The sequence below is a fragment of the Staurois parvus genome, unplaced genomic scaffold, assembly GCF_062004578.1.
Source record: "Staurois parvus isolate SC_StPar_1 unplaced genomic scaffold, SC_StPar_1.0 ptg000003l, whole genome shotgun sequence".
Taxonomy (NCBI): Eukaryota; Metazoa; Chordata; class Amphibia; order Anura; family Ranidae; genus Staurois; species Staurois parvus.
In genome coordinates this window covers 1458889-1590389 of record NW_028317799.1, presented here as the reverse complement: position 1 = coordinate 1590389, position 131501 = coordinate 1458889, and the positions used below count along the sequence as shown (strand labels likewise).

General features: G+C 42.7%; 1 protein-coding gene across 2 annotated transcripts; it reads left to right on the top strand.

Moving 5' to 3' along the window:
• Positions 1 to 10433: 10433 nt before the first annotated feature.
• MBTD1 (mbt domain containing 1) lies at positions 10434 to 115812 on the top strand. 2 transcript variants are annotated; one of them, XM_089672457.1, is made up of 16 exons: positions 10434 to 10576; positions 45865 to 46066; positions 47611 to 47744; positions 51590 to 51704; positions 51783 to 51865; positions 55691 to 55808; positions 58157 to 58291; positions 61899 to 61987; positions 64937 to 65171; positions 65479 to 65534; positions 69004 to 69108; positions 69908 to 70055; positions 72601 to 72683; positions 75979 to 76213; positions 79189 to 79263; positions 115286 to 115812. In XM_089672457.1, exons 1-16 carry the CDS (start codon positions 10556 to 10558, stop codon positions 115402 to 115404), a joined length of 1953 nt encoding a protein of 650 aa, XP_089528583.1. In that variant the 5' UTR covers positions 10434 to 10555; the 3' UTR covers positions 115405 to 115812. The 2 variants fall into 2 exon arrangements, with proteins under 2 accessions (XP_089528583.1, XP_089528656.1); XM_089672530.1 differs by lacking the exon at positions 115286 to 115812 and adding an exon at positions 97277 to 97448.
• The last annotated feature ends 15689 nt before the right edge of the window (positions 115813 to 131501 follow it).

Here is a 131501-nt window from a genome sequence, read left to right as displayed (position 1 = left end):
AAAGGTTAAGTGAACGTCTCTCCTTTTTATCTGCTTTCAGGTGTGATTTCTATATTGCCCACACCTGTTACTTGCCCCAGGTGAGTTTACAGGAGCATCACATGCTTGTAACATTCTTATTTATCCGCAGTTGTGAAAGGGTGCCAATACTTTTGTCCAGCCCATTTTTGGAGGTTTGTGTGACATTATGTCGAATTTGCTTTCTTTCCTCCCTTTTTTTGTTTTGTCCCAATACACACAAAGGGAATAAACATGTGTATAGCAAAACATGTGTTAATGCAATACGTTTCGTGAGAAATACATGATTTCCTGGAGAAATATCAAGGGTGCCAACAATTTCGGCCATGACTGTATATGAAGATATTACCATGGTCATTAAGTTCAATTTATGTCATCACATTGGACATGATTGTCTCTATTTTAGAATTACCACTCCTACTGACGAACAGTGCCTATTCCTATTACTATTCTGTGTATTAGAATTGCAGGAATACTGCCTATATATCTCTCTCTGTCAATTTTCCTGAACTGTTGTTTAGGTTCAGCACTGGGTTCCTGAATCCATCCTATATTGGTACCTATATATTTGAAATTATAGCATTGCATTTTTCATGTTAAGCCATATGGTATACTTTTTTGAACACATCCCCTACATGGTCGTGTAACCTTTGTGTCGGTGCTTCATATGTACTAGACCATGTGTCATTACATTTACAGCACTTCTATATATGACCAGTCATGACGTCTGTTTTTAAATGGTCTTGGGTCATACTTTGTTGTACTGTCTGAAGAGTTTGTTCACCAGAGTGGAGATCACTGGTTTTTCACGGCATCACTTGAAATATATGAAGATCACGACTATATTTCTGTGTTTTTTGGACATTATAATATATAATTTTTTTGTGTGTATATGAGAATTTATACACTTTTAAGGAGGGTTTTTTGTGTCACGTAACACTGTTATTATTTGTCCCTAACAAGGGATTCACTTGATACACTATTTGTGTAGTCCCATTATTGGGACAGGAGGGGGTTTTCCATTATAATTTATAGTGCCTATTGTTTTGAAGTCACATGTTATGTAATATAAAAGGATTTCCTGTTTTTCACTATTTTACACGATTGGATACAGATTGTATCTGAGCACTGTGTGTGGGTTATATATATTGTTTATAGCGTGTATGGTATGTAATTTATTTTAGAGCGCTTCACCATTTTTATTTTTTAACTGAGGTATTTACCTAAAATTTCTATACATGCAATTTTTTAATAAAGCATAATTTTTTGAGTAACGCTTTGTGTTTATTATGTAATCGCTTTTTCTGTGTGAATCTCTTTTCTCATCCACCCCTTTTTTGATGTTTTGGTTACTTGGCAGATAGATTTAACGTAACGCTGAATGTACACTATGGAGCCTCTTGTCCCTTCTTTTTACTAGGGTTCTCCAACGGAGCCTGTTCTCTGCCTACCTCTAAAGCACAGGCGTCAAACTGGCGGCCCTCCAGCTGTTGCCAAACTACAAGTCCCATGAGGCATTGCAAGATTGACAGTTACAAGCATGACTCCCAAAGGCAGAGGCATGATGGGACTTGTAGTTTCGCAACAGCTGGAGGGCCGCCAGTCTGACTTCTCTGCCCTAAGGGTTCACTTCCAGCTAGTGTCTCCCTCCCAACATTTTAGTGCATTCCAGACCTTTGTCCTTGAATACACAGGTTCCTAAAACCAAGTTCCACTTGGTACAGTGTTCAGCCTAATCCAGCTGCATCCTGCTATAGAGTTTGATAGGCTGTAGTGGGGGGGCTGGACACAGCACCTGTCCCTCCTAGGTCCACTAAAACACCAGGAGGGATGCACTGGGGACTAAGGCTGGCCATACATGGGACAATTTTCAAACGATTTTTCATTCAAAAATCGGCTCTAAGAATAATCGCCCAATTTTTGTTCTGTTCTGTTAGTGGGGCAATGGCACCGGACGATTTTCATGGTTCCTCCCCATTTTATCTATCGGGCATGCGGGAAACTTCATGAAAAACAGATTTTCTAAATCATTGGTGGCACCATCGGATTACAGAACGAACAATGTTTTTAATCGAAAAATTGTTCAGAATTTGACCCGTGTATGGCCTGCTTAAATCAATATTAGAGACAAAGTAAATAAATCTTAGTAGTAGTTGGAGGGGGCAAGTAAAAAAACTTTTTTTATGTGATACTACATAAAATTACAACTGCATAGGCAAGAATCCAAACAGAAAATGTTGGAAAGATAAAGCTTAAACTTAGAAAGTGTAAAAATACAGAGGTTGATGTAAAAAGGCTTTAGTATGCCTTCACGTGCTCTTCAGTTATTAACCACTTGCCCTCCTGAGGATTTACCCCACTTCCTGACCAGGCCATTTTTTGTGTTATGGCGCTGCGTTATTTTAACTGACAATTGCACGGTCATGCAACGCTGCACTCAAATTAAATGTGTCCTTTTTTTTTCCCCAAGAATAGAGCTTTCTTTCGGTGGAATTTGATCTGTGCATTTTTTTTTATTTTTTGCGCTATAAAAAAATTAAAAAAGAGCAACAATTATGAGATTAAAAAACAATATTTTTGACTTTTTGCTAATAAACATGTCCAGTAAAAAAAATTTAGAAAAATCTAATTTCATCATAAATTTAGGCCAGAGTGTATTCTGCTCCATGTCTTTGCTAAAAAAAAAAAAATCCCAATACGTATAAATTAACTGGTTTATGTAAAAGTTATAGCGTTTACAAATGGCGGTATATATACTGGGATTTTTACTAGTAATGGTGGCAATCAGCGACATAGCAGGACTGCGGCGGGCATACTGACACTGGGGGGAACTGACTTGGTGGCACTGACAGGGGCGGACTGACCATTTGGAAACTCGGGCACTGCCCGAGGTCAGTAGGGGGCCCCATGAGATGTGCCTGGTACCTTTTTCATAGGCTTTTTTGAGTTTGGGCAAGGACACAGGGGCCCCATAATCCCCTATTGCCCGGGGGCCCTATGAGTTGTCAGTCCGCCCCTGGGCACTGACATCCTCAGTGACACCAATACAGTGATCAGTGCTAATAAAAAGCACTGGCACTGTACTAATGGCACTGGTCAGGAAGGGGTTAACAGGGGCGAGCAAAGGGTTAACTGTGTGCTGGGTGTGTTTTACTAGGGGGCCGCGTCAATATGCTTCACTGTAAGCGCACTGCTTTGGATGGCTGTGCTGTGCTGTGCACAGCCATCCAAAAGCAGTGTGCCCGAGCTGACGGAGGAGAACTGTTAATAAATAAAGCAGTCCCCCCCCCCCCCCCGTCGGAAATCACCGGGCATCGGTGAGTAATCACCGTGCGGGACCCGGTGATTGACAGCCGCGGCCGCAAATGGAAATGCAAAATCACATATATGTACGTGATTTTGTGCACCCATGCCACCCTGTAGCAGTATTTCTGCTATAGGGCGGCATGGAAGCAGTTGAAATAAAAAACAATAACGACATTGTAACTGGTATTTGCTGTCATCAGCAATTTGCAGTCTTCAGTAGACCTATTTTAGGCTCCATGCACACTAGCACTTTATTTTTCCTGCTCCTAGAAGCTAAATAATGTTACCCTATGCGTCCATGCACACTATTTTAGGCTATTCGCATTTTTTGAGCTTCAGCTTCTAGGTCAGGGGTCTTCAAACTATGGCCCTCCAGGTGTTGAGGAACTGCAAGTCCCATGAGGCCTTGCAAGACTCTGACAGCCATAAGAGACTCCCAGAAGCAGAGGCATGATGGGACTTGTAGTACTTCAACAGCTGGAGGGACATAGTTTGGAGACCCCTGTTCTAGGTGCAGAAAAAAGTTCTTAGAGTTTTTTGGGGGGTTTTCCAGCAGAAAAAAAACGCTACTAAAAACCTTTTTGCTAGCAATTTATTTTTCTACATGTACTGTAAACACGCTAATTACAAAAAAAAACACTATTACCAGCGTTTTTTGAGCTTAAAAAAAAAAAAACCGCTAATGTGCATGGAGCCTTTCAATGCTGAATGAGCAGGACTGCATCAACATCTAAAACCGTTGTCACAAAGAAACAGCAGTTTCACCGCAGAAACTTGGTTCTTTTTCTAGGCCTGTAAAAACCATAACGTGACTGATACAACAGCTAACCTGTAATATATGTAGGCAGGTCCCGGCTAGGGTGTATCCAAAGTGAGATCAATCACACACAGTCCAGGAAGTTGTATAGTTTCTTGTGTATATTAATATAATTAACCCCTTCACGGTGGCGCCCCCTGGCCCTTTAAGAGTTTCAGCAAGGGCGGACTGACTACTCATGGGGCCCCCGGGCAATAGGGGATCATGGGGCCCCTGTGTCCTTGCCCAAACTCAAAAAAGCCTATAAAAAGGTACCAGGGGCATCTCATGGGGCCCCCCCCTGCTGACCCCGGGCCCTTGGGCAGCGCCCGAGTTTCCAAATGCTTGTTTAGTATCACTTTGTCTTTGGGAGTTCAATAAAGTGTATAGTGGCAATGCATGATTGGTTTGTGTTGTCTTGTGTGTGTTTTTTAAGGTTTATATTAAGATAATTGCTTTTGACAATCAAAAAGTAAATTTTCCATACTCCCCAAATCCTTTAGAGCTTGTTTGTCACAGTATTGCTAGTATTTCCCTCTTTAATAAACACAGTATGTTTGTCATTTTCATAAAGTTTGGGTCCCCTCTGTTCCAAGAACCTTTCGGACCTCCTTGTCTTGGGCTTTTTTTGTATTTCCATGGTTTTTATTAATTTTAAACAGTATAAAACAGAGGCAACAAAACACACCCACGCAGGGGCTATCAATTGCACCAATAAAAAAGGCATAATAGAGCAGACAACGCTCTAATTCCAATAAGGCAAAACGTATGCCCACGCAGGGGCTATCAATGGCACATAGGTTACAATAACATCAGTAAGACTCTGACTATCGCAACTAAAGACAGTTGTCCACTGTCACATCAAAACAAATAGAAAAGGAGAGAAGAAGAGCAGAGAAGAAAGGGAAAAAAAACAAAAAACAAAAAAAACCAAAGAGCAGGGGTCCACGAGCGCCAATACCAAACTCCATTACCTCCCCACACTGGCCGGGGGGAGCGTGGGAAAGGCGTATTGCAACCACGGCTCCCATACTTTCAAAGTCTTGGGCTTTTTTTAAACAGAAAGAGCAGTATCAGCAAAATATTCTTTCACCTTAAACCTGTTCAACATTCAACTTTTTCAATGGAAAAGTAATTTTTAAATTTTTCACATACAAGTTAAAATACAAATTTTTGGCCCTCAAAATTACTGAAAAACCTGAAAACAGTACAGTTATTGGAAAGCAGATAAGATAAAAAGATGATAGTTTTGAATTTACATGTTCAACGCCTTGTAAATCATACAAGCATATTAGCGCTCAAAATGTTGATGGACTATATACAGCCTTAGAATAAATAAATAAATATATATATACACATGCACACACCCAAATAAACAATAATATACTATAAAGATACCAGTATAAATGTCTTATGGTATAGAAAAACAATATCAGCGCTCACAGCAACAATGCATGGTATAAATACGTGCTCAGTCCATGTGGAGTACAACACCAGATGGATGGATGGACAGCTGAGAGGTTATGTTATTATTATTATACAGGATTTAAATAGCACCAACAGTTTGCTCAGCGCTTTACAATATAAAGGGAGACAATACAGCAACAATACAGTTCAATACAAGAGTGTTAGGAGGGTCCTGATCCTTGAAGCTTACAATCTGAGGAAGAGGCTAGTGGTACAAAAGGTAACAACTGTGGGGGGCGAACTGACAGGCGAAAGAGAAGATTTAGTTATTTGCTGAAGGCAGGATAGGCTTCCCTGAAGAGAGAGGTTTTCAGAGATCGCCAAAAAGTGGGAAGAGTAGACAGTAGTCAGATTGGGGTATAGAGTTCCAGAAGATGGGGGATGCTCTGGAGAAGAGGATGGGAGGAGGAGACAAGGGAGCTAGAGAGCAGGATGTCATGGGAGGAGCGTAGAGGACGGTTTGGGTGATATTTGGAGACAAGATTAGTGATGTAATTTGGGGCAGAGTTATAAATGGCTTTATATGTTATTTTTAATGTTTTGAATTGTATTTGTTGGGCAATGGGAAGCCAGTGGAGGGATTGGCAGAGAGGGATGGCAGATATGGGACGATTAATAAGGTGGATGAGTCTGGCAGCAGCATTCATGATAGACTGAAGAGGGGATAGCCTGCGATGAGGTCGGCCAATGAGGAGGGAGTTACAATAGTCAAGGCGAGAGACAACAAGGGAGTGAATAAGTTGCTTAGTGGTTTCTGAGGTGAGGAACGGGCGTATCTTGGAGATGTTGCGGAGGTGAAGTCTACAAGATTTGGACAGTGATTGGATTTGGGGCTGAAAGGACGGATGGGAGTCTAGGATTACACCGAGTACCCTGGCATGAGGGGAGGGACTGATGGTTGTATTATTGATCTCGATGGAGAAGTCGGGGGAGGGGGCACGGGCTGGAGAGAATAATATGAGCTCAGTTTTAGAAAGATTTAGTTTGAGGAAGTGGAGTGACATCCATGCCAATATGTCACTTAGTAGGTTAGTAATGTGAGAGGAGACTGAAGGGGTGAGGTGAGGGGTAGATAGATTTGTGTGTCATCAGCATGGAGATGGTACTTGACACCATGGGACTATATCAAGTGACCAAGGGAGGAGGTGTAGATGGAGAAGGGGTCCTAGGACAGAACCTTGAGGGACCCCTACAGAAAGAGGAAGTGGAGAGGAGGAGACCGAGTTATAGGTAACGCTGAACGAGTGCTGCAATAGGAAGGAGGAGTACCAGGAGAGAGCAGTCTCGGAGGACAAGAGAGTGGAGTTTTTGAGGAGGAGGGGATGCTCAACAGTATCAAAAGCTGCACAGAGGTCAAGTAGTAAGAGTACGGAGTAGTGGCCATTGGTTGGGATGAGTACGGAGTAGTGGCCATTGGTTGGGATGAGTACGGAGTAGTGGCCATTATTTTTAGCACTTAGTAAATCATTAGTGAGTTTTAGTAGGGCAGTTTCAGTGGAGTGTAGTGAGTGAAAGCCAGACTGTAAAGGGTCAAGAAGGTTGTTGTCAATGAGGTACCAGAACTAAGTAAGTATGCAGCAGACAATTGTGAGGTTGGGGCCAAAAAGGATAGGGAAAGAGTCAGAAAACAATGCTCAAAAGTTTACTAACCTTAAAGCAGAAATAAACCCTCCTATCCATTTCAGCCAAAGAAGCTGCCATATTGGCTTCTGTTTGATCTGCAACTGCCATGATACTGAGATCAGTTAGGACACTGGCCATTTTATGGTTTGACAGTTAGTTGTCAGCACAAGCAAATGTGAGTTACATTCCCAGCACAGTCAGGGAAAGTAACAGTTTTTGAAACTGGTAAATCAATGGGTTAAAGCCTAGTACACACGATCAGAAAATTGTACATAAAACACTGCTTTCAAAGCAATCGTTTGATAATCTGATTGTCAATACACATTTTTCGTCTGAAATTATTTCAAGGGACAAGGTCAGTAGCAGGAGATCAGGCAGAGAGTAGTCAGAGTGATCACTGTGATAATCAGAGGCTATCACAGCGATCATGTGACCTGGAATTGCTGGTCCTGATCATTAGAATGGGATCCAGGGCTCTCAGTGACACCCCGGCGTTTGTGCTGGGAGCGCGCTATGCAGCGCGCTCCCAGCAGAAAGACAGGTATGCAAATTTGTGGCCCCACTGAAAAAAGCCCAGTTCTGTGAGGCCGCATATTTGTGTTACGTTGGTGTGAAGGGGTTAACAAGTTTTCTACTGCTTTAAAGTATAGCTAAAGGCAACATTTTTTTTTCAGTTTTGGATAGAATAGAGATGGATTAGAACGCTTGTCAGTTTTTATTAACCTCCCTGGCGGTATTCCCGAGTGCAGCTTGAGGTAGAGTTTCAGTACCAAAAGTGGTAACCCCGAGCTACACTCGGGCTTACCATGCGGCGTTGCACAGGGATTCCCTGCAGCGCTTACCTTGTCCTTCACTCCCGTGATGCGTCCCCTGCAGCATCTCCGGCCGATGCCGGCATCCGGCTTCCGTGTTCCGGTCCCGGCGGCAAATTTAAAAATTTTAAAAAATGACTTTTATTAAAAAACGATTATTACATAGTAAAACATTGCTGTTTCAAACCATTTCACATACATTTTGTCCCGAGTGCTTTGTCCTGTGCCCTGCCTGCATTTTGACTGTTCTTTCTGCCTGGAAACTGAGAAACGTCCATGGCATCCAAAAAGCATCTCTTTAGGTCAAAAGCGGTTTTAGACCGGCTAGAGAACAGCGATAGTAAATCAGAACCACTTGCAGAATTGAGTGATAATGATTCGTAGGGGAAATTCGTCATCAGACACTGAATACGATTCTGTGACTTTGCTCAGCGATGTGCGAACTTGGCGCTATATTTCAAATTTCAGTGTTTTTGGTTTGATTTTTATTATTGAATTAAATGTATTATTATTATGTTATTATTTTTTATGATTATTAAATTATAATTTATGATTTCGTGTTTCAAGTTTTATCATACTCGAGATGTTTACTAGACTCTTGTTCGGACAGATTTCAGTGAATTATTCCTAAATTACAGACCTACAATAAAAAAACTACATATTTCCATGCAAAAAAATGGTACCGCTTTCAGCACCAAAAATCTGAAATAATCAGACCGCCAGGGAGGTTAAGGTCTGTGCCCCAATTTGGGAGATCCATATGCTCAGCTCCCAACAGCTAGTGCATGCATTTATCCATCAGGTGCTAAAGGGGTGTAACCACATATAGTTGGCCAGCTTAAGCATGTATTGCAATATGTGTGGACTAAATATCCCTATTTATTGCATAGTCTGCTTGAAAGGGTATATACCAGTGTGCAGAGGGTCCTCAGAATTTCTAGTGTTAATATGTGGTTACACCCCTTTAGCACCTGATGGATAAATGCATGCACTAGCTGTTGGGATTTGAGCACAGGGATCTCTTGTTTGTTGTATTGTTGGGTCAGTAGCCAGACCTGAACCTTGTAGCTCTCCCCATTGTGTCTTTTCCCCTATGTTAGCATTGTGTCCACAGTAGCATTTACGTAGGCAGAGCAGAGTAGGGACTGGCCAGAGAGGGATTACTTTGACGCAGTTGTCCAGTTTAAGCATGTATTGTAATATGTGTGAACAAAATATCCCTATTTATTGCATAGTCTGCTTGAAAGGGTATTTACCAGTGAGGGTCCTTCAGAATTTCCTATTTGGGAGATTCACCCTATTTGTCCTGTTTACCATTAACATAAAAAGTAAAAGTAAAAGAAAATCCCAAATTTTGGGTTGTCCCCAGAAAGGTAATAGAGGGGAAATCTTTCAATGGGGACACTAGTTCTAGGGGTCCCCAAGAAATTCCCTTAATTTGCAGAGATTTCCTCCCACTTCCTGTTTGGCTATGGGACAGAAAGTAAAGGGAAATCTCCACAATGGAACAAAAAAAAAGTTTTGCCTAGAGTTCTACTTTAATGTAACAAACAACCAATGGCTGCAGACAATGGAGGTCACGTTTCCTGTTGAAAGTAGAGCTCCAATCTGCAGCCAGACCCCCTCTCCTTTAACATAACAACCAATGGCTGCAGACAGGGGAGGTCACGTTTCCTGTTGCACATGGAGCTCCAGACTACAGCCAGACCCCTCTCCTTCAATGTAACAAACAACCAATGGCTGTAGATAGTCGAGGTCACATGTTTCCTATTGAAAGTGGAGCTCCAGTCTGCAGCCAGACCCCCTCTCTTTTAACATAACAGACAATGGCTGCAGCCAATGGAGGTCACATGTTTCCTGTTGAAAGTAGAGCTCCAATCTGCAGCCAGACCCCCTCTCCTTTAACATAACAGCCAATGGCTGCATTCAGGGGAGGTCACATGTTTCATGTTGAACGCGGAGCTCCAGCCAGACCCCTCTCCTTTAATGTAACAACCAATCAATGGCTGTAGATAGTCGAGGTCACATGTTTCCTAGTGAAAGTGGAGCTCCAGTCTGCGGCCAGACCCCCTCTCCTTTATTATAATAGCCAATAGATGCAGACAGCGGAGGTCACATGCTTCCTGTTGAACGTAGAGCTCCAGACTACAGCCAGACCCCTCTCCTTTTATGTAACAAACAACCAATGGCTGCGATAGTGGAAGTCACGTGTTTCCTGTTGAAAGTGGAGCTCCAGTCTGCAGCCCGACGTTTAATTTTTTTAAAGCCAATGTCTGATCAACTTCCGCCCCACTGCGCCTTCTTCCCGCCCTTTTACTTCAAGCCCTGCCAGCCTTCCGCCGGAAGTGGGTGGAGCGCGACTGACAGGCGCCAATGACCAGCCTCGGGGCGCGCAGGCGCAGAGGCGGGAAGCTGCTGGTTTTGTTGATGTTGTGCTGGAGTTCATTGTTTTCAGGCTGAGCTGGGATCACGTTGCCGTGTGCGGGAGGCTGAGGGGCCGGGAGAGCGTACAGAGGAGCCCAATGAGGGTCTGATGGAAAAGGCCAAGGAGCTGGTGAGTGCTGCAGGCCTGAGGTGAGGTAGGGTGGGGGAGGGGGCTTTGTTGTCAGTGTTGAGCTGCAGTGAGGCCTGGCTGGGGTCCTGCTCCATGTCACCCCCCTAGGCTGTGTCTGACTGGAGGAGCCAGGCTTCACCAACTGTGGGGGGACTATAAGGCTCAGCCTGTGAGGGAAGCTAGCAGGGCATGCTGGGAGTTGTAGTCCCACCACAGCTTAAGAGCTCAGGCTGCATCTCCTCAGCATGTTCCCAGTCTTCCCTGCCAGCCTGAGACGGCCAGGACATCCTGGGACTTGTAGTTCCTATGATCTGGAGAAGGGGTGATTACCCCCAATCGTTGTGTGATTTGGATCTTCTCTGACTACAGATACAATATAAAGTAGAACTCTAGGCAAAACTGCCTTTTCTTATTGGATAGAGTAATGGAGGGTCATAACCCACGACAGTTCCCCTCCAATTTGTGTCCCATTGGGGAGATTTCCCTTCATTTCCTGTTCTTTAACCAAAACAGGAAGTGAGGGGCAATCCCTCCAAAGTGAGTTGTCACCAGAACTGATGTCCCCATTGAAAGATCTCCCTTCACTTTCCGCTCTATAACCAAAACAGGAAGTAAGGGGCAATTCCTCCAAAGTGAGTTTTCATCAGAACTGTTGTCCCCATTGGAAGATCTCCCTTTACTTTCCGCTCTATAACCAAAACAGGAAGTAAGGGGCAATCCCGCCAAAGTGAGTTGTCACCAGAACTGATGTCCCCATTGGAAGATCTCCCTTCACTTTCCGCTCTATAACCAAAACAGGAAGTAAGGGGCAATCCCTCCAAAGTGAGTTGTCACCAGAATTGATGTCCCCATTGGAAGATCTCCCATCACTTCCTGTTCTATAACCAAAACAGGAAGCGAGGGGCAATCCCTCCAAAGTGAGTTGTCACCAGAACTAATGTCCCCATTTGAAGATCTCCCTTCACTTCCTATTCTATAACCAAAATAGGAAGTAAGGAGCAATCCCTCCAAAGTGAGTTGTCACCAGAACTGTTGTTCCCATTGAAAGATCTCCCTTCACTTCCTGTTCTATAGCCAAAACAGGAAGCGAGGGGCAATCCCTCCAAAGTGAGTTGTCACCAGAACTGATGTCCCCATTGAAAGATCTCCCTTCACTTTCTGCTCTATAACCAAAACAGGAAGTGAGGGGCAATCCCTCCAAAGTGAGTTGTCACCAGAACTAATGTCCCCATTTGAAGATCTCCCTTCACTTCCAATTCTATAACCAAAACAGGAAGCGAGGGGCAATCCTTCCAAAGTGAGTTCTCACCAGAACGGATGTCCCCATTGGAAGATCTCCCCTCTATTCCAGTTCTGGTGACAACCTAAAATTTGGGATTTACTTTCATTCTTGGTGGTAAGGGTAAACAGGACAAACAAAGAGGGGTAATGTCCCTAATGGAGAGAGCAGACAGCCATAGAAACCCGCTAGCGGTTCAAATCCTTCTGCACTCTATCCACAGCTAAAAAAATAAGTGTGGGGGTTGTCACCAGAACAGAAATAGAGGGGACAACTTCCACTGGGAACACTAGGTCTGATGACAACTCGCTTTGGAAAGATGTCTTCTCACTTCCTGTTTTGGTTAAAGGACAGGAAGTGAAGGGAAAACTCCCCAATGGCACACAGATGGCAAACCAACCTGACGGGTTATAACCCTCCCTAGACTCTATCCAGAATGGAGGGGGGGGGGGGGGGGTTGCCTATAGTTGTTTAGGTTAACCAGTCAAGGACACTGGATGTGCTACACATGCCCACAAACCTCATCAAAGCTCACAGGGGGTTGATTATTGTGCTGAATATTGTGCAGCTCTGCATGGTACGGCTACTTTCACCCCCCGGTTCACATCTGTGCTGGTGGTGCCGCTGCGGATCCACACAAAAATCCATGCAGCCGCACCACCCACACAGAGAAATGCGGACCCGCGGGTGCTATTAGTTCTAATGGCACGTCGCCCGCACTGGAAAACGCAACCGTACTGGGAACCGAGGTTCCCATGCGGGCTGCGGTTTCAGAAGTGCAGGGACTTCTTCTCTGGGTGTCACGGGCACAGGAGTCCATTCAAATGAATGGGCTCTCGTGCCCACGCAAAACGCAGCCCACACGGCTGCATGGATGTGAACCGGGGTCACACTGCTCAGTTGCAAAAACACAGTTCTATGCATTTTTGGTGCATTTTGCACCTGTGATAAAAATGACGCGACTCGAAAAAGCACCAAAATGCAGCCACAGGTGCGTTTTTAATGCTTTTTTTGCTGCATTTTCCATTCATTTCAATGCAAAGGTGCGTTTTTGCCACTTTTTTTTTTTACCGCATATAAAAATGCAGCTTGCAGGGCTTTGAAAAACACATCAGACTCGCAACTGAGCAGTGTGAAGACTTCCATAGGATTTAATGGTCATATGTTTTTCTTCCACATTTTTAACGCCTAACCAGGGGCGGACTGACAACTCATGGGGCCCCCGGGCAATAGGGGATCATGGGGCCCCTGTGTCCTTGCCCACACTCAAAAAAGCCTATGAAAAAGGTACCAGGGGCATCTCATGGGGTCCCTACTGACCCCCAGCCCTCGGGCAGTGCCCGAGTTTCCAAATGATCAGTCCACCCCTGTGCCTAACCAATCGGCTTTCTTTTTTTTTTTGTCAAAGTTTAATTGAACAAGCTGAAGTTAGGAGCTGATTGGCTCCCATGCACAGCTGCACCAGTTTTAGTAAATCAACCCCAAGCTGTGGGTAATGTGTCCTCTTTTCTGCTGCATCCCCCCTCCCCCTTCCGATACCGATTCATTTTTGGCTGTGAAAATGAAGCCAGGGCTTGCTGTGTACATTCATACAGATCCAGCCTCTGCTGCTGTCAACAGAACCCCATGTGACTCCTCTGTGTTTACCAACAATGTGTAGACAGGAAGTAGAGAGATACAAAGTATCAATGTTTACAAACATTCTTCAATTATGAGATGGATATAAAGTTACATTGTTACTTTTGTATCTATTCTCTTCCCTTCATCTGCAGAGCTGAGGGATAAGCTTCCGCCTGTATATGTCAGCTAAAGTAGAACTCCAGGCAAAACTTTTTTTTTTTTCTTCATTTTGGATAGAGCAAGGAAAGGTTATAACTCCTGCCAGATTTTTTGTTTTTTTTTTGCATCTGTGTCCCATTGCAGAGATTTCCCTTCACTTCCCATCCCATAGTCCAACAGGAAGAGAAATCTCTATAAATTAAGGGAATTCCTTAGGGACCCCCCCCCCCAAGTCATCAGAGTTAGTGTCCCCATTGAAAGATTTCCCCTCCATTACTTTTCTGGGGACAACCCAAAATGTGGGATTTTCTTTTACTTTCAATGAGGATGGTAAACAGGACAAGTAGAGAGGGTGAATCTTCCCTAACCCCCCCAGTTCACATTTATGCGGCCGTGCGGGTCGCGTTTTGCACGAGAGCCCATTCATTTGAATGGACTCCCGTGCACTGTGACACACAGGAAAGAAGTCCCTGCACTTCTTTGGAAACTGCAGTCCGCACGGGAACCTTGGTTCCCAGTACGGTTGCACTTTCCAGTGCGGGCGGCATGCCATTAGAACTAATGGCACCCACCCGTGGGTCCGTATTTCTCTGTGCGGGTGGTGCGGCTGCACGGATCGTGGTGATCCGCAGCGGCACCACCCGCACAGATGTGAACCTAGGGGCACAGATAGCAATAAAAACTGACAGGGGTTCTAATCCATCTCTACTCTATCCAAAAAAAAAAAAGTTTTGCCTTTTAGTTATACTTTAAGGACCAGTTCACACTATAGAAATGCAGTCCAGATGCGTTCCGGACACGTTTCCGCATTCATGGTTTTTAATGCGTTTTTGGCACATTCTGGTACGTTTGTGATGCATTCCAGTTCATGTTTTCCCCTCTCTTTTTCTTCAGTTTAAATAGGGTCATTTTGATGCATTTTACCGCATTTCAGTACAGTTCTGTACAGGAAAAATGCAGCATGTTCTACTTTTTTTTTTTTGTCACTGCATCCGGAACACACTGGAACTGCAAGCACTGCTGTGCACACTGAAACGTATGTAGTGTGAACTGGCCCTTAAAGAACTAGTTTACACCAGATGCAGTCCAGTGAGCTTTTTTTTTTTTCTGCATAAAAAATGCATGCACAGTGTTTTCCATGTATTCCAGTAGCCCTAGTTCACACCAGTGCAGTCAGTTCCTGTGAGTTTCCGGTGCAGAAAAAAAAAGTAGAACATGCTGCATTTTTTGTCTGCACAAGACTGTACTGGAACATGGCAAACTGCATCAAAACTGCACCGGAACAGAGTGTGGTGTGAACTGTAAACAAAAACATATCTGGATTGCATCTAGAGTGCGTTTTTTGAGGTCCTTGGGGCCAGTTCACACTACATGCATTTAACTGTACTTTTTTTTTTTTGCATCCAAAATGCACAGAAAGTAGGTTATATGGTTGTCAATGTCATAGTTCACATCAGTGCTTGCAGTTCCAGTGCGTTCCGGCTGCAGAAAAAAAGTAGAACAGACTGCATTTTTCCTGTACAGAACTAGTGGAATGCAGTAAAACGCACTGTAAGGCACATGTCCCTATTTACATTGAAGAAAAAGAGAGGGGGAAAAAACACACTGGAACGTGCATACAGAAATCTGCATCTGCACTGTTTCTATGGCCTGAACCGACCCTAAAGCAGTCTGACTAAAAACATTTTTTAAAAATAAAATTTGTCTGTTTAACCCTTTATAAACCCTTAGTTTACCCTAGCCCCCCCCCCCCCCAATTAACAAATTTACTGGAACTTATTTCAGTTTTAAATTTTATATTCACTATTAATATATAAACTTTTTTTTTTCTTTTGGTTTTTTTCTTTTTTTTTTTTTTTTAAGGGATAAGTTTACCTTTTAAAAAAAAAAAAAAAGGCTGCTTTGACACTTTTTCGTTGTAAAAACACGTTCTAACATCTTCGCAGTGCGTATTGCACCTGTGAAAAAAGTGGCTCAAAAATGGCTCCAAAAACGCAGCCAACTTTTTTGATGTGGCTTAATTTCAATGGGGAGGTGAGTTTTTTATTTTACCACACCAAACATGCAGGAAAAATGACGCAAGCAGGGTTTTACAAAATGCAACAGACTTGCAACTGGTCATTGTGGAGCGTTCCATAGGATTTCATGGTCGTGTGTTTTTTGTTTTTTTTTTCTTCTGCTTTTTTTAACACAAGAGCAGAAGGAAAACAGATAAGTGTGAAAACAGCCTGAATGCACCGTTTTGCAGGTAAATAAAAAAATACATTTATTTATGTTTCTTAGGTGCCTGTAAAGCTTTACACCCGTGATTAGCAGATCGCTGTGCGATGTCAGGGTCCCCTGATCAGCAGATCGCTGTGCGATGTCAGGGTCCCCTAATCAGCAGATCGCTGTGCGATGTCAGGGTCCCCTGATCAGCAGATCGCTGTGCGATGTCAGGGTCCCCTGATCAGCAGGTCGCTGTGCGATGTCAGGGTCCCCTGATCAGCAGGTCGCTGTGCGATGTCAGGGTCCCCTGATCAGCAGGTCGCTGTGCGATGTCAGGGTCCCCGTGATCAGCAGGTCGCTGTGCGATGTCAGGGTCCCCGTGATCAGCAGATCGCTGTGCGATGTCAGGATCCCGTGATCAGCAGATCGCTGTGCGATGTCAGGGTCCCGTGATCAGCAGATCGCTGTGCGATGTCAGGGTCCCCTGATCAGCAGATCGCTGTGCGATGTCAGGGTCCCCTGATCAGCAGATCGCTGTGCGATGTCAGGGTCCCCTGATCAGCAGATCGCTGTGCGATGTCAGGATCCCCTGATCAGCAGATCTTCCAATGGGGACACTAGTTCTGGTGATGGGGGACACTAGTTCTGGTGATGGGGGACACTAGTTCTGGTGATGGGGGACACTAGTTCTGGTGATGGGGGGACACCAGAGATTTCCTCACTTTAGAGGGATTTCCTCTCACTCCCTGTTTTGACTATAGGACAGGAAGTGAAGAGAAATCTCTCCAATGGGACCCAGGTGGCAGAGAAAAACCTGACAGGGATTATAACCCTCCCTAAGGCTGCCCATACACTATACAATTTTCTGTACAATTTCCTTTAGATTTACCTTCAATTATGTAGTGCAAGGGCCTTCCTAATTGGATACAACTGAAAGTGTTGTTAGTTTTGACCTCCTATTATATGGTTTTTGGTAAATATAAACCAAAAATCTCAGGAAAATTGTATAATGTATGTCCAGCCTTGGGATAGGTCCACACCTAAGTGGCTCTGCGTGCTATGTTTGCATGGGCACAACAGACTATTGGTTTGAATGGGCTGCTGTGCCTGTGGACCATGCGGGAAAAAAAAAAAAAGGTCCTTGCACCTTTTTAGCCACTTGCGGACCAGCAACGTACCCGTACTTCGCTGGACTTCTGGTGGTTGTATTGGAGTGATGCCTGCAGCTGCATGCGTCACCCCCAGTTCAGTTTTTTAAAGCCAACGGTCGGCTCTCTTGTACAAGCGACCAGAACAGCTACTAGCCACTCAATTGCTTGTACAAGCAGCAGAAGGGGACATCCCGCCGCTCTCTCAGGATCTACCGTCCCATCGGGAGTCCCGAACAACCAGCCAGCATGTCCGCCGGCAGGCCAGACAGCCGAACAAAGCCAGAACCGGCTTTTGCTGTCACAGGATGTTTACTATATTTGTGACAGCAATAAAAGCGATCAAAAAAATAAAGTGACAGTGTAAAAAAAAAATAATAATAAAAAAAAAAAAATGAAAGTGCCCTCACCCCCCCCCCCCCCCATGCTCCTGCGCAAAGGCGAATGCACACGTCTGTCCAGCACACATGCAAACAGTGATCGGCCCATACCATACATGTGAGGTATCGCTACAATCACCAGATCATGGGCAGTAATTCTAGCACTAGACCTCCTCTATAAATCTAAATTGGTAACCTGTAAAGGCTTTTAAAGCTTTGCCTATGAATAGTAAACATTACGCCATCTTTTACTGTTGCACGGGCGTGCACAATTTGAAAGCGTGACATGTTTGGTATCTATTTACTCGGCATAACATAATCTTTTATATTTACAAAAAATATTGGTATGTATTGGGGTTTTTTTTTGTTTTGTTTTTTTTGCAATAGAATTCTAAAAAGTGCATTTTCCCCAAAAGTTGCATTTGAAAAACTGCTTTGCAAATACAGTGTGACATTACAAAACTAAAAAAAAAAAAATTATTCTCTAGGGCCTCTGCTTTCAAAAATATATACACCGTGTTCCAAATTATTATGCAAATATTTTTCTCATTTAAATTGATGTAAATAACAGTCAGCATAATTCTCATGTTATCAACTATTAAGAGTACAAGTCACATTTTATTGCACAAACCTCCTAATGATAACAGGATTTTTGTTCCAAATTATTACACACCGTAAGTTTCAAAACACTTTATAGGTTGTAAAGAACTGAAAATTGTCATTTGTTGTGTTCGCAGCATATTTACTGAAATCAAAAGCTATTTCAATCAAACTTTTAACAACATTTTAACTTTTTAAACATTTGAAGCGGTCACGTTACATTGTAACATAGGACCTGTTATTTGATAGCAGCTTCACAAGTCTTGCATCTATTGAACTTGGGAGTTTTTGGACAGTTTCTGCTTGAATTTGTTTGCAAGATGTCAGAATAGCCCCCCAGAGCTGCTGTTTGGATGTAAACTGCCTCCCACCCTCATAGATCTTTTGCTTGAGGATGCTCCAAAGGTTCTCAATAGGATTGAGGTCAGGGGAGGATGGAGGCCACACCATGACTTTCTCTCCTTTTATCCCCATAGCAGCCATTGATGCAGAGGTATTATTTGCAGCATGAGATGGTGCATTGTCATGCATGAAGATGATTTTATTACAGAAAGCATAGTTCTTCCTTCTGTACCAGGGAAGTTATAAATTCCTCATTATATATTGTGATGAAGCCCTCAACTTATATAGTGTATAAAATACCTTCTTACTTCAAAATTATTGTGAAATTCCCAAATTAAATAATTAATTCCTTCTTAAATTCTACCAACCTATACAAATAACTAGTGCAAGATTCCCACACACAAATTATAAGCCCCCTAGTGGTAAACCGTGATAATTAACTAATGACACTTTATCTGTGCAAAGTGATAAATATATTCAATTGTATAAAATAAAACAGTTCAAAAACCAATTCAAAAAAACTTGTGATGCCACACTGTGCAAAATATTAATAAGTGTTCAATACACAGTGATTAAACTTCACTCCATGCTGCAATTGTGCTCTTCGGGATACTCTGATGTGACTCCCCTGGATTTAGCCAAAATGCCCCCTCACCTTCCACATTCGACCCTTGCGGGTCACAAAGCTTTAAATATATAATATCTCAGCCAGGTTTTCACACTCCACTGACTCCACCGACTCAATTAAGATCCTCCTCCAAGCAATGATTTCCTCTCAAATCACTTCCTCATAATATGGACTTAGACACAGGGCGTATCTCGAGTGCCCCCAGTGCTATGTATGGCTTGTATAAGAAGTGCCATACATACAGGGCGTGGTCTGTGACTTCTTATACAAGCCATACATAGCACTGGGGGCACTCGAGATACGCCCTGTGTCTAAGTCCATATTATGAGGAAGTGATTTGAGAGGAAATCATTGCTTGGAGGAGGATCTTAATTGAGTCGGTGGAGTCAGTGGAGTGTGAAAACCTGGCTGAGATATTATATATTTAAAGCTTTGTGACCCGCAAGGGTCGAATGTGGAAGGTGAGGGGGCATTTTGGCTAAATCCAGGGGAGTCACATCAGAGTATCACGAAGAGCACAATTGCAGCATGGAGTGAAGTTTAATCACTGTGTATTGAACACTTATTAATATTTTGCACAGTGTGGCATCACAAGTTTTTTTGAATTGGTTTTTGAACTGTTTTATTTTATACAATTGAATATATTTATCACTTTGCACAGATAAAGTGTTATTAGTTAATTATCACGGTTTACCACTAGGGGGCTTATAATTTGTGTGTGGGAATCTTGCACTAGTTATTTGTATAGGTTGGTAGAATTTAAGAAGGAATTAATTATTTATTTTGGGAATTTCACAATAATTTTGAAGTAAGAAGGTATTTTATACACTATATAAGTTGAGCGCTTCATCACAATATATAATTTGTTTGCACATATCTTGAGGTATAAAGAATAGGTGATAGCAGCTAACTTTGGGTTAAAGATTCTGTGGAGCGCAGGGGGATCCTTTCTATATTTATAAACTCCTCATACTTTGCAGAGGCCATCTTTACACCTTAGGGGACCCTAAACGGCCCAACCAGCTCTGTTCCCATGAATCCGGCCCAAAACATGACTCCACCACCGCCTTGCTGACGTCGCAGCCTTGTTGGAACAGGGTGGCTGTCCACCAACCATCCACTACTCTATCCATCTGGACCATCCAGGGTTGCACGGCACTCATCAGTGAACAGGGCTGTTTGAAAATTAGTCTTCATGTATTTTTCTGCCCAATGCAGCCGTTTCTGCTTCTGAGCATTGGTTAGTGGTGGCCGAATAGAAGATTTATGCACAGTTGCAAGACTCTGGAGGACTCTACAACTTGATGTCCGTGGGACTCCAGAGGCACCAGCAGCTTCAAATATCTGCTTGCTGCTATGTAATGGTATTTTAGCAGCTGCTCTCTTGATCCGATGCATGGATCTGGCAGAAATCTTCCTCAATGTGCCTTTATCTGCACCAACCCATCTGTGCTCTGAATCAGCCGCAAATCTCTTCATAGTGCGATGATCACGCTTAGGTTTTCGTGAAATATCTAATGTTTTCATACCTCGTCCAAGGCATTGAACTATTTCACTCTTTTCGGCAGCATATTTATTTCAGGTACTTATATAGCGCCGTCCATTTATTTAACACTTTACATATATATTGTACATTCACATCAGTCCCTAACCCTCAAGGGGTGTACAATCTAAGGTCCATATTGCTTGAAAATGGTGCTCTGCTTAATAATGTGGAACACCCTCCTTTAGTAGTTTTTCCTTTTAATTGGGCTCACCGGCCAATCTAATTATCACAGGTGTCTGAGATTGTTTTCAGTAATCAAAAGAGCCCTGACACACAATGCCATCCATGAGTTAAACTGAAAAACAAAATATTTAATCTTTGCGACACTTGTATAGAATTTGCATAATAATTTGGAACGCGGTGTAATGTTTGGGGTTCTAAAACTTCTTTTTTTTTTTTTTCTAGTACAAAATACAGATTTTAAAATGTAAGCAAAAAATGCCAGAAATAACTTGGGGCTGAAGTGGTTAAAATCACAGCCAAGGAAGGAAAGGAAATTGCATGGTGCTTTCCAGCAACCGAAAATGCACTGTGTATTCAGATGCAAGGGAGTGCCATTAAGAATGAATGGCAGCCTTGTATGTCTGCAAAAGAGCAATGTGGTTTGGCTGTAGGTGCGATTTACATTCTTTCCCCCACCCGCAGAAGTGTGACCCTAGCCTTAGGCTGGGCATACACTATACAATTTTCTTACAATTTTTTTCTCCAATTTCTGCCCAGTTTCTTTTAGATTTACCTTCAACTGTGTAGTGCAAGGGCCTGCCTAATTGGTTACAATTGAAAGTGTTGTTTAGGTTTGACCTCCTATTATATGTTTTTTGGCAAATCTAAAGCAACATTCTCAGGAAAATTGTATAATGTATGGCCAGCTTTAAACCGGCCATACATGGGTCAAATTCCAAAAGAATTTTCATTCGAATTTCTCGCCATTAGTGGACCACAGCAATGACCGATTTTCAAGTGACCATCGAGTTTGGGTGATCGGCATGTTGGAAATTGTTTTTAAATTAACAGAGTTTCTAATCAATAATGGGAGAATCGTGTGAGAAATGTAATAGAAAAAGAAATGAGCTGTGACCTGGAAAGAAAAGAAAATTCTTTTCTGTAGCATCGTGTTGTGAAATTAAAAGCTTGGTTGGTCGAATTTTGAAATCAATGGTGGCGCCATCGAATTACAAAATGCACAACATTTCTGATTTTCTAAAGAAAGTCTGTTCTGAATCCATGTATGGCCTACATTAGTTCTACTTTAAAAAAATAAATACATAAAAATTGTCTGTTTTCCATAGTCAGTCCTAATTAACCTCTTGCCCTCCAGAGGATTTACCCTCCTTCTTGACCAGACCATTTTTTGCGATATGGTGCTGCTTTACTTTGACAATTGCGCAGTTATGCAACACTGTACTAAATTTGTCATTTTTTCCCCACAAATTTATTTTTTTAAAAATTTATTTCAGGTACTTATATAGCGCCGTCAATTTACGCAGCACTTTACATATATATTGTACATTAACCACTTGCCCTCCTGAGGATTTACCCCCCTTAATGACCAGGCCTCTTTTTGCTACTCGGCGCTGCACTAATTCAACTGACAATTACGCGGTCATGCAATGCTGCACCCAAACGAAATTTTTGTCTTTTTTTTTTCACACAAATAGAGCTTTCTTTCGGTGTAATTTGATCACCTGTGCGCTTTTTATTTTTCACGCTATAAACAAAAAAAGACCAAAAATATTGAAGAAAAACGATATTTTTTACTTTCAGCTATAAAAAATATATAGTAAACTCAAAGTTGGTTATAAATTTAGGCCAAAATGTATTCTGCTCCATGTTTTTGGTAAAAAAAAATCAAATAAGTGTATATTGATTGCTTTGTGTGGAAGTTATAGCGTCTACAAACTATGGTATAGATACTGCAATTTACGCCATTTTTCTACTATACAGCGCTGCGCTAGTTTAACGGACAATTGCGCGGTCATGCAATACGGTACATAAATTAAATTGACGTCCTTTTTCTCCCACAAATTGAGCTTTCTTTCGGTGGTATTTGATCACCTGTGCGTTTTAATTTTTTGCGCTATAAAAAAAAGGCTGACAATTTTGAGAAAAAAGCAATATTTTGGACTTTTTGCTATAAAACGTCCAGTAAAAAAAATTTAAAAATCAAATTTCATCATAAATTTCGGCCAAAATGCATTCTGTGACATGTTTTTGGTAAAAAAAAAAAACCCAATACGTGTAAATGAATTGGTTTACGTGAAAGTTATAGCATTTACAAATGGCGGGAAAGATACTTGGATTTTTTTTTTTTAATACTATTAATGGCGGCGATCAGTGACTTATGCCGGCGATCAGCGACTTATGGCGGGACTGCGGCGGACATTCTGACACTGGGGGGGAACTGATTTGGGGTCACTAACTTTCCCAGTGACACCAATACAGTGATCAATGCAAAAAAAAAACCACTGACACTGTACTAATGACATGGGGCAGGAAGGAATTAACATGTGGGGTGATCAAAGGGTTAACTGTATGCTGTGTATGTTATACATTGTGTGTTCTACTAGGGAGACATGCTGTGCAGAGAGATACAAAGCAGCATGTCCATGCTGACAGGAGAGAGACCTGTGTTGTTTACACACAGATCTTTCCCGTCAGCTTAGCTACCGATCACCAAGTCCAGGTGGGAACCGGTGGTTGACATCCCAAGCAGCCAATAGCGGCGCAGGTAGGTTATACATGATTTTTCACAGCTGTGCTGCCCTGTAGCAGTACATCTGCTATAGGATGGCGGGCAAGCAGTTAACGCAGTCTGCCCTTTCTCCCTTCAACTATTTTTTTCCTACTTTTTACATTTTTGTTCTATTAACCATTAATATTTAACTTTTTTTCACTTTTTTAATTTGTTTTGTGTGTTCATTTTTTGGTGTTGCACACAAAAAAGTATAAAGTTGGGGAAAAAAACCCTTCGTTTAAATGTAATGTCAATATCTTTGCAATGCTTACTACTAGAATTATGATTTTACAGTCATTTATACAGGACAAGTTATGGAATAAAATGTCATGTTTTACAGTAAGGGCTCATGTCCACGGGGCGTTTGGAGAACTCATCTGAATGATGGAAACTGACTGCTGGAAAACGTAGGTTAAAAAAAGTCAGTTTAGCCGCGTTTATGAGCGTTTGCGTTTAGAAGCGGTTTTAAAAGATAACCTCAGAAGACCTTCCCAAATGCCCAGAATGCACTGAAAAACAGTAAAAAATTATTTATTTCAGACATTTTGAGAGAAATAGAGCAGAAGCAGAGAGAGCCGTATGTGTTGAGATTTCCTGTCTTTTCTGGTTGTATTCACTATGGATCCCATCATGAGCATAATGCGGCGCGTTCTACCATTTTTTAGGGATATGGCCGTTGTGACCGGACGAGACTCTGTCACTGTGAAATTTGTCAGTTAAAGGACACAGGGTGTGCACATTGGCTGAGTGCAGGACTACGGAGTATAGCTGTTGAGTGGAGAAAACTGCTTTTGCAGGTTTTTCCAGGTTTTGGTATTCCTGGAAGGGGCTCCGTAGTTTGGAGATTCCATAGTGTCTTGGGTGGGATGGAATCTCCAACCCAATGTCCGGTTTTGTGGAGGAACAGCAGGGTGTGTGCCCCGCTGCACACAGGCCTTATAATGGAGGCTTAGGAATACCTCAGGGCTCCAACCAGGAGAGACAGGAGGTCTCCTACAGGAGTCAGAGAGGCTGCAGGTGGCCCCCGAAGTATGAAGGTCTGTAAGAGACCGTTAATGGCCTGAGGACTTGGCCAAAGGAGTCTTGTGTGGCTCTAAGCTGTGTACCTGAAAGAGCTGGTGGTCAGAAGGACCAGTAACTACAGTAGCAGTGCTGCTGAAGAGTAGCCATGTGGGCTAGTATTTTCATTTGGACTTTGTGTATTTTACTGGAGAAGAATCCCTGTGTTGGACTTTTGTTTTTCCTTTCCTATTAATAAAAGTGGGCTACCGAACCCTGAAAATAGTTCCTGACTGGCGTGAACTCCCTTGAAAACGCATCTACCACTAAGCTAGACATCCCCAAATGTTAATGGCGTCCTCTGGAAGCTCCGGTCAGCCATCTTCCCACAGATATATATTGTGACAGTGTGGCAATCTGTCACCCAGGATTCTCAACAAGGCAGGTTGAGGGGCTACAGGGTAAGTGTTTGATACGGAGGAAAGTGGCTTTTCACTTTCCTCCTTTGTTTGTAAGGTCCATTTTGGGATCTGGAACCTGGAGATTTCAAAGAGATCTGGGAGGAATGAAATATCCAATCCTGGGACCAGGTTTTGGGAATGGCCAGGAGACTGATTGCACAGGTGTTTGCAGGCCTTTTCATAGAGTCAGGACCAGGGTTCTGGGCTCCACCCCGGCAGATAGGAGTCAGGAGGGCTCCACCCCGGCAGATAGGAGTCAGGAGGGCTCCACCCCGGCAGATAGGAGTCAGGAGGGCTCCACCCCGGCAGATAGGAGTCAGGAGGGCTCCACCCCGGCAGATAGGAGTCAGGAGGGCTCCACCCCGGCAGATAGGAGTCAGGAGGGCTCCACCCCGGCAGATAGGAGGGCTCCACCCCGGCAGATAGGAGGGCTCCACCCCGGCAGATAGGAGGGCTCCACCCCGGCAGATAGGAGGGCTCCACCCCGGCAGATAGGAGGGCTCCACCCCGGCAGATAGGAGGGCTCCACCCCGGCAGATAGGAGGGCTCCACCCCGGCAGATAGGAGGGCTCCACCCCGGCAGATAGGAATCAGGAGGGCTCCACCAAGGAGAGGTGGAAGCCAAAAGCGGCAAGGAGCTGCTTGGGAGTAGCTGTGTGCTAGTGACCAGCTGTGTGCGAGAGCCACATTTTTGAAAGAGTCTGCAGGAGGCAGACGTAAGCCTGAATAGGAAGTCCAGTGGAAGATTGTGTATATCTGAGAGAGCCAGGAGGCTGAATTTTGTTTATGTGGATGATAGATACCCCTGTGTGGGAAACTTCTGATGTTTTGAACTCTCATTTAAATAAAAGTGGGCTAAAAAGGCCTTAAAAAAAGAAAGCGAGTTGCTGTGTGCGTTTACCCAAGCTCTACCATTTGAAGCGAGTTCCCACAATATATATATATACATATACACTGTAGTGTGCCCTGGCTATTGATTGGTTAGAGAAAATTGGTCTCTGACAAGATGAATTCTATACTGTTTCTGGTTCCCATAAAAACTGCATAATGCCGTGTGGACTAGTGCTGACGTTTACACATCCAATATCATATATAAATATAGAAAAAATTGATAAAACATAAATACAAATCTTTAAGTATAACCTATTAACCTGTGCGCAGGCAGAGTCCATATCAGTCTTTCTCAACTTTTCCAACACAGAGGAACCCTTGAAACAACTTTCAGGTTTCAGGGAACCTCTTCTAAAAATGACTATATCTACAACTCATGATACATTAGTGTGATGGTCAGTGGAAAGAATGCCCCTTACACTTGTGGTCATTGGGAAGAATTCCCCCCTTACAGATAAAAAATTATTAATGGTGTCAGTGGGAACTTCTCTGAAAGTCAGAAATTGCTCAAGGAACCCCTAACAAACTCTGGAGGAACCCTAGAGTTGCATGGAATTCTGGTTGAGAAACCCTGGTCCTTATGGTTAGGTCATGCTCTGAGCAACCATGCCTCATTGATTCATCCACCAATCCACACATGCCATCTAGTGTTCAATTTAGAGATGACCACCTAAATGCACTAATCATTTGTAATCTACATATATAATCCCTCCTCCTACACTATATTCCTTTAGTCCAGGGGCGGACTGACCATTTGGAAACTCGGGCACTGCTCGAGGGCCCGGGGTCAGTAGGGGGCCCCATGAGATGCCCCTGGTACCTTTTTCATAGGCTTTTTTGAGTTTTGGGCAAGGACACAGGGGCCCCATGATCCCCTATTGCCCGGGGGCCCCATGAGTTGTCAGTCCACCCCTGCTGTAGTCTTACCAAAATACTAAAAATAAAACCTAAAAATAGAATAGTATGAAAACCTACTTAAAATCCCCCAAGGAGCCCCCTATTGAACCCCTTATTATAATCTATTGGGGTTATACATATTTCCCTTTACTGAATTAATAGGTTTTGGATTCTAGGTCTCCTCATTGGCATTTTTTCTTCGCTTCAGTGCCCTACAGGAAGCTCTCTCCCCTATTTCTGCATGTGGACTCAATAGTGTTCTCAGCCCCAGAAAACCTAGTATTGGCTATTCCTTTTCAAAAATCAGTAAGGAAGCAATTCAAATCTATATCTATATTTAATCTTTGCAGTGCCATAGAATCCAACTCATATACCCATCTCATTTCATTTCTTGAAATTGTTTCACAAGATCGCTTCCCCTCCCACTGCCTGGTTACCTTATCTTTACCTATAAAGGAGAGATAAGGATCCTGATTGTGTGCCACCCTAAAGTGGTTGGACAGGCTATGTTTTCTATACCCATTTTGGATGTTAGTAATGTGTTCTCCAGTGCATTTGGATAATTTTCTGGTTGTGCGTCCAATATAATCTAATCCGCATGGACACATTAAGTATGTGACATGCTTATTATCACACGTGATTAATTTTTTTATATCATATCTTTTACCTGATGTCTTCCAGGACAGCCCCTTGAGACGTAGAGCTCCTCCTTCCAGGACAGGAAACATGTAAGCCCAGAACCTTAAAAGGCGGACCTCCAGGCCTCCCTCTTCAGTATTCGTGTTTCCTTCAGAAGCATAGGTTACAAGTTTTAGGAATCTGTTAGGATCCCTAAGCTCAAGGGTGGTGCTGGTGCTCAAGGGTGGTGCTGGTGGATCCTGTTTAGGTAAGTACCTCCTCCTTGCCTGGCGTGATCCCTCCATTTCAGTAGAGGAGTGGGGCTGTGCTCCTGTTTGCCTTGCAGTCCTTAGAGGAGGAGGACTGCCAAGGGTGTCCAGCGCTACAGCATCCTGACGGGTGGGCGGACACAATTTCCGGGAGGCAGAGCAATTGCGCTCCAAGCTGGTTAAACTGGAAGTTCTGGTCGTGGTGACGTCATCGGCAGGTGCCGATAGACTCGTCATTTCGGCCTTCTTGGTGGCGCAGGCAACAGTGCTCGGGTGGCTGGTGTAGCATGAAGAGACCCAGTAGAGGCTGTGGCTACCACACGACAATTAATATAATGGAGGGCCCTGCCTCCCCCCCACCAGCAGCAGACGAACTCTGGGTCCTCAGGCATCGGCTCCTCTCAGGTAGGCTTGGGGACTTTTGGCTCCCTCTTGCTGATTCCTAGGATTGGTCTTTTTTCCCAATCTCTGAGTCTCAGGTGACACTGGGGCACACTTCCGTTTTCTCCCCCAGCTCAGTGGTGTTTGGAATGAGGAGCCTGGGCTGATTATCTTATGTGTTGTTTTTATTCTTGTTGTAGGTTAAAACTCAGGACAAGACACAGAATCAGGCCCCCAAAAGGAAGTGTGCAGTTTGTACGGCAAAATTGGGTTCAGCTTAGGAAAAGTCCTTATGCCGCAATTGTGTGCATAGCCTAATTAAGGACGAGTCATTTCCAGCCTGCCATGGGGTTCTCACCTCCATTAAGGATGACATTATTATTATTATTATTATTATACAGTTTTTATATAGCGGCAATGATTTGCTCAGCGCTGTACATTATAATGGAAGACAGTACACGAGACAGTACAGTAACAATACAATTCAATACACAAGGGGTTCGAGGGCCCTGCTCCTTGGAGCTTACAATCTAGGAGGGAGGGGATAGTGGTACAGGAGGAAATAGCTGTGGGGATGGAGTGGTAGGAAGAGTGGAGGAGATCGGCAATTAGCTGAGGGCGAGGTAGGCTTCCCTGAAGAGATGGGTCTTCAGGGTGCGTCTAAAGGAGAGGAGGGTAGGTGATAGTCTGATGGATTGGGGTAGGGAGTTCCAGAGGATGGAAGAAGCCCTGGAGAAGTCTTGGAGATGGGCATGGGAGGAGGTGACCAGGGAACTAGAGAGAAGGAGGCCTTGTGAGGACCAGAGAGTACGTTTAGGGTGGTATTTGGATATCAGGTCGGTGATGTAGTTTGGGGCAGTGTTATGAACAGCTTTGTACGTCAAAGTTAGCATTTTGAATTTTATCCGTTGGGCAATCGGATGACTACATTTCAGTGGTTTAGATACCTGTTGAATAGAATGCAGATGCAGCTGGGGCCTTGGACCTAGTATGTGGGTACTGCAGTATCCGAGGCATTGAGAAGGGGGGAGGACCCAGAAGAGGATCTTAGGTCCCTTGCTTCCGCACAAGCAGGGTCAGGCTCAGAGGAGGACGATGACGGAGAAGGTTGCTCCTCCAGGGGTTCCAGGTACAAATTGGCCCTTGAATGATGTAGATGACCTCCTGAAGGCTATCTGAAACCTTAAAGATTGAGGAGGAGGATGTATGTTTGTCCAAGCATGACCACATGTATCATGGTCTACATGCTAAAAAGAATAGGGTCTTTCCAGTCCATAGTCCCCTGGTTGATACGGTGTGCAGCGTCAGACCCCTGCCCTTCTCACCGACTCGTGACCGAAGGACCAGCCGATTGTCACTTGTGTAACAATGCCACTCTCAGCTGCACCCTACACAAAGATTTTCCAGCTCGCGGAACCCCAATCTATGTGCCAACAGCCTGAGAGCGCTTGTTACTGGGTCAGGTTAATTACGCAATTAACCCTTCACACTGCCACAACCACCTTTTTACAGAGAAGGAGGAAACTCACAAATCTTAGCAGTAACACTATGATATTAATATAAGCGTCTGTAATACACACTGTCACCACAGACAGATGTATTCAGAGGATTATTACATACAGTAGCACTCTTCAGAGACAGGGATTCTTTAGTTTGCATTAAAAGCTTTAGCGACATTTCAACACTTTTCAGAAAATAGGATTTATTACTAACAAGGTCAAAATGGTGCAATTTAAAATATTTACAGAAAAAGATGTAACAAAGAGAGAGCAATAAAACAAAAGAGAAATAAGAGAGAAGTTCAGAAGGCAGAATACTTGCAAAAGTCCTTGGTGTGAGTAGAGTCCAATTGTCCGAACAAAAGGCTGGTTTGGCTCTCAAGTCTCATAGATGGTTCCTGATCGATGTTAAAGGAGAGCTCTTTTTTTTTTTTCCAGGCTGTCAGTCTTTTGCTGTCATTTCAAAGGGGTGTCTCCTGAGAACAAATGACCAATCATCCAGTTTGGGGTGGGTGTTAGGCGGTAACCAAGGTTATGACCAAATCCCTTACAGTTTCATACTACGGTCAATAACCTTCAATAGGTACAGGTAGTATCCTAGCAACTGGCAGATTAATATTTAGAATTATATTCCAAACGCAAAGATACCAAACATCGCATATCCTGCCACTCAGGATAAAAGAAATTGCTTTCTACTCTCTTGTAGGTGCTAACATAGGGATGTAAGGTCTCATGTGACTCATTAAAATGACCTATCTGAATATATACTTCATATTAATGTGCCCAGTTCCTGCTGAAGTTTATGAATTTGTATGAAAAATGTCTCATGTGGAATGTACATTTTATGGCACGCTCTAGCTCTAATGGCCTAACAGGTCATGACTGACTGAGTTATTGTTTTATGATTGGACAGAGGAAAGTGGTTTTCAAGCAGACCCCCTGGAACCTGACTAATTAGTGATTTGCAGCCATGGAGCTCATCTAGCTGTGTTTTATTTAGGATAAGAGGGCCTTTTGACCTCTGTTCACTTACAGACTCACATTCCATTCAAAAGGGAGGAGGGAGGACAGGAGAAACAACATGGCTGCAACCTAACAAGATGGCTGTTCATGTACAGCTTCCATGCTTCTATGGCACATAATCGTCACAGATACCATTAACCTGGAGTGGGAAAACCCTGACAGAAAGCCCTTTTTTTTCTGGTAATTTTAAAAGGAGATTTCCTTTTGAGGAAGACGGATCCCAGCCATGGAAAAACGTTGGGTGCCCTCTTATCTAAAGTCTCTAATAAGACAGACCTAGCATTTGAAGATATGGGGGCTCTAAAGGATCTAATGGATAAGAGAGGAGAAATCTTGCTCCGGAGGGCCTGGGATTCTACCTCTATCGGCTTTAAGCCGGCTTTATCAGCCACCTGTGTCGCCAGAAATCTGGAATGCTGGCTTACCCCGTTACAGACTCCTCTCTCAGCAGAAATTTCCAGGCAGCAAATACAAAAGTCCTTTCCTTTGCTGTTTAGAGCGGTAGGTTTCCTCGCGGATGCCTCGGCCGAATCAATTAAACTAACCACGAAAACATCTGCCTTGGTGAATTCAGCTAGAAGGGTGTTTATGGTTGAAGACCTAGGCAGGGGACTCAGCGTCCAAGCTACGCCTTTGTGCCTTACCCTTTACAGGCGATAACCTTTTTCGGTCCAGGTCTCTAGGAGGCCTTGGAGCATACAGCCGATAAAAAGAGGGCGTTTCCAGAGAGTAAAAAGAGTTCTTACTCCAGGAGGGTTTTTCGTCAGAAAACGCGGGTCCAGCAAAGTACGTGTAAATCAATTCTTTTACGTGAAAGTTATAGCGTCTCTTTAGTACTAGTAATGGCGGCGATCAGCGACTTATAGCGGGACTGAGGTGGGCATACTGACACTGGGTGGGAACTAACTGTCACTGACATTCCCAGTGACACCAATACAGTGATCAGTGCTAATAAAAAGCACTGACACTGTACTAATGACACTGGGCAGGAAGGGATTAACATCTGGGGTTATCAAAGGGTTAACTGTGTGCTGTTTTACATTATGTGCTGTGTGTGTGTTTTACTAGGGAGACATGCTGTGCAGAGAAATACAAAGCAGCATGTCCTTGCTGGCAGGAGAGAGACCTGTGTTGTTTACACACAGGCCTCTCCCCTGTCAGCCTTACACGGCGGGGAATCTCCGGCCGGGACCTGGTGATTGGCATTCCTAGCCACCAATGGTGGCGCGTGCCCCCTACCTGGAAATGCAAATCACGTGTGTATATATGTGATTTTGCGCAGCCCAGCTGCCCTGTAGCAGTGGTTCTTCTGTAGGGTGGCAGGAAAGCGATTAATCAGAAATCCGACCGTCGGCTGAAAAAAAGATTCCACTTGCTAACGTATATATACGTTTTGCGGTCAGCAAGTGTTTTGATATATAGTCTTTACTAGGGAAACATGCTGCTTTGTATCTCTCGGCTTCTGTGTTCCAGTTCCCGTGACGTCGGGACGTACGGGCGCCTCCGGCGGCGGGAAATTTAAAAAATTTAAAAAATGTCGTTTTTTGTTTTTTTTATTTTAAATAGTAAAGCATTGCTGTTTCATCCCATTTCACATACATATTGTCCCTAGTGCTTTGTCCCGCGCCCTGCCTGCATTTTTACTGTTCTTTCTGCCTGGAAACTGAGAAACGTCCATGGCGTCCAAAAAGCGTCCCTTTAGGTCAAAAGCGGTTTTAGACCGACTAGAGAACAGCGATAGTAAATCAGAACCACTTGCAGAATTGAGTGATAATGATTTGTGGGGAAATGTTCCTAAAAATTACAGCCTACAATAAAAAACTATTTCCATGCGAAAAAATGGTACCGCTTTCAGCACAAAAAATCGGAAAGAATCATACCGCTAGGGAGGTTAAGGCTGCCTACCCCTGCTTTTAACCATTGGCTAAGACATACAAAATAAAAGCAAACAAGGGCTCACTCTCATCGTGCATTACCGTGGTACACCACATATTTATTGTGTAAACAAAAGGATGTATACTCACAAACCAAAGGTAAAATAAAAAGCAGAATATGTAATTCGCAATGGCAGTCCATACAATGCTCTGCCCTAATTAGGGATAAGCTGACGCGTTTCGGGAGACGATCCCCTCTTCTTCAGACTTGGGTAAGACATGTTCATTCTGTGACAGTTGTCAGTAAATGCATGTTTTTACACAGGAAGAATTGACCATGTTGGGGGTGTTGAGTAACTAGCTTGAAAACCAATCCTTTTTATTTCCTGCTTCTAATGGATAAATCACTTTTAATTGCAGCATTTATTCCCTTGGCACCCAGTCTTAAACTCGATGCCTCTTCCTTGGGAAGTTTCAGTGGTAACATTGAAATGGTTACAGGTAAGTTGCATTAAGCAACCTTCCTGATTTGTTGTCTACTGTAGATGAATTTGTTTTGTCTGGGTGGCTTAAGGTAAATCTGTTGGTTCAACACACGAAGAAAAAAAAAATACAAATTAAAGGTCTAAGCAAGAGAAGAAGGTATTATACTCACCTCTCTGGTGGCCCTTGTCTTCTACTTCCTCTTTGCTCCAGTGCTGCAGCCTCCACCCTAGTCTTTGGCATTCAACACTTCTGGGAATGTCAGATGCCTGTATCCCCCACCATGTGATGTGACTCCATCCTCCCACCCCCTATATCAGTGGTTTCCAAACTGTGGCCCTTTGCTTGCCTTTATCTAGCCCTTGGTGCACTATTCTTCCCACTAACACCATCATGGGGCACTATTGCTTTCAGTGATACCAACAATGGGCCACTAAAACCAACGATGGGACATTGTTTAATGCCACTGATGGCAGGCAATTTTCTACGGTTAGTGGCCACAGTCCAACCCCCCCCCCCCCAAAAAAAAAAATAAAAAAGCCTGAAGTGCAGTATATTGGACCCTTGTTTAGAAGGGCCCCTTGCACTACATTGGTGCTATGTCCTGGAGCATAGTGGAGGGCATATGACACTCCCAGAGGTGTTGCATGCAGAAGACACTAAGGGCTCGTTCACACCTGACTTTATTTCTAACTCTTGCCAAATGCCCCTTTAGCGTTTCACAGGCGTTAGACAGGCATTTGGGAAGCGTTTTTAACACTCCCCAAATGCCCTATGCACGGTTTTGAGGCGGTTGAAACCGCACCACAAATGCCTATAATGAAGTTAAATGTTATTAACGCTCCGCAACTGCCTCGCAACCGCACCGCAAACTCCTGCCAGGCGTTTGCGGAGCGGCACCATAGACTTGAATGGGAGGCTTCAACTCCTCCTGACTCCACACAAGGCGTCAGTTTTGCCGCGATGCTAACGCTTCAGTGTGAACAGAACTGTGTGCTGCCATGTGCAGAATTTTCATAGGCGTTTGAGAAGCGTTAAAAACACTTCCCAAACGCCTGTCTGACGCCTGCTGACAAAGCTAGTGTGAACTGAGCCTAAGGCTGCCCATATACTTATAGATTTCTGCATCCTTGCTAAAAACTGTGGTTAGAGGAATGTCCATTGCCAGCTATTGAATTAAAAAAACCAGAACCTGTGGCTGTCTGAATACTCGAACAGTGACTGCCTCTGATTAGACATTTCAACCATATTTGCAGAAAAGTATTTGCTGAAATTCTACCAGTATACCACAAGTGTAAGGCTGAGTTCACACGGTTAAGGGGTGATAAAAACCAGTCCTCCACCCAGGACCACCTGGAGCGCTGACACCAGCGTGCTAGAGGACTGCATTTGAGAGGTAATTCTACCATAATGTACTAACATGGAGCCCATTTAAAAAAAAAAAAAAGTTAGCGGCGTTTAATTCCACTTTAAAACAATACATGGCGATCTTGCCATGAAGGTCTTTGTAGAGGCACATCCTGTTATATGGTGGCAACACTCTTCAACTTTTTAATTCTGTCCCATGGGCTTTTGGTGTAACCCACATACAGTGGATATAAAAAGTCTACACACCCCTATTAAAATGTCAGGTTTCTGTGATGTAAAAAAATTAGACCAAGATAAATCATTTCAGAACTTTTTCCTCCTTTTTAATGTGACCTATAAACTACAGCTCAATTGAAAAAATATTTTAGGGGGAGGGAGTAAACGTGAAAAACTAAAATAATGTGGTTGCATAAATGTGCACACACTCTTCTAACTGGGGATGTAGCAGTGTTCAGAATTAAACTATCTCATTAAAAATCATGCTAAATAGGAGTCAGTACACACCAGCCATCATTTAAAGTGCCTCTGATTAACCCCAAATAAAGTTCAGCTGTTCTAGTAGGTCTTTCCTGACATTTTCTTCAGTCGCATCCTACAGCAAAAGCCATGGTCCGCAGAGAGCTTCCAAAGCATCAGAGGGATCTCTGTGTTAAAAGAGATCAGTCAGGGTGCAAAAGAATTTCCAAGGCATTAGATATACCATGGAACACAGTGAAGATAGTCATCAGTGGAGAAAATATGGCGCAACAGTGACATTACCAAGAACTGGACGTCCCTCCAAAATTGATGAAGACAAGAAGAGAACTGGTCTGGGAGGCTGCCAAGAGGCCTACAGCAACATTAAAGGAGCTGCAAGAATATCTGGCAAGTACTGACTGTGTATTACTTGTGACAACAATCTCCCACATTCTTCATAAAGTGAAGGAAGTAAGTATTTGATCCCCTGCTGATGTTGAATGCCCACTCACAAAGAAATGATCAGTCTAAAAATCAAATGGTAGGTGTATTGTAACACTGAGAGACAGAATAGCAACACAAAATTGAAAAGAATTGCATGTCTAACAAATTATGCACTGATTTACGTGTTCATGAGGGAAATAAGTATTTGATCCCCTTCACAAAAGATGACTTAGTACTTGGTGGCAAATCCCTTGTTGGCAATCACAGAGGTCAGATTTTTCCTGTAGTTGGCCACTAGGTTTGCACACATTTCAGGAGGGATTTTTGCCCACTCCTCTTGGCAGATCCTCTCTAAGTCATTAAGGTTTGGTGGCTGACGTTTGTCAACTCGAACTTTCAGCTCCCTCCACAGATTTTCAATCGGATTAAGGTCTGGAGACTGGCTAGGCCATTCCAGGATCTTAATGTGCTTCTCTTTGAGCCACTCCTTTGTTGCCTTGGCTGTGTGTTTTGGGTCATTGTCATGCTGGAACACCCATCCATGAACCATTTTCAATGCCCTGGCTGAGGGAAGAAGATTCTCACCCAAGATTTGACAGTACATTGCCCCGCCCATTGTTCATTTGATGCAGATCAGTTGTCCTGTCCCCTTAGCAGAAAAACACCCGCAAAGCAGAATGTTTCTACCACCATGTTTGACAGTTGGGATGGTGTTCTTGGGGTCATAGGAAGCATTCCTCCTCCTTCAAACACGGCAAGTTGAGTTGATGCCAAAGAGCTGGATTTTGGTCTCATCTGATGACAATACTTTCAATCAGTCCTCCTCTGTATCATTCAGATGTTCAGTAGCAAACTTCAGATGGGCCTGGATGTGCTTTCTTGAGCAGAGGGACCTTGCGGGCACTGCAGAATTTCAATCCTTGTTGGCTTAGTGTGTTACCAATTGTTTTCTTGGTTACTGAGGTCCCCGCTGCCTGGAGATCATTGACAAGATCCTCATGTGTAGTTCTGGGATGATTCCTCACTGTTCTCATGATCATTGACTCTCCAGGAGGTGAGATCTTGCATGGTGCACCAGACCTAGGGAGACTGTCAGCTGTTTGTGTTTCTTCCATTTGCGAATGATTGCACCAACTGTTGTCACCTTCTCACCAAGCTGCTTGGCGATAGTTTGATAGCCCAGTCCAGCCTTGTGTAGGTTTACAATCTTGTCCCTGACATCCTTGGACAGCTCTTTGGTCTTTGCCATGGTTGAGAGTTTGGAGTCTGATTGTTTGATTGCTCCTGTGGACAGGTGTCTTTTATACAGGTAACAAAATGAGATTAGCAGCACTCCCTTTAAGAGACTGCTTCTAATCTCAGCTTGTTACCTGTATGAAAGACACCTGGTAGCCAGAAATCCTGCTGAATGATATGGGATCAAATACTTATTTCCCTCATCAACATGCAAATCAGTCATCATTTGTTAGACATGAATTTCTTTTGAATTTTTGTTGCTATTCTGTCTCTGTGTTACAATACACCTACCATTAGATTTTTAGACTGATAATTTCTTTGTGAGTGGGCAAACATTCAAAACCAGCAGGGGATCAAATACTTATTTCCTTAACTGTATACCTACACAAGGCTGGACTGGGCTACCAAACTATCACCAAGAAGCTTGGTGAGAAGGTGACAACAGTTGGTGCAATCATTCGCAAATGGAAGAAACACAAAACAACTGTCAGTCTCCCTAGGTCTGGTGCACCATGTAAGATCTCACCTCGTGGAGTGTCAGTGATCATGAGAACAGTGAGGAATCATCCCAGAACTACACATGAGGATGTTGTCAATGATCTCCATGCAGCTGGGACCACAGTCACCAAGAAAACAATTGGTAACACCCTACGCTGACAAGGATTGAAATCCTGCAGTGCCCGCAAGGTCCCTCTGCTCAAGAAAGCACATGTCCATGCCAGTCTGAAGATTGCCACTAAACACCTGAATGATGCAGAGGAGGACTGGTTGAAAGTGTTGTGGTCAGATGAGACCAAAATCGAGCTCTTTGGCATCAGCTCAACTCTCCCTGTTTGGAAGAGCAGGAATGCTTTCTATGACCCCAAGAACACCATCCCAACTGTAAAACGTGGTGGAAACATTCTGCTTTGGGGGTGTTTTTCTGCTAAGGGGACAGGACAACTGATCCGCATCAAATGGACAATGGGCGGGGCAATGTACTGTCAAATCTTCTGTGAGAACCTTCTTCCCTCAGCCAGGACATTGAAAATGGGTCGTGGATGGGTGTTCCAGCATGACAATGACCCAAAACACACGGCCAAGGCAACAAAGGAGTGGCTCAAGAAGAAGCACATTAAGGTCTTGGAGTGGCCTAGCCAGTCTCCAGACCTTAATCCGATTGAAAATCTGTGGAGGGAGCTGAACGTTCATGTTGCCAAACGTCAGCCACCAAACCTTAATGACTTGGAGAGGATCTGCCAAGAGGAGTGGGCCAAAATCCCTCCTGAGATGTGTGCAAACCTGGTGGCCAACTACAGGAAACGTCTGACCTCTGTGATTGCCAACAAGGGATTTGCCACCAAGTACTAAGTCATGTTTTGTGAATGACAAAATGTATGAAAGACACCTGGTAGCCAGAAATTCTGCTGAATGATAGGTGATCAAATGCATATTTCCCTCATGAACATGTAAATCAGTCATCATTTGTTAGACATGCATTTCTTTTGAATTTTTTTGTTGCTATTCTGTCTGTGTTACAATACACCTACCTTTTGATTTTTAGACTGATCATTTCTTTGTGAGTGGGCAAACAATCAAAATCAGCCGGGGATCAAATACTTATTTCCTTCGCTGTATGTGTGGGCTATGGGGTAGAGTGGCAAGACGGAAGCCTTTTCTCAAGAAGAAAAACATCCAAGCCTGGCTAAATTTTGCAAAACCACATTTGAAGTCTCCCAAAAGCATGTGGGAAAATGTGTTATGGTCTGATGAAACCAAGGTTGAACTTTTTGGCCATAATTCCAAAAGATATGTTTGGTGTTGTTTTTGCATCATGCTTTGGGGCTGTTTTTCTTCAGCTGGAACTGGGGCCTTAGTAAAGGTACAGTGAATTATAAACAGTTCCAAATACCAGTCAATATTGCTACAAAACCTTCATGCATCTGTTAGAAAGCTGAACATGAAGAGGAACTTCATCTCAGCATGACACGACCCAAAGCATACATCCAAATCAACAAAGGAATGGCTTCACCAGAAGAAGATGAACGTTTTGGAATGGCCGAACCAGAGCCCAGACCTGAATCCGATCGAAAATCTGGGGTAATCTGAAGAGGTCTGTGCACAGGAGATGCCCTCAGTCTGACAGATTTTGAGTGTTTTTCCAAGGAAGAGTGAGCAAATATTGCTAAGTCAAGATGTGCCATACTGATAGACTCCTCCCCAAAAAGACTGAGTGCTGTAATAAAATCAAAATGTGCTTCAGCAAAGTATTAGTTTAAGGGTGTGCACACTTATGCAACCATATTATTTTAGTTTTTATTTTTACTTCCCTCCACCTAAAAGATTTGTTTGTTCAACTGAGTTGTACAGTTTGTAGGTTACATTAAAGGTGGAAAAAGTTCTGAAATGATTTATCTTTGTCTCATTTTTTTACATCACAGAAACCTGACATTTTAACAGGGGTGTGTAGACTTTTTATATCCACTGTATGGCCTTTTCAGTGCATATTCTGCAGGCATGGTCCACTGTTGTCACGCTCTGAGAAATCCCATGCAGCCATTGCTGGAGTTCATACAGACAAGAAGAGGCTGCCATGAGACAGCAAGAAGATCAGCAGTACTGAGATGTAACAAAGGATGAAAAAAGGTGAAAGCAAAAAATGTTAAATTGCTTAACCTCCTTAGCGGTATTCCCGAGTGTAGCTCGGGGTAAAATTTCAATACCAAGAGCGGTAACCCCGAGCTACACTCGGGCTTACCATGCGGCGTTGTTCAGGGGGTCCCTGCAGCACTTATCTTGTCCTTCGCTCCCACGATGTGTCCCCTGCATCGTCCCCGGCCATCTCCTCCAGCTGATGCCGGCATCCGGCTTCCGTGTTCCAGTCCCTGTGACGTCGGGACGGACGGGTGCCGGCGGGAAATTTGAAATTTTTAAAAAATATCATTTTTGCTGTCATTGCTGTTTCAATGCATTTCACATATATTTTGTCCCTACTGCTTTGTCCTGCGCCCTGCCTGCATTTTGACTGTTCTTTCTGCCTGGAAACTTAGAAAAGTCCATGGCATCCAAAAAGCATCCCTTTACATCACCACTTGCAGAATTGAGTGATGATTCGTGGGGGAAATTCGTCATCAGACACTGAAAACGATTTTGCAACTTTGCTCAGCGATGTGCAAATTTGCCTCTGTATTTCAAATTTCAGTGTTTTTGGTTTGATTATATTATTGAATTAAATTTATTATTATTATATTATTTTTTATGCTTATTTATTAAATTATAATTTATGATTTTGTGTTGCAAGTTTTATCATATTCGGGATGTTTACTAGACTCTTGTTCGGACAGATTTCAGTGAGTTATTCCTAAAAATTACAGCCTACAATAAAAAAACTACATATTTCCATGCAAAAAATGGTACCGCTTTTAGCACAAAAAATCGGAAAGAATCATACCGCCGAGGAGGTTAAAACACAGTGTCTTGGCACACTAATGCCATTTAGTTAAAATGTACGTTTACTATTAAGCATCTGAAGGTTTACAAAGAAGTGCAAAAGACAGCAAATATATACAGAAGCATAAATATGTGCAACTTAGGGCTGAACAGTAGAGTGCTCAGATGGTTATAAAATACAAAGCTAGGACAGTAAAACCAAAGCTTTTTTTTCCCCTCTTTCTGTTTTGAGGCATTTGGAAAACAGGGCACAAGGTAGGTGGTTTCCTTTTAGAAGGCTGGGCATCCAGAGGTAGAAGGCTTAGCCCCACCTCTAGGGCACATGTACAGGAAGTCAGCCTTAGTTCAGTGTTGGGGTCTAAGGAGAGAAGACTTCTTTCTCAGCTCTCCTGTTTCAAGGCTGGAGATTGAAACTAGAAGATTGCTGTCCAGATGCTTTTGCTTTACAAGCACCCCAAGAAGAGATCTTGTCTATTTCATCCAACTGCTTACTTGGTGTCTCACCAAGCACTAAAACATGGATTTTCACCACAGGCTGTGCTTGTTCCTCACCATTTGCATATCTCTCAATGTTTGGTGGCCTACCAGGACCCTAGACTTGGAGAAGCAAAGCAACCTTTCCCTTCTCCTTGCAGCCATGTGGGTGCATCTGCAAGCTCAGCATCTCACCAGGTGCCTAGCCATGGGGATTCACTGCAGACTGTGCTTCCTCCAATTGGTCCTGCAAATCTATTTGGATGCACAGTGAACCTCCAGGCCTCCAGATTTGGGAAATCCCCGCACACTCTGATCTCTCCTCACACACATGCAAATGCAGTTGCAAGCCCAGTGTCCCACCAGGTGCCCAGACGTGGAGATGTACTGCGGTCTTTACTTCCTCCACGTGACCATGCAAATGTATCTGCTTGCCCAGTGAACCACCAGGCCCCCAGATTTGGAGAATCGCAGCATCCTCTGATCTTTCCTCACACCCATGCAAATACATCTGCAAGCCCCCTATCTTTCCAAGAGCCCAGTCACGAAAGTATATTGCAGCCTCTGCTTCGTCCACCCTACCATGCAAGTGTATCTACTAGTTCAGTGTATCACCAGGCCACCAGACCTAAAGATTCAACGCAGCCTCGGTTTGCTCATCACTACCGTTTGACTGCATCTGGATGCTCAGTGTCCCACCAGCCCCCCAGATTTGAAGAAACAATTCCTCAGGTTTCTGCTCGTAGCTATGTGATAAAATCTGCCTGGTCAGTGCCATCCCAGGCCCCCAAACCTGCACATTCAGGGCAGCATTTGATGTCTCCTCCCAGCCATGCAAGTTCCCCTGCATGCTCAATGTTCAACCAGATCCCTAGACTTGAAGAATTAGCGCAACCTTTGATCTCTCCTCACAAAGATGTAAGTTCACCATGCTCCGTATCTGAACAGGATTCCGGATTTGAAGAATCACTGCAGCCTTCAGATCCACCTAGCAAAATGGTGAGTAGTCCAGTTCCTGGGGGGGTTCTGCTGTGTCCCTTGGTGGGGCTGAGTTGTGTCCATTTAGAGAGTGAATCTATATGGAAATATTATAATTATCGATCAGCTGCTGCACTTGCAGGGCTCTAATGAGGAAAGTAGCAGGGTCTGCATCCCTTTAGACGTGATTTCCCTTTAAAGAGTAATTCCAGCCTTTGTTGAGGGAAAAAAAAAAACATTCCCCTCTGGGCGATCTATGTAAATTTCAAGGATTTTAACAAACTTTGTTGTAGATTCCTACCTTTTGTTATTCTGAAGAAGTACCTTATTTTTCGCTCCATAAGACGCACCTAGATTTTAGAGTAAGAAACCAAGAAAAAATTATTCTGAACCAGTGGAATGCGGACGTAGTACAGGAGATGACCGGAGACTGCGGACGGAGTGCAGGAGATGACCGGAGACTGCGGACGCAGTAGAGGAGATGACCGGAGACTGCGGACGCAGTGCAGGAGATGACCGGAGACTGCGGACGCAGTGCAGGAGATGACCGGAGACTGCGGACGTAGTACAGGAGATGACCGGAGACTGCGGACGCAGTGCAGGAGATGACCGGAGACTGCGGACGCAGTACAGGAGATGACCGGAGACTGCGGACGCAGTACAGGAGATGACCGGAGATTGCTGACCATTGTGAAGCTGGGGGGGCACCCGAATTTGACAGGTACCTGCTCTCATTTCCGCGGAGTTGTCCTCCCCGTAGTCTTGTGGAACACGTGACAGGTCCCAGAAGACTACAGGTGGCCATTCACAAAGCGCAGCGCTCCTCACACATGCGCAGTGGGCACCCGGCTGTGAAGCTGCAAGCTGTCACAGTCAGGTGCCCACACTGAAGATGCTGGCGCCAGGGAGAGAAGACGGCCGGTGAAGGCAGGACACAGCTGGATCGGGGAGCGGGTTCTTCTGCACAGTAGAGCCGAGCGGCTGGCCTGGTATTCTATCACAGCGGCGGGAATACCGGTCCAGCTGCTCCATATTCGCTCCATAAGACGCACAGACATTTCCCCCCGTTTTTTTTGAGGGAAAAAAGTGCGTCTTATGAAGCGAAAAATATGGTAGATGTTTGTTTCCCTGTGTCCGTGTGCAGAGTGAATCTGTATGGGAGTGACTGATTATCAATTAGCTGTTGCTCCTGCAGGGCACTAATGTGGAAAATTGCAGGGTCTGCATCCCGTTAGACATGATTTCACATAGGGAATATTTTGCCAAAAATGACATTTTTGCTGCAGACGATGCCAAAAATATGACTTGTATCTTAGTGCAGACTTTTGGGGAAATCAATGAGTCAATCACAAAAGCAGGAAATGACATATTCTGGGGCCATTCCAGAGAACACTTCCAGGTAGCCATATTGCATCTTACAGGAATTTACAGCACTGCAGATTGAAAAGTAATGGTAATGTTTGAAAAAATTCAGTTACAATATGACTTGTGATGCAATTGTGTGCGCTATATTATTTCATTTGCTAATTTCCCCCCCCCCCCCCACAAAAGTAGAGTTGCGCTTTGAGTATCTTGCCAAAAATGAAATTTTTGTTGCAAAATCCGACTTGTAGCTTAGTGCAGACTTCTGGGAAAATCAGTGAGCTAATCACATAATCAGGAAATGACATTTCATGAGTGCGGTCCATACATCATCTGTGTACAGAGTCCTCCAGGTTGTCATATTGCATTGCATTTTACAGAATAATACAGAGCTGTAGGTTAAATAGGAAAGTGGTTTCTAATAACATTGAGCCCGGGTTCACACTGATACGGTGCGGAATTCGCAGCTGTTTCTGTGCGAATTCCACACACTGCATCAGAATCGCACCGTGTTCTGCGGTTTTTACTTTTTGTGCTACAAAAACAAAAAAGACCGACAATTTTGAAAAAAAAGAACAGTATTCTTTATTTTCTGCTGTAAAACCTATCCAATAAAAAAAATTAAAAAAATCTAATTTCTTCTTAAATTTAGACCGAAATGCATTCTGTTACATATTTGTGATTTTAAAAAAAAAAACAAAAAAAAACCCCAATAAGTGTATATTGATTAGTTTTGTGCAAAAATTATAGTGTCTACCAACTTTGGTACATATACTGGAATTTTTTTTTTATACTAGTAATGGTGGCCATCTTCAACTTATAGCGAGACTGTGATATTGCAGCGGACGTTTTTACACTAAATTACTAAATTTGTTGGAACCAGTGATACTGATACAGTGATCAGTGCTACAAATGTGCACTGTCACTGGACTAATGACACTGGCTGGGAAGGGGTTAACATCTAGGGTGATCAAAGGGTTAAGTGTGTGCTTAGCTTTGTGCTTGGTGTACACTAGGTGATGCTTTTACTATGGGAAGTGATGAATCATGTTCTCGGCTCTACAGAGAGAAACGATTCAGGACTTTCCACTGTCACAACAGTGCTCTGTAAACATAGCCATATCTCCTTCCTGACTGACTATCTGCAGGTGCTGACACTTGCTCACCAGGGCTTGCAGATCGTTTTGTGCTGTGACAGTTCACTTCTGAAGATCTCCTCCGGCAGTGTGCGTGTGCCCCCGTGTGGCGAAAGTGCAAAATTACATTTATGTGATTTTATTTATTTTTTTTTTTTTGCACTGGAATGCTGCCCTGTAGCAGTAAAACTGCTATAGGACTGGGGGAGGGGGGGCAAATGGTTAAACCCTGGAACTCTGCAGTAGTGCACCAGAGCCATATGTATTGCACTCAGTTGTGGGGTGCCACCTTTCCGCAAAATGGATTGTGTTCACTGGGCCTGTTGAACGTAATGGCGGGGTTAATGTTTGTAGAAATATAAAGTGTCGTGCCGGTGACATGTACACCCCTGAGTGTTGTGCCAGTGACATGTACACCCCTGAGTGTTGTGCCAGTGACATGTACACCCCTGAGTGTTGTGCCAGTGACATGTACACCCCTGAGTGTCGGTTGTGCCGGTGACATGTACACCCCTGAGTGTAGTGCAGGTGGCATGTACACCCCTGAGTGTCAGTCGTGCCCGTGTCATGTACACCCCTGAGTGTAGTGCCGGTGACATGTAGGACACCCAACATTAGAGGTGATTTATTCTTCCAAAGAAAATACACTTTTGCACCCTGGTACTGACTAGTATTCCAATGTTTCTCTTCTCCCTCAGTTTTTTTCCATCACTGAGCTAATGTGACCCCAGCACTGATGGAGAGGGGCGGGGGAGGGTCAAACTAGGATGCTGTGCAGGCAGCTGACATCCTCCTTATCAACTGATGATGTCATTGGTTGTCAGGATGGCAGCGGCTAGAAGGTCATAATGGTGCACAATGAAAACCTGTGGCTTTGTGTAACTAAAAGGTAGGCTTGCTCCACCCTCTGGCTTGTATACAAGTTTTGGCCAATTTTTAGACATTTTGCCAAGGCACCCCAGAAGACACCTCAAGGCACCCCAGGGTGCCTGGGCACCCTGGTTGAGAAAGACTGCTTTAGAGCATAAGGGGGAGTGATTAGAGAGCAGTTAAACCACAGATTAACCCCAGATCACTCCATAAAGAGGACCTGTCACTGCTCCAGCTATCACAAGGGATGTTGTTCATCCTTTGCGACAGCAATAAAAGAAATTAAAAAAAAAAAAAGCCAATGTAAAAATAAATGTTTTAATTTATTATAAACATTTTTTAAAGCACCCCTGTCGTCCTCCTGTGCTCATGCGGCAAAGGTGAACACATACATAGGTTGCTCACATATATATGAATGGTGTTTGCACCACGCATGTGAGTTATCGCCATGAACATTCTAGGGAGAACAATAATTCTAGCACCAGACCTCCCGTGTAACTCTCAACTGGTAGCCTGTAATAGCTTTTAAAGCGTTGCTATGAAAATTTTTTAGCTACCATAGTTTGTCACCCTTCCACATGCACAATTTTAAAGCTTGACATGTTTGGTATCTATTTACTCGGTGTAACATCATCTTTTATATTTTAACAATCAATTGGGTATTATACTGTGGTTGTGTGTATTTGTGCAGCGGTTTTTCAAAAGCCAATTTTTGAGAAGAAATACACAAATACCATGTGGCATACAAAATTGCCACACCCACCATTTTATTGTCTAGGTCTGCTGCTTAAGAAAAATATATAATGTTTTGGGGGTTCTAAGTAATTTTCTAGCAAAAAAAAAAAAATGCAGATTTTTACATGTATGCGAGAAGTATTAGAATCGGCCTGGGAGTCAAGTGGTTAAATAAAACATGTTACAGAATAGCTACAAACCTTGAGGTTCATTATAATCTGGTGAGTGCGTTGATTCATGGGTGGGCATAGTATCGCAGGTGGGCATGAGATTACATTAGTTACTCATAGTATTACCACTTTATAAAGGAAGAACAAAAAATAAAAGACCGCTATTATTAAATATTCCTTTTATTAGCACCTGGACATTTAATCACATGGATTTTTTACATTTTACTGACCTATATTCCGGAAATTATATGGCATATATTTGAACGAATTAATTTATTGTAATATATTTGTGATATACTTTTATATGGATGCATTTGATAACACAGGTTAATAGTTTGCTATAACGCTTTTGAGGGTTTGTTAGCACTGTCTTTTTATCAAAGTGCCTATGGACAAAAGTGGCAGCAAAGAAGCCATAAGAGATCAACAGTGTTGATATACAGCAAAAGATGAGAAAAAAAAAGTTTTAAATTAAATTTAAAATATAAAAAATTTAAATCCAAAAATCCATTGCTTATGATTTAATGTCATTCAGTTATTGTCTTCCATGTACATAAAATTTGAGCTCCTGACTTTTTTGTCTTGCAACAGGCTGACCATTCTTCAAGTACTGTGCGGAAAAGACGGGATTCGTTCGGAATGTTTGACGGGTATGATAGCTGCAGTGAGGACACCAGCAGTAGCTCCAGCTCTGATGAGAGTGAAGAGGAGGTGGCACCACTACAGTCCAGCCTGCCCATTATAAAAAACAATGGGCAGGTGTACACTTATCCCGATGGGAAATCTGGAATGGGTAAGCACCCAGGTCCCCATTTACTAAAAGTATATTGCTTTTTTTCTGCAAGTTTTAAAGGATAAGTTCACCTTTAAAAAAATAAATACATGCACTTCTTTTTGCAGATGATTTATTATTATATTTTTATTATTAGGAGCATGTAAAACCTTGCACCCTCAATCAGCAGATCGCATGTGCAATGCAAGGCTCTTCAAACTGTCAGTGTAGCCGTCTGCCCATAGCTCATACCGACAGGCAGTTACTGAATGATGGAAGAATAAATGGACTCCCAGAGCACTCACCAGTGTACTAGTAGTTCATTGAGAAGTACAAGCCATCAGCCGCAATGGTAACGGTAGCTGACAGTAGTTGTAGTTCTTCCATTCACGGAACTCTATGAATGAATGATGTGGCCGCGCTTTTTTTTTTTTTTTCATTTCTGACAGCTACGGGGAGAAGATCACATGTCATAGCGGGGGCTCGGGGTTGAGCAGGGGCGCTACATCAGTAATATGTTACATGTTACACCCTGAATACGGATGTAACATGTTACCAATGGTGGCCTTATCCTTTTAAAAATTGAATGGAGAAACCCAACTGGCTGCAGGAGGAGGTTCAAGGTTTACACTGGTTAATTTCCAGACACGCCCATCCCTCTTCTTCCTACCACCCCCCCCGCCCCCATTCCTTTAAGCAGTTTTTTTTTTTTTAATGGGTCCCTTTTTAGATGCTTTTTTTTAATTTCTTCCTGCCTAAGTCCACCAACCCTTGTCAGCACCGCTTCTAGGAGTCTCAGCTGGTGGATCTAGCGCTTCAGTAGACTAGTCACTTTTTCGTGGCATCATCTTTGCTGCAGTCTTCTGAGGATCCTGCTGCTGGTCCATGTTATGTAGGCAGTGATGTGGGCGCCTAAAGAAGGATCCTCCTCCTCTGCAAAAAATGAGACACATGACTTGGGACCTGAAGTGTCATGTGACTGTGGATTTACTGTAGGTAAGTATTTTGGTTATTTAGGACCTTGTATTTTTTTTTTTTTTAATGTATCCATTTTTGTCGACGTGGAGAGCTAGTGGAGGAGGAGTGCCTGGAACCAGGGGTGAACTGACAACTCATGGGGCCCCCGGCAATAGGGGATCATGGGGCCCCTGTGTCCTTGCCCAAACTCAAAAAAACCTATGAAAAAGGTACCAGGGGCATCTCATGGGGCCCCCTACTGACCTCCCGGGCAATAGGGGATCATGGGGCCCCCGTGTCCTTGCCCAAATTCAAAAAAGCCTATGAAAAAGGTACCAGGGGTATCTCATGGGGCCACCTACTGACCCCAGGCCCTCGGGCAGTCCCTGAGTTTCCAAATGGTCAGTCCGCCCCTGCCTGGAACCCAGACCTTACAGCATCTTCTAATTCCAGCTTTCAGCAAAGCATTCTCCCTTCTTCAGCCTCTCCCACAGCTCAGTGCAAGGCTTTCAAATAAAGAGTACACAATGATAATATTAGCGATGGAACCTCTTTAAGAGGTTATCTAGGGCCTTAATGCATTTTCTTTTTCTTTTTCCTCTTTACAGCAACCTGTGAAATGTGCGGAATGGTCGGGGTTAGGGATGCATTTTACTCAAAGACAAAGAGGTTCTGTAGCGTCTCCTGCTCCCGAAGCTATTCCTCAAACTCTAAGAAGGCAAGCATCCTGGCGAGGCTACAGGTAGCAGGCTGAGAAACACCCTTGCTTATCACGTCTACTTGGTTTAGGGTTTGTATAGATGAACAGGGCTTCGTTGCCCGTTATGATGAACCACCGTCATTTCACCGCTATGTGACCGCATGTCTGTGCCCAGGTATACGCCTAAAAAAAAAAAGCACGCACACAATCACGGATTCCACTTGTTTCATGAACTCCCTAGTTGCACTTGAAATTCTGTATACCAGCGCTTGCTGATCCCATACAGGTGGGTTGACCGTGGTTCACTGGCTGGTTAATGCGGGCCAACACAGGTACATGGTAAACACACCCTCTTCTATACAAACCCTTGAAGGGGTTTTCCACTATGGTCCTAAAGTGGAAGTTGGCACCTAAGGAGAGGTCATCTCCTTCATTTCCACTTTAAGCAGTGCCACAGCCTGCTGATTACATTGTTGCAAAGGTTTCTTTTTTTGGGGGGAAAATCTATTTATTCAATGCAAAGGTTTCTTTTAATCTAAAAGTGGAAATCCCCTTTAAATACCAAAGCACTGTGTATTGAGTGTAGCACTATAGCTGGTAGCACTGCTATGGAGCATGTCTTTGTTGGCAGAGGCTGATTTGTTTGCCACAGTACACTTACTGATGGGTTTCACGTGTGAATATAAAAGTGAGCAGAGATTGTTGGTGAATGTCTGACAAGTTTAAATTGCACCTGTAGTGTTTTATAAAAAATATGCTGTAAATGAGGGCAGTACTGGAGGTAGCCTTTGCTTTTTATTCTAGATGTGTGTTGTCACTTGTATTCTCTCCCCATCAAAGCAGAATGATGTAAAGCCGGCCGTAGATGGGTCAAATCTCGATTGCTTCAGCAGGGACCAGTTGAGATTCAGTCCATCTATGGGCAGGCTGCTTGAACTGAAGTTAATCCGTCAACTTCAGTATGACCAGCCTGTCAGATTATTTTGTATGCAATTACTGCTGGTAGCTATATCCTCCAACAGTGATCATTGTAAGATGTCTACAGGGAAGGCTCCTCGCCAGCACAATGGCAAAATGGAAGTATTCCCTCATCAACACTGCCGGTTGATGGGGGGAATCAGGGGAATAAACTATGGCTTGTTTAGTTACGGTACATATAAAGGTGCAGCGCTAAAATAACATAAATAAGAACAGCATATTATCGCATAAAATAAAGTGCAGAGTATCGGATCACACTGAGGTGAACTTGAGTGAATAAAAAGTCCCAAGATAAATGAGGGCCCAACGTGGGGATCCAGTAGATCCTAATGAGTGTGTGGGGCAGGATTCCAGTGTACCACACGGTGAATCTAGGGTAAAAAAGTGCGCACTCACCAGAAGTGCGTCAAAAATACGCATGTGAAATTATCCTGTTACATCAGGTAGCGGTCATCTACTATAGTGATCTGACTGACACAGCTGTAGTAACTTGTCCCACTAGAGAGGTTATTGTAGTTTCCACTGTTTGGATCCGTGTCTGTAGCCTGTCAATCAGCCCCTGGCCACGCCCAGTCCTGCCCACTAATTCTGGATTGACAGCACTGCCTCTGGTGCTGAAACTCTTCTGCTGTGAGCTGTAGTGTCAATATAACATTAATGTACTTTTGACGCACTTCTGGTGAGTGCGCACTTTTTTTACCCTAGATTCACCGTGTGGTACACTGGAATCCTGCCCCACGCACTCATTAGGATCTACTGGATCCCCACGTTGGGCCCTCATTTATCTTGGGACTTTTTATTCACTCAAGTTCACCTCAGTGTGATCCGATACTCTGCACTTTATTTTATGCTATAATATGCTGTTCTTATTTGTTATTTTAGCGCTGCACCTTTTATATGTATTCTGTTGGAAGGTTCATTCTCGGTTACCTTTTTGGTGTTCTAGCAGCTATCTTTTATATAGTTTTGGATAGCGCTCGCATATTACCTCTTTACTATGTTTAGTTACGGTGTCTGGCTGTCCCCCAAGGAGAATGACCTACCTCCTGTCTGAACTCAGGGTTCACTGCTGCTCTAGGAGGATACAAATGTTAAATTTAAAGTCTTTAATTTTCATTCCTGAAATTTTACAGCACATTTGTTTTATGTTTTGGCCCGATGAGCTCAGGAAAAGCTAGTATAGGCTTACAGGCTTCTGTTCCGAGAGGGAGAGAATATAAGTATCTAGCACAAAAAACGTTCCCTTAGAAGTAAACTGGCGATATAACAGTTCAATAGCAGACATTTTGATTATTACAGATGCTGATTGGCTGACTGGTTTCAGCATTTCTATAATACACTAAAGCATTCATACCTGAAAACACAAGTATGTCCTGTACTCCTACCATCACAGCATTGTGTTGACACATACAGGTGCTCTTTAAAGAGACACTGGCCCTTTACATATTCAGGACAAAGGGACACTGTGTGAAAAGGATCTTTCTTCCCTGACCCACTGATGCTCACCTTTTCTGCAATCCCCTGCCACTTCTTTCTCTATATCAGCTGGAATAAATACGCGGTGTTTCTGGGTATGGGTGACCATATGACCTCCTCCCATGTGACATTGTTACAGTGCTTGGGCCTATGGGAACAGGCACAGTGACACAATTGAGGGGGTGACATTGTTTCATTAAAGCATAAATGTAACTCAAAATAAAAATATAAAAATCAGCACATAACTTACAGTCTGTAGGATGTGTCCCTTGTACCAATTCTTTTTTTAGTTGAAATCCTCCTTTGTACCTGTCACCTTCCCCCCACTGCTGTCATAACTCCCGGAGCGGTGGGAATTAATACAAGAGGCGGTCACAGGCTCTCATCAAGAGTCCGGCTATGCCTGCTATTTCCACTTAGCTGCACCATTCATAGTAGCTGTACGGCAGCTTCTATAAATGGAATAGGATCTAAGATTGATGTATGGGCAGGTGATTGATTGCTCCATCCCCTCCATTCATGGATCCTGTTAAATTCGGTGAAGCTGTAGTACAGCTTCTACAAACAGAGCAGCTAGGCAGAAAAATGGCATATTCGGGCTCTCTTGATGTGAGCCTGTGACAGCCTTTTAGTTGTATGAACCCTCACCCGAGATTACAGCAGCGGTTGTGGTGGACTGGTACGGAGAAGGAGTCGGCACAAGGGACACATCTCACCGACTCCCTTGTGCTGATTTTATCTGGTTTTAATTTTGGCTACACTTAGGCTTGACAGGAAACTTATCAGATGCATTATAGTATGTAAAGTAACATAAAAGCTTAATACAGAGATTCTGCAAGTACTTTTTCTGATCCCATCTTAGACACTCTGACCACAGCAAAGGCATTGACTTGTCTGATTTGGACCTCATCTCTAACATTTGACAAACATTTATTAGAACCTTACTGGCCACTAAAAGCTCTGGTAATGGATTGCAAATCGTGCCCAGAATAGAGGCAGACAAGGTATTTGCAAGTATATCTTGATGCCTGCTGCTAAATGAAATCCTTTCATGTACTAATCTATATCTGTGCAAAGATCACTCCTAGACACCTTATACTCCTCTATCCTGCACTCCCTCTCAATGCCCCTTCCTACTGCCACTGAAAAAACTGGAATCAGAACTTTAACATATGACAGTGCTAGGTCAGACCAAACATTTGTGAGAGGAGGTGACGCGCTGCCTCATACCTAGTACCACCAAGTAATTTGCAGTAGAGTATTGGCGAGCCCCCGTATAAAGGTGGTCAATTTTACACAGACCCTGTCATTTTGCCCTGAATGTGCGAGTGACAGGGTCTCTAAGTCCAGGGGCAGCTTAGTTCATTTCAGCCTACCAGTAATCATTGCTGCCTTGTAGCATGTTCTATTCTGATGTACTTCTCCCTTTTTAGGGTAAACCTCCCACTAAAAGAGCAAAGGTTCTCCAAAAACAGCCACTTGTGGCTAAGCTTGCAGCTTATGCGCAGTATCAGGCTACACTGAAGAATCAATCGTTAAGTAAAACTGGTAAGTCCTCTCTCTGCGTGCATTCTCCCTGCAAATGTAGTACTCAGAGTTGGTAATTTTGTCATCCTTATTTTGCAGCAATCACTGCAGAGGGATTTAACTGGGGCACCTACATCACTAGCAATAACCTGGTGGCAGCTCCAGTCTCTTGCTTCAAACATGTAAGTTCAGCTGTCATGGATTATGTGAATGGTAACTGTACTCTATCACTCGCTGGGGACACATGTACTGGGAAGGTTACTTTCCCTTACTTAGTAGGTGACGGATGCTAAGAAACTTGACTCTACCCTTCTGGGCTGCTCCCAGTGTTAGCCACTCAGTCAGTTTTTCTTTTGATCTGTCAGATTGGCTAATTACCAACAACTGTGTGTAATGATTTGCTATCTGATTGGATATCATTTGAATGGATTATTCCATAAACTTCCAAACTACTTCTACAAATATATGTTGCGCTCCTAAATACTTCTCAATAAATAATAATTAAATTACTACCATTAAATTAATTCAAATTATGATACAAATAACTAATAAAAGTGTATAAATACCAAAAAATATTTAAATAGATAATTTCAACTAATCAATCTCCTCCAAATAAATATCAAAATAATTCCACATAAAATACTCCTCTAAAAAAATTTTACTAAGTGCTCATATATCATCTATTAGTGACATGATGTACTTACTAATACCCTCAATTTCATTTATATTCATAATACCCTCATTTAATATAATAAAAATAATAAACCAACTGATAACTCTCAACTAAAAGGCATTTAAATGATCTCCCATAAATAAAAATAACCAAATGCTCATAAATAATTAGTAGTGATTAGTATGAATCCAAACATCATCAAAATAATAGTCCCATTGAATAAACAATTGTTTATATATAGTGACTTGGTGCTTGTTGTTCTTCAATTTGTGACTTTTGTGAATCCTTCAAATAGTGAAGATGTGCGCTCACCTCCTTTGATGCCTGCATTTAGGCTATACACGCTTTCGGTTCACTTTCCCTGGAACCTGCTAGACATATACTTTTGCTGGTAAAATTGGGAGATCCTTCCTTTAGGAGTAATGGATGTATCCTCCGGTGGCTGATTATCCCCTCAGGGATTACACACTCCTTTTGTTATCTCAGACCTCCTAATTATCCTCTCCTTGTGTTACTCCCCATGCAGGAAGAAATAGAGGACATAGTGCTTTACCTTTTAAAACTTTTTATTCCCACCATCCAAGTATTAAACTCACATTAGACAGATTTAAATAACGCAATATCCCATTGGAAATTTTCTTCCCCGGTCCCCCTCTAGCTCCAATACCGCTCCTCCACCTGCTGGCATAAAAGCCAGTCTTTTACTGTCCAGTGTCTGACTTGAAAAATGGGTGGATCCCTGAAACGTGCTGTGCCCAGGGGCGGACTGACCATTTGGAAACTCGGGCACTGCCCGAGGGCCCAGGGTCAGTAGGGGGCCCCATGAGATGCCCCTGGTACCTTTTTTTTATAGGCTTTTTTAAGTTTGAACAAGGACACGGGCCCCATGATCCCCTATTGCCCAGGGGCCCCATGAGTTGTCAGTCCGCCCCTGGTTGTGCCCACCCACATCCTGGCATCGGTGGTAGCAGTTGGGATTAGAGGGAGGCTGTGTATGGTGTTGGTTGTGTTTGTTTTTTTCTTTCCCCCCGGTGGGTCCGGCTCTCCACCACCTGGCTCATTGATCTGTTGGTCAGAGTTGCTGTGGATTTAAAGTTCATCCCCTACCCCAGAGCTACTCTTCACTTGCTTTCATGTAAGTTTAGATCTGTTTTTGTAAATAAGCTTGGTTACTTTGTACTTTTCCAGCACCTTGGTTACACTGACTATTGCCATGACATTCTACTATAACTAGTGTATGAATATAGTTGGGGCTAGCATCTTCTGGGAAGTTCTTCTGCTGGTAGCTTGAGCCTTGTCTCAACAGTGATTTACAGTTAGGTCCATATGTATTTGGACACAGGCACAATTCCATTTGCACAGTCTTATCCCATACCTCACCCTGCCACCCCCCCCCCTCCATTTTCCCTAGTCCATACCACAATCCTAGTTTCTATCCTGTCTTATTATCTATCTATAGATAATACCTACCTGATCATCTATACCTGATTATCTATCTATATCTGTATCCCTTCCCTCCTATCTCCTTCTCTCTGTCGGGTACTCCATTAGAACTCCTAACACTCTTCCACCTATATTCCAACCAATTCCAGATATCTTTTGATGTTTTAAAAACCAACCAGCTACTCCACATTTTCTCGTCCATCCTCCTCAATATGACACAACTCCTCCCATCCTGTCGATATTTTCCACTCTGTTAACCCAGTCATTTATACTTGGTGGATCTGCGGCAGGCCAAAATTTGGGAATCAAGCTCTTGGCCGCACTGACTAGATTATATAATACCCTGTTCTTGTGTAGTTTTACTAAAGGTTCAAAATTATAAAATAAACATGTCCACTGGTCTCTCTGTACAGTAATCCCGCTTATTTCCTGAATATATTGTATTAGTCCCTGCCAGTAATCCTGTATTTTCGGGCAATCCCATCATATGTGTACCATTGTTCCTTTTTTCCCCACATACTCTCCCACATAAAGGTGAAACATCTACTTGTTGTTTATGTGCCTTACTCAGTGTCATATACAATCTAACCATACATTTGTAATTCATTTCAACTGTGCTCATATTCGTCACCTCATGTTTTAATTTGAATATATTATTCTTTTGTTGCTCATTCAATTTTGATCCAAGCTCCTGTTCCCATTTTTCCAAGAACTGGGGAGGATCAGTACCCTCCATATCCATAGGAATCTTATTAATCCTAGAAGTACCCTGTTCGGGGTCTATAGCTACGTTCAGTAGTTTCTCAAATGGATACTGATCCTCCAATGTCCTCATTGGTTGTGGAAGCGTTGAGACAAAATTACCTAATTGGCCGTACTGCAACTCTTTTAATGTGGAAAATCTTCTTTTTTTTTTTTCTCTTTAAATCAAAAAAAGTGTGCAATTTCCCCTTTATTTATATTTTATTTATATATATTTATATATCTTTCAAACATGCATTCTGATCTTTGATCCATTTCCCAGAGATATCATCATTCCCTGGGGGAAAATACTCCCTTCCCACCAAGGGAATCATAACTGAATTATATTTCCATCCCTTTTGCTTATCCATTCTATCCCAAACCCTTAAAACTTTCTTTGCAGTGGGCTAATATTCACATCCAATGTGCGGAATTTATGTGGTACCCAAACCATCTTCCCTAACGGTGCCTTACTCAGAATCTCTCCCATGTTCACCCAACCTTTCCCTTGTGAATTAAATATCCAATCTATTATTCGTGATAATATCACCGCTTGATAATATTTCTTAACATTTGGCATACCCAAGCCCCCATTCCCTTTTGCCCTACACAATACCTGGTACCTAATTCTCGGTTTCTTATTTGCCCAAATAAATTTAAGTATCTTCTTTATTATCCCGAAAAAAGATCCTTGTAGGTGTACTGGGGGCATGTGAAACTTATACAGATTTTTGGTACTATCACCATCTTACCAGGTTTATCTGACCTCTCCAGGAAGATGTTAGTTTTATTCCCAAGTAGCCTATTTCCACTTCCCTCCATGGAAATGGGGATAGGAAACAATGATGGAAGTTGTGCTGCTAGATAGTATTCTTATTATTTAGATAGAATTTTATATATATATATATATAAGATTTAGGAACACTTTAATATCCCACAATATTTCCATCGTATGTGCTAAGCATAGGTCTAGGGAGAAAACAATGCAAGCCAATGCACTGATAAATAAAAATGTGGGTATAAACTGTTATATTAAATATTCAATAATGATCACAAACAAAAATGTCACAACACCGGAATGTCTTTAGATCATGCTGCAAAATGGCACTCGCCTATGGACAGCACCTCTGACATTATCTTCTCATCACAGGCACCAATGGGCAACTGCTGGGGGGACATAGCTGAAGGTGTACGAGTCGAAGTCCTCAACACAGATCAGAATTTGACTTCAAAAGTGTTTTGGATTGCTGTAATTGTGAAACTGGCAGGTAGGTTTTTTATGGGGGTTTTTTTGTTTTTTAATCTTCACTGGCTTCTGATTAATATAATAGCTTTTGTACATAACAATACTGTAAAATGCTGGCTTTTGTTTTCAATTGCAGAGCCACTCAAGCACATGCCTTCAATGCTAAATCACAGCCAAGTGCTGCATTTGGCTTACTTTACCTTAAATCACACATCCTAGTAGGACTTACTTTATGAACCTGTAGGTTCTGAATACTTTTCACTGATTTCCTATCTATGCTAAAGTAACTTCAGGCTTTACACTCCATCACACTATTAGTAAATCTAAACTCCAAAACTAACCTAAGGTATAGTCCAACCTTTCTTTAAAATAATAAATTAATGAACGCACACTTTTATAAAAATGTGCTCTTGTTAATGTTTTGCATTAAGTGTAAAGGACTGCATCTGTGATCAGTGCATCTTGGATCCAATGCACAGGTTCCTACAGGGTTTTTCCCCAGCCCCGGATGGGTACTGTCCTAGCATTTATGGGGCTGGAGGAATTAATCCATGGACTACAAATATGGTGATGTAAATCCTAATAGAGTACGAGTGTGGCAACGCGCCCCACTGCCACAGTGGCAGATGGGCCTTGTAGTCTAAAATGCTCAAATTTCTGTGAATGGATTACTCGGCTGCACGGGCGAAGCAGCGCACAGGCTTGCCGAATTCAAAACTACACAGAAGCCTATTGGGAGAGGAATCTCGCAATTCTGGTAATTGAAAATATGGGTGTAACATGAAGCCTGGCATGAAAGGCGGGATATGCTCTTTTTTGGCCACATGTGTGCGTGCATGCCAGTGATGACCGCATGACATTTCTAGGGTAAGTTTACAAAAGCCACTGTGTTGCTGATTTCCTGGTGCTGCAGATATCCAACATTGTGTCATATACCTACTCCGCCTGCCATGGCTTTACCCAGACTCCTACATCCTGTGATAACATAGGAGCTTATGAGGAGCTGGTATATATAATCTTCTGATATGCAATAACTGTAGACCATCAGATTAGGTGCATTTGTAAATTCAAGACAGTGTGTCATGTTAACTGGTCATGGTACCAGCTAAAGCAGGAACATAGGCAAGGATTAAAAGATAAGGAAGCAGTATACTTGGTAAGTGATTAACTAGAAAAACTGTATGTTTAATATCACTTTAAAAGTTGTCCGACCATTTTTTTCTTAAGATAGCCTTACAGTAATCATTTTTTTTTTTTTTTTTCCTTTAGTAGGTTGAATGGAAAAAAAATTACCCATTTCCCCCATCCACAGATTCGAGGTGGATGGGGCAATAGCTCCTCCTGAGTTACTGTATGCTGACAGCAGGTAGACTTCCCCACAGTCAGAATACACTGATCAGTGCTGCCGGCTGTAGCCGGTGGCACAAATCGCTCAGGAAAAACCCAAAACATTGGTTGTACAGAAGTTGATCATTAGATCGACTTCTATACAACCACTCTGCCCATACATGGATCAAAATTGGTCTGGTCCTTGCTGAAGCAGCTGGATTGCGATCCATATATGGCTGCCCATAGTTTTGCGTAGAATGGGGAGCCCTTGTCAGGGTTTTACTGCTGTCTGGAATGCCTTTACTCTTTAATTCCTGTCTGCGCTGAGGTTTTTACCAGAAAGGGAAGGGAACTCCAACAGCAACAAAGACAGAAATAAAAATGGTTTTCTTTAGTAGAGTAGGAGAAGGCTAGCAGGCCTGTCAAATATTTACTTCTGTCTTTGTGCTTGTGCACATTTTCCTTCACTGCCTGTCTGATTAAACTTATCAGGAGGACAGTCATTTAGGGTAAATTTCTCTAAGGCTAAGCTCACATCTGTGAGGGTGGTTCACGCTGCAGGTCCACCCCTGTTCCTGCGGCCACAACCACCCAAGCAGAAAAACACACTGGATGCATGCTGGATGCATTAATCCTAAAGGCGTGCCACACACTAGAAATCACTTCCACACTGGGAACCACAGAGCACTTGCGGTTCCCTTGGGGGCTGCAATTTCTAAAATGCTGCAGGGACCTTTCCCTGCGTTCCAGGAGATGCAGCAAGCCCATTCAAATGAAGAGCCACATGTGTGAACCTAGCCTAATGGAGTTACAGATGGCACTAAAGTCCTGGTGGGAGTTCTGACTCTTCCCTACACTGTCCAAATCCAGTAAGAAAAAGGTTTCTTTTTAGTGGTTAAAAGCCAGCTATATAAACATGTGCCCCCAATGTCCACAATGTGTTATTTTGTGTTTAATATTGGACTTTTGTCTTTTTTCAACCAGACTAACTATGTAACTATGTAATTATGTAATATTCCTTATACTGTCTTGCATTTCCAGGATACAACGCCTTACTGCGATATGAAGGCTTTGAGAATGATACCAGTCTGGATTTCTGGTGTAATATTTGTAATAATGACGTTCACCCAGTTGGTTGGTGTGCAAGCAGCGGAAAGCCACTAGTACCACCCCAAAGTATGTTCATTTTTTTTTTCTCACTCCACAGGATTCTGTTGCTTCCAACTTTATTCAGTTGTCAAAGCGTTAAATGCTGAGGTGATGTCTTTTGTTACTAGTTAGTATATGTGAGTGATTTTTATTTTGGCTCAGAACACACTTAACCTCCCTAGCGGTATTCCCGAGTGTAGCTCGGGGTAAAATGTCAGTACCAAAAGCGGTAACCCCGAGCTACACTCGGGCTTACCATGCGGCGCTGCATAGGGAGTCCCTGCAGAGCTTACCTTGTCCTTCGCTCCCACGATGTGTCCCCTGCAGCGTCCCCGGCCATCTCCTCCGGCCGATGCCGGCATCCGGCTTCTGTGTTCCGGTCCCTGTGACGTCGGGACGTACGGGCGCCGCCGGCGGCGGGAAATTTGAAAATTTTAAAAAATGTAATTTTTTTTTCCAAACAAATTTTACATAGTAAAACATTGCTGTTCCAAACCATTTCACATACATTTTGTCCCGAGTGCTTTGTCTGGCGCCCTGCCTGCATTTTGTCTGTTCTTTCTGCCTGGAAACTGAGAAAAGTCCATGGCGTCCAAAAAGTGTCCCTTTAGGTCAAAAGCGGTTTTAGACCGGCTAGAGAACAGCGATAGTAAATCAGAACCACTTGCAGAATTGAGTGATAATGATTCGTGGAGAAATTCGTCATCAGACACTGAAAACGATTTTGCGACTTTGCTCAGTGATGTGCGAACTTGGCGCTATATTTCAAATTTCAGTGTTTTTGGTTTGATTATATTATTGAATTAAATTTAATATTATTATTTTTTTATGATTATTTATTAAATTATAATTTATGATTTCGTGTTTCAAATTTTATCATATCCGGGATGTTTAATAGACTCTTGTTCGGACAGATTTCAGTGAGTTATTCCTAAAAATTACAGCCTACAATAAAAAAACGACATATTTCCATGCAAAATAATGGTACCACTTTCAGCACCAAAAATCTGAAATAATCAGACCGCTAGGGAGGTTAAAGGACAATTTCAGGTTTATTAGAAAACCTCTCAGCGCCTCTCCCAACCCCTCCAAATATACACGGTTGAGCCACCCACTTATCTGCGGCATCGGATCTGTGATCAATAATACATCATTAAATGCATTTTTTTATATTTTTTTTGTAATGCAAACAGTCTTAGTACTTGAAACTGACTTAGTATCAGCTGCGTTCAGTCCTTATACCAAGCTGGAGTGAAAGAGTAAGCAGCCACTGGAGGGTGGGAGGAAGGAGCCAATCAGTCCATGTGCTGACAAGGAATATGCTGATAGGAAGGAAAAGGGTGACAGTGAGATGAGCTCATTACTGTGCTGTTTCTCCTTTCACTATCCATTCACAAGCTAGGGTGGGTCCAGGATGACCTGGGCTCAGAGGAGGTGGGTTGAATGACGCTGACCAGAAGACTAAGGACATTTAGTGCTAAAAAAATACTGAGGGGAAAATCTTTGGAATTAAAGTGAATATTGCAGATAAAACTGTTTTTGTTGTTATATCTTTTAATGGGCAGTTCATTTTTATCTTCATTTCAGCTGCTGTAATGTAAATCTGTATAAAAAAAAAAACTCCGGGACTGGTATCACTGAGCTGCTTCTGAAAATGCTAATTATCTTTCTGTCTGCGACAAGGTGCTGACCTTGAACAAGCATGCAGATCAGGAAAATCGGTACTTTCCGAACTCCTGGTCTGTATGCTTGTTCCAACTTTGTGATTGAGTCAGCCAGGGAACAAGCATGTTCGGAAGACAAGGGCAGCCACAGCAGTTTCCTTACTTGCTGTAAACCTCCCACCTTTTAAATAGATCCAGCAAGGTTTGGACTGACACATTAATTTCTGCAATTCAGTGATTAATTCTATAATTGTGCAGGCCTACTTATAAAACGTATACGTATTTTGCCCATATATGTTGTGCTACTTTTGAAGACAACTCTGATGCTGAGAGGCCCCCAATGACATTTGCTACTCTATAAACTGTCTGACCTCATGTTGATAATGCACACAGCCCCCCCAGCTCCTGACTATGCAAAATGTTATCCAGTAACAGAGCCTTTGGGTTGAGAAGCACAGACAGGGCTGTCTTTAACCGCTTCAATACCGGGCACTTTTACCCCCTTCCTGCCCAGGCCAGTTTTCAGGTTTCAGCGCTCTCACACTTTGAATGACTATTGCGCGGTCATACAATATTGTACCCAAACTAAAATGTTATTTTCTTCACACAGCTAGAGCGTTCTTTTGGTGGTATTTAATCACCGCTGGGGTTTTTATTTTTTGCTAAATTAACAAAAAAAAGACCAAAATTTTTGAAACAAAAAACACATTTTTCTTTGTTTCTGTTATAAAAATTTGCAAATAAATAATTGTTCTTCATAAATTTAGGCCGAGATGTATTCTGCTACATGACTGGTGAAAATAACACAAATTAGGATGTATTTTTTAGTATGTAGGAAAGTTATAGAGTTCACAAACTATGGTATAGATCTGAAAATTGATCAATCCTGAAGTATTGACGGCCAATCTAATTTCTTGAGGTCCAAGAATGCCAGAACAGTACAGATATCCCCCAAATGACCCCTTTTTGCAAAGTAGATAGTCCGACGTACTTCATAAGAGGCATGGCAAGTTTTTTGAAGTTGTATTTTTTTTTTTGTCGTAAATTTTCGGAAAATAAAAAAATTTTAAAAAATATTTTCGCTATTTTTTTTGTACATGCTGTCACCTGTGCAGTACAGCGCCATCATATAACTGGCATGGCGGTGATCAGGGACACTGACTGGTGACAGTATGAAAAATAAATTTTTTTTTTATTTTTAATTTTTTGTTAAATTTTTTTTTCTTTTTCTTTTTTATATTTCACTGTGACCAAAGTAGTACAATGTTACCATAGTAACATTGTACCACTTTGGGGAAGTGATCAGTATTTATTTTATTTATTTTTTTTTACACAATTTGTGTATAGCAAAGAATTACTTTGCTATAAGCAAGCATTTACCTGAATGACATCGATTCATTCAGGGTTTTTTTTTTTTTTTGTTTTTTTTTTGTGCTTAGCTGTGATTTGGCCACAGCTAATCACATGACATGGCTGGGCTGTGATTGGCCCAGCTTGTGCATGCGATCGTTCTGACCATTCACAGCTAGACACATTAGTATACAATGGATGGCATAAATGAAGCCATCCATTGTATACAACTGTCATGTGACCTGCTGTGATTGGTCACAGCAGGTCACATGGTACCGGCAACGGGGTCGGTACTCAGATCTGTCATCGGCCGTGTCCAAGGTACACGGCCGGGGACAGATCGCGTGGCTCTGCAGGCGTGCAAACTGCGCATGCCTGAAAGGAGGCCATATGGTGTCCACCCGGAAAGGTGAGTGTTTTTGCCGGCTGCCATTCGGCCATAGGCCGGGCGGGAACCGGTTAATAATAGTTGCACAAATTAGTTGTGTACGTTCAGTGTAAGGATGCGTAAACTGGCTTTTAGGAATCCATGTATGCTTTATTTCTCTGTTGTGTTTTTTTTTTTTTTTTTTAGTTGTATTTTCTATGAAATAATTGGGTTTTTTTTGTCTATTTTACAGCCATTCAACACAAATATTCAAATTGGAAAGCTTTCTTAGTCAAGCGACTAACTGGTGCCAAGACACTACCTGCAGATTTTGCTCAAAAGGTAACAAATATTTTTCGATACTGTAAGTCTAAATTTCTGTGTTGCAAAGACAAGCACAACTGCCCTCTCGGTTTGATGGCTGAATGCAAAACTTTAATGAGAACCTATCTGTAAAAGCTGTACCAAAAAGAGGCAGGCAGATGCCAAGGGACTAGTCACCAATATTGCCTGTGGGCCTCCTGCAGCTAGTCCTTTTTTTTTTCTCTTACTGATTTACCATACCTTGTTCTGGCCTGTGTTTTTGTGCATAGGCGGCCATCTTGGAGCAGGGATTTTGCTTTTTGTTAGAACTGGAGGGAAAATATTCAAGAAGCAACAGAAGATGTGCACAAGAAACAGAGGGGATGAAGCAAAAGCAGAGGGAGATCATTATATTAAAGCTTTCTTTCTAGCAAGGAGAGTCGTAAGCAGCACTGTAGCAACATCACCAGATCTCACTCCAAATGTGGCTAAATTAGCAATTTACAGACAGCAGTGCCTTTTATTACAGATAATATACACCTATGAGGGTGTAGGTACACTTAAATGCCAGGAAGTGCAATGCTCTTTTTCAGGAGGAAATCCAGACAAAAGGTAAATCTTTCAGGGTAGTGCTTAGACACGACGACAATTTCTTGATCTTCCCTAGAAGATTGCAAAACGTAAAGCAGACCTTCCAGGAGGCACAGGTGATGTAAAGTACGAGTTTGAAATCCCATGAGAATGCACTCCTCTTCCATTTTTTTTTTTTTTTTCTAGCTCTAGTAGAAGGCACAGTGAGCTCACTTGTGTATCCCAAAAGCATCAGGGGCTGGGGTCTAGATAATTTTGGATACAAATGACCTTTTTAAAGTTATATTAAAGGCAGATTATTTTTTTTTTTGTTTAAAAATAAATAACGTCATACTTGCCTACTCTGTGTAATGGTTTTGCACAGAGCAGCCCTGATCCTCCCCTCCTCTGGCCCCCTACTAGTGCTTCTGCCCTTCCATTATTATTATTATTATTATACAGTATTTATAAAGCGCCGATAGTTCACTCAGCGCTGTACATTACAGAGGGGGACAGAACATGTGACAGAACAACAACAATACAATGCAAAACATGAGGGGATCGAGGGCCCTGCTCTTTCGAGCTTACAATCTAGGAGGGAGGGGATGGTGGCACAGGAGGAGATAGCTGTGGGGGATGGGGTGGTAGGAAGAGTGGAGGAGGTTGGCAAGTTAGCAGGGGATGGGGTAGGCTTCCACCCTTCCTAGTGCCCCCAAAGCAAGAAGCTTTCTTTGGGGGCACCTGAGCAGGCTTTCTCCCGAATCCAAAGAACAAAGGTATACCGCTCAAGCAAACAATCCAGATCAATCCACAACAGGTTCAGGCTTTGGCTCACCACCACACACAATGCAATAGGAAGAAGGGTCATCCGCACACCAGAGGATAGATGAATATAGTGTGTAGTTATTGATCCATAGGACACACAAAACACCAGGACAAGAATACAGGACCTGTTAATGCGTTTCACACGATCTCGTGCTTAATCATAACCAATTATTTTGCTTATGATTAAGCACAAGATCGTGTGAAATGCGTTAACAGGTCCTGTATTCATGTCCTGGTGTTTTGTGTGTCCTATGGATCAATAACTACACACTATATTCGGCTATCCTCCAGTGTGTGGCTGACACTTCTTCCTGTAGGCTTGCTCCTGAGCCACTGTTCTGTGTCCATTCACACATGGAGCAGTGGCTTGGCCCCGCCCTCGCTTTCTCCTCATTGGCTCACTGGCTGTGATCGACAGTAGCAGGAGCTGTTGGCTATTGCTTCTGTCTCAGCCAATGAGGATGGAGAGACCCAGGAAAATCTAAGGCTGTTGTGCACATTGCTGAATTGAGATCGAGTTCGGGTACGTTTTAGGAGGAGCTGGGGGGGCTGCTGCAGAAAGGTTTTTCACTGTCATGCAAAGAATACATGATGGTAAATAACCTTGAGCCTTTACAACCACTTTAACGCCATTCTTGTTGGCGGATAGGGTCGAGGCACAGGGGGCTTGCAATATTATTATTATTATTATTATTACATCGAGTTTATATAGCGCCAAAGGGTTTGCTCAGCGCTGTACAATAGGGGGGACAATACATGGCACAGTACAACAAAAACAGACAGTGTACGAGGGGTAAGAGGGCCCTACTCTTTCAAGCTTACAATCTAGGAGGGAGGGGGTAGTGGAACAATAGGAAGTGGCTGAGGGGAATGAAGTGGCTGAGGGGGATGAAGTGGTGGGAGGAATGAGGGAGGATGGCTGTTAGGTGAGGGTGTATTATAAAAGCAGACCTCACTTTTGACATGGAAGGTCCACCTTAACTTTTATACTTTCAGGTCCATTTAATGTCCTCATATGGCTTGACCTATTGCATCATAACAAGTTTAGTATTCACTACCTGAGGGTAATTATTCAGGCCAAACCCTATAGTGTCAGTCATGTGACCAGCTGTAGACCATTCATCCTGAGATCTCTATTGAAGGGGAGACTTGTGGTTAATGCTGCTGATAATCCAGCTCTGCCTGAATGCCTGTATCCCAAGCCCTTTTGAGTGAACCCACAAGACCAGTGTTCTGGCTTTAAGTCCTATGTCTGGCACTTGGTCACTTGTCCCCTTTGCATGGTTTCCCATTGGTCTAGAATATGCACTCTTTCTGTGGCTTTTGGTGTGTCAGCAGTCATTGAACAGTGACAGTGTTGTACTATGACTTGCCAATAGCTGCTTTCAAGTGACTATAGACCTGCATTTGAAATATTAAGATGTTAAACATTAAGAAGTGTGATGTCAATTTGGTTTTACTTATGTGTTGTATTTATAAATTAAGGTGAATTCTTGAAAAATACTAAATAGATAAAAAAAATAACAGTTTTATGTATACCACACAAAAATAGAATTAAATTACACTCTGCTCTTTTTTTTCTTTTGTTAAAAGGTGTCTGATAGTATGCAGTATCCCTTCAAGCCTTCAATGAGAGTGGAAGTAGTCGACAAAACACATCTATGCCGGACGCGGGTGGCAGTCGTAGACAGTGTAATCGGTGGTCGGTTACGACTGGTGTACGAAGAGAGCGAGGACAAGACGGACGATTTCTGGTGTCACATGTACAGCCCCCTCATTCATCCTATTGGATGGTCTCGAAGCATAGGCCATCGGTTTAAGAGATCAGGTACATGCAGAGTAGGGTCTTGTTTACAGTTGGCCTTTATCATTCTCGTACAGTAAATCAAAGCTGCAATCAATGAAATACATCTACTGAGCTGTTTTTCCAATAAATGAAATTATTTAAAAAAAATTCTGTTTTGTATCTCACACACACCTGCCACACTGTATAGCCAAGTAGTGGCTGCATAGTCAAAGGTGGGTGACACTGATATACAGAACATGTAGCTCTGTGACTTCCTGTGAATTGCCCCTTAGAGTTCTAAAACTGGAAAAAGGGTAGAATTAAACTGTTGTTTTTTTATTCTTTTCAGACATCTTAAAGAAAAATGAATCTCACTTTAATGCGCCTTCACACTTATTTTCAAAGGTAAATTTTATTTATTTCAGGTACTTGTATAGCACCGTCAATTTACACAGCGCTTTACATACATATTGTACATTCACATCAGTCTCTATTCCTCAAGGGGCGTACCAAGGTATTCATATTAGACATCTTTTCTGGCCCTGTTTACTAAACTTCTGTTTGTGTAGTTAGCATCCTTTATTAGGTATTGTTTGTGCAGGAAAATTATCAGATTCAAACATCAACGTGTCACTTGTGGTTTGGCAGTGAAAGATATCGTACCTGACAACCACCAATCAGACCTCCCATGGATCTGATTTCAAAAGACAGATCTAAAACAATTCTCTGACTAAATGATAAATATGCCCAGTGAAGTAACTAGCTTCACATAATACACAGAGATGAAACAAATCCTCCTATATAAGTTGTAACAGTTTATCTGCAGTCTTCTCTCCTCTACATCTGTTCAAAATCATGAATTACACAGCATTTTTCAGCTCTAGAAGGCAGGGGGCGGGGATATGATGTCACACTGCACAGCATGAGTAGGAAGCTGAGTTTAATATGAGACCTGAGTGGAGTGAAAGGACACACCCCCTCCTATGCAATCCCATAGGGAAACATGCACTTCTGAGGCTGTCAATCACCTGCTATGAGCTGGAGTGGAGAGTGGAACTGGGACGTTTTCTCCAGGATTATGCGGTGTCCACATAGACTGTCAGAAGTGACACATGCCGATAGTAAGAGAAATGCGAGTAGCTACAGAAATCACGATTGTTTCTTTGGATAAACCTAGTACACACCGTAGAAGGATATGCTTTGTTTATCTTTCATTTCGGAGGTTTAAAACCACGTTAAAGGGTACATCAAGCCAAGTCGCTTTTTTTTTTTTTGGACTAAATGAACTCTTGCTTGGTTTTTACTGCCATCCCCAACTGCATTAGTGATACCTTCTCACTTCCAGTCCTCTGGACAACTGTTTCACCGTACACGATGTGAGGGAAAATCTATAACAGAAACACTGGCCAGGTTTCAAGGTTTGCCCTATTTCTCCTAGCCTTATTGTTTGTGTTTATGATGAAGACTTTCTCTAACCTATTGTCTAATAAATCGCTGTCAGCAGGACAGTAAGTGTGGGTAGTTTTTCTCTAAAGAAGCCTGGGATAGCAGTAAAGACCTGGCCGCTTCTAACCCATGACCAATGCCAAGGCATTGGTCATGTGATCTCTGTTGATGTAGAGGGTATTTATTCAGGCAAAACTGATGAGACCCCAACTTTCTTTTTTTTTTTTTTTTTTTATCTGTGAAGATAATCTCCTTCTTGCATTCATTTTTTTTTTTTTTATAAATACTGTTGCTGTAACTGCCTAAAAAGTGACTAGTTGGGCTTTAAAGTGGCTTTAAAGCCAAACATTTTCTGTCTTAATGCATTAAGGTAAAAAATGTTTTGCAGTGTTCTGTCCTCCCCCCCCCCCCATCTCCATAAATACTCAATCGATGCATGTCTGCATCTCTTCTTTGCCCTTTCTTCCTCTTCACACAAGGACTTAGGCTCCTCTTCACACAGGGGCTTAGGCTGCTGTCAATCAAACGTTGTGAGGAGGAAGCAGGGGGTGGGACCAAGCCGCGCTGTGTGTCTATCCATGGAGTGCTGCTCCATAGACATACACCGCTCGGGCGCAAGCACACACTGTGCCCCCATAGCAAGTAGCTTGCTATGGGAGCACATGGAGAAGAGAAGCCAAGATCACCTGCAGAGAACCCCAGAAGACAAGGTTCAGGGCCGCTCTGTACAAAACCATTACACAGAGCAGCCGGTAAGCATGACATGTTTATTTTAATTTTAAAAAATGCCTTTATTAACACCAATTTGCCTGTTAAACTACAGTGCATTCAGAGCAAAAGTCATGAGGTCCAAAGAACTGCCTGCAGAGCTCAGAGACAGGATTATTGCAAGGTACAGATCTGGGGAAGGCTACATAAAAAAAAAATCAGCTGTAATGCAAAATAGCTTTTGCAAGCTCCAAGCAGGCTTTCCTGTATTTTGCACTGATGAGAGGCTTCCGTCTAGCCACTCTACCATAAAGACCTGAGCGGTGGAGGTCTGCAGTGTCTTCCTTCTGGAACTCTGTCCCATCTCCACACAGGATCACTGGAACTTAGTCAGAGTGACCGTCGGGTTCTTGGTCTCTTACTAAGGCCCTTCTCCTCTGATTGCTCATTTTGGCAAGGGAACCAGCTCTTGGAAGAGTCCTGGTTGTCCCAAACATCTTCCATTTGAGAATTATAAAGGCCACTGTGTTCTTGGCAATCCTCAGTGCAGCAGATCTGTGCCCTGCAGTAATCCTGTCCCTGAGCTCTGTAGGCAGTTCCTTTTTGACCTGATAAAGTATGCATTCTCAGCTGTGGGGCCTTTTATAGAGAGGATTGTGCCTTTCCAAAACATGTCCAATCCATTTATTTACCACAGGAGGACTCCAATCAAGGTGTGAGGCACCTGAGCTAAATTTCAAGGGTTGTTGCAAAGGGTTTGAATACTTATGCCAATGTTATATTTCAGTTGTTCCTTTTTAATAATTCACAGAAATTTCTAAAGTTCTGTTTTCACTTTGTCTTTATGGGGTACTGAGTGTAGATGAATGAGAAAATTAATTTAAAAGAGAAGTACAGCCAAAGCTCTTTTGCCTTTACTTCTCCTGTGAATCCCAGAAGTGCAGTTCGTTCTCCACTCCTGTGACCCAGTTTCAGCTGATGATAGACTGAAGTCTGCTGTCGGCTGACGTCATTCAGCCGGTCAAGGCTGGGGAAAGATCCCGACTTCAGGGTCTGGAGCGGCACCTGGCTCAGCCTCTCAGCGAAGCACTGAGAGCCTGAGCCAGCCGGTCCCTTCCCCTCCAGTGCCCAGCGCTCCAGTGAGCGCCGGGGGGGGGGGGGGGGGGGGCAGACAGTGGTGACTGACAGCTCAGCTCAGAGTGGCTGTGAAAACTTGGCGATCAGCGGTCATGTGAACGTTGACTGATTCTGCATCCACCTAGGTAAGTATAAATGGGCCTTGCTTCTCTTTTAAACAACTGTGGTGTCGGGCTGCAACGTTACAAAATTTAAAAAAATTAAGTGATCTGAGTTCTTTAGGAATGCACTATACATGTCCATCTAAAACTACTCTGTCCACAGGGTGACCGCTATGCAGTGATTTTACAGCGGAATAAAAAGTGTTGTCACCCTGTTAAAAGGTAGCTGTAAAAAATACCCAAACTGGGAGGTAATAGTTCCACTTTAAGTACTATTCAATTTAAGCACCCTCTCTGCCCCATACCATGTGACAGTACTGGATGTCTGAGTGGCCAATCTGCATGCACCGATGCTCCTGTGGGCAGAAGGGGAGCAAGTTGCATGAACCCCATACCCAGAAGTATGGGGTTTTTCACTTTGTTGCTTATATTTAATGCATAGTTCCGCTTTAAATGAACTTGTGTTTTTTTTTTTTCATTAGGTCAAAGATGTTGACCAAAACGCTGAGTGGTTCAAGGAAGGGATGAAACTGGAAGCTATCGATCCACTAAACCTCTCTGCAATATGCGTAGCCACCATTAGAAAGGTGAGTGTTTTTCATGCTAAAGCAGTCGCATAGTCATTGGCTTGGAGTTAGTACACTATAATGTAGGTTGCTCATTAAAGTGTTACACACACACACACATATGTGTATATGGATAGATAGATGTGTGGATGTGTGTGTATGTATGCATATATGTGTGTATGTATATATATGTGTGTGTGTGTACACACACACACACACACACACACACACACACACACACACACACACACACACACACACACACACACACACACACACACACACACACACACACACACACACACACACACTAGAGCTTGCTGTGTAAAAAGGCAGTTTGATCCTGCCTTCTTTGGTCCTCCCCTTCTTCCACAGTCCTCAATTCACCTGCTGATAGTACAGAGCTCTAGGAGTCCTTCTGCACATGCTCAGTTTAGTGCGTATTTCTAGAGACTTTTCTTTCCTTGGGCAAATGCATGTGATGAGCACAGGGCCAATCAGTGCTATGCCAGACAGAGGGTCAGGGGTCATGCAGCCCCATAGGACAGTCAGAGGAGAATGAAAACTCCTCCTGCAAGCTTTAACCTGTGCTCTGCTGGACACTGATAAAAGTCACATGACTATATACTGCTGATGAAAAAAGGTATTTGGCAGTTTTTATTTACTAAAATAATTGCACTTCCATGTTGTATGCACTGTGGGAGACCAGATATAGTAAATGCTGGGTCCTAGGTTTAGTAACACTTTAACATCTAGATTAAACCAAGCAACTCTTCTGATTCCAATAAACATAACACGTTTGTTTTATGTGCACCTTAAGGTGTTAGCCGAGGGCTACCTGATGATTGGAATTGACGGGTCAGAAGCAGCAGATGGTTCAGACTGGTTTTGTTATCATGCTTTATCACCCTCGATATTCCCTGTTGGCTTCTGTGAAATTAACAAGATTGAACTAACTCCGCCACGAGGTAAGGTTATGTATTGGTTTACAAATCTTTAATTCAGGGTGAATTCATGACACACAGGTTTTGGTTCCTGTAAGGGATTACAAACTTCCAAATTTCTGCTCAGCGCAAGTCTTTGTACCATTACCTAGAAGGCAGTTGGGATTCTGAGAACAGGTACATAGTTTGAGGGTGCCCAGTACTGGATTGTATCTTTTCCAATAGTTTTTATAAAATTTGCAAGTATACAGTGAGGAACAGAAGTATTTGAACACCCTACGATTTTGCACGTTTTCCCACTTAGAAATCATGGAGGGGTCTGAAATTCACATTGTAGGTGCATTCCCACTCTGAGAGACAGAATTTAAAAAAAAAAATTCAGGGAATCACATTGTATGATATTTATAGAATGTATTTGTCTTGCACTGCTGAACATAAGTATTTGAACACCTGAGAAAATCAGTGTTAATATTTGGTACAGAAGCCTTTGTTTGCAATTACAGAGGTCAAACGTTTCCTGTAGTTCTTGACCAGGTTTGCACTGCAACAGGGATTTTGGCCCACTCCTCCACACAGATCTCCTCTAGATCTGTCAGGTTTCGGGGCTGTCGCTGAGCAACACGGAGTTTCAGCTCCCTCCAAAGATGTTCTATTGGATTTAGTTCTGGAGACTGGCTAGGCCACTCCAGAACCTTGATATGCTTCTTACGGAGCCACTCCTTGGTTATCCTGGCTGTGTGCTTCGGGTTGTTGTCATGTTGGAAGACCCAGCCACGACCCATCTTTAATGCTCTGACTGAGAGAAGGAGGTTGTTGCTCAAAATCTCACAATAAATGGCCCCATTCATCCTCTCCTTAATACAGTAAAGTCATCCTGTCCCCTTTGCAGAAAAGCACCCCCAAAGCATGATGTTACCACCCCCATGCTTCACAGTAGGGATGGTGTTCTTGGGATGCAACTCATCCTTCTTTTTCCTCCAAACATGATGAGTGAAGTTTAGACTAAAAAGTTCTACTTTGGTCTCATCTGACCACATGACTTTCTCCCATGCCTCCTCTGGATCATTCAGATGGTCATTGGCAAACTTCAGACGGGTCTGGACATGTGATGACTTGAGCAGGGGAACCTTCCGTGCAATGCATGATTTGAAACCATGACGGCGTAGTGTTCTACCGACAGTGACCTTTGAAACTGTGGTCCCAGCTCTCTTCATGTCATTGTCCAGCTCCTCCCTTGTAGTTCTGGGCTGATTCCTCACCTTTCTTATCATCCGTGATACCCCACGAGGTGAGATCTTGCATGGAGCCCCAGTCCAAGGGAGACTGACAGTCGTCTTTTAGCCTCTTCCATTTTCTAACAATTGCTCCAACAGTTGATCTATTTTCACCAAGCTGCTTGGCAATTGCCCCGTAGCCCTTTCCAGCCTTGTGGAGGTCCACAATTTTGTCTCTGGTGTCTTTTGACAGCTCTTTGGTCTTGCCCATGGTAGTAGTTGGCGTCTGACTGACTGTGGGGTGGACAAGTGTCTTTAAAGAATTCAGACAGGTGCTACTAAGTTAGATTAATGAGTGGAGTAGAGGTGGACTTTTTAAAGGCACAGTAACAGGTCTTTGAGAGCCAGAATTCTTGATGTTTCTTAGATGTTCAAATACTTCTGTTCAGCAGTGCAAGACAAATAAATTCATTAAAAATCATACAATGTGATTTCCTGAATTTTTGTTTTAAATTCTGTGTCTCAGAGTGGGAATGCACCTACAATGTGAATTTCAGACCCCTCCATGATTTCTAAGTGGGAGAACTTGCAAAATCGCAGGGTGTTCAAATACTTCTGTTCCTCACTGTAAATACAGGGATTATCAAACAATAGGGATAAACTCCCTCTAGCCCCTCCACCCATATATCGTGTTTAATCCACAGGGAAACCGGTGCTTGGTCAGGCTCCTGTCAGTCTCTGAAACATCCAAATAAAAGGGAGAAATGGCACCTGGCCTTTGTTCTTCTATGTCTTTATTTCCTCTCTGGCTTACCTACAAGGCATAGCAGTGGTGAATAAAGATATACAGCAGAACAGAGACAGGGTGCCACTCTTTCCTTTCATTTGGATAAGTATGAAGATACTTTTGAAGTACATTGATTACATTTTCTGATGGCCTCTTGACATATAAGGCAAATGGTACAATTATTATTTCAAGATATCCATTCTCTGTTTGCTGTTCCTATAATAAAACTGGTATTCTAGAATGATGGCTAAGGACTCTCCAGTAAGGAAATCCTACTCCTTGGCTATGGAAATTCAGAAACACAACAGATTATTTTGTTGTATTGTTTCTACAAAATACAGATATTCAATATAATCTGCTATGGAATTTAGTTATAAAACTAACCCAGAAATGGATAAAAAAAGGTCTGGATTGCTTCTTAGCTGCTTTCCAATTGCAGTGGTCTCTGTGCCACTGACCAGAACAATATCAACTGGATAAAGGAGTTGAGAATGTTTTTATATATTGCATGTTTTCCGCAACCTCTGTAGTCTCAAAACCAGAGGATTGATTTGTATCTGTTTTATAGGATATACAAAACTACCTTTCAAATGGTTTGACTACCTCAGGGAAACTGGATCCATAGCTGCTCCTGTGAAGCTTTTCAACAAGGTAAGTAAAGCTAGCATTGATTGTACTTTGAGTGTGAATTCTTTAATGCACAGTTAATCCCAAAAACAAAAATGTAGAATTTTGCTCTTTACATCTCGTAATGCTGCAAATAACACTCACTGTCCCTTCATATCTGCACATACTATTCCATGGTATCTATGGGAGGAGAAATGGTTGTTACACAACCATTTGGACTTCAAACATTTGCCTTTGTTCACCTCTGTTGCCTGGTTGATTGATGGTACTAGTTTGGAAAAGAGCAATAAAATTGTTTTGCTGTGTTTCTTTCTTAACCATTGAGTATTGCAGGAAGTCTTGAAAAGTCAGGTTAAACTGCCACTTGCAGGAGGATTGGATACTGGCAAATGTAAAGATTTGCAAGCCATCCCAGGATAATCTCTCATTTCCATCCCTTCCTAGTATGATGGACATGTTTATTTGGCTACCATTTTTTTTTTCCAATCAAGCAAGCCTACTGATGGTGCCAATGTCTGAAGACTAATCATGTTATCCTCTGTTTAGTCTCTTCCTTCCCTAGAGTCCCTAGCTCTGTTGATTGTGGTTGAGTCCTCTGCCCTTCTGGTTTTGGAGGCCTTTCTCCCGGTCATGCAAGACATTTACTTGCTGACTTGGATTGCAAAGTCCCAAGCATGCTTCCTTGCCCTGTCCAGCAGATTCTATATCTGGTTTTACTTTAACAATTTTTGAGCCATCTGCCATTGAGACTCTGAATATGAGTCGCTCAAGTTCCATGTGTTTACTCCCAGGGGGTTGTAGTCTTCTGCTTTCACTTCTTATCTAATAATTTTGTCTCCTTATGATGCAGTGCGTACTGCTCTGAAACTAGAAGGTCAACTTGTTGCTACCAGTACTGTTTTTAGTCTTGAGTCGTTAGTGTCATAAGCTTGGAAAGACGTTTTCTTTGCCCCTGATTTTTCAACTCTCTACTGAGATCAGAAGCATCCTGATAAGTTGTTTGCTCCACCAAAGCATTTTTTCAATTTTTTGAGGATTTTGTTCAGAAACAGTAGGTTCTCACTGTGGATCTGGATGTATCTTTCCTTAACAAAGCTCTTACTGTACCAGAGGAGAATACACTCTTTTTAGGACACAACCGGGCTGGAAGCCCTTTCCAAAGCTTTATTTTCTCTGCAGTGTTCTGCTGTAAACATAGTTCTGACTGTGTCAAACCATGTCTGACTGTCTAAATCCCTTAAAAGGGAGCTAGCTACTGCGGAAGTTGATCCCTTGCTTACTGAATGTGTGGAACAGATGCATTTTTAGCTGTGGTTTGTTGAAAGCTTCTACTATGTCTAGAATGGCCTTCATATAACCGCACCAGAAGCATTTGATGTGCATGGCCTTTAATGGACAACATCTCTTCAACCAGCTCTTGATAACATAATCAATGATACTACCAGTTACAAAATCACCGATCTTCCCCAAAGAAAGAAGCCCAAGGAGCAGAACGGTAATCTCCCTCTCTGACAGACTGGTAATGATTTGTTTCTCTATTCCCTCAGCTTCACAGTCCAGATCCCCTCAAGCTTGGTTCAAATCTTCATACAAGCCTTCCTCTGCATAAAGGTGTGCCCCCACTTTCTAGAATAGGGAGAAGTCTGTACTTTGTGGATGTTTGGACCGTGTGGGTGCAGAACGTGGTGTCCCAGAGTTACAAACTTGAACTGCCACCTTCCTGTGATTCTGCACAAACAAGCAAATTTTCATCAAGCCCTTTCTGGTCTTTTAGATCAAGGTGTCAGTTCCCCTAGTCACTGAGGCCGAACAGTTTCAGACTTGGTTGTATGAAGAATCTTGCCTCCTGATAAGCTTTGGACAATTTGGCTGTCCCTTCAACGTAGGGCCACCCATTGTGACACTCTTAGATGACCTCATGTTGAGGGAACAATTGTTTAGGACTTTGTTAGATGTATCTCTGACTGTCCAGACTTTACAATGATTGGGTCAGTGGAACAATCGCTTGGAGTGTCTGATCTAGCCCTGAAGATAGGACTCACCGGTTGGAGTGTCTGGTCTAGTCCTGGGCACATCTTTGGCCAGAGTCTAGCTTTCCCAGATGAAACTTTTAGATCTCTCTCAAATTCAAACTCTTAAATCGAGAAGAGTTGTGACTCTGCTTTGCATGAGATTCTTGGGGCTGATGGTAGTCTTGGAGGCAGTCCACTTTGCCCAATCTTACTGCAATGCAACCTTCTGTTGGTCCGGAAGGCCCAATATGGTTGGTGCCAAAGACAAAGCTATCCCTGGCTCTGCGAGTCAGGAATCCAGTTCTTTCCATCTGTTGGAAGATTCTCCTTATGGACAGAAGCCTATCGGGCTGGTCACCTTGTTGTCTGAGAAGTATTGCTTTCTAATAAACCTCCTGTAACTTTGAGCAATTTGGCTGTCTTTTCAGCCTTAAACCACCCTGTTGGTGAATCATCTGATCTAGGTTCAGTTGGACAACACCAAGGCAGTGGCATACTATCAGGGAGGAACCAGACGTCTCTAGCAAAAGAGTGTATTCTCTCCTAGACAGGCATTCACATTCCTACAATGTCACCAAAGTCACCATGTGCCTTTTAGGCATTTACAGTTGCTAGGCAGATTTTCTGGATGGGCTGGGAAGAGTGATCACTGCACCTGACTCTGAAATTCCTGGTCTCCAGGTTCATCAGCTCACTGTATACCCTGCTCAATACACCCTGAAACGTCTTCCTCCATCTGCTCTGTAGAATTGAGATTGAGTGCATTCCAATGATCCTCGTTGCACCAGACTGGCCCAGGCAAATGTGAGAAGCCAAACTGGCAAAACTGCTGGCAGACCCTCTTTAGGCATTGCCAAGTTATCAGGCTCTTCTGTCCCAGGGGCTCATCCTCCTCAATTGCTGGCTTTAATGTCATTGCTGTTGAAGCCCACATTCTAAGAGACAGGAGAATCTGAGTTTTTGCATTCTAAAATTCCTTTAAGCCAGGACGTTTACTACTTCTTACCACAGATGAGTTTGGACCAGCATTTGACTTTCAGTAATATCAAGGATCAGGTATCTGCCCTTTCCATTCTGTTAAAGAGACCTTTTGTACAGGGGGTCTCCCATAGGGCTCAATTGTTTCCCAGTGACTCCGAATCAATTAACATTGACGTCATAGACAGCCAGGCAGCTTGCATTGACTATGGCAGTCTGTATATTTGTCACTGTACAGCTTTCCTTTTTTTGCTGTTAGCAGTACATTAATTAAAATATTCCTTTTTGATGGCTTTTTTTAATAAATGCAGTGCTGTTTGTCCCTCCAGGAAGTCCCCAATCATGGCTTCCGTGCCGGGATGAAGCTTGAAGCTGTGGACCTCATGGAGCCTCGCCTGGTGTGTGTAGCTACAGTAACACGCATCATACACCGGCTTCTAAGGATTCATTTTGATGGCTGGGAAGACGAGTACGATCAGTGGGTTGACTGTGAATCTGCAGACCTCTATCCTGTTGGATGGTGTCAGTTAACGGGATACCAACTACAACCTCCAGCTCCACAATGTAAGTAAAAATGTCTCATTTTTTTGTTTTTCTAAATGGCCAATGGTACAGTTTCTTTTAGACCTACTAAACAATGTATTTTAATTACCTGCCTGCCTGGATATACATTAAAATTGTTGGTTGTAAAGGCTGAAGGTTTTTCACCTTCATGCATTCTATGCATGAAGTTAAAAAAAAAAAACTTCAGTGTTCAGCTGCCCCTAATACTTACCTGAGCCCGAACAGCTTTCCTGGGTCTCTACCTCCTCAATGAGTGAGACTCTGCAACAGGAGCCACTGGCACCCACTGCTGCCAATCACTGCCAATATGGGGGGCAGGGCTGAGCCACGCTCTGTGTCCTATGGACACGTAGAGGCGGCTCAGGAGCGAGCACACGAGTACCCAAGGGCAAACAGCTTGCTCTGTGGGCAATCAGCGGAGGGGGTGAAGCCAGGGGCACTGGCGGGGGAACTAAGAAGAAGAGGATCAGGGCTGCTCTGTGCAAAACCATTGCACAGAGCAAGTAAGCATACCATGTTTGTTACTTATTTATATTTTTAAAAAAGCTGAAGTATCATTACTAATTAATTTTTTAAGGAGACACTGTTGCTTTGCCCATTCAGTAATTATGTAAACCCCCAGTTTCCGAGGTTGAGAAGCAGTGAATCTCATTTTAATATGGTTCTTTTAGTGCGTGGGTAGGAATTTGGGATGTTTATTCCTCACCACTCTCAAAGGTTCACTTGGCAGAAGTCAGGGGCTTCTGTAGATGTACCAAATTAGGATGGGGGGGGGGGGGTGCTTACCCAACAGCTGTGGTTGGTTTGGGGGTAAGAGAGATTAGTAGATATTACTGGATATTGCATATGGTCCTTTTTTGCAACAGAATTTAGAAAAAGCTTTGCTGTTGAAGCCTTGATACTGCAGCACAGACTTTTTGAGGTTTGGATATTCATTTAAAACCAGCAGTAACGTGAAATACAGAGACAAATTAAGAGGAATAATAACTCTGCAGTGGTCTGCTTTAGATCTTCTGAGGATGGACTAAATGCAATTTCCCCTGCGCTCTGGGACCCAGGCCGGTGGTGGGTAGATCAAATCCCAACAAAGCAACCACCGGGGCATACAAGGTCGTGCAGCTCCAAACCAAGGCTGGGGAAGCCCGAACAGAACTGTGAAGTAAAACAACAAGAAGCGCACCAACCTTGCGCATTACCTCAGTAACCAAAATTTATTTAGTAAAAGAATGGTACTCACAAACAGCGAATAAAAACAGGCATGTAAGTCCTCCCAGGGACTTCAAAGGCAAGAGGCCAGCGCGAATTCCATCATGGGGGTAGCCACTCAGTACAGCTGACGCGTTTCGAAGGTCATGCCTTCTTCGGTTCCAGTGCGACGGACAAGCTCCGACGCCGAGCAAGGACTTCTATCAGCTGCAGGTCACTCGCAGCGAGGCAACGTCCGGGGGTATAAATGGGAACCTACACTCTCAGTCCAGTCAGCTCTGAGGAAGAAGGCATGACCTTCGAAACGCGTCAGCTGTACTGAGTGGCTACACCCATGATGGGATTCGCTCTGGCCGCTTGCCTTTGAAGTCCCTGGGAGGACTTACATGCCTGTTTTTATTCGCTGTTTGTGAGTACCATTCTTTTACTAAATAAATTTTGGTTACTGAGGTAATGCGCAAGGTTGTTGCGCTTCTTCTTGTTTTACTTCTTAGATCTTCTGAGGGCCAGGTCTACCAGGGCCAAAAATCACAACGCGAGTATGTTAATCAACATATTAGCTACAATGTTCACTGCAATATTTTGCTTATGGAAATTTGTGTGTATTTATGTAAGGAAGATTAGGATTTGTGATCTGTAGATCCATTGCCTGAAAAACCAGATGGCAACGGCACTTCTTAGTTTCTCACATGTGCATGAATGGTGTAGCCGTGCCTGCAGCCTGCTGGGATGTGTGACAGCTTTGAGACCATCTACTATACATTGCACATGCGTAGCAGTGCGTCATTCGGGAGCCAGGTTCAAAAACCCAGAGGAGACCGCCTGCTCCTGATAACGTACACAGAGAAGGTGTCAGTGCTGCAGTTTACAACAGACAACTCCTGGATTTACAGGGACTCTAAGTTTTGAAGACAACCCAGTGGACAAGGGATAAAGTTCCTCTATGAAGATATGGACCACCTGATATTTCCACTTTGGGAACATTCCTGCAGATTGAACCGCTGCCTTTCTCCCTCTTGCTACCATAAAGAGTCAGTCTTGACTTGACTGACAGAATTTTATTTAAAGTGTCTTTTTCCTAAAACTAATATTTCAGCCTTTGGCTGATGAATACTTTGCTGGATGTTTAAATCCTCCAGACTGGTATTGTATTCTATCAGGATTTTGTTGGATAGATTTCTAAATTGAGTTACTGGACTTGTTTACCTGCTGTGACCATTGTGCTGTTTTAATTAATAAATAAAACATAACAAACATGTCATATTTACCTGCTCTGTACAATAGTTTTCCACAGAGCAGCCCTTTCAAATGCCCAGAGCAAGCTGCTTGCTCTGGGGCCACTCATGCATGCTCGCTCCTGAACTGCCTCGGTCCCACCCTCTGCCCCCTCCTCACTGGCTGTTATTAAAAGCAGCGGGAGCCATGGGATCCAGCTGCTGTGTCCTGTCCAACAAGGAGAGGGAGACCCAGGAGAGCCGAGGCTCTTGTGCATATTGCTGGATTGTGATCAGGCTCCGGTAAGTACTAGGTCTCCCTGCACACTGAAGTTTTTTTTTTTTTGGTTTTGTTTTTGTTTGTTTTTTCTATCTTCTTGCATAGCATGCATGAAGGTAAAAAACCTTCATCCTTTAGAACCACTTTAAGGCAGGTAGACCTCTTAGGAGGAGGTCAACAATCATTCCTGCATTTCAGACAGGTTTTCTTTAAGCCTTTGGACTTTACAGTTGGAATGATTGCTCTTATATAATTAAATGTTTATTTCGCTGCAGCAAAGGACAACCAGACCAATGTAACCAAACAGAAGAAAAAGTCTAAATCACAACAGTACAAAGGACACAAGAAAAGTGAGTACTGCTTTTTCATTACCATATCAAGTATGAACTCTGTAACTTGGGATATTTTGGAAATTTGATTTCTTGTAAGGGCAAAATCTGAAAATCTACTTCTGTACACAGACATTAGAGCCTCTCCTTTGAGGAATCTCAAAGTCAAACAGCTGGACCCAGCAAAAGACTACCTTTCTGGGCAGCAATTTTTCAGTCGTTGCTCTCTTGCAGTGTTTTTGGCTGCTGCTGGAATCAGAAACTTCTAGCTGTGCCAAATAGTGTGTGCCACACTGTGTTTCTGTCCGCTGGACCCTAGGTCATTAAAGGACATAGTACTGACTTAGAGGGCTTTGGGAGGAACTACAGCGAGCAGTGGGGGACAAAGTATCCAACACTTCTGGAATTGCCATTTTAAAGTGTCACCCAGAGCTCTGCTAATGAATAAGGCTCCATTACATTGCAACTCCTGTGTTTTCATCCATTAATGTGGGTAATCGCACCCTGCGTTGGGCAACCCAATCAAGATTAAGGCTTTAATGCATGAACAAAGGTGCTGTCTGCATTTTTTTTTTTGTGGTGTACAGAGTAGTGGGATAATGGCAACCAGGGCTGGTGCTACCACTAGGCAAACTAGGCAGCCATCTAGGGTGCAGCCACGGCCGGGGGCAGTACAGCCGGCCCTGCTTTAATTTTCAGTTCACCATAGGGGCCCAGGGGGCGAGTAGCAGAGAGGGACTTTTTTTTTTTTTTTTTTTTTTTTAAATTTCGGGCACAGGCAGCTAAAGCCGCACTGCATTTTGAAATGCTAAACAGTGGCGGCTGTAGCCTTTCACTGACGGATTGATTATTTCACTGGAGGAGAGATTATCTCTTCCTCCACTGCAGAGGGCAGAAGGCGAGGCTATAAACCTACCAGCAGTAGGTAATTCAACAGAGCAGTGGCTGAGGGCACTGGCAGCAATACGAACCTGATGCACAGGCAAGCTCACAATTTCTGTTTTCTGAGGCACAAACATACAGCCATACGCTGTATACAGACATACATACAGCACCTTCTCTACTGTGTGATCATCATCATGATAATGATGACGACCACATAAGCACAGTGAGATGCTTCCCGTTTAGTTCTTATTTACACTTGTGTTTGATGGATATTAAAATGTGGAGCTGAGCCGAACTTTTACTGTCCCCCAGCCACTCCCCTTTATGCTGCAAGGCACTTCCACCGTCGTATGGCAATAGTGGCGGGGTGTTGTGTTAAAGAACTTATCTGCTTCTCTTCAGAATATTGAGGATGAATTTCTTCACAGTGTTTGCAGCTGCCTTGTTTAGTAAGGGGTTGTTTTAAGGCTTGTTCAATTCTTATTAGGAATATACAATACTTGAATGTCCATAACATGGCCACAGATTCACTTCAAAGTGTATATATAACCAAAACATTTTTTTTTTTTTTTTCCCTTTGGATACAGTAGGGAATGGAGGTTACAGAAGCTTTTTTTGATCTCCATGGTTAGACTGTCTACTAGTTAGTATGGGTAGCCATTTAAGGGTTTAAGGACCATGTGGATATTAATTTGGATCATATGAAGCAGTGTAGACTCAAGCACTGCGCTCCATATCGCTCATGAAATGATTCACAAACTAATGCCATGTGCAATCTATGTACACTAGTCCAATAACATTTCAGCCTATTCATTATTTTTATTTTTTTTTTTTGGTTGTGGATTTTTCCCTTGTTACATATCTTTACAGCTGCTTCATATTTATTGGAATTCAACTTTTGGAGTATTTTATGCGGTTCCAGGTGATCAGCTGTAATTGAACAGTGTATATTGTCGTTTGCTATTACTGTCATTATATTAGCATGATAAAATTGATTATATTTGAAGAGGCAGTTGCCAGCACAGAAATGTAAATGAAGTGGTGTTTGACTCCACTGTTCATGCCTACCTGTACTGCACAGCAGAAACTAAGGGCTGGAGTAGCACCGCTGGAATTGTGAGGAGTCTTGGTGAATTTTAAGTCCTGAAGAGCTCCACTTCCTATTTGGAGGCTTCCTGCAGTTAACCTTTATGTGTCATGATAGACACTTTGAAGATTGGGAGGATTAGGTTGGGCTTTGCTCATAAAAGAATATATAAATGGAGCAGCATGCACTGGAAAGGAAAATGGAGAAAACAAGTTTTCCTTCTTGTCCGATTAGGGCAAACACGAAGTGTTTCACCTTCTGGTTTTACTGCCATCCACAGTTGGATTTGACACTGTAGGCAAGCCCAGGATAAGACAGCTTCTCAACATTGCTACTAGAGCTGGTCTCCTTTTTCATTTTTTTTTTTGGATTGCCATGTCCACAGCCCCTTGGGACTGGGCATCACAGGGATAACATGGAAGTGACCTTTGTGCACCGAATGTCACATTGGGCACTTGACCGGGCTCGATTCTGGTAACAAGTTGGTCACGTAGCGCTTTCTAGGCCCTGAACCGTTGGCATTGCCTCAGAGCTTGCCCTTTATCTGAAGACTCACTTTGTAAGCCGGTTGAGCCATGCACCAGGAACTCCCTAATCTACAGTGGTTGCCGGGCACCTTTAACTTCCCCACTTCCTTCCATTTTCCACTCACAGAAAGGGTTAACACTGTGGGACTGAGTGCTAACTTAGATGACTTCCTGTTGAGTGAACAGTTGGCAAGGGCGCTAGTGAACAGTTGGCAGGGGCGCTGTCTAACAGTTTATCTCTGACTGTCCAGAAGTTAGAGTAGTTCTGATGGATTCCGAATCTTCAGAAATCTGTGCTGGAATGGACACTTTTTTTTTAAGTATTTGAGTCTAGTCCTGTTGCTTTCTCAGGAGACACTTCAGACCCGGGCCTGATGGTAGCCTCCTTCAAGGCAGTTTCATTTGCCCAATTCCATGTTAGACCTGTACAAAACAACATTCTGTCATCAATTGACAGCTCAACTAGTCAAAAGACTCAATTAATTTGGCACCAATGACAAGGTTCTCCTTGGCATGGTGACTCAGGAATCCTGCTCTGGAATCTGAGGTCCTTCAAGAAAAAACTGGATAGGTTTTCCCCCCCAAGTACAGGGATCGAGTCTAGCGGAAGCAGTGGTTGTTCTGGTAGCTCCATGGCATCAGTACAACTTAATATATGCCCTTCCTCCCTGAAACGTTCTCCTTGTTTGCATCTCAGGTACATTTCAGTGATCCTCAGTGGTCTGTACTGGTGAATGTGGTATGTCAGCCTAGTTAGCACACCTTGTGGACGCTCCTTAGTCTATTCAGTTGTTCAGGTCTTTCAACTCATGTACTAATTTTACCATCCTGCTTCAAGTTTGCTGACTTTACCAACATGGCCATTGATGCCCAGGTTTTGAGAGACTGCAGCATCTCTAAATTGGTGATTCCTATGATGTTAAAAGCTCAGAAAGGTTGGGTTTCTGTCCTTTATTTTTTCTTTTTCTTTTTTTGTCTTCAGACTGTTAGCTTTTCACTTCTTGATAAAAACTTTTTACACAATGAATCTCCCATGTAGCTCCTCTTGTTTTTTTTCCCTGTTACTCTAATACTGCTTGTCCAAGTGCCTAAATCGGGGTCCCAATCCACTTGTCCCTCGTGACAATCTACTTATCCTGATAAAAAAAAAAAGCACAGATAGGGTGTTTCTGAGGAAAGGGAAGCGTCAGTCTCTCTTAATGCTGAGCAGAAGTGCATCTTCTGAGTGAGTACATGAGGTGCCGGCCCCAATAAGAGAGAAAAAAAAAATTATTAATTCAGATCCCTCGCACACAGAAGCACTTGGCTGCTCAGTACAAGAACATGCTGAGCAGCAAAATGAAGCTCCGGGGTCCACACCGTTAACGACTTAAGCTCCGGAAGAATTTACCCCCTTCGTGGCTAGGCCATTTTTTTTGTATTTTGGCACTGCGCTACTTTAACTGGCGATTACGCAGTCGTGCAACGCTGTACCCAAATTAATTTCTGATATAAAATATATCCAATAATTTATTTTTTATTTTATTTTTTTTTTAATCTAATTTTCTTCATAAATTTAGGTCAAAGTTTATTTTGCTACATGTCTTTAGTAATTCCCAAAAAGCATATATTAATTGGTTTGTGTGAAAGTTATAGCGTCTACAAACTATAGGATATATACTGGAATTTTTACTAGTGAAGGAGGCAATCGGCGACTTTTATAGAGGGACTGTTATAGTGCGGATGGCAATCTGACACGAACTGACATCACCAGTGACACTAATACAGTGATCAGTGCTAATACTATACGCTGTCACTATACTAATGACACTGGCTGAGAAGGGGTTAACATTTAGGGGCAATCAATGCATTAACTATGTTCCGAACATGCATTAATGTGTTAACTATGCTGTTTTCACTAAGCAATGTGCTGTTTTTTTATTCCCTGTTTTGCAGGGAGACCGAAACCAGCACATCGCCGCTGTCAGTAGAGAGCTCTGTGTTCTTTACCAACACAGGGCTCACTCCTGTCATTCACTCCACCAATCAGTGGGTGCTGCCCCCTACTGGGAAGTGTCAGCTCGCTACTTACCTGAAGCAGGGCTAAAATACACCTGCCCAGTGCCCGGAACTGCATGTCCTGGGTGTTAGGCGATATAAATTGTGCATCCCTGTGAAAGGAATGGTGGGCACAGCACTTCTGGCCTGCAGCTACAAACCAAAGGCAGAAAAAGACATGTGGACAGCCCCCAGTAGGACACAGATCCAAGGCAGCATCACAGCCTGTCCGTCACCTGGCCACCAAATGCATGTGATGGGCGGCGACTTGCTAAGTGGGGGCGATGGGAGGTCCAGTGACCAGAGTCACAATGCGCATTCTCCTGCCAGCCTAGGCTGTATGGCTGCGGCAGGACAGGGAGATACTGAAGACAGTGCAGTTTCACCTGTGTTTCCCACTTTGCTGGGGGGAGGGGGGGGTAAAAGGAACTGAAGCCATTCCAGTGCTCTAGCCAGCTGCCCCACACCCCTCATCCACTTCCTGGAGGTGAGGAAATGGCGCCAGATCGAGCCGCAACATCTACTGCCACAACCTCAGCACCCAGCTGTCAAACTGGGAAGGAGATATCAGAGAAGGGCATCGGTTCCTGGGGAAATATGGCGGCATCCAAGGGCAATGATGCCCACCAACAACCGTGGGGGCACATGGGGGGGGGAATTGAACCCAGACAAGGTGAGTGTCTGAAGCGATGGCCTCATCTTGCAAGGAACCCTAAGTTTGGTTTTGCATAGAAACAAGGCAATGTTGAGGCCCAGGACTTCTTTCTTGTCTAAGGTAGTGTTTGGTTTTTATCTTAACCAGGACATTATCCAGTTCATCAAAAAGCAGTGTCCCTTATTTGGATAGGGACCAGGTTGAGTCTATCTCTCAGCCATTGTTCCTTTCAGAAAGACGGATTACCTTTCTGTCATCCTATATTATCCCTATATGATAGCGCCGGCTTCTCGTTCTACCATCTCTAGGTGGCACAGACAGACCACCATCCAAGTTTATGGTCTCGAGGTTCAGGTTCCACCCTTTCCTGTCAATACACACTCTACTGGATCTGTGAGTACTCATCAACATCAAGCAAATGTTTCCCAGATTTGTAAAACTGGTCTTCTATTCACATATTCTGTGAATTCTACCTGGTGGGTGTTGTGGCCTCATCTGATTCCAGCTTTATGTAAAAGGTCCGTTTTAAGGCGGCTCTTTTAATTGCGAACAGTCCCCAATTCTATGGCATTTTTTGGGCCTTTTAGAGTTTGTTTACTGTGTTGTCCACCCCTTGAGTTGGAATGCATTAGGACATCCTGAAGGTGAAACACTCCAAAAAGAGGATTTTACGGTGAGTACAAAAATTAAAGGTGACATGGCGGGGCTAGACTACTGACCCACAACATGTTACGTCAAATTTAGATATTGCCTTGTTGACATTAGCAGAGCCCTTGATCCGTTTGCCTCCTTAACTTAAGCAGTCACTAATTCACTATTGAATGCCATTAAATTGTCTATCTTCACTCCAGCAGCACAGGCCGGTGTGTACAATTGCGGCCCTGGTGATGGTGCAGGTATGCGTCCAATTGTTCATGGAACTCTTTAGACCAGTGGTTCTCAACCTTCCTAATGCCACGACCCTTTAATACAGTTCCTCATGTTGTGGTGACCCCCAACCATAAAATTATTTACCCAGTAATTATTATTCATGAGTGTTGTTTTACCTCCAATACTGCTGCTTTCAACACAGTAGCTGCTTTTAACAGAGTAGCTGCTTTCAACACAGCAGCTGCTTTCTACACAGTAGCTGCTCTTTACACATCGGAAACGTGTTTTCTGATGGTCTTAGGGGACCCCTGTGAAAGGGTCGTTCGACCCCCAAAGGGGTCGCGACCCACAGGTTGAGAACCACTGCTTTAGATGAATACATTTTTTTTTTTTTTTTTTTTTTTTAATTTCTTTGCAATTTTTTTTTCTTTCTTTCTTTGCAATTTTTTTTTCTTTCTTTACAATTTTTTTCTTTCTTTCTTTGCAATTTTTTGGGGTTTTTTTTTTTTTTTTTTTCTTTCTTTCTTCCTTCCTTCCAATTTTTTTCTTTCTTTCTTTGCAATTTTTTTGGGTTTTTTTAATTTTTTTTTTTCTTTCTTTCTTCCTTCCTTCCAATTTTTTTCTTTCTTTCTTTGCAATTTTTCATCAGAGAGGGTCTTACTGCTAGGGTATTTATTAGTAAGTTCTTGAATTGGGGTCCCACTTTTGTCAGTAGCACTTGATAATGGTTTGTGCAGTGGACCTTTGGCACATGTCAGTGTTAATGCACTCGGCCCGCAAGAAGTCTTCCAGTGGAAGCTTCCTTTGTCAGGCCAGACATCTGTCATATATATATATATATAAATGTGTGTGTGTGTGTGTGTGTGTGTGTGTGTGTGTGTGTGTGTGTGTGTGTGCGCGCGCGCAATTCTGGATCCTCCTACTCATATGAAAACAGTTGTTTGCTGGTAATTATCTGATTGTACTTTCTGTACACCATATGGGCAATACAAGACTTTTTTTTACTGTAGACCTATTATATGCCTTGGTACTGACTTGTAATTGTCTCTGGTAGTTTTTGTTTACTACCCATTTGCTTAAATAAAGATTACATTAAAAAAAATTGTTAAAGTAGAATTGTAGGCAAAATAAAAATGACATATACTGTACAGTATGTTGCATACAAGGCCTGATTCACACAAGCAATGAAAAGCATGCAATTATATACCTGAGGACCAATTATAGGACTGTTCTAAATGCAAACAAAAATCCTGTAATGATGTTAAATAGTACAATACAGACTGCATTTACTTGCATTCAGTTTCATTGCATTTAGGAAGAATCAAAGGGTACGTCACATAAATTAACTAACAGCGAAACTTGCTGGTACTGTAAGGTGTCTGAATTTCAGCAACACTGTTTCCATTTAAACTTCTTAGGGCAAAACAAATTCTCATTAGGACTTCTGCTTATGAGTGAAAGTCTGAGGTTGTTTTAGTATTTTACGCACATTTTTACTGGAAACTACAGCGCAAACCCATCTTGGAGTCCCCAGGACAGCCAGAATACAGTGGAGAAATTATAGGGGTTAGACAAAAAACATTGAAACTCTTCATGATTAAAAAAAACAACTGCTGCAAAAGTGACTGCAGAGCTCAATCTCAGTTCCGTGCAGACTGAGATTGAGCTCTGCAGTCACTTTTACAGCAGTTTTTTTCCTTTTCCGGGTCACAATTCTGCACAACGTACTTTTTTGTCTCTTTTTTGCACTTATTCTAATCAGACTGTTTTCTCAAAACTGTATATGCCGTCATAACTTTTTGATACTGTACCTCTCGAAACAGCAAATAAATGGCAAGTTCAGTCACAGATGTATGTGCTATGCAGACACCAACAATTTGCCCTCTTTGAAGCTCAGTAAGCTCTGTCATGACTCAGTGTTACTAGCAGCGCACACAGTGAATGACAAAAGTGAGGCTTCCCACTTGTCGGCTAGGTGTCTCATCACACAGTGGAAGCAAGAGAGTGTTATTTAGGTAAATTGTTATTTATGGGTAATTACGTGGTATCCTCAAACCAAATGGAAGATATACATGGGATGGACAAAAAAATGGAAGCATTACATGATTTGCAGGTGTGAAAGTGACAACATGTTTCACATTGAAAGTGGATTTACACTTCCACTTTCAATGTGAAACATGTTGTCACTTTCACACCTGCAAATCATGTAATGCTTCCATTTTTTTGTCCATCCCATGTATATCTTCCATTTGGCTTGAGGATGCCACGTAATTCCCATAAATGCCTTGGAGTACATTGGAAGTTGGGTGGCATGCTTTGACCTGTATGCATTGCATGTTTAGAGATGTTAAGAATCAATGTTTCATTGTCTGGTATCAATGTCTGCTTATGCTGATCCTTCGGATTGATATCCTTCTGTGACTGCACTGAGTTTTGTTGGCAAGATACAAAAGGATTGACTTAAATGTACGAAATTCCTCTAGGGTTTGGTTTGAGAACAAGACAGTTAAAGTGGCTGTAAACCTCAGACAAGAAATATGAACAGAGCATATCCCTGTAGTGTGTGCTTGTCTCAATCTAAAGTACCAAGTGTCATTTCTGTCCGCTGCCATGTTCCTCTGCTATAAGCAAGAGTCACTTCTAACCAGTTTTCCTGACAACAAGAGAAAAATGGTGACAGGGGAGGGACCTCCAGCAGATTGACAGCTTCAACTCTGTTCCTGTGAGCTGTGTGAAGGGGGGTGGTGTCCAATCAGCTCTCAGAGCTCTCCTCAATGATGCAACTTCAGCGTCCCACCCCCTGCTTTTCTGAGCTGAGCGATTCTGTGTAAATTCTGTAGTTTGCTTGGATGTAAGGGAGAGACAGCTGTATATAGACAGGTTCAACTTATGTAGGAGGATTTGTTTAATCTCTGTGTATCATCTGAGGCCAGTCACTTCATGGGGTATATGTGAATCTTTGCAACCACTTTAAAGTAGAACTGTTGCCAGGCTATGAGCATTTAAATATTTACATAATCATTGCAAGCGGTAAGCAATCTTTTTAACAAGCCACTGTTGCCTTCTGTAACTGCAAGCACAATGGAGCAATTAATTTTCAAAGTTCACAAGAGAAGACGTTCAAGCCAGGTCTCACCACTTTGCAAACCCCTCTTCTTAAGCAGGATACAAATGGAGAAACAGAAAAAGGGTGCACCGACCTAGTGCATTATTGTTTAAAATAATTTATTAAAGAAACAAAAATAGGTATCATACTCACAATGGACATAATAACACAGACATGTCAAACTGAACAAGATGTATGATCCAAACAACATCTGAGTCCATAAGATGGAACCCTGGATGACCAACTGGCTAACGCGTTTCGAGGACACAACCTCTTCCTCAGAGCTCAGTCCTCTGAAGGAATCATGGTTGAGAAAGCCTGCGTTAGATATTAGAAGGCTGGTAGGCTGCCAAGACACTTCAGGGACAAAAGAGCAAGCTTGAATGATGAATCACTCCACAGTACCTGTAGCTACAGAGGTGAGTCCAGTCTTGTTTTAAAGATTAGTTACAGCTTATTAAGAATATGTAAATCTTTTTTTAATGTCCAAAGCCTGGCCACAGCACTACTGTAAGCTTACTGGTATATTTGGGTTCTCAAAAGATCTTCTGTATATATGGGAAGGGTGTCTTTAACAACAAACATTAGCCAGAAACCCAGCATTGCAAATCTAAAGTGCTCACTGCGTGTCTATGCTGTTTTTATTTATTTTGTTTGTTGCTACTTTGCTGTTGAGTATTTTTGTGATAGATTTATATGCTCACTAAGCGCTGTGTTTTTTTCAGGCCAGTTTATCACCAGATGTAAGTGTAAACAATCATATTCTTAAAAAATTCTTATAACGTAAAGTTGTAGAGAAAAACACTCCATAACCCAACCCTGTGTTGGGTATGGAGTTGGAGGAGAAGGCATCATAACTGGATAGTACATACCTGCTCTTTTGCTGTTCCATCCCCTTCCCAGGCTACCTATGCAAATGCAGACTTTGTGTAAGTCTGGGTGTAAGTACCACCTACAGAAGAAAATGACAACTCACCACTTTTACAATCAAAGGAGGGCACGATCTGAGTGTTCAATTCATGGAAATACGTCAGAAAGTTAAAACTGATTAGCATATACACCATAAAGATAAGATTTGACTCTGTTTCTTCCATGTTAAAGCAGCTCACCAGTACTAATTCAATGTTTAAAAAAACCTAATAGGTTACGCGTTTTGAAAAGGTCAAAAATTAGTAATCTGTGCAGCATATTCATATGATACTGTAAGCAAATCCTGTACATATGTTGGATTGGTTACCTTCATTTTGTCAGTATTTTACATTACATCCCATACAACAATGAGCAGGCCTCCTGATAGCATACATGATGCAGTGCAGTTTTGGAGGTACTTTTGATCTATTTTTCAGAAAGACCGTATTTGCATAGGCAGCGGTGGTGGATCAGCTAGTAAAAGTACAGGTTTGTGCTGGAACTTAATGCTTCCTTCTTTTCTATCCAAGGGTTATAGACTTTGTAAAAAAATTGCTGCACACACTGCTCCCAAATAGGCTAAAGCTGTGTGTACAACATTTTGATGAAAACATGGAAACAACCTTCTGCTCCTGTTTAGTAATTTAAATACAGATCTAAATAGGAGGCCTGGCTGTCACTATAAACAAGCTGCTAGTAGGCTTCAATCAAGCCTGCTAGCAGCTTTTTTTAAAATGACAGCACTCCTGTTTTTATCTGCTTCAGCAGCTATAATTTAATCAAAATTGAAGTTTAATCTCATCATTGCATTCTTAGTATTTTATAGCTTAGATCTTATGGATGTTTTTGCTTTTATACTGTTACATAGTTGTGTATCGGTTGGTATTGTCCTTGCCTTTCAATCCATACCAGTCATGTATACAGTGTGTAACCTTCTTTACACAAACAAATCAACCATACTTTTACAGGTGAAAGCATAGGAAAAAGTATATTACATGCTTTCTTGCAGCATTTTTCATTCCCACAATTTTTTATTCACCTTCAGTGTGGCTACTCCAGGAAGAGTCAGTTCCCTAGCACAGCAGCATTCCCTGCCCCTCTTCCCCTCCTTCCCTACCATGTCTTAGCCCTTTACTTTGTTGGGTGTGTCTAATTACTGTCTGTACTGGCCCAGCTCCCTCACCTTCCTATATTATTATTATTATTATTATACAGTATTTATAAAGCGCCAATAGTTCGCTCAGCGCTGTACATTACAAAGGGGGACAGAACATGTGACAGAACAATACCAATACAATGCAAAACATGAGGGGATCGAGGGCCCTGCTCTTTCCAGCTTACAATCTAGGACAGCAATGGGCAAACTACGGCCCGCGGGCCGTATACAGCCCGGCGGACCTTTTAATCCGGCCCGTGGTGCGTGATACTGTCAGGATGGCTGTCAGGATGTGTGTAGGCGGGGCAGCGTGACAAACGTGAGGAGAGCTAGACTCCTCTCACAGTCCGCCCTGAAGACCGGAACAGCGCGGGAACACGGCAAGAGGAACGCGCGGAGCAAAGGTAAGTAAATTGACACAGGGGGGACTCGGGGACTTAATATGGGGGATGAATTAATATGGGGAATGAATTACTATATGGGGGATGAATTACTATAGGGGGGATGAATTACTATATGGGGGATGAATTACTATGGGGGATGAATTACTATATGAGGGATGAATTACTATGGGGGATGAATTACTATATGGGGGATTTATTACTATGCTTACTATGGGGGAATGTTACTATACTTACTATGGATGACACATACACATCATTCATCTACTCTTGGTCCGGCCCCCGGATCCAATATATGAACCCATTGCGGCCCTCAAGTCAAAAAGTTTGCCCACCCCTGATCTAGGGGATAACATTTAACAGAGGAACGAACGGGAATACTATAGAGCTTGGGGTGGCCAGACGTCAGCCCTCCAACCGTTGAGGAACGACAACTCCCACATTGTATTGCAAGGCTCTAACAGTCAGAGGCATGACTCCCAGAGGCAGAACTTGAGGAATGTGTAGTCACCACAGCAGAAGGGACAAAGTTTGTCTTCCCCCTGCTCTAGTGTGTTGCAGCTTTGAGTCTACTGGGGCTGCTGGCATCACTAGCGGTGCCTAGCAGCAGTCTGCGTTTTTTTGGATGTCTACACAAGGCAAGCTTTTACAGGTAAATAAGTTGCATAAAATACATTAAATGTATACAATCCGTATTATAATCAGGATAATATTAATAACCTAACAATAAAACAAAATCCTACAGGAAGATTTTTGTTGCAATAGAAAAAACCGTCTTGAACATTCTCAAAATGGAGCTCAAGGTTGCTTTCAAAGCTTTGATTCCTGGAAGGTTTGAATATGCTTTGTCAAGGCTTGCTGTATACACCGTTCTTCTACGAGGTAACTTGTAGGCCAGCTCTACCCAAAACAGATATTTCACTATTGAGCTAGGCTTCAGTGAGCTGAATCACCACCCATCACCTTGTTCTTTCTCTCAAATGCTCCAATATTGATCATTCCCAGCAGTGTCTTGAGTCTCCTTCCCCTCCCATATCAACATTGAAAAATATATGAGAAGAGCTTTTTTGTTAATGTACTGTTATTTACTAAAAATCCATAATGGAGAATAATAATTTATAAAATCAAACCAACATTTTCAAACATTTTACAGGTAAATGGCCAGCTTAAAGTGGAACCAAAGTCTCCGTTTCAACAGTCTGAGCTCCTGTACCAGCTCTGGCACCTTCTTTTCAGCTTCTTGCAGGTGCCAGGATGCAGCTGTCTTCTTCATTGGCCGGCGAGGGATGATGTCACCCCTGCTCATGCATAGGAGTGCAGTCATCTCGGCACACAGGATCTGTGGCGGAATGTAAACTGGGCTGCACATGTGCAGCCACAGAAGACCACAAGCTGGCAGGTAGGTTTATTTATTTGCAGAAGAGACACAATGGGGGGGATTTACTAAAACTGGAGCACTCAGAATCTGATGCGGCTGTGCATGGCAGCCAATCGGCTTCTAACTTCAGCTTGTTCAGTTAAGCTTTGACAATAAAACCTGGAAGCGGATTGGTTACTATGCAGAGCTGCACCAGATTTTGCACCATGCAGTCTTCGTAAATAACCCCCTATATGTTTCTTCTGAAATAAAGAGCCTGCCTACAGTTTTAGAATTGAAGACTTTAGTTCCGTTTTAAGACCCCAACAGTTGGGCAGACAGGAATTCTGTTGGGGTCATCTCATCTCTTAAGAGAGCATATGAAGCCAACATGTGATTCCGCTTGATGGCAGCCAGGAAAAACTGAAATAACAGTGTTGGGTGGAGTTGGCTTTCAGGGTTCTAGTCTTTGCTTCATTTTTTGTTTTTTTTTTTCAGGAAGCATATTAAATGTATATTTCCCTTTTTAAAAGTGAACTCCAGGCAGTTATAAAAAATAATGTAGTTGAATTTGTATATGATTAAATAAATTTTACCAGTAACATAAATACTTGAATCTCAGTAATATCTGCCCCTTGTAATTCTCTGTATAGCAGCACTCAGGTAGGCAGAAAAGGAGTGGCACTGGGGACCTTTCAGTATGCTACATGCAAATGTGCTCACAGGGTACATGCTGATAGGAGGAGAAAACAGAGTGAGCAGAGCCAATAACTTATCAGCGTTTACTGCTTCTTTACTGTCCATCCGCTGTCTAGAGTTGGGTAGGTGACACCACTGTATTTACTAACTCTTACCAGAGAAAGTGGTGTCACCCTCCTGGCTGTACTGTCTGGCAGAGGATTTTGAATAGCAAAGTTCACTAGAGAGAACTACAAATCCTTTGGCAGATTACTCTTCAAGTCTGTGTATCTTAACCTATGGTTGGCTATTTGCCTGGAGTTTAGCTTTACTGTAGCAGAAATAAACCTGCCAGGGACACAGACTGCTGCTGCAGGCGGGACAATTTGAGACCTTCAGCTGTCCCAAGTATGCGTCAGGAGCTTTCTGGTCCCAACCCGTAACTGTGCTGGGAGTGTGCAGGGCGCATGCTCTCTGTACAGAAAAGTGTTTACATAGGGCCACATACACATGTACCTCCAGCGGGAGGTCATGAGAGACTCTGCAACATTCACTTTTAGGTGGATTAAGCTTTGAAAACTCAGTCCAATGCCCCTTTAGGGCACTGTAACCCTGACTTTTATGACATTGCTGATTTCTAGCCCAATTTGGCCTTGGAACAAGCAGGTGCTCTTTGCCTAGTATCCTTGTTGGCCAACACTAAAGGATAAGGGCATTACAGAATAAGTACACCTTTGCGATGAAAGCGTTAAAGGTTATCTACAGGCAAAACTCTTTTCACGTTTTTAATAGCTTATAGTGGGTTCTCCAAATTTTCTAAGCAAAGGGCCATTTTACTGTCCTTAAAACGTTAGGGGCACCAGACTGACCAATGAGAGTAGAAAATATCCCGGCATCAAAGGGAGTGGACAATGGCTGGTGGTCAGTGGTTGTAAAATTATTATATAAAGCTTGGGGCCAGTATAGGAATAGCTCTCCATCATTTGTATTAGTTGGAGGAATAGTAACTTATCAGTGGGAGGCATTATGCCCTTTGGTTTGTGTCAGTGATAGTGCCCTCTCATTGGTGCTACATCGTTGGTATCAGTAGGAGGAATAGTGCCCTATCATTGGTGTCAGTGGGAGGAATAGTGCCCTATCATTGGTGTCGGTGGGAGGAATAATGTTCCATTGTTGGTGTCAGTGGAAGGAATAGGGAATCATTGTTGGTGTCAGTCGGAGGAATAGAGCCCTATTGTTGGTGTCAGTCGGAGGAATAGAGCCCTATTGTTGGTGTCAGTGGAAGGAATAGTGTCCCATTGTTGGTTTCGGTGGGAGGAATAATGCTCCATTGTTGGTGTTAGGGGGGAGGAATAGTGAATCATTGTTGGAGTCAGTAGGAGGAATAGTGCCCCATCATTGGTATTGGGAGGAATAGTGACCCATTTGTGGTGTCGGTGGGAGGAATAGTGCCCCATCATTGGTGTCAGTGGGAGGAATAGTGCCACATCATTGGTGTCACTGGGAGTGATAGTACCCCATTGTTGGTGTCAGTGGGAGAAATAGCGAATCATTGTTGGTGTCAGTGGGAGAAATAGTGAATCATTGTTGGTGTCAGTGGGAGAAATAGTGCCCCATTGTTGGTGTCAGTGGGAGGAATAGTGAATCGTTGGTGTCAGTGGGAGGAATAGTGCCCCATCATTGTGTCAGTGGGAGGAATAGTGCCCCATCATTGTGTCAGTGGGAGTGATAGTGCCCCATTATTAGTGTCAGTGAGAGAAATAGTGAATCATTGTTGGTGTCAATGGGAGGAATAGTGAATCATTGTTTGTGTCAGTGGGAGGAATAGTGCCCTACTGGTGTTAGTGAGAGGAATAATGCCCCATCATTGATGTTAGTGGGAGAAAAAGTGCTCTACTGTTGGTGTCAGTGGGAGAAATAGTGCCTTGCATCAGTGCAAGGAATAGTGCCTCATATCGGTGAGAGGAACGGTGCCCCAGAGTCAGATAAAGGCAATCAAAGGGCCACAATTTGGAGACCACTGGTGTAGAGGAATGGTTAGAACCTTTGACCGTTTTTACTGCTGTCTATTCCCCTTCTCCTATTTCTTCTGGTGACTATTGTCCCAGAGACAGAAAGTAACGGGAAATCAAAAACTGAACAGCTGTCAGCAGAACAGGAACAATGGGGGAATATTCCAGTGGGGATACCTGTTCAGTGACAACTGTCTTTCACATTGGCAGCAGGCTCTGAAAGGTGAGCCATGGTAGATCCCTTTTACAGATTATGGTTTAGAGCTGGTTTAAAGGCATTCATTGGGCAATACTACCATGTCCTGAACATCTGTTTTGCATTCCCAGGGGGGATTTTACTTTGAAATGGCATGCCGAAACCGCTATAGCCACAGTTGGGGCATGGTCCATTGACTTAAATGGGTGCTTTTGGCAGGCTGAACAGAGTTGAAATTAGCATGCCACATTGGAAAGTGATTAATTTGCCCGATTTAGCAGTAAGGTAAACAGCAAGTGTGGATGTCACCACAGCAATGCAACTGCTTGGTTTTACTGCAGCCCTGTGTGAACGAGGTCTAAGGGGTTTTTTCATTGAATTAGAGATTTCCTCTCGCTTCCTATTGCATCTCTAGGACAGGAAGTAAAGAGAAATCTCTCCAGACGTCATAAAATAAACTGACCTGTTTTTTATCCCTTTCCTAATTTATCCAAAACTGGGGGGAAAAATGTGTAGATTGCACATAGACCTTCTCTAGTCAACATTTACATCCAGATCTGCTCTGACAACTGCAAAGGCGGGTAGCTGAGATTATCCGGACAGGAGTTGGGCGAAAGGTAGGAGGCCTTGATTTTTGTCTAAAAGGGAGATTCCCCTTTGCTTCAGACTGATTTATCAACCAGAACATGTGTATTGTCAGAGCTTTTGGGGATCCCCATAGACATATTGGAACTGTAATGAGAAAATTATACCTTGCACCATCTGAATAAAAACCCAATAAACAATAACTTCCACTTATGATGCAACTGGACAATAGTTTATATTGCAACTGCAGGAATAGGTATATAAAAATGTGCAAATTTGTTTGACTTGCCTGAATACATTAAAGGAGTTGAATCTCCAGACCAAGCTCTTTTCTTTTTTTTTTCCAGTATTGTTATACAAAAAGTATTTCCTTTCCAAAGTCTAAGTAGTATAGCTGTCCACAAGCCGCCTGGAGAGATTTCACCTCACTTCCTGGCCCCCCAACAGCCTGTCACAGCAATGCAAAATATAAGGGAAGTGATTATCGCAAGGGCACGACATCTGGGTTTTATTTTTGTATGTGTCCCCACCAGAGAGATTTCCCATTGCTTCCTATTGTGACACGGAGTAGGGGAAAATCTCCCCAGTGTAGATGCAGACCGCATTACATACCCGAAGAGGGTTCTATACCTTCCCCACTCTGTCCAGTGCTACAAAAAAAGGTGTTATCTGAAGTCCGGGGATCTTCTGCTCTGATCCTGTAGCACAGTAACCAGCGTTATGAAAATGCAATTTGTTTATCTAAACTGCAGGAATTGGATGGAAATGACTGCTGGCACTACCACCCAGTCACATATACTTTTATAATGTATCTGTGGACAAAATAATAAATGACATATATGATGCAGACTGTCACTTATATAAATCTCTGGAACATACTCAGAGGCGCTGGGAACTTTCAGCCTTGTATGTACAATTCAATGAAGGAAAACTTCAAACAAGCTCAATAGTTCTGGTGCGGAGGCTCCAACAAATCAAGGCTTTCCTAAATGGGCACCAAACAATAGCTCAAACCATAGAAATACAGAAATATATGCCAAAACCAGACCGCATCAAATAGTCCAAGATCATTTCAATTGTTGGTTAAAGTCATACTAAAAAAATGCTAACATGTTTCGGGGATTACACCACTCCCCTTCATCAGGGTTCAACACAGGCCAAAACTTGGATGGAGAAAATGCTGACTTCACAGATTTATATTTGAGCCAGGATTGATGAAACCATCAGTTTTTGAGTCCTTTCTGTAACCGTATTACCATTTGATCCCACCAGTAGATCTGTCATCTTTCCACTTCCTTTAAAGGGGTGCCAACATTGTTCTGCAGTGAAATCATAGCAGAGATGTCACTGTGTCAACAAGGTAGCCTTTGGTGGGCAAGTAGTTGTAAAATTTAAATAAAGCCCCCAACTGACCCAGTGCTATTGACAGACTGCATCATATGATGTTGTTTTTTTTATTCTGCCCATAGTATCACTTTAAATAGTGCACCATTTGCATAAAAAATATTGATTCCTTTTGGTATTTTGGTAGGTTTTTGTTCCCTAATTTTGCTATTTTTGAATTGAATTGCAGATTTCAGAACCCCTCCTGGTAGCAGGTGCTAGACCGTGATGGCACCAGCCAAAAGCGTATTTTCAGTCCCTTTTTTGTTCCATGCCTGTCTGCATTGTTCCGTGCCTGTCTGCATTGTTCCATATATATCCTTGTTTAGTATGTTCGCATTGACGTAGATCGTGTTATCTTGATAATGGAAATCCTGTTAGTTCTCGACTTGTTTTTGTAAACGCATTTAATTTTTGTAAAAGTATTTTGTTTCTTGAAATAAAGGTTGAACATTGTGAGACGCTTTAAAAAAAATGAATGAAAGATTTACATATCTTGTAGCGGGGTAGTTAGGCAGTGACACTTTTTTTTTTTTCCCCCCAAATTATACTTACCAAGCTGATAATGCTGCATCTGTCCCCCTCCGGCTCTAAAGGTGAGAACTCATCGATCACATGGCCGCTGAGTTTTCACCGCTGCTGTGGAGGGAGAGGGAATGGCTGGCTCAGGCTCTCAGCGGATTGCTGACAGGTTGAATCAGGTGCCGCTCCAGACTCTGGGGTGGATCCTGACTTTAAAGCCTTTAACTTTTTTTAAAGTCATGATCTTTTGCCAGAGCTATGGCTGTACTTCTCGGCAACAGATGGTTTGAATCTTAGCTGGTTCAGCAGGGACCAGTCAAGATTCAAACCATGTATGGGCAGGCTGACTACGATCTATCAATTGCTTGGGCACAAACACCATGTCTGATTTATAGCATGCGATTATTACCAGTGGCAATAATCGTGTTCTCCCGGCAGGAACAGCACCCTACGCCCTCCCTCCTGGAGAACACACAGGAGAGATTCTACCAGCAACACTGGCTATATTGATGGAACCCATGAGTGGTTTTCTTTCCTTGAGCCCGTGGTTGCAGGAAAGGAAATTGTACAAAAAGCTAAGGCAGGCCATAGATGATGCAATGCGCCAACAGGATTAGAATGCAGAGATCTCAAAGAACACTTAATTGGGTAAAGAATTTTGAAAGTTTCTTATTCATTCCTTTTGCTCAACCTCCATGGTCTTTATAGAAACTGCATGACAGATCAGTACACATCGTGTAAGACCTTAAGTGACCTGGTGTACCCATGCAACCCAAAGCAACTGTTGCACTTTGAGGACCTGTACCTGGAAGCTGCGACCAAAAGGAAAGAAGACAAAGGACTAGTCTCCGTATTGCCTGTAAGCAGGCTGCAGCTAATCTTTTCACTAGGACTGATTTACTATGTCTTGTTCTATACTATGGGGGAGATTTACTAAAACAAGAGAGTTCATAATCTGGTGCAGCTCTGCTTAGAAACCAGCTTCCTTTTTTTTTGGTCAACACTTAATTGAACAAGATGAAGTTTGAAGTTGATTGGTTTGTAGCTGCACCATATTTTGCAGTCTCCAGTTTTAGTAAATCCATCCCTAGGTCTCTGTGTGGAGGTGGCCATTTCAGTAGAAAACAGGGCTTTGCTTCCTTTTATATAAGAGGTGATTTCTGGTGAATGAATATATGAGAAGCAGCAAGAGAGATTCAGAATTACAAATCCACAGAATGAATAAAGTAGAAGTAGAGAGATCCTTGCACTGCAGGTCTTTAAATACAGCTTCCCCTCCAGTAAACAGCATTGTAGTGACATCACCATATCTCACATGTATGTGGATCATGGCACAAATATGCATAGAAAGTGCACTCTTCTGTTTTTGTTTTTTTTTTGGGGGGGGGGGGGTGGTTTCTAAAGTAATTCAAGGCAAATAGTAAAGTTTTTTTCAGGGTAATGCATAACACTTCTTGATGCTCCCTGTAAGATAGAAGATGTTCACTTTTTAAGTTCTGAACCACTCTAAAGCTGACCCCAGCAGCTCCACATACCACCCCTCTGTTCAATCCCCTACCGATCCGTTCAGGCAACTTGGAGCTTTCACAGCTCTGATACCCCCCCCCCCCCCCCCCTTCACAATCCTATGTGATCGCACATGTCCCTTGCTTCCTCATACCTGGTATTTTTCTTCTCTCTCAGTGGGGGTATTCATGGGAAGGGGAGTATGTGCTGCTGGTGGTGCCGCCACTAAAGTGAACCTGTCTCTTTTCCCTGAGTGGACAGAACATAGACACTGTAAGAATGGAATATGCTCACGAGTAGTACTGGTGGAAACCGTTTGGTCAACATTGGAGAACTGCAGAACATTAATGATTAGTACCTTGCAGATCCACATACTTAAAATTACAACTTCGAGAATGTCCTAAACATATGAAAGGATAGGTATCCTAAAGGGGCCCTCTCCCTAGGGATTTGAAACTCAGAGCCATTTGAAGAGCTACAGTGGCTGCTGTAATATTACACTTAAGAGTGTGTTGAGTACCTAGACCTCCCCTGTACACTTTAATAAAGTTTTTATGAAATCAATGGACCCAAAGCTGGCATGGGAATGTGGCTCTGGAATAGTGCTTGTCAGCCTATGAGCTATAGGGGGACTCAAATGCGGCCCCTGATATCCCATGTTCAATACATGTAATGCTAGAGGACAGTCAGAAGCTGCAGACCCAATAGAGGAAACGAGGGTCAGAAACTGTGGACATGCTACATTTTTGGCTGGGGATATGCTGTAGAAGACCATATGAATATGAGAACATGTTACTTTAGGCTAGTAGTGATTAATTCCATTACCTTAATTAATGTTCCCACTACAGACTGCTGAGGCCCACACATCATATACCAAAGGGCTGCAGGTTGGGCACCAGGGGTCTGGAGCTTAATACTATATTATTGTGCATGAACCTTTTAACCCAAAAGTGAGTGGTCAGGGATCATCTGAGGGCTTTAGCTTGAAAGTCAGAGGGAAATCTTCCTCTTGCCTATAATAGACTCACTAGTGATTTAGGATGACTTTTCAACAAAAAAATTATAAAATTGCACAACATGTATTTGATGTATTCATGCACATCTCTAAAGTTACTGAGAGGTCCAATTTTTTTCATTGATGGTAACAAGTCACACACTGGTCTACAACCCAAACTCACATTAGAACCACAAAACAGAAGTGTAATTATTTCTTATTTTAAGTAATAGACAGCGTGGATTCATGAAAGACAGAATTTGTCAAACAAATCTGATTTCTTTTTATGAGGAGGTGAGCAAAACCTTGGACAGAGGGGTGGTGGTGGACGTGGTATACTTGGACAGAGGGGTGGCAGTGGGCTTGGTATACTTGGAAAGAGGGGTGGCGGTGGATGTGGTATACTTGGACAGAGGGGTGGCGGTGGGCTTGGTATGCTTGGACAGAGGGGTGGCGGTGGGCTTGGTATACTTGGAAAGAGGGGTGGCGGTGGGCTTGGTATACTTGGAAAGAGGGGTGGAGGTGGATGTGGTATACTTGGACAGAGGGGTGGCGGTGGGCTTGGTATACTTGGACAGAGGGGTGGCGGGGGGCTTGGTATACTTGGACAGAGGGGTGGCGGTGGACGTGGTATACTTGGACAGAGGGGTGGCGGTGGACGCGGTATACTTGGACAGAGGGGTGGCGGTGGACGCGGTATACTTGGACAGAGGGGTGGCGGTCGACGTGGTTTGTTTGGACAGAGGGATGGCGGTGGACGTGGTATACTTGCACAGAGAGGTAGCAGTGGATGTGGTATACTTGGACAGAGGGGTGGCGGTGGACGTGGTATAGTTGGACAGAGGGGTGGACGTGGTATACTTGGACAGAGGGGTGGACGTGGTTTGCTTGGACAGAGGGGTGGAGGTGGTATACTTGAACAGAGGGGTGGCGGGGGGCTTGGTATACTTGGACAGAGGGGTGGCGGTGGACGTGGTATACTTGGACAGAGGGGTGGCGGTGGACGCGGTATACTTGGACAGAGGGGTGGCGGTGGACGCGGTATACTTGGACAGAGGGGTGGCGGTGGACGTGGTTTGTTTGGACAGAGGGATGGCGGTGGACGTGGTATACTTGCACAGAGAGGTAGCAGTGGATGTGGTATACTTGGACAGAGGGGTGGCGGTGGACGTGGTATAGTTGGACAGAGGGGTGGACGTGGTATACTTGGACAGAGGGGTGGACGTGGTTTGCTTGGACAGAGGGGTGGAGGTGGTATACTTGAACAGAGGGGTGGCGGTGGACATGGTATACTTTGTTTTTGCAAAAGCGTTTGACACTGTTCCCCACTGATGGCTAATGTGTAAGGTAAAGTCTACAGGCTAGGAAAAATTTGTCTGTAAATGGATAGAAAACTGGCTAAAAGATTGTATTCAGAGAGTAGTGGTTACTGATTCATACTCTGGTCTAGGGTTGTCAGTGGTGTACCCCAAGGTTCAATGTTGGGACCCCTATTTTTTTTTTTATACATTTATAAACGATATAGGGTCTGGGATTAAAAATCCCATTTCAGTCTTTGCAGATGACACCAAGCTGTGCAGTGGAATAACGTCCTTACAGGATGTCTTCAACTTACAAGCAGACCTCAATGCACTGTTTAATTGGGGGACTATGGGGCCAATGAGGTTTAATGTTGATAAATGTAAGTTTATCCTCTTGGGGGCTAAGAATATGCATGCATCAAACATCTAGGGGAGCTCATATGTACCTGATTCCTGAGTACCTGAGGCCTTACCTCAAACACCAAGCTTTACATTGCCTTACACTATGCAAATACAAAATATCTGATTCTAGACACAGAGGGGGCAGTCCAATGTAACATATACCCCCACCCACTGATTCCCTAGCTTTACTGGGTGTGAAGGGCTCCCCTGCCCTTTCGGCTGAGTTTTTGCTACAGTTATGTAGGACTCTCAGTCAATACACCTGCATAGGGCACTATAAGTGCTGGACCGTGGATTGTAAAAAGTGTCGTCTGCATGTCCTTCAAGGGATATTGTCCTTTCAGACCAGCGCTTTGTAGCAAGAGCACTCATCTTCCTCAGTAGAAGAAGCCTAAGGCTCAAACTGAAAAGGTTCAACCATTGCCTTAAGCTTATGAAAAGTCCTTTTCGTTCTACTACTACCGCAACCTCCAAGTCCAGCCCCCCCTTCTAAATCAACATAGAAAAGGAACCAAAGGTCTTGTCATGGCAAGAGAGGTAGAGCAAATCCTGTCTTGTGCAGAACATCCACAGCTGTACATTGAAATGTATGAAAGGGAGAACCACACAGAATGAAAGAGGCCACCAAGGATATGCTAAGAATATGCATGGATCATACATACTAGGGGGGGTACAACTGGGGGGGGGGTCAATGGTGGAGAAGGATCTGGGGGTTCTGGTAGATCACAAGCTTACTAATGGCATGCAATGCCAAGCTGCGGGTTCTAAAGCGAGCAAAATCCTCTCTTGTATTAATAGAGGTATAGACTCCAGAGAGAGAGATATCATTCCCCCGGTACAAATCATTAGTAAGACCTCATCTGGAATATGCAGTTCAGTTTTGGGCACCAATTCACAAAAAGAACATTGGGGAACTGGAGAAAGTACAGAGAAGGGCAACCAAACTGATAAGAGGCATGGAGGAGATCAGCTATGAGGAAAGATTAGAGGAACTGAATTTATTCTCTCTTGAGAAGAGGAGATTAATGGGGGATATGATCACCATGTAAAATACAAAAGGGGGGGATATGATCACCATGTATAATACATAAGGGGGGATATGAACACCATGTATAATACATAAGGGGGGATATGATCTCCATGTATAATACATAAAGGGGGATAGGATCTCCATGTATAATAAATAAGGGGGGATATGAACACCATGTATAATACATAAGGGGGGATAGGATCTCCATGTATAATACATAAGGGGGGATAGGATCTCCATGTATAATACATAAGGGGGGATATGATCTCCATGTATAATACATAAGGGGGGATATGATCACCATGTATAATACATAAGGGGGGATATGATCACCATGTATAATACATAAGGGGAGATATGATCTCCAGGTATAATACATAAGGGGGGATATGATCACCATGTATAATACATAAGGTGGGATATGATCACCATGTATAATACATAAGGGGGGTATGATCTCCATGTATAATACATAAGGGGGGGGATATGATCACCATGTATAATACATAAGGGGGATATGATCTGCATGTATAATACATAAGGGGGGATATGATCACCATGTATAATACATAAGGGGGGTATGATCTCCATGTATAATACATAAGGGGGGGGATATGATCTCCATGTATAATACATAAGGGGAGATATGATCTGCATGTATAATACATAAGGGGGGATATGATCTCCATGTATAATACATAAGGGGGGGGATATGATCTCCATGTATAATACATAAGGGGGGATAGGATCACCATGTATAATACATAAGGGGGGGATATGATCATGTATAATACATAAGGGGGGGATATGATCTCCATGTATAATACATAAGGGGGATATGATCTCCATGTATAATACATAAGGGGGGATATGATCATCATGTATAATACATAAGGGGGGATATGATCTCCATGTATAATACATAAGGGGAGATATGATCTCCAGGTATAATACATAAGGTGGGATATGTTCTCCATGTATAATACATAAAGGGGGGGGGGGGGATATGATCACCATGTATAATACATAAGGGGGGATATGATCTCCATGTATAATACATAAGGGGGGATATGATCTCCATGTATAATACATAAGGGGGGGATATGATCTCCATGTATAATACATAAGGGGGGATATGATCACCATGTATAATACATAAGGGGGGATATGATCTCCATGTATAATACATAAGGGGGGGATATGTTCTCCATGTATAATACATAAGGGGGGATATGATCTCCATGTATAATACATAAGGGGGGATATGATCTCCATGTATAATACATAAGGGGGATATGATCACCATGTATAATACATAAGGGGGGATATGATCTCCGTGTATAATACATAAGGGGGGATATGATCTCCATGTATAATACATAAGGGGGGATATGATCTCCATGTATAATACATCAGTGGTTCATATAGTGAACTCGGTGTAGCTATTCACCCTGAGGTCATCACAGAGGACAAGGGGGCGCTCTCTACGTCTGGAGGAAAAGAAATTTATTCTCCAAACACAGAAAGGTTTCTCCACAGTAAAAGGTGTAAAAATGTGGAACAGACTCCCTGAAGAGTTGCTTCTGGCCAGCTTAGTGGATTACTTTTAAAAAGTCCTGGATTCTTTCTTGGATACACAGAATATAACTGGATATAACATTTATAGGTAAAGTTGATCCAGGGAATATCTGTTTGCCTCTCAGGGGATCAGGAAGGAATGTTTTACCCTGCAGGTGCAAATTGGATCATGCTTTCCTGGTTTTTTTTGTTTGTTTGGTTTATTTTTGCCTTCCTCTGGATCAACTGTTGGTATGTGATTTATAGCTTTTTTTTTTTTTTTTCATGCGTGAACTGGATGAACTTTTGTCTTTTTTTCAGCTAACTATGTAAGGAGGAAATTAGTCATGAGTCCAAAGTATAGTATTTCACACAGGCCAATACATAAAAGAAAATGGCTATTGATAAATGATTGAATAACCTGCTGGATTATCACATTTTATGGGTTTTAATGTTAATTTCTGTGGAAGATCCCAACTCTGCTTCTGTATTCCCTCTAGCTGCTTTGTATTTCTACTCTACTTAAAGTGTTACTAAACCCACAACAGTACAATCAGTTTGTAGATGCAGTAAAGCATGCTGGTTATACTCACTGTGGAACCTAAGGGGTTAATCCTCCACGTTGTGTAAAAAGGCTGTTTTATCCTGTCTTCTCTGATCCCCCCTTCTACTGTCCCCAATCCATCTGCAGATAGTACAGAGGCCTAGGGGACACTCTGCACATGCTCAATTTAGTGTCTATGGCTATAGAGGTTTTTTTTCTTTGGGAGGGTGCATGTGATTGGCACTGTCTAGACAGAGCCAATCAGCACTGTCTAGACAGAGGGTCAGGGGTTTTGCAGTCTCCACAGGTTAGAGTGGAATATAAAATTCCTCCTACAAGATTAACCAGTGCTCAGCTGAACACTGATAGAAGTCACAAGATTTTAGGTATTTAGCAGTTTATATTTACTAAAATTATTGCACTTTCATGTTCTGTGTACTGTGGGAGACCAGATATAGTGAATGCAGGGTCCGGGGAGACCAGATATAGTGAATGCAGGGTCCTGGGAAGACCAGATATAGTGAATGCAGGGTCCTGGGAGACCAGATATAGTGAATGCAGGGTACGGAGAGACCAGATATAGTGAATGCAGGGTCCTGGGAGACCAGATATAGTGAATGCAGGGTACGGAGAGACCAGATATAGTGAATGCAGGGTACGGAGAGACCAGATATAGTGAATGCAGGGTCCTGGGAGACCAGACATAGTGAATGCAGGGTCCTGGGAGACCAGACATAGTGAATGCAGGGTACAGAGAGACCAGATATAATGAATTCAGGGTCCTGGGAGACCGGATATAGTGAATGCAGGGTCCTGGGAGACCAGATATAGTGAATGCAGGGTCCGGGGAGACCAGATATAGTGAATGCAGGGTCCGGGGAGACCAGATATAGTGAATGCAGGGTCCTGGGAGATCAGATATAGTGAATGCAGGGTCCTGGGTTTAGTAACACTTTAAAGCGGAACTAAAGTCTGTATTGTGGTGGGTGGGCACTTGTCATAATTTGGAAGTATGAATCACTTGCCTGCCAATGAGACTCCTTCAGAGATATGATGTTCTCAGTTTCTCACCTGGTGTTCCTACAGATTTTACACTTTATTTAGCCTTCTTGATTAGCTGGCCTGTGATGTACCACCCATGCCTGTTCAGGGGAATTAATGAAGGCCAGCACCCACAGTATGCTAAGAATGCACAATGAACTGCATATGCCTGTCTCTCTGTACATTCAGTAGAAATTTGCTAGCAGGTTAGGCAGAAAATTTTACCTCTCTTTGGCCAAAAAGAAAAAAAAACTCTCGTTGGTTAATATTACTGCTAGAAATTTATTCTAAATCTTGAGTTCTGTTTTAAAGGATATAAAAATCCACAACTTGTTTTTGGGGGGGGTTTTCTTCACTTGGATGGAGCAGAGAATGCTTGAAATCTCAGTCAGGGTTTTTGTTCTTTGCCACTTATGTCCCATTCAAGAGATGTCCCTTTCTCATACAATTGGAAATCTCTCTCCAAAATGAGGAAAATTTCAGTTGTCACTGGAACTGGCTTTACCATTGGAAGATTTCCCGTTCTAGTGAGAACAAAAACTTCAGATTTCCATGCAACCCAAAGCAACTGTTGCACTTTGAGGACCTGTACCTACAAGCTGCGACCAAAAGGAAAGAAGGCAAAGGACTAGTCTCCGTATTGCCTGTAAGCAGGCTGCAGCTAATATTTTCACTAGGCATTCATGTTTCCTGTGACAAATAGGGTAGATAAACTAGGTGTGCCATCTTCTTAACCCCCCTGGCGGTATTCCCGAGTGTAGCTCGGGGTTAAATTTCAGCACCACAAGCAGTAACCCCGAGCTACACTCGGGAATACCATGCAGTGCTGTTCCGGGATCCCTCGATCACTTACCTTGTCCTGCGCTCCCGCGATGTCCCTCCTGCAGTGTCCCCAGCAATGTCCTCCGGCCGATGCCGGCATCTGTCTTCTGGGTTTCGTTCCCGGTGACGTCAAGACGTACGGGGATGGAATGGCGGGAAATTTGAAAATGACAAAAAGTGACATTCACTAAATTCACTAAAATCACATAGTATAACATTCCTGTATCAAACCATTTCACATACATTTTGTCCCGAGTGCTTTGTCCGGCGCCCTGCCTGCATTTTTACTGTTCTTTCTGCCTGGAAACTGAGAAACGTCCATGGCGTCCAAAAAGCGTCCCTTTAGGTCAAAAGCGGTTTTAGACCGGCTAGAGAACAGCGATAGTAAATCAGAACCACTTGCAGAATTGAGTGATAATGATTCGTGGGGGAAATTCCTCATCAGACACTGAAAACGATTCTGCGACTTTACTCAGCGATGTGCGAACTTGGCGCTATATTTCACATTTCAGTGTTTTTGTTTTGATTATATTATTGAATTAAATGTATTATTATATTATTTTTAATGATTATTTATTAAATTATAATTTATGGTTTCGTGTTTCAAATTTTATCATACCCGGGATGTTTACTAGACTCTTGTTCGGACAGATTTCAGTGAGTTATTCCTAAAAATTACAGCCTACAATAAAAAAAATTACATATTTCCATGCAAAATAATGGTACCGCTTTCAGCACCAAAAATCTGAAATAATCATACCGCCAGGGAGGTTAAGGTGCATCTCTAGATGCTCAAAGGGGATATTCTCTCTTAGACAATTGTCACCATAACAGGTGTTCCTATTTGGAGGTTACCCCTGACTTCCTGCTCGGGTGACAACTGTAAAGGCCCGATCACACCATCTTGTTGCGGTGATGCACTCCTTGGGGCCATGCAATGCCGTATATATCCTGATTGGTACCCCAGTGAACCTTTCCAACAGACGTGTTGCCGCAGAACACACAGCAATGCACTCTTTTTCAAATGAACAGGCTGGCCTATTGCAGTGCTTGTTTTTCAGCACAACACTGTAGGATGGGCCCTAAAACTCTGGATTTCCCATTGCTTTTAGTCCATTTTCAATATTCTAAAATATGCAGCTTTTAATAAAATACCTGGCTGGTGATCTTGCCATGAAGGTCGGTGTGTAGAGGCACTCCCTGTTAAAGGGTGACAATACTCTGTCCCTGTGTGTCATTTGTCCTTCTGTGTTGTCGCCCTGTCACACGCTGTCCCAATGGAGGCTAAAAGAGGTCATGATAATGTACATTACACAGATATCCACTGTTGTCACCTTCAGGAAATACACACTGACAAATGAGCCGAAGCCATCCTGTTCATGTAGACAGTACAAGGCTGCAGGAGGCCGGCAATGCTGAGATGCCATAACTGATAAAAAGGCGAAAACGTTTTTTTTTTTTGTTTTTTTTCAGTGGCAGCGGTTTATGATATGCAGTGCTTTAGCAAACAAAATATTGTTTAGTTGGGATTTATATCTACTAAATAATGATTTAAAGCCTCCAACTAATGAATCATTCCCCTCTAAAACAGAGGTGGATGGTCCCCCAGATGCAGAGATGTGTGCTGATGCTCTTCTTTCATAGTATCTCCTAGGTCCCTGATGCCAAACTTACGGCCCATTGGTATATGATGACCTCAGCATCCTGTACTGGTAACAATTTTTAGGGATATAGAATTAATCTCTACTAGCCTCATGGCTCATGTTCCCAGTTCTGTAATGTTCTCTGTAGCGTATCCCCAGCCAAAAATGTAGCATCAGTGGCGTCACTAGGGTTGGTGTGACCTGGTGCAGTGAAACATGATGTTGTCCCCCCCCCCCCAAATATTTATTAACTGTTTTCAGAAAGTGCGCCAAATATATAGCATGTGGGACTTTTGGTTTGCTTTCAGAAAATGCAGGGAAAAAAATGTGCAACCTAATAGAAATCTATAGGACTGCAGCAATAACTGTGGGTAATATGCAGGAAAACCCCTTTTACACTACACAACCCCCTGCACCTCTGGACCCCTCTACATTACACAGCCCCCTGCACCTCTGAACCCCTCTACATTACACAGCCCCCTGCACCTCTGAACCCCTCTACATTACACAGCCCCCTGCATCTCTGAACCCCTCTACATTACACAGCTCCCTGCACCTCTGAACCCCTCTACATTACACAGCCCCCTGCACCTCTGAACCCCTCTACATTACACAGCTCCCTGCACCTCTGAACCCCTCTACATTACACAGCCCCCTGCACCTCTGAACCCCTCTACATTACACAGCTCCCTGCACCTCTGAACCCCTTTTACATTACACAGCACCCTGCACCTCCTGAACTCCTTTTACATTACACAGCAACCTGCACCTCCTGAACCCCTTTTACATTACACAGCCCCCTGCACCTCTGAACCCCTTTTACATTACACAGCCCTCTGCACCTCTTAACCCATTTTACATTACACAGATCCCTGCACCTCTGGACCCCTATTACATTACACAGCTCCCTGCACCTCTGAACCCCTTTTACATTACACAGCTCCCTGAACCTCTGAACCCCTTTTACATTACACAGCCCCCTGCACCTCTGGACCCCTTTTACATTACACAGCCCCCTGCACCTCTGGACCCCTATTACATTACACAGCTCCCTGCACCTCTGAACCCCTTTTACATTACACAGCTCCCTGAACCTCTGGACCCCTTTTACATTACACAGCCCCCTGCACCTCTGGACCCCTTTTACATTACACAGCCCCCTGCACCTTTGGATCCCTTTCCATTACACAGCTCCCTGCACCTCTGGACCCCTTACACAATACACAGCCCCCTTTACATTACACATCCCCCTTCACGTTACACAGCCCCCCTAAAGTTATTCCCCCTCCTTCACATTATATAGCTTCCACCGCTCTGCCCCTTCCTACCTTACTCAGCATGCAGAGCGGGACACAGCAGCGCTGAATAGAAGACAGAAACTGCTGGAGCTAAATTTTCATATCAAGCTGGTGATTACCTAGTAGCCAATCACCAGCTGGTTAACTCCAGCAGCTCCCGCTCTCTTTTCAGCGAAGTGTTCTGCCTCCTGCTCTCCACTCTGCTGCGTTAGTGACAGCGAGTGGCGGAGGCAATCTGACAGACTGTCCTGGGTGTCACCCCTCTGCCAGGTGTCACCCGGGTGCAGTCCGCACCCCCTAACTACGCCACTTTGTAACTTGTCCACGCTTTCTGACCTTCATTTCCTCTCTTAGGGCTGCAGTCTCTGACAGTCTTCTCAAGCATTACATATATTGAACACTGTGCGGCCCTTTGGTGATGTTTGAGGCCACTTTAGCTCATGTGTTGACAGCCACTATCCTAGGTCTTCTAGATTGGGTGAAATTGGGTGTCATTCAACCTGGAAGATGGAGGGAATCTTGTGGGCAAAAAGAAGTACTGCAGGGTACAACTAGGGAATAAAAGTGAACATTTGCAGTCTAAGCTGGCATTTTTTATGCATTCCTATTTTCAATATTTGAGTAAAATATCAGCGGAGGCACAATACTATACAATGTACAGTTCACAAGAAATCCAAACCTGGTGTGCTGCCTATATATTTATAAACCTTTTGGGAACTATTAAACTGTAAAAAATATGTCCAGAATGAAACGTTTAGTGGCAAGAGATTCCACTAATGTGCATGTAATAAGAAAAACATGCCAAGAGAATCTATGTGAAACCTTTGAAGCAAAACCGCATACAAAAGTGGATTTGTTCAACATGGGGTAAAATATAGGAGGTCATTCCATTGAGCAAATTCTGGATTCTGCTTGGTAACTTACAAGTCTGTGTAGGGCACCACTAACACTTTTAAAAAAGCTAGAACATATTCTTTTGGATCATTCTATTGACATCCTTTAGAGCAGTGGTCTCCAAGTTATGGTCCGCGGGCCTGATGCGGCCCTTTGCTTGCATTTATCAGGCCCTTGGAGAACTGGTGGTACTGCAGAAACAGTGCACTATTCTTCCCACTGACTCCAATAATGAGGCACCTTGCCTTCCACTGACACTAACAGTGGGGCATAACACCTCCCATTGACACTAGTGAGGGGCACTATTCCTCCCACTGACACCAATAATTGGACACTATTCCTTTCACGGACACCAACATTGGGGCTTTCTTCCTCCCATTGATACCAACATTGGAATACTATTTCTCCCACCAATACCAATGATGAGGCACTATTTCTCCCCCTGACACCCATGATGGGGCACTATTCCTCCCCCTGACACCCATGATGGGGCACTATTCCTCCCCCTGACACCCATGATGGGGCACTATTCCTCCCCCTGACACCCATGATGGGCACTATTCCTCCCACCAATACCAATAATTAGACACTATTCTTTTCACTGACACCAACATTGGGTCACTATTCCTCCCATTGATACCAACATTGGAACACTATTTCTCCCACCAATACCAATGATGGGGCACTATTCCTCCCCCTGACACCAATGATGGGGCACTATTCCTCCGACCAATACCAATGATGGGGCACTATTCCTCCCACCAATACCAATAATGGGGCACTATTCCTCCCCTTGACATCCATGATGGGGCACTGTTCCTCACACTGACACCAATGATGGGGCACTATTCCTCCGACCAATACCAATGATGGGGCACTATTCCTCCGACCAATACCAATGATGGGAGCATTAATCCTACTGACCCCTATTTAATTTTTTTATGCTTACTGACATCCCAGTCTGAGACCTTGTCCTCTTCCACTGATGATGGGGCATTTTCTACTCCAGTGGCCAGTTTGGCCTCCCTAAGTTCTGCTGGACACTATACTTACCCTTTATTTATCAAGTTTGGAGACCCTGCTTTAGAGGATAATTCAGGTCCTAATGTATTTCTTTTAAAGTGTATGTCAATCCAGTCGATAAAATCTTGTATAAGCTTTAACCTATTGATGAAATAATAAAAAGTCATCTTCAATATTTTTAAATCTCCTGCTTTCATTACAATAACCCTTGGTGAGCCTACCATGTAGGACTTGGTTCAGGCACTTCCTAGGTGACAACACTGTTTACCAGTTATGCTCCTTTGTTGTCACCCTGTCACAGAGGCTTCTGACAGTGACTACGAGTCAATTTCGATACACATTACACAGCGTGTTCCACTGTTGTCATCATCAGGAAACCGGCCATGAGAAATGCCGTGTAGCCATTGCTTGAAGACATGCAGACAGGAGGAGGCTGCAAAGAGACTGCATAAGAACAGCACCAACAAGATGTAGTAAAGTGTGAAAAAAAGACGAAAACAAGTATTTTATTTAAAAAAAAAAATGTCAGTTGGTTAAATGAAACTTGCTTTAGAGAACAAACTGCTATTCAGCCAGGGTTTGCATATTCTTTAAGGGTATGGCAATCAAAATTGTCGTCTAAACCGTAAAATGACAACAAGACAGTCACAAAATAACTGCAATTATCATATTGATATCTTCACATATGTTCATGGGTGCTCCAAATCCATGAGGCTGTTATTCTGGCTTGTTCTGGTAAAGACAAAGGCTAACCCCTCTTTCCTTTTACATTTCATAAACCCAGGAAATTCAAACTGTGTATGATGAAAAATTGCCAAGGGAGAGGTTAACTTCAATAAAAATCCACATGTCACAATAATTAGTAGATCCAGAGATAAAGGCAGCTAAAGTTATGTGCAACGCTTGACTATTCCTGTAAAGATCAGCATGACCTTGTCTCCTCCTAAGCCTTCCTATTGGTTAGTTATGAGTAGACTCCCTGACCAATGAGGCTCAGAAAGTGGAATGGGCAGGGACTAGCTTGATTTTTACAAGAAAAGTTGAGATCTTGAAACAACTTCAGTTGCTTCTATCAATGAGGCTTGGCAGCTGGAAGGGACAAGGACAAGCTTGATATTCACGGGACAATTGGAGATGTGCATGCAGCTCCAGCTGCCTATATGAATGGGGCTCAAAAGGTGGAAGGTTTGTGCTCGTAATTGTTACATGCGATGGTTCATAGATTTGTATGCCAAGATATATTCTTGTACTGATATAAAATTCAATAAAAATTGGGTTTTTTTAAACAAAAAAGGTGGAAGGGACAGTGGCAAGCTTGCTTTTCACAAGAAAAGTTGGGATTTCTATAAAAGTCCAGCTGCCTCCATGAATGAGCATCAGAAGCTGGGAATGGGAATAAACAAGCTTGATTTGTAGGCCTCAGGCTCCTGTGTGCTGAAGTGTAAAAACCCCAGTGCTGTCCTGTGCCTGGGAAGCCGTTGTGCTGCTTTATCCGTGTACATGAGGTCATACAAGAAAATTGGGATTTGCATATAACTTCAGCTGCCTTTTTGAATGCGGCTCAGAAGATGGGAGAGGCAAGGACAAGCTTTATTTTTAGGCCTACTGCAGTGGTTCTCAACCTTCCTAATGCCATGACCCTTTAATACAGTTCCTCATGTTATGGTGACCCCCAACCATAAAATTCTTTACCCAGTAATTACAATTCATGTGTCGTTTTACCTTCAATACGGCTGCTTTCAACACAGTAGCTGCTTTCAACACAGTAGCTGCTTTCAACACAGCAGCTGCTTTCTACACAGTAGCTGCTCTGTACACATCGGAAATATGTGTTTTCCGATGGTCTTAGGCGACCCCTGTGAAAGGGTCGTTTGACCCCCAAAGGGGTCGCGACCCACAGGTTGAGAACCACTGGCCTAATGCACCTGTGTGCTGAAGCGTAAAACCCCTGCGGCTTTCCTGTATCCGGGGAGCCACATTTTCCTCTTCCGCACAAAGATGCTACTGTAAGTCCATGTGCATGAGGCCTTACATGAACAGTTAGGATAACTCCTGCTGTCTTTACGAATGAGGCTCAAAAGTTGGAAGGGGCAATGACAAGCTTGTTTTTTACAAAAAAAAAAAGTTTACATTTGCATATAACTTCAGCTGCCTATGTGAATGAGGCTCAGAAGGTGAGAGAGGCAAGGACGAGCTTGATTTAAGATTTGAACATAACGTCAGCTGCCTATATTCACTATATTGCTAAAAGTATTGGGATGCCTGCCTTTAGTCAGTAGGGTTCAATATTGAGTTGGCCCACCCTTTGCAGCTATAGCAGCTTCAACTCTTCTGGGAAGGAAGTCCACAAGGCACTGGTCAGGTCAGGCACTGATTTCGGGGGAGGAGGCCTGGCTCACAGTCTCCGCTCTAATTCATCCCAAAGGTGTTCTATGGGGTTGAGGTCAGGACTCTGTGCAGGTCAGTCAAGTTCCTCCACCCCAAACTGGCTCCTCCATGTCTTTATGGACCTTGCTTTGTGCACTGGTGTGCAGTCATGTTGGAACAGGAAGGGGCCATCCCCAAACTCTTCCCACAAAGTTGGGAGCATGAAATTGTCCAAAATGTCTTGGTATGCTGACGCCTTAAGAGTTCCCTTCACTGGAACTAGGGGGCCAAGCCCAACCCCTGAAAAACAACCCCACATCATAATCCCCCCTCCACCAAACTTTATACTTGGCACAATGCAGTCAGGCAAGTACCGTTCTCCTGGCAACCGCCAAACCCAGACACATCCACCAGACTGCCAGACAGAGAAGTGTGAGTGGTCACTCCAGAGAACACGTCTCCACTGCTCTGGAGTCCAGTGGCGGCGTGCTTTACGCCACTGCATCCATCTGACGCTTTGCATTGCACTTGGTGATGTAAGGCTTGGATGCAGCTGCTCGGCCATGGAAACCCATTCCATGAAGCTCTCTACACACTGTTGTTGTGCTAATCTGAAGGTCACATGAAGTTTGGAGGTCTTTAGCTATTGACTCTGCAGACAGTTGGCGACTTCTGCGCACTGTGCGCTTCAGCATGCGCTGACCCCGCTCTGTCATGTGACGTGACCTACCACTTGGTGGCTGAGTTGCTGTTGTTCCCAGTTGCTTCCACTTTGTTATAATCCCACTAACAGTTGAGCGTGGAATATTTAGTAGCCAGGAAATGTCACGGATGGACTTATTGCACAGGTGCCAACCTATCACGGGACCACGCTTGGAGTCACTGAGCTCCTGAGAGCGACCCATTCTTTCACAAATGTTTGTAGAAGCAGTCTGCATGCCTTGGTGCTTGTTTTTATGCACTTGTGGCCATGGAGGGGATTGGAACACCTGAATCCAATGATTTGGAGGGCGGGCCCAATACTTTTGGCAATCTAGTGTAAATGAGGATCAGAACGTAAGAAAGGCAAGTACAAGCTTGATTTTTACAAGAAAAGTTGAGATTTGCATATAACTTCAGCTGCTTTTATGTCTGGATCTACTAACTGCCTTGACATGAAATTACCCGCTTTTGTATTTTTTCAACATATGCATAGCATAGTATTTATTGTATGTGGACTTTAACTATGCTTACTTTTTGTTTTCTTTTCCCATAGTAACGACTTTACAGCTGAAGGATGAGATGCTAGATGGAGAGGATTATTCTTTTCTCCAAGGAGCTTCTGACCAGGAGAGCAACGGGTCTGGCAGCTACTACATTAAACAAGAACCCTGATGCAAGTTGAACAATTCTTACATTAATAACCCTATAAGAATGTTTTCTTACAAAAACAAAACAGACAAAAAAAAACACAAACTGAATCTAAAAAAAAACACACAAAAAATGGACTCGCGTGCAGGGACATTCTGTTCAGTGACAAAGAAAATATTTTGGTGAAGAAAAAAAAAAAAAATTTTACAGTTTATTAAATAACGTCGGCGATTTTGTGTTGTATTTGAAGTTTTTGAAAAGAAATGTAATATTTTCAGATTTTACAAATATTGTGCATTGTAGGCAAGGAAACAGATTTTTTTTTTCTTTTGGTACCTTTTTTGCAGGGCTAGATTATTTGTTTAGGAAGGGTGATATTTTGCAAAAAAAGAAAAAAAAATCAAAAACAAAAATAAAATCACAATCTTGGTACACACTGGGTAGCTTTTTTTGGTGACCAGGAAACGTATTTTAGTTACTAAACTTTGCTTAAAGAAAACTTTTAAATTACTAATGCATTTATTAACTGTGTAAATGAAAAAATATGCCCTTCTGTAATTATTTTTAAAAATTACTGTCAAGCTTAAAGGGGATTTCTCTGTTTAGATTTTTTTTTGTGGTTTTTCACTTTTTTTTTTTTTTTTTTTTTTTTACTTTTGGCCTGTTTTCAGTGCATTTAATTTTTGCATAGGCTCCATATACACTGAACTTTAAGTGGGTGCTCTAAAATTCATTGCCCTCTGGATATGTATCATTTTAGCGTGGCTATCGCCTTTTATTCCCATGAACCACAGAAACTTCATATTTGTAGGGTCCTCCTTTCAACTCTGCATCCTCCTGCTTCAAGAGCAAGGTAACTCAGGCATGGTATACGGAAGTTTTAAAGTGTAAGGTATTTCAAGCCAAAACCTTTTTTTTTTTTTTCTTCTTGTTTTGGATGGAGTCGGGGTAGGACCAGAATCTTGTTAGACTGATACTGCAACCTGGGGCTCCATTTGAGAGATTTCCCCCCACTTCCTGTCTTGCTGACAACGGTTCTGCCAGACAAGAAGTGAGGGGAAGTTCGGAAATGCAAATTTGAAGCGGGTTCCAGCTTTTCCCTACCCTATTGAAGAAAACTATTTTGTTGGAGAATTTCCCTTATTTCCTGCCTGGTAAAATATTGCCAACAGGACAGGAAGTAAGAGGAAATCTTTGTAACAGAGCCCAGGACAGCAGTAAAAATATGACAGGGGTTCCAATCCTTTCCTGCTCTATCCAAAGCTAAAAAAAAAAAAAGTTGTAGCTGGATATATTATTTAAGAGAACGTATGATGGCTTTTAGCCAATTTTTAATTTCATAAGTTTTACAAGTTTTTAAGCTGATATTTATGTAATGTATGCAATTATTTTATCAATCTTTATTTTGCAAAAAAAAGATTAGAGTGCATATTTGAGGTTTAGTTTGCCCGGCACTACCTGTATGCTTGCTGGCTGACTCACTGACTGATTTACTAATGCCGGCCATGGCCAGTTTAGCAGGGATCGGCCAAGAATCGAACCTTGTATGGGTAGGCTAAACTTGGGTACAACCAGCCTGTCAGATTTTACATGCTATTATAGCCGCTGGCAGCAATCACTGTGTTCTCCTGATGGGGATGGCTCCCCCCACAGCCGGAAGAACACAACTGCTCTGCGAGAAAGATTCCCCCATCAACAGACTGTGTTGATGGGGGAATCAAGTCATTTTCTTTCATGAAACCCATGGTTGCAGGAAAGAAAATCGCTCCATCTATGGCCGGTTTAGGACTAAGGCCTCATACACACTAGACGTTCTGAAACACCAGTAGCCTTAGCTGTAGAATGCTGCATTAAAAACATGAGTTTTGTCACTTTTATTAGCATTTTTGTATTAGCTTTTTTCAGCATTTGTTAGTGTTTTTCAGCGATTTGCATTTTTTTTGCAAAATTTATACTCCCACAAAATCAGGCTTAAAAACGCTCATGAACGCCAGATAGCCGCGTGTTTTCAGCGTTAGAGCATTTTTACAGCTAAAAAATTCCTCTTGAAACCCACTAGTTCTGGGGGGGAGGTTTCCAATCTGAAAACGCTCCTGCCAAAAAATGCTGATTAAAGCCTATGTGTGCATGAACACATAGGAAAACATGCTGGGGAGTTTACTGGCTGTAGAAAAAACACCAGACGTGAAAAACAGCCGCTGTAAAAATGTCCAGTGTGCATGAGGCCTAAGTGTTGGGGCAGGAGGGGCATCTCTCCTCTTACCCTAGGTTCACACCTAAGCGTTTTCTTCAGTGTTTTGCAGAAATGCAGTACAGTCCATTTAACATGATTTCCTATGGGACATGTTCACACCTGTGCGTTTTTCACCCAGTGCATTTTTTGAATGCAAAAAGTCGCGTTTTTGGTTCTATAGACATCAACGGAAACTCTGCAGAGAAGCATGTATTGCGTTTTTGCCGCATTGTTGATGCATTTTGCGTTTTTTAAATCTGCCTACCAACAGAAAAATAAAAAAAAAACACGTCAAAAACGCAAGTGCAAAAACATAAAACGCAATGCAGAAACGGTTCAAACGCATCCTGCATAGGTGTGAACCTAGCCTTACTCATTCAGCTATGTATGTAGTCTGATATCTTCTGCTCTTTCCCAGCACCTCTGGCTGAAAGCGGTATACAATATTTTTATGTGATATTTTATGTCTAGTTGGCTAAAATAATATTTTTTGAATGTGTATTTTTTTTTTTTTTTATAGTTCTGAACATATATTTAAAAAAACACCATAATTCCCTGTAAAATTTCAGTGTGCACAGCACCTTGCTCCTTTTTATATACTTTGCCAGTGCATGGCTAAGATCAAAGCTGATCAGTCTGTGAGTTTCTACCAACGAAGATGTTTTATTATGAAGGAGATTTACTAAAACTGGAGCACTCAGAATCAGGTGCGGCTGTGCATGGCAGCCAATCAGCATCTAAGTTCAGCTTGTTCAATTAAGCTTTGACAATAAAACCTGGAAGCTGATTGGTTACTATGCAAAGCTGCACCATGTTCTGTGCGTACCAGTTTTAGTATCTCCCCTCCCCTGTTTAAAAAAACAGATTTAGTAGTGTCAGGCTGGATTCACACCTTTTGGATTTTTCCCTCTGATGAATCTTCCATTAAAATCAATGGAAACACATGAAAATGCATTAACCCCCCTCGGTTCACATCTCTGCGGCCGTGTGGGTCGCATTTGCACGGGCACGAGAGCCCATTCATTTGAATGGACTCCCGTGCCCGCGACACGCAGGGAAGAAGTCCCTGCACTTCTTTGGAAAACGCAGCCCATACGGGAACCGAGGTTCCCAGTACGGTTGTGTTTTTCCAGTGTTGGCGGAGTGCCATTAGAACTAATGGCACCCACCCGCGGGTCCGCATTTCTCTGTGTGGGTAGTGCGGCTGCACGGATTTTCGTGTGGATCCACAGCGGCACCACCTGCACAGATGTGAACCTAGGATAAAACACACTTTCATAGTAAAGACTTTGCATTATCATAATGTAAATTCCCATCAAGACGCGTTTACATTACACACCGACTTGCATCTTAATCTTTTGCTGTCCACATAATGCATATGTGCTGTGGCAGAAAGGGTGGGTTTTATTGCCCACACGCCGCACATATGCGTCCATGGGTGGCAGAGGTTTTTTTGCTGAGAGCACGTTCACTGCATGCTCCTACCACAGAGACCAAACTGTCAAAGATGGCTCCCAATCTCTAGTAAGGATGATCAGGCAGACCTTCCTGGCACTGGGTACAATAACCCAGTTAAAGGGATGCTGGGCAGGAAGGGGTTGACGCATGCAGTGAAATGCGTGATGATGTGTTTCGACTGATTGAAATGGAAATTACATCAGAGGGGAAAACAAGGCATAGTTGCGATAGAGCTAAGGGGGATTAGAACCTCTGTCGTGTATTTACTGTTGCGCCCCCCCTCTTTATTTGTCCTTGTGACCAGGGGCGGACTGACCATTTGGAAACTTGGGCACTGCCCGAGGGCCCGGGGTCAGAAGGGGGCCCCATGAGATGCCCCTGGTACCTTTTTTGATAGGCTTTTTTGAGTTTGGGCAAGGACACAGGGGGTCCATGATCCCCTATTGCCCGGGGGCCCCATGAGTTGTCAGTCCGCCCCTGCTTGTGACTCACTAAAGTGGGGGAAAATCCATAATTTTGAGTTGTCAGCAGAAGAGGAATAGGAAAATCCCCCAATGAGAACACTTGGTATCGTAACCACTATATAAGTGGGGATTCCTCTCATGTTAGAGAGATTTCCTCTCTTGTCCTGTTGTATCTAAAGGACAGAAAGTGAAGAGAAATCTCTGCAATGGGAAACACATGGCAAAAAAAGAACCTGACGGGTTTTTAACCCTTCCTTACTCTATACAAATTTACAAAAAAATAAGTTATGTCTTTAAATTTCCAAGAAACTTATCTTTGAGTTTGGCACATCCTTGTAAATGAAAAGGAAATCTTGCCTAGTATTGAAAATTCTGTGTTAATTCCAGGGGTATATAAGGCGTTGTAGGTTTTATGTTGTCCCCTCTGCTAGTTCCGTCATTTTTAAATCTGAACTCCAGGAACATACCCTGGAGCAACTTAACCCTCCAGGAAATATCCTAGCAATAGGGCAAACTCGCACTCTGAGGGTTAAATGCAAATTATTTTTTTCTCGGGGGACATTAGGAAGCAGTTTTTACTTGCCTTATTCCTTGCTCCCCTGCCAGGCAGAAATCTACTCTTCCCTCTGATCCTCCTGGTTGTGAGCGGGGAGGCTTGGTGTCCTCACCTACAATGTAGGACTGCTGGTCCTGCATTCTACGTAATGATATCAGAGTGCTACCAATGGAGACGTCAATATATACAATACACTACCAGCAGACCTGCATTGCAGGTAATGACATCAGAGTGATACCAATGAAGACGTCATTACGTACAATGCACTACCAGCAGTCATGCACTGTATGTAATGACGTCAGACTGTTACCAATGGAGACGTCATTACATACAATACACTACCAGCAGTCCTGCATTACACATAATGACATAAAAGTGATACCAATGGAGACGTCATCATGTAAAATGTGCACTACCAGCAGTCCTGCATTGTACCTAATGACGTCAGAGTACTACCAATGGAAACATCTTTACATACAATATACTACCAGCAGTCCTGCATTGCCCGAAATGACAGTCTAGAAGTCATTACTTACAATGCACTACCAGCAGTCCTGCATTGTACATAATGACGTCAGACTGCTACCAATGGAGACGTTATTACATACAATACACTACCAGCAGTCCTAGATTGCATGTAATGACGTTAGTGCTACCGGTGGAGAAGTCATTACGTATAACGCACTGCCAGGAGTCCTGCAATGTACATAATGATGTCAGAGTGCTACCAATGGAAATGTCATTACATACAATACACTACCAGCAGTCCTGTATTGTGTGTAATGACGTTAGAGTGCCTCCGATGGAGAGCTGTCGAGAAGCAGTTTTGAGGGTCCTGGCACGTGGCAAGGAAGACCCTGCGGGAGCGTGGGATAAGGTAACTATAACTATTTTTTATTGTTTCCTTAGTCAACAAGCGTTTAACCCTCGCAGTGCAAGGGGATCGCCACTGCAAGGAATTTCTTTACATTTCCCAGAGTTTAGCTTTAAGTAGAAGGTGTTATTTCATCGCGAGAGAAGATCAAAAGGACAGATGGGGTCCAGGGAATTTGAGGCAGAAAACTATTATACATTTTTTTTTTTTGTTCTATTTGTAATCTAAATGTTTAATGTGAAGCAGCATGAGCAAGGTATCGCTAATCCAATATCTGGCCAGGTACAGATCAGTGTGCCTTAATACACATCAATCACTGGTGACATTCTCGTATTATGTTGTTTGTGCCTAGTATGTCGTATATTTGGTTGGTGATTTGGTGGCGTGTAATATTGGTTTGTCCAGGGGATGGCTGTTGTAACAGCTTTGGCCGATAGCAAGCACCGGTCAGGGGCTGCATTGAGGGATGTCAACCCTCCATTACATTGATGATCTGCTGTTAACTTTTGGGGGGCAGGAAAGAAAGGAAGATGGCAAGAATTGACCCCAATAAAAAGATACAGTACAAAGAAACTTTAGTGTTCAAGTGAAAGTGCCCAAAAATGTGTCCGGCAGGTTAGATCACCTAATTCTTGTTACCTAAAATGGAAATTATGGGAGAACCAAGCTTTTACGCCTACCCAGAATTAGGATCATAATTTTAGGTTGGAGTTGGTGTGATCACTTGCCAGCACCCTAAATCCAGGCTCCATCCCAGCTCAGCTGCTTACCGTGGGCTCAGTGACTACCCAGCCAAGATCACTTGTTCATTATGTATTTTTTTTATTAGGATGGTTTGTGACGACCTATAATGTCCAACCAGATTATCTTTAAGCTTTACAGTAATTTGTTTTTTTTTTACTTTTTTACTTTTTTTTGTAGTTTTCTGTAAGGGCTTTGTTGCTAATGTGGTGCTGTCAGCCATTGAAAAACAGTTGCATTGTAACTTTTGGATCATTTCTTTTTTTTTTTCTTCTAGGGTTGGTGTTTAAATAAGAACTCTGCTCAGTGGCTTTCATTAGGAGGGGTGGGGCTGACTTTTAAAGGGCTACTCCATGTAATGTTTCCAACTGAGAAGTGGTGGAGTGGGATATTTCACTTTATAAATGGCATGTCCTCATTGTCCCTTGGGCTTTCTTTCGTTTGTACCCATGAGACCCATAACTTGATACTGTATTTTTCCTTTTCGAGGTGTTGGCCCTGTAGAATCTGTATTGGCAAATCTCCGACATTCATTGGGATGAAGAAGGATTAGTGAAGGATTTGTTGCCTCTCAACCTAAGAAATAATGGGGCCAGTTCAGCCTACCTGACACCCCCTCCCTTTTCCTCTTGTCTCCACAATCTTAGCTCTCCCCCTTTTCTAAGTCCAGTTAGCACCTGCCTTTCCCGATTAGTGCCCATTTTGTGCCCCACTAGCACCCACCTTGAACTTTGTAGGCCCCTTTAATGTCAGTTTTGCATAAACCCTCTCCTCGGCTCCTTCCTTTTCAATCCTAATAAGCCCTCCACTACAGCACTCAACTCCTGCAGTGCAAGATCTATCCCGTACCTTAGCCCAAGGGACACCATAAGAAATCATGGGGCCCCATACAGCCTAACTACCAGGTTTAGACCCTCCTGCTCACCTGATTGGACCTGGTATGATAGGACTGTCAGTAATCACCTATTGGCAGCCTTGCCTCAACCTACTGTAAGAATAAAACCTAACTTTTACATGTATTTGCATTGGTGTAACTCACAGTGCCATTCAATTGGAGTGGCGCCCAATGCAACTTCCCAGCCACTCAGTGCATGTTTGTTTCTGTGAGTCTTCTGTGTTTTCTGGTGCAGTGTGTTGAAACAGCCCATATCTGGTGTTCTGTACGTTGTACATGTTTACACATGGTGTTTTAAGCATTAACATACAATGCGTTAAGGTTCAACTACCAATGTTTTTACATTGACTTCTGTGGGGCTATTTTACTAGTAGAAGAAGCTAGACTTGGTCTGCCAGCAGACTGGAACAACTGGGACTTATTTATAAGACATATAAATATATCAACTGTACGTCTTCCCTCTCCAACCAAACCAACGAGCAGAGTTTTCCTAAAATGTTACACCACTGTAAATGCTAACGCATCTGTATGCACTGACGTTGTCCATTAAGGTCACAACAGAATGTTCGTAGTCCAATGTTAATAAATGAGCCAACCAAGTTTGGCATCCTGTACAAAAGTGACTCAAGGAGGAATGGTTCTGCTCAGAGCAGATCATGCTTCCTATGTTTTTCCCATTGACTGCATGCTGCCAATTTGCAGCTCAGCACATCTTATGACAAACCAGAGCTCCTGGTCTTTTGGCCATGTGCTTTGTAATGTTGGCAATCTCTGTTATCGTCAATCATCAAAGTTTTTAGGTTTTTCTTTTCTTTAATTGGCTCCGGGACAGGTACTTACACTCAAAGGAAGTGTCTCTAGTGCTGGTGGTTGCTGTGTTAATTGAAAGTCCTCATACTGTCCACCCCCACTAGACCTCTTCCAGCACTGTGGGGGTTCATACCACTACTGTATCATCATAGGCACTTGTCAAGAGTGCCAAGTATGCCCATCTTTGCCCCCTCCACCTCCATTCATAGAAGCTGTACTATAGCTTCCATCAATGAACAGCGCTGTATGAATGGAAGATGGACAGATGGCTGCAAGGTCCACCTCCTCCATTCATAGAGCGCTTTACATTGATGTAATCTATAGTACAGCTTCTGTGAACAGAGGAGAGAGGTGGAAAGGGTGGACATGGTTTTCACTGTTGACAGGTCCAGCGGCTGCATTAACTTCTGTAGCCCAGAAAAATATTGCCATGAAGGAGGGAGGGGAGTCAGAGGACTTCGGATTTCAGCTAACACAGCAGCCACCAGCACAAAGAATTCTTCTCATTGAATGTAAGTACCATCCCTTGTGCTGATTGAAAAAAAAAAATAACTTAACTTAGACTTGAAGTCTCTTAAGACTTCATTGGCTGTGATGTTAAAAGGAATCGGGAAGTTAATATCTTTCTATGCAGTCTGAGGCTGCTCACACATGACAGCTCCAGAATATCCTCCTAAACAGGAAAAGAAAGTAATATCTGGACTATGCTATAGTGCTAGCAACTCTTGTATGTAACTATGTATTATGCTGAACTGGATGATTTTTTTTTTTTTTTTTTACCAATTTTGTGTTTTTATGTGATTATTACGCTAGGCCCACTTTAACACATTTTTGAAATATGAAGCCCAACATTTTAAGGGAGCCATAATCTGAAATATTAGGAACCTTGAGAATTTAAGTTGAAAACTGTAAGTATACTGTATATGCTGAGTTGTGACAGGCCAGTTGTATTTATTTGTGAATGTCAATGCTTACAAGGAAGAAGATAATTGTCCATTACTATCCAATGACTATAAGCTCAACAAGTACTGCATTGGTCATAGGATTGGTGCTATACAGGGCAGGAAGGCGGTTGTGACCTGGAGCAGCTCAGTGAGCCGGGAAATGCTGAAAGTGAAGGACATACACCAGACATGCCGAGCTCAAAGGAAACAGTGGGCCAAATTGTAATTGTTTAAACTTCAAGAGACGGCATTGAGTCCTCTGAGAGCCACATCTGCGTAAAATATATCTATAGCCAAAACTTTTTTTTTTTTTTTTTTTTTAGTTTTGGATAGAGTGGGGAAAGGTTAGAACCTCTGTCAGGTTTTACTGCTTTTCTCTTAGAGAGATTTTTCCCTACTCGCTATCCCTGTGACAACCTTTTACCAGACAGGAAGTGAGAGGATATCTTTAACAGCAACACACACAAAAATAAAGTTTTTTGAGGCTAGGTTCACACTAGCCCACACTGAGCGTTCTGGTTGCGGGAATCACATCGGTTCCCCCACCCGTAACCATCCACAGCTAATTTGCGTTGTTCTTATGAGACACGCAGGGCTGCCATTCATTCTGAATGGTACCCCCATGCATCTCAGCCTGCAGCGAGATCGTGGGTGTGGGAACCCCAGGGAAACCGCATGGTCAAAAAGACCAGGGTCTGATGTTTACTATCACTTTAAAGTGGAGTTCCAGTGAAAGTAAAAAAAATTAAAGTCAGCAGCTGCAAAAAACTGTAGCTGTTGACTTTTAAATAACAGACACTTATCTGTCCCTCGACCCTGTGGTGTTTCCCCCCCCCCCCCCCCCCCCCCCGCAGCCCATTTCACTGGATGCCCTGTGTTTTTTTTGCAATTACAGATTTGTGAACAGACACACCTACATCTGACAGTGTTGATGGCACCATTTATTTTTTTGTTTTTTTGTTTATGTAACTTTTTCTTTTTTTTTTCTTTTTTTTTTTGCAATTACAGATTTGTAAACAGACACACCTACATCTTACAGTGTTGATGGCACAAACATTTTTTTTTCTGTTTTTGTGTTTATGTTGCTTTTTTTCCTTATTTCTTTTTTTATTTGCAATTACAGATTTGTATACAGACACACCTACATCTGACAGTGTTGACGGCACCATTTATTTTTTTGTTTTTTGTGTTTATGTAACTTTTTCTTTTTTTTTGCAATTGCAGATTTGTAAACAGACACACCTACATCTTACAGTGTTGATGACACAAACATTTTTTTTTCTGTTTTTGTGTTTGTTGCTTTTTTTCCTTTTTTCTTTTTTTATTTGCAATTACAGATTTGTATACAGACACACCTACATCTGACAGTGTTGATGGCACCATTTATTTTTGTGTTTTGTGTTTATGTAACTTTTTTTCTTTTTTTTGCAATTACAGATTTGTAAACAGACACACCTACATCTTACCGTGTTGATGACACAAACATTTTTTTTCAGTTTTTGTGTTTGTTGCTTTTTTTCCTTTTTCTTTTTTTTTGCAATTACAGATTTGTAAACAGACACACCTACATCTGACAGTGTTGATGGCACCATTTATTTTTTTGTTTTTTGTGTTTATGTAACTTTTTCTTTTTTTTCTTTTTTTTGCAATTACAGATTTGTAAACAGACACACCTACATCTTACAGTGTTGATGACACAAACATTTTTTTTTTCTGTTTTTGTGTTTGTTGCTTTTTTTCCTTTTTTCTTTTTTTATTTGCAATTACAGATTTGTATACAGACACACCTACATCTGACAGTGTTGATGGCACCATTTATTTTTGTGTTTTGTGTTTATGTAACTTTTTTTCTTTTTTTTGCAATTACAGATTTGTAAACAGACACACCTACATCTTACAGTGTTGATGACACAAACATTTTTTTTTCAGTTTTTGTGTTTTATGTTGCTTTTTTTCTTTTTTGCAATTACAGATTTGTATTCAGACACGCCTACATCTGACATTGTCGATGGAACCATTTTTTTTTGTTTTTGTGTTTTTGTAACTTTTTTTCTTTTTTTTTTTTCTGATGCATGTTCCGCTCTGCAATTATACCAGGCAGAATCCCAAGAATGGACAATACTTTGGTAATGTCCCAGGCCACCTTGCGGTGAATCAACACACTGTCCTCATTCCCCTCCCTAACTCAAGGAAGGTCAGTTGCTGCCTGTCCAAATGTGGATTGGTCAGTGCTGAGAGGGGTGTGGCCAGCGGAGGTGATCACGCCGCTCAGACTGTAAGTGTTAGCGGCTGCTGCAGGGACCCGACCGGGAGTATACAAGTAGCAGAGATGGACACTGAGAGCCCCGCCGGAGGAGTAGAGAGACCTTGCGGCTTCACAGCCGGGTGCTCACTGCGCATGCGCAAGTAGCACTTCGCTTTCTGAATGGTCCCGTAGTCTTCAGGGAATTGTCACTTGTCCCAGAAGACTATGGGGAGGGGGAGAGGGAGACAACTTCCGCTTCCAATCTCCTAGGCGATTGCAGCAGAAGTGGGAGCGGGTACCTGTCAATTTCAAGTACCCGCACCCGCTCCCCAAAAGTGCCAATCCCTAACGGGTAGCGGGGGACCAGTCCTTTAAAGCGGAACTTCTCCTGGGTGGAGCTCCGCTTTAAGTAAGAGATTGCTATATCCTCTGTCAGCTTTATATTTTCTCCTTTTCTGTTTGGATATTTTCCCTCTCTAATGAAAGGTTGTCCCCAGGACAGGAAGTGGGTGTAAATCTCCCTAACGGAGCCCCAGATAACAGTAAAAACATGCAGAAGTTTAAACCTTTCTCTATTCCATCCACAATTATAAAAAGCAGTTTGGGCTATAAATGACAATACTTGCAATTTTTATGGAAATGTTAAAATCTAAGTTACAATGTTTTATCTCAGAGACACCATCACCTGTCCATTGAGGGCAAAGTAACCGTGTCTCCTGATAGCCCCCCAGCACGATATACTAACCTATCTACGCCCCCTTGGTGCCTCCCCAATGAGTAGACCATGGCTACCAGACTTGTGAGGAGGCATAAGAAGCCAGTGCAAGTGTGCAAAAATAAAATGTGCTTTAGGTGGATCTGGCTTTTGAAAACGCCTGTATATTATATATATTTTAAACCAGATTTTGTCTTTTTTTTTTTTTTTTAAAGTGGTTGTAAAGTTTTGCATCTACCCAGTGAAGTGACTGGCCTCAGGTGCTACAAATTGATGAAACAAATCTTCCTACATAAGTTGTACATGTTTATCTACAGCCATCTGTCCCCTTCATCCGTTAAAAGTGCAGAATCTACACAGAAGCTCTCATAAGCAGGGGGCGGAGAAATGAAGTTACATCAATGAGGAGAGCTCTGAGATCTGATTGGAGGGAAGGGACACACCTCCATCCACGCAGCACAAAGGAACAGAGCTGAGGCTGTCAGTTTCTTGGAGGTCCCTCCCCTGTCACCATTTTTCTCTTGGTGTCAGGAAACACGCGTCAGTTGTGACTCATGATAACAGAGGAACAAGGCAACAGACACTTAGTGCTGTGGACTGAGACAAGTACACACTATAGAGAGATACGATTTGTTCATATTTCACGTCTGAGGTTTACAACCACTTTACTAATTTTAAGGCTTTGTGCTATTACCCTATGATCGAACTTAAGCAAAAGTTTTGTTTTTTTTATCGTGTTTTTATTGATAAAAAAATTTGGCTTAAATTCAACTTAAAGTAATCTTTCCTTACTAAACTGCTCACAGCTTATCTTTGGCTGTTATAGGTCACTGCGCAACATACTGTATGAAATCATGCTAAATAAAGTTTTACTTGTTGATAAGACACAGATAATGCCTGCCCAGCTGACAGCACTGACTACCCACTTTCCCCACAATTAACATAGGAAGTACATTCATGCATTATATACAGTATAAAGTTTAACAAGCAATAATGTATACAGAATCTGCATGCACAATTAATAGTTGCATAGATTTTCATCAGAGTTTATTATTTTTTCTGTTGTGTTTTTTTTTATTCTTTAATTCAAATGTGATATTTAAGTTTCTTTATATTTGATGCAAGTCTATTTGCACTGAGATATATGGCAGCTGAAATTTTATTCTTTACTTTAAATACAAAGCATTTCCAGTTATATATTGTGATGCTCATGTATCTATGTACCACTACAGAAACTGTCTGTATTGCTCCACAGCCACCAACTGTATTCACAGTTGACATTCTCCAAGTCACGTTTTGATTGGTGGCCATGGAGTATTAAAGGCAGCTCATAAGGTGCCCACACACATCTCAATCCACGGGTTTGATAATCTGATATATATATTTTTTTTATATATATATATATTTGAACTGTATCTGTGCACAAGCAACTCCAGTTGATCATCTTAAAGTGGTTCGCTAGGTCTGTTTATGTGGGACCCTCCCACCCCCTGATTAAAAACTGCTGTGTGAAAGCTCCCAAAAAATAAATAAATGAAAAAATGAAAATATAAAAATACTATACACCCCAGCTTTCAGCCACTTTATTTAGTAACCTCATTGGACCTTTTCCGAGGGATCCTGGAAATATTGACTCTCGCAAGAAGACACTCCAGCACTGTGCAGAAATGCATTGTCATCAGATTTGGGGTCTTTTCTGCTTTTCTAGGATCCCACAGTGAGGCCCAATGATGTCACACTTGTCAAAAAGAAAGAAGGAACACTTTTGTTTTTTTAGTTTGATTTCTTTTAATAGCTTTTATTCAATTGTTTTTAATCAGAGGTTGGGGGATTTGCCATTTTCATGCATGGTCTAGTTTACTGCCAGCTATACGCATTATGACAAAAAAGTCATCTGACTGTAGATTTAAATGTAGAACACAATAGTGTGCTTGAAAATGATTGTACAACAAGAAAAAAAAATTGTATTGGTCAAACTGAATCACATTTCAGCCAGGACCTATTGTTCTGTTCATTTATTGATTGAAACTTCTTTTAAAGCAACCATTTGCTGAAAGTTATACAACCTAATTCTCCCATCTAAAAAGTCCTCGAAGCAAACAGGAACAGTTTGACGTTTTGCCATTTTGTTTTTGGTGTGGTTGTAATGTGTGTGGCATAATAGAACTATTTATTCAGTCTTTTTAAAGCATGTAAAAAAAATAATAGATTTGAATGAGCTTTGTAGGAAAAGAAGTTGTCCTTTAAATCTTCCCCCATCTCCCCCAAATGGCAGCAACCTTTTGAATTTCTTGCCTTAAATGTTGGGTGTGCAGCGCAGGGGCAGGGCCATAAAATAAAGATCTCAGGGGTGGGGCTAAAGGTAATGATTTACGTAGGTGACTCCCATTCGAGGGAGAGGGGGAAAGAATAAAGAGACAACTGAAAGCCCAACTTTGGAAAAACTAAAAGACCTCCTTTGCAGGGGGGCCTACACTGTAAGGGTTAACTGCTCATTTCTTTCTGTCTAGGGGACCAGAATAGCAGGTTCACTTACCTGCTCCTCCGCTCCCCTTGCAGACTGCACTCCCATATGTTCTGACAGTGGACTGCCCCAATGCAATGCAGGGTTATGGACCCCACTTCAGTCTTAATGATGTAAGAGTTCTGTAGACCGCCGGATCCAGGTCCCCTAGATATAACCAAGCAATTAACTTGTGCAAAGGGGGCCCGCACTTTTAGGAGGACCTATAGTTTTCCCATAGTTTAGCTTTAACTAAAAGTGAATTTAATGAAAATTTTCATAATTTCTATCTAATTCCAAACAAATTCTAAAACAGCAAATGTGTGTGGCACCATTAATAGATAGAAGCACCTGATTGGCTGTGTCTAATGGCCACTAGACCATATTGGCTGATAGAAGCGAGAAACGACCCACAAGGCAATTAAAAGTACCTGCATTTCTCATGGCAACCAATCAGATTCTTCCTATCTTGAATATAAAAATGACAGTTGTAACCGGTTGCAGTGTGCCAACGCTGACTGTTCTTTTCACTTTGCCATACACAAGGCCCATTTCTCTTTATAAAGGCAGTGACAATCCACTCGTCTCCTTCAGTGCATCGTTAGTATAACATAACGACATAGCCGCTGAACAGTAAAAGCAGAAGTTTCTATGTAGAAAGTGAACGATATATCTTTAGAAGGCAAGTTCTATTTTTCTACGTAAAAATTAAAAAAAAAAAAGAAAATGAAATTAACTGAAAGACTATGTAGTAAAAAGAATACATTCTTATGTAGCTGGATATTAATTCCCTAATGCAATGTAAATATACAAAAATGTGAATAATAACAAGGTTATTTGTGAGTAATATGTGACTGATGGATTTTGAAATGATCTATTAAAATACTATGCCCCAATACTGAAACCATAGCCTGCTTTCATTTGTACAGATTTATTTTCAAATATGTATATGTATGTTTGTATATGTCTATGGCTCCTTGCAAAACAAATCCTTTTTGATGCATTTTTGTATTGTGTCCTTGTAGTGGAATTCCATTGGGGGGGGAGGGTTAAATGGACCTCCACACTGATGTCAGTTTGGGCCCGTGTTGATGGGCTTTTGTTTGCATTAATCTGGTTTTATGCGGAAGAATGTCAACCTGTCAATTATGAATAAGAAATGTCTCAAGTTGATGCTCTTGAAACAGGTGATTTTTTGCAACTGTTTTGCCACAGAGGAACCCTTAAAATAATTTTCAGATCTCAGGAAACTCTTCATAAAAACAAATACATTTATAACTTCTGGTAGGTTAATTGGCTCCGGTCTAAATTGTCCCTAGTATGTGTATGTATGAATGTAAGTTATGGACCTTAGATTGTACGCTTCTTGAGGGTTAGGGACTGATGTGAATGTACAAAATATATGTAAAGCGATGCGTAAATTGACGATGCTATATAAGTACCTGAAATAAATAAATAGCTTCAGGTACAACAGTCATGAGGGGAAAAAAGGGCCTCCTCACACTGGTGGTCATTAAAATAATGATCACTGTAGTGCCCCAATACATTCAGGACAGTGGAAAGAATGCTCCTTGCAATGCTAATCAGTTGGAAGAATGTCCACTACAATAGTGGTCACTGTAGTACACCCATACTTTAGGGCAGGGGTCTCCAATCTTTTTAAACAAAGGGCCGGTTTATTGT

What these genes read in the sequence shown, in the direction of transcription:
- MBTD1 (XM_089672457.1), top strand. Translation starts at nt 10,556, where the DNA reads ATGGAAAAGGCCAAGGAGCTG. An exon ending in TCAATCGTTAAGTAAAACTG is followed by an intron (nt 51,705 to 51,782) that starts GTAAGTCCTCTC and finishes CTTATTTTGCAG; the next exon opens with CAATCACTGCAGAGGGATTT. An exon ending in CTGTGAAGCTTTTCAACAAG is followed by an intron (nt 72,684 to 75,978) that starts GTAAGTAAAGCT and finishes TTGTCCCTCCAG; the next exon opens with GAAGTCCCCAATCATGGCTT.